The sequence below is a fragment of the Salarias fasciatus genome, chromosome 5 (genome assembly GCF_902148845.1).
Source record: "Salarias fasciatus chromosome 5, fSalaFa1.1, whole genome shotgun sequence".
Taxonomy (NCBI): domain Eukaryota; kingdom Metazoa; phylum Chordata; class Actinopteri; order Blenniiformes; family Blenniidae; genus Salarias; species Salarias fasciatus.
Genome location: NC_043749.1, coordinates 16,526,977 through 16,639,143, shown reverse-complemented (window position 1 = coordinate 16,639,143; position 112,167 = coordinate 16,526,977). Strand labels below are relative to the sequence as shown.

Sequence of the window (112,167 nt, the reverse complement as noted above, 5' to 3'; positions counted from 1 at the left end):
TGTGTATATTTTCTTAATTTTATGATCTTAACAGAAATATAAAAATGAGATTATAAGCCATGGACCAAGTTTCCATGTAAAAAAAAGAAAAAAACAGACTCTTTTCTGGTGTAAAAATGCAGTGACTCTTTTTTCCAATAGAGTGCAGTACAGCTCGAGAACAAGCACAGACACTGTATTTAAATTTAATTTACAACAAATGAAGCCACCATAACATCAGTTGACTGTTACAGGGTTTCTATACATAGTCTGTCTGGAAGCAGTTACGCTACAGTATGGTTTGCTCAATTTTAACACCCGTTTTTGTTTTTTTTTTAAAGCGCATTGAAACAGCCAAGCGACAGACGTTCATCCTAAATCATCCTCCCTTTTTGTTGATGCCCCACAGGCTAATTGGAAAACCTCTTGTTATGGATATGATTTAGACCTCGTGGCAGCCTGTTTTGAGCCCCAGCGATCTGCCAAGATGAAGCGAAGCAGCATTAAATGCGGCTGCTCCTGGTGACATCAGTGCCTGGACGGGACCTCTGTGGTCAGTGGGAACTGGCACCGCGGCCCCGCTGAGTGCTGTAAGAAAGAAAAACTGCACAAATCATGCTTGTAAAATATTATCAACAACAATCTGGGCTTTACAAGACGTCGTATAAAAGAGAGATGGGAAAACTTTGCGTCGTATTCTGCAAAAAAAAAAAAAAAAAAAGGGCCAAGTGGTTCCCAATGCTGTTGTTGGCCTCTGACTCTTTAAAGTGAAGTCATGTTTATTTGTGTGTCGTACATCACAGGTTATAGTGGCGCGAACATGAGTCACAAACAGTTCAACCAAATAGTGAATTTTTTTTTTTTTTCCCCTCAAACTGAAGGCGAGAGGGAGAAAAATTTATATCCCGTCCCTTTAATCATCCCGTGACATTTTGTGTTTATTTTAGGAGCCCAGTCATCCTTTTGACAGGATAACAAGTTTAACGGTACCATCACAATTTCTTTATTGCAGTTCACATCCCAAGTTTATACTGCGCACATATGGCGTGTTCGTGCATCTGGGAACTGGGAAAGTGAGAACTGGGGAAAGGTCCAACTTCCCAGTTTCGTGGTGAAAAGACAACAAACATCAGTCAGCTAGTCAGCCCATAACAATCAGCAGATGATAGTGTTATCATCCAAATATCCTCATGAAAAAATGCCGGATGAGTCAATACCTGTGGACTTTTTTTTTCTTACTCATATGGTTACACTGTTTTTTAAAGGTAGTCAATGATGCAGGCTCGATTAAGGAAGTCTAATTATTTCTATTTCAGTTTTCCTTCATCTCATCATATTCCTCGTGTGCACTGATGCCGTCTTCTTGAGTTACATAACACTTTCTGAAACTTACCACTTTTCCATTGGGAACTTCCCAGTTTGTCAGAAGTGCTTTTCCCTCTTGTAGAGTTCAATCTTTCCCTCTTAATGCTTACTCCTGAATGCACCAATAGGCCTAATTATAGCTGAGGAATAAGTCTAATACATGTGTAAAAATGGACTTTTAAGCTGTAATTTTAAAGCAGATCGCAGCACAAAATGGGTTAAACTGTCAACAAGCAGGCTTTTATAACTATGGATATTTTTAAGCCTCCTCTGGTGACAGTACAATTTAACTTACCATGTAAGAATGTGATATGGAAAAAACAACTTTGTGTGCTGTGCTTTCCTAAAACAACCTTCAAAGCTGCCATTTAATCTGTCGTGTGGGGTTGATTTTTTGCGAAGATGGATCACAGTGACTTTGAAAGGCTGTCGCTACCTTTACTTTCTACAGCGTTGGCTCATTTGGGTTCAGGGGCCCCAGTGCGCTCAGACTATATTGGCATTGTGGTGTTGTGGCATGGCACAGTAGACTCACGGCAGCCACTACTGCCTGGCAGCGACACTCAAAGCTGACTCATTTGCTCCAAAGCGAGGGGAAGTTTTCCTGACGGACTACTGATTTGCAATCTGGCATATCCACATTTGTGATTTGAAACAATAGCTCCGGTTCCACAAAAGGAGTCGCACGGGGCATGTTACCTTTTGGGGAAGGGGGGGGGGGGGGGGGGGGGCACTCACAGCACAGAATACTCATAATTAACAATCCTATGGCTGCATGTTAAATACCTACAGCTGGAGAAATAAGGTATGGAATTACTGATGATACCTCCACCAGAGAGCCACACATTGTGCAAAGTATTGACATTTTCTTTTGTTGAAACTTTTTGCACTTGGCCCCAAATCGGAGGGAGATTATGATTTTAAAGAGGATCAGAGTTACTGACAGGCTCATTCTATTTGTTCAGTTTCAATACGCCGGCATTAACCTCAGATTCATTTCCTATGAATTGATATTATGGTAACAACATTCTGCCTCCTCTTGTGTCCTCATTTGTGTGTGTGTGTGTGTGTGTGTGTGTGTGTGTGTGTGTGTGTGTGTGTGTGTGTGTGCGTGTGTGTGCGTGTGTGTGCGGGCGCAAAGCTTTTCAGAACTTTATTCTTAAATATCTAGTGTTAAAAAAAGTTAAATGGCCGATGCAGAGATCCAGTCTGATCTCTACTTTGCCGTTGTGTTAAAATGCCAAAATAAGAACCGAGTTTTTCAAATGCAAAGAAGTGGGCCGCATAATGACTTTTCTCTTTTCTTGTCTCGCCATTCAGGAGGAGGCCTTTCTTTTCCTTTTGTCACTTAGGTTGGCATATAATTAACTCCTGCTTAATATGCTGTGTAAGGGCTCTCCTCCCCATGCAAGAAGCTTTGAACCCATAGACCACAGGCTGGGACAAAACCCCAGTGGGACTGCTTCCTTCATGCTCCCTCTTTTTCTCTCTGTGTTTGAGAAAGAGAGTAAATAGTTGCTTTAACAAGACAGAATCCATACTGCTAAAGCAGCGCTGCATCTTTTTTAAGCTGCGCTCCTGCCAAACCATATTTAGAACGTTGACATAAACATTCGACATACTCGTAGTCAAGTTTCAGACTGTTCGACCAAACCGCTTTCTTGCGCTAACTTTCCGATAATACGTCCGTCAGTCTGCCAGCGTTTAGACAAAAGTGAGAATCAGGCCAAAAGGAATAAAAACGATCCACCTACACCTTTCACTGCACGGTCTCATATAAACATAATTTAAAAACAACTCCCAGGACCTTTGAGGCACCTCTGCACCTCTGTGACCCCCGTCGGTAGCAAAGTTTATTGCCCCCTCCTCGTGCACCTCCTCTCCTCCCTCTTTTCCTCCTCCCTCTCCTCTATCCATCTCGTCACAAAAGGGCCGTGGATGACCCTTTCTGTCCTCCTCTGTCTCTGGGCCTCTGCTCCCTCCCCACCTTCAGGATGCTTTCTCTTCCAGAATCCATTAAGACACAAACCCCCAGCAGTCACGTCGGGCGAAGGAATGAAGGAACACACATTTTATGTGAGCTGATGATGCAGAGTGAGAGGGCTTCTCTGCAACGTGGATAGAAGGACAAGTTGGAGTAGTAATGCATCTGCAGGTCGTCTGCATTTTGTAGTTTTTTTTTTTTTTACAGACTACAGGAATATGTTAAGTTTTTGGCGATCCACTTGTGATTCAGAGAAATTAAGATAACTTATTTAACTTCTGCAACAATATTGCCTTTCCTTTGTTGATTTCCACTGAAATTTTATTTTCTGCTCTAAGAACTTCAAAACATTTCAACAAACATTTAAAGTCTTTCTAATTTGATCCATTTTGAACACATATCAACCTTTTTTTTTTGTTAAATGCAAAACAAAGCATATATTAGTATCTTTCTATGCATGATGTGGCTGAAAAAAGTTTAAAAAATACTTTTGCCTTTTTTTAAATAAGGCAATAGTTGTTTCCATTCATCATAATTCAAATCGTTTAAGCCATGACAAAGGGTGTATTTAATTCAGCCCGTCCCCCCAGAGATTTGAGGATTAACACAATTGTCATTGGGAGTAGTTTCACAAGTTGGCATTGTACTGCCCACGGAACAAAGCAGCCAAACTAACCAATGCATGAATGTATAATAAACACCGAATGCTTGGTGTTAAAGGTGTCTGCATGATTCAACAGGTAATCCAGATTTCTGTCCTGAGTCTGCTGAAAGTTCTCCTAATGAATACAAGACAACTCAGCTTTCAGGTGTTAATGTCTGAGTGGAATAAAAGGTGATGCCTGGGACTTTAAAGATTATCAGAATATACGTTCCCTGTGTGGCTTGTGTGTTCAGATCCTCTCAAAACTTCAATGCAGCTAATCCTCCTTTTACTTTTCTGCCTTCACCTCGCTTAATCTGTGTTATTGTGTCAGATCCCTGTTTGCTTAGTCCGCATGGACCCAACGGCGGAGCACATTATGGTCTGTGAAAGGCAGCCTGGCTCGGTCTTATTCTCTGGCACAGTTTCTTGAAGGTGGGGGGGCACGAGAAAGCCAAGGTGGGGGTCCTGAACGCTGCGTTAGAGGTTTATTTCGGATGTTTTTTTTCTTTCTTTTTTTATTCAGTTGCAAAACAGATTACGGCCCAGGTTGCAAAACAAAGGGCGGCCAATGCACTACTTCCTACAGCTGTCCGGGGGTGAATGGGGGGCTCAGGACGGGGTCCTCTCCGGGATACTGGAGCGCAGGTGATGCGCATAACAGTCAGGCTATAAAACCTTTTGACGGAGTGCAGGAGGGGGCGCGCATACCTGTTTATATTAACCTGCACGGGTGCGTGAGTCTGGAAACGATCCATTTGGCATCAGGTTAATCTACAAATTAATAAATAAAAGTTAAAACTCAAATGAATATGTTCATGAACCTAAAAAAACAAAAACAAAAAAACAACATGTCTTTGCAGTTCCTTCTGCTCGTTACGCACCTCATTCAAACAGACGAGGAAAGTTAAGTGTGCAACACTCTGAGCCTCATTAGTGGGAAACGAGCACCGGAGAGGAGGTGCAAGAGCGGATTCGGAATAATATACACTCAGAGTATTACCAGGGGGGGTTTATGGCCGGGCTGAATGATCGGGTCTCGGCCGCGCCGCTGCTTTGGGGAAGGTGCGGGTCTGCGGTGCCAAGCCTGACCTCAGGGCCAACCTCTGCTGCTGACATCACTCCGCACGGCTCGTCGCCTCCGCCTGGAGTCCCATCAAGGTCCGCGTCTCCCCGCTGCGACCGAAGGCGATGCCTCACTGCCATTCATTCTCAGGCAGCCTCTCAGGACGCACGCTCCGCGCAAGCTCCCCGGACGACCGCTTCTTCTGCTTTTCTTCCTTTCTTTTTTCTTTTATTATTTTTGTAAAGGGGAAGAAATAGAGCGCGGTCATGACAGAAGAGAGCAGGGGGATGACAGAGGAAAGCAGGGGAAAGCGCAGGAAGCAAGCCAACCCCAGGAGGAACAGAGGTAAGAAGCACAAAAGCGCTGCAAAGTTTGGAGAAGTTGGTCAGTGATGCGGGCAGATGTCGGACGTCAAGGCGCCGCAGCCGCATCGGTATCTGCCGGGCTTTTGAGAAGAAAAGAAACCCCGAACTGTGTGTTTCAGACACTTTCTCCACACTTTATGGCTTGTTGCTGCAGTAATTGCAGGGATGAGCAGTAATTCGTGGATGTCGTTCTGGTGATTCTGACTGAAATTACAATGCAATTAAGCAATGTTTTCAAAAAAACAACATCATCAAGTGTTTTTTTTTTTTTGAACGCATGTTTTGTTCTTCCCTCGTTTATATACACGATTAAATACAAGGAAAACTGTTTTCGGTTAATTTGATTCGGTAGAAGCCACACCACTTTTTTTTCTTAATGAGATTAATTCGTTTATTGTATTCCTGTTTAAATTGCCTCTTTAACCAACTCAAACCTTTTTCCACTTTACTGCTCTTGACTTGAGCGCGTTTTCCTCGTACATGCGTCCCTTTCTGTGACTTTTCAAGAATACAACCAAACTTTCTGTCGAGACTTTATTTGCTGATTTCTTACTATTCTATTTGTCAATGTAATACTAGTTTTTAAAATTGTGATTTAGTTTAAAAGTAGCCTGTAGAATCAAGGAGTAAATGAAAACAAGATCTTCACTTCATTTTCATCCTTATGATAGTTTTTTTTTTTTTTGCTTTGTTTATTAATTATTGGCATTTGAAATATAAAAAAAGGCACATCAACACATAATCAATATTCAAATATTTGTGTTGCACTGCAAAAGCAAATTACACGTTAAGGTTAACATTTTTTTTTTAAACAACATTTGAAATGAGATAGCTTGACAAGTGAATGTGGGAATTCTTCTGTGGTCCTGTACATTTTGACATTTATAATTATTACATGACTATCAATCATCTTATCAATAGTGACTGGATAGCCTCAGATGACCGCCAAGTTATCAGTTTCTGTGAAAGCACTTCCTACAGCAGCTCAGAGAGGAACTTCTAAGACAGCATGCACAACTTAATGACTTTGTTGAGACTTTGTGCTGCAAGCATCTGGCAGCATTGTGTTTATGTGTGGCTGTGTGTTCACAAAAGGGAGCAAACACACACACACACACACACACACACACTTGCTTAATAATGTGAATTTAACACATTTGGTATTGCACAAGTAAACTTTCCAATCGAATCATAAATTACACTTACAACTTATTTCCAAGGAAAACAAAGTTAACTTAACCATTACAACTTGAGTGATGGAGAATATTGCTGATGAGAGCCTTTTAGTGTCCTTCAGCTGACTTTTTGTGGTGCAAAAGTCATGGCTCGAGCTGTGAGTGGAATATTAATCCCAGAGGGAAAAAAAGGGTCACTTTCTTCTTTGACACTTTTGAGAATACTTGAGGGGAAGCTCACACTTGGTGGCTTCTCTTCATACCAAAGCCATCACAAACCAAACACTGTCCCTGTTTGCCTCTAATCTGACAGGCACCCGGCATGAGTCTATTTGCCGTGAGGAGTCAGTTTGCTTGTTTATTAGTTTGCTGTAAGTGTTTCCTCATTTTATTCAGAAAGGTGTGAAGCTCGGTGAAGTGCCACTCGGGTGTCAAGCTTCTCGGGCAACTCTGCATTCTTGGGTTCCTGTGTGCACACGTGCACGCGCGCGCACGGTCTCACCTTTGACTGTCACGTAGCAGTTTGTCGACCGACCGCACTCCATTTCACAAATCAACAGCGTCACACCACTGTGAAAGCTATCAGCTGCGCCGCACACTTACTGACAAGGGCCTGTCACTTATCAGACCACCAGCAAAAAAACCGTCCAGTTCCTTTAATTCCTGCAGAGACCTCAGAGGGGAGATAGGCATCACCTGCAGAGAATTTCCAGTAGAAACTTACTGGATGTGAACAACTCGAGCTCGCTCTTCAAAAAAAGCGAACAGGAAAACAGGAAACTGGCTATAAATTGATACTCGGTTGGGAATCTTGAAACAGTTTTAAATGTCATGTTGACGAACGTTATCTTTGATGTGTCACACACCGTCTATTTTTACTTCACGAATTAGTTCGGCCTGCGGTTTTCTTTTGCATTTTTTTTTTTTTTTTTTCGTCTGTTATTCCCTTGCGATTGGTTGGCGGATCTGCCAGTTAGGTGTGCTGCTCTTTACACATGGCGCATGTCACACATGTGAAACGTGTGTTAAAGCTGTGTGTAGGATTCTCGAGTGTGCATGGGCCAGAGGCGGCTGTGCGAGCAGGAAGTTAAAGGTCCTTGATAAAACCAAATGAATTTGGCAGGCCCGTCTCATAAGACAGCGATTTGGGGATCTTTTCCAAACCAGAAGAAAGAGAAAAAGCGTAGCCCTGGCTTTTCTTCTCTCTCCAAGGCGCCTATTGATTATGTCTCTGTCTCCCCCAATAAAACCGTCAATGTTCAGCAATATCAGGCAATGCGAGGAAATTACAACTCTTCATTCCTGGCAGATTGAAAACAGTCGCGGATTCAAGAGAGGAAACGTGTACATTTGAAATGACGACCTCCATTTACTGGCTGAAAGGGAGAGGTTTGACTTTCAAAGCGTGTGAAATTAATTAGCGAGGCGCTGACAACAGCCGATGGTTCAACACCCTCTCAGTCAGTCACGGTCACCTTAAACAGCGAGTTCTGACTCCACCGGGATAACTTTAGAGTTTGATTGTTCTGAAATCATCAACAGTTTTTATCATTTCAATGCTTTTTAACACAACTTGCCTTGTTTTTTAAAGCCAAACATGACAGGCCTGCAAAAACTTTTACTGTGAAGTGCTTTTCTAGGGAATCTTGAAAAAACTTTTTCTTCTAAATTTGCTTCAATTAAGAAGTTTACAAATATCTATTATGTGTCCTGTAGCATGCTGCAAAAGGAAGGTGGACGGCATTCATTGTAAGTGTATCCAACTGTTTAGATTGAAGTTTTCAGTTGATTTCTTTAATTTATCCTTTGTGTATGGGATTTCCCCTTCTCTCCAACGAGCGCGGCACCTCTGCCAGGAGGACATCCACAAAACTAATCACACTCATTCAAACTTTACTCTGGAATCAGATGTCAGGCCGTGTTTCGTGCACCCCCTCACAAACATATCTCGTCCCAGCGCCCGGCTTCTCATGTTTTGTTAGTTCATTAAAACTCTGTTATTGAGTGAATGTGTCTTTTTAGGAGAGAGCTTTCTCTCTGTTCCCCTCTCTCCCTTTCTCATTTTTCTCCTTTTTTCAAGTGCCAATTTATTTAAACTCCTTTCCCCTTTTCTTCTTTCTCCTTCATTGATTTCCAAACCCTAGTCTTTGTATGCAGCTGGGGCCCAGCTGTGTGTCTGTGACTGTGTACGTGTGCATATATATGTGTGTGTGTGTGTTCGTGTGTGTTTGTGTGGGTTTTTTCTGGCACAGTGCTGCCACAGTGAGCATAGCACACTGTACACAAAGGACTCGAGAAACAAAAAAGCGGGGGAAAAAAGAAAGAGAGAGAATAAGGGGGGGGGGGAGAGAGAGAACGCTGGAACGCCGAAGACTGACGCGCTTGTACTGTACAGAGTTTGAGGGGCAGGGCCTTTTGGACCGGGCCGACTTTAACGGCAGATGTATCAGCGCTCAGGGATGAGGGGTGGGGAGAGCGAGACGGCAATGAAGAGTCCAGGCACCACAGTTTATTACCGGGACTCTTCAAGGGGCTCAGCTCAGGCGTCAGGACCAGCGGGTGGGAGGGCCAGAATGAGACGAGCGGAGGGGAGGATGACAGAGATGGGGAGCTGATGGGGTTGACAGGACCGAAGACGGCGAAAACAGTTCTTCGGCGTGAGAAGACAAGGGATGGGGGGGACCTCAGGGGTGTGTGTGTGTGTGGGGGGGGGGGGGGGGGACAAGAGACAGGATGGGCGACAGGAACGTGGGATAATCTAAGTGTTTCCTTATTTGTTCCTCCACATTCCCAGAGCTCCGAGTGTCACAGGATTCTCTCGTCCCTGCTTTGTGCGCTTGATGCCAGATCTGCAGAGCAGTAATGGGGAATCCCTTGATTGAGTCCCTCTGGTATTTTTCACATGTTTATTCAATTATTGCTCATTCTGATGTTTCAGATGGAGTCAAAGCAGCCTCTCTGTATGCTCCTGCCTCATGGTTGCCACACTGGTGATTCTCAGCTACAGAGCACTGGAAAAAAGCAGACATTAACGTTCTGATTTATGTTTTTACAGCAATGTATATTGCAATAGTGTGAGGCACTCTTCCAGACAACTTGAATAGCTCTCTTTGGGGGAAAAAAATAATCACTTTAGAATAACTGGGATGACGGTGTCAGAGAATGCATTGGCTCTCTCAACAAGAACAGCACTGTTTGGCTCAAATGTAACATTTTCGTTTCCACATGCAGTGTGTGTGGACTTCCATTCCATTAATGTGCTCAACCCAGTGCCCTGATAGCGTCCTCATGGTGATCTGAATGTTCGACACAAAACCGCTGAACTCAGGGAGATCCAACTGTTGCAGAGCTGAATAATCTAAATGAAGGACACAGTGCCCAAATCCCCCAAAACACTTATTGACCTAATTAAAATTGAGCGAACAAATCCAGCAAATGTTTTGATTGATTGAGGTCAAACACTGTGGTTCCCATCCCCAGGAAATGCTGCATTGAAACCACACACTGCGCAAGTAGATGTATTAGAATGCAGTGCTCTACATGGACGTACACAAATGGAAATACCCAATATTAGACACTGCCCAGGTCGAAACATTTCATCTGTTTCAATACTGTATGAACTGTTAGACGACTTTTAATTTCAGTTGAACACTTTAATGTGACACAAATTCAGGGAGTTGTGGCATTTGGCTCTCGGATGGTGTAATTTTGATTAGTCAGACTCAAAGTCAGTCATAGACGTTTGTGTTTATAGGGCTGGCTCTGTATATCGGGGTTCTGCACATTCAAAATGATTAAATGCTCTCGTCGGAGTTGCAGTTAGGTAATTTATATACTGTGTGGCAGGATTCTGGTGACAGTCGGCCAGGGAGAAGGATGGGTGGTGTGAGGTGGTTAGAGAAAAGTCACATATTATAGTAAAGAGAAATACCTGTAAGAAATGTTTTCCGTTCACTGCCAGTGTTTGCAAACTTAGTACAGACACTCTTTGGTGATCTGACCTCTTCATGTATGAACAAAATATTGTTTTATGAACTCAGCTGTTCTCTTTTCCTGGGGTGTTGGACAGAGGGAGGGTGTGTCCCCGGCGATGCAGGTTTTATTCATTTGTAATTTCCCAGTGAGAATATCCCAAATTCAGTTCTGTCTTTGAGGACTTTCTGTTTGGGGCTGACATGCTCTTCCTGTGTGGCGTGTGAGGTTTCCAAAAATGTGCTCGGGAGTCATTGTGACTCCAAATGTGTGTAGATGTGGGTGTGTGTGATTCTCCTTGTCTTTGTTTTTCCCTTTCGATGGACTGTTGACTTGTTGAAGGTTAATCCTGACTTCAGAGTAAGCTGTGATGGATGGATGGATGGATGGATGGATGGATGGATGGATGGATGGATGTGTGTCCAGCCTGGGGGGATCTGCCACTGCAGGTTTAATGTATCCAGAATAAGTTTCTGCCATAAGATTTCCTGCATGTGAATGTTGCTTTTCCCATTGTGTCAAGAGGAGACAGAACTATTCCATATATCACACACGTTTATTTTGCTACAAACTGCTGCAAATCAACGTTATGAATTTCACCTTTGTCTCTCAACATTTATTAAAAAGGTCTTCAAAGCATGGATGTTAAACACAAAATAAGTTGCTCTAACAGACCAGAACAACGGAGAACTAATAGCGTCATAAAAAAAAGCTTGAAGGCTGAGCATTTATCTAAGGATCACACCCATTCTACTGTAAGATAGCACTAATAGCCCCAGAGCTCATGAGGTGTGTGTGTGTCATGATATCTAGTCACACACTCAACACCAGCTTCTATTTATGCGGCTTAATGGTGAAGCATTTTTATATTCACCATCAAAGCTTTCTTTTTTATCTAGTGGAAAAAAAGTTTACATACTGTAAAGTTTGACGCTGCAAATGAATCCCTTGCGTTCTTGACATACTCCATTTGCAGTGGTATTGTTATGTCCTTTGTCGTTGCTTTGGCAAAGCTTCTCACCATTAAGTCTATTTGGGGATCTTCATTTATTGCAGACGGCCTGGGGGTTGTGCGTTTGATACGCTGCACATGTTTAGCAGAAGAAAGAGTTTCAAACTGTCCAGATCGGCAAGCTCTCTGCACACAATTTATAGATATGTGCTGTTTTATCACACCTCAAATTAAATTTGGAAACCCTGCTTCAGCTGTCATGTATTACAAGGGCCAGATGGGTGGCAGAGAGCGAGAGGAGAGGCAGAGGAGGAGACGGGGAGAAAGCCGCCCAGCAGGCAGCCCCACTTATCTTCCTGGGAGTTTGCCAGTGTATGCCAGTAAAGGAAGTAGATAAAGTACTGGGTGACACGAGGAAAAGTTAAATTAGCTGCATGTCAGCATCAGTCAGGAGAAGTGCTGTCTTTTGTTTTTAAGAACGAGTCTTAATTAAATCTGAGGCAAGAAAACATTGCACCTGCCAGTAACACTTTCTTCCTGTATCTTACTTACCTGCTCATATCCTGAAAATCATCTGCTAATTGCTACAACAAGGAATAAACCATTAAAGCATTCAGTTAATCCTTCCATCCGCGACCGTACTAAAATATCTTGTTTCTCAAAACCATTACATTACTAAGTTAATCCTGTGCCGGTATACTAAAAACACAACTATCTGGTGACAGTGATGTGAGTGGAAGGATGCCAGATACTATAAAATAAAGTTCAGCCAGTCATTTAAAGGGTGGTGCATATGGACTTCAGCAAAGTGAAGAAAACGTGGTGACTGTTAGAACATCCTTAAAGGAACTAGCGTCATAATTTCTGTCAGTGTGATTCAAACAAACAAAAAGTGACGTGGCGCCGGCAGAAACGAACTGATTCATATTCAGAGGTGCTCCGCTCTCACATGTAAAAACAACATTCTTACATGCATACCATTCATACACGTCGCAGGCCACTTTACACCATCAGTATTTCCTGTCATGTGACCTCTTTATGGGATAATTCAGCCTGTGACACAGCAAAAAAAAAAAAAAAAAAATGTTCTGGTATCGTTTAAAAATCATGAAATCTAGAGTTCAAGGTGTTTATTTGGACTAAGAATTCCCCAGATCTCAAGCCAGTTGAGCATCTGTAGGATGTGCTGGAAAAATAAGTCGGGCTGAGGGGACCCCATTTCGAAACCTCCAGGATTTAATGGATCTGCCGCTTGATCTTATAAAGTCCATGCTTTGGTGGGTCAGGGAAGGTTTGGTGGCACGAGAGGGACCTGCTCGATGTTTGACATGTGGTTTTAATGTTGTGGCTGTGGCTCGTGTAGGAGGAAAGTGTTAGCGAAGACTAAACAATATTAGGTTTTGGTTTTGGGGTATTTTTGGTGTATGTAGTTTTGAAATGCATTATCATACAGTCAGCGTTCAGTCAAATATCTTGATGAACTGCTCATAGAAGAAAAGAACAAAATGTCAATCTCTGGCTATATTATGCAAATATATAAAATCCTATCATAATTGATCTGAAATACATCATGAAAATATCTTTTTCATTCTTACAAAGCCCAAAGATGACCACTTCTAAAGCTAGTTTTGTTCAATTAGTTGCAAAATTTGACTTTTCTTTGCATATATTTCCCAGTCATTGTTTTTTTCTTTCCTCTCTGATCTAGTAAAATATTGGCATGATTCATATTAGAATGTTTCTTTTCCTTAAGTACACAATGTATTGTCTCAAAAATAAGCAACTAAATTTCAGGCATGCTAAACAAGGAAACAGCATAATCACTTTTAAGTAACAACAACTTTAAATGTCTCTGTCACAATCTTTATTATTGCTTTTGTTTTTTCTGAACTTGTTTATGGTAATATAGTTAGAATAGAGTTTTTAAAGAGGAATCTGCTTTGGCTTTAAGAAGACAGTCCATCTGAACCTGACAGCTTTACCACTGTAAACCCTGTTTGCTCAGATCTTCTGCTGCTTCTACCAGGCAAGGTGAGAGAAAAAAAACAAAAAAAAAAAACAGTAAAACTTGGACTGACCACGAGAAAGGTGTGCAAAAGGCCAGCCAGCTAACTCCCCCGATCTGTGTGTGTGTGTCTCCCTGTACCTGTGATCACCTGGTACCACCTATCACACACTCACACACACATAATGTACATACACGCAGCGGGGAGTAAACACATTCCTTGGTGGAGAGAACACGGTTCACTGATTTTTAGAGCCACCTGTAACAGTCAAAGCTTTAGGTGTTAAAAAAAAGGATCTCTCTCTTTCTCTCTGTGTGTCTCTCTCTGAAAATATTTCCATTTTGTCTCCATTTGGATTCTTCAGGAGAACACTTGGATGTTTTTCAGGCACTAAATTACCACAGGAATTAACCCTCATTCATTCTTTTTTTTTTTTTTTTGCTGTTGTTTTTTTCTTCATCACGAAAAGTACCTTCAAGGAAATACTCGGCAGCATCACAGGCCAACGTTCATGATATGAGTGATGATTAGTTTTTAGCAACAATTATTGCTGTTTTACTGTAGTTGATGCTTTTAAACATAATGTTTTTACAGCTACAATCAATACAAGGCAAAAGGTTTTTAGCGTTTTGAAGTATGAGATCATGTGATTGAATCTCTAGCTCAGGTATAAAGAGCAGGATTTGTGCATCGGAAGTATTTTGTGTGTGAAAGGAAGTCGTGCAGTGTGTCACGATCCACTACGGTCATTATCATCACATAACATCTGCCAGATATCTCTTATCTCATCTTTTCGGAAAGAACTTCTTTTAAAATATGATTACTTAGGAGCAATGAAACCATAAAACATCTTAAAGAGCTCTTATTTAGTGATTAATGTAAGAAATGGAAACGGCAAGAAGAAAAAAACACCCAGAAGTCATGCAGAACTGCTCTCCTCCTTTTTTCCTTTTCAGCGGTGCAGTTACATTTGGTACCTCGGGGAAACGGTTATGAATATACAGTACATATGTCCTGCATTGCAGGAGGGATGAAGGGGAAATCAGCCATGAGGCAGCCTGGCAGCATATCAGAGGAGGCAACGTCATCTAAATGATAGAAGTTAAAGGTGCGAATGTGGCCAGGCGTCAGATCGACAGAGATGCAGATATAGAGGGGTCACTTCCTCATTCTCTCTCTTTTTCTCTGCTTACCTCCGCACAACTTCAACTTTTTCTGACTTATAGTTTCCTCCCTTTCTTCTCTCCCTCTTTATGCGAGTCGCTCATTTCAGTCCTGTTTCAGCGTTCTCTCCTTTTGCTCTTCCCTTATCATCCCTTTGATCCCGCCTCATCTGCGTTTCCGTGTATCTCAGCTCTTTCACCTCTTATCCCTGTCACTGGTTTTGGGTTGTTTTTTTTTTGGGTTTTTTTTTCCACTTTCATCCATTACCTCTGCTTTTCTTCGTCTCTCTTTCCATCCCTCCATCCTCTGCTCCTCCCAGCCCGGGCTCCCCCGGCCCTGTACGGTCGCCATCGAGGCCCCCCCACCTCCACCTCCTCTCTCCCCGAGCGCCTCCCCTGTCCCACTGACACCACACGCTGCTCCCATCCCCCGAAAACCACTTCAAACAGCCAGCGCCATCAAAGACCACAGTCAGTCAGCCAGGCAGTCAGCCAGCCAGCCAGTAAGGCAGCCAGTCAGCCAGCCTTCTGCTTCGACTTAAAATTACTGTCGTCCTAGTCGCAAGGCTGCTTTCCTCTTCTGATACACATCAAAGATCCTCTTAAACTCCCCAAGTTTGCTTTTTAAACGTTTTTCTTGTTGAGTCTTTTTTATGTACATTATTTCACTGGTTGAGGTTTCACACACACACACACTCACACACACTCTCTCCCTCTCTCTCTTCTTGCCATCACTTTTTTTTTTTTTTTCTTTCACTCTAACATGGGCCAGGTCAGTAATGACATGCACACACTTTCTTGTGCGGTTCTGCTTGCCTTTGCATTTTTCTCCGTGACTTTAATTAGTTTCTTTTCTAGGCGTCGGTTTGGGGCTTCACGTGCACGAGCCGTGCACACAGGACGGCCGAGCTGAAACTAATATGCAGATGATTCATGCACAGTGACAACAAGCGTGTGATCACAAAGCAGCGGGATCAACCGTCTCCGCGCATGTTTACAGGCAGGAGATAAGTGATGGGGGAAAGCAGAGAGAGGCATTACAAAGGCATATCTTCCATGTTACAAAGCCCTTGAGGTCACGTGTGGTCACTCGGCTGTCGGCACCGCCGTTTCACTTTTGAGAGCTGTAATGTCGGCCTGACCCAGAGGATGGCGCCCCGTCTGTATGTTAACCGAGGCAGGAACAGGAAAGCAGGATCTCATCTTGAGGCTGCGTCTGACAGAACAAAATGTCTCACTGTAGAGCAACTTTTTGAACATATGACCGCTGACTAAACGCCGGTGCCTCTTAAACAGCCTCACTGAGAAATGCCCAAGCAGCATTATTAATATTGTCATCTGTAGCAGCAGTCGGGGTTTATTGTGTCTCTGTTCATGCATGTGTGGCGAACACCTTAATGTGGTCTGCTCTGATCTTTTATATCTTAATGTGGGTTTGTTCAAATTCTTATATCTTGTGTTTTAAATCTGCTTTAAGTGGTTACATTAAGACGTTTTTTTCAATGCAGTAAACTCCCTTTTTTCAGGAGCACTGTATCACGCACAACACCTCGAGGAGATCTTATTTACAGATGTTTAAAACAGACAAAAGCCAGCGGGATACCAGGCATTTTTGTGTTACCCTCAAAACAAATCTCCTGTAGTAACTAAAGGTTGCAGCTCAAGTCGAACTAACCAAATCCCACATTGCATAACTGTTAAGCTCAAAGAGAGGTTTTATTTAGCGTGTACCCCTATTAAAAAACTTCAGAACCTTTGTACCCTGACAGAGAATGTTTTAATATTCAAAAGGAGCCACTATTGTGTGGTTTCTTGCGCCAACGTACAAAATAAAGAGCCACATCAGAAGGCTGGAACGGTCCCTGAGCATTTTCATGTGTAAGAAAAAAGAGGGAAAACAAATTTGGAGAGGGGGAGACAGGGGTATTTATAGAGTGGTGTGAGAGTCTTTGCAATGACAGGAGTCTAATGAAGTGGAGTTTGGGTTTTGATTCACAATGCGGTGAGTGCGTGGGTCCCTGTGTGACCGTTACTGCATTCCAGCACCGATCCCTCGGTACACGGAAACCATCGCGGGCCGCAGGAGGAGGCAGAGCGCCAACTCCAAATAACGTGTTCCTCCTAACCGAGCTAACCTTTCTCACCAGCGCTGGTCTCGCTTCCAGTGCAGCAGATGCACGCAGGGCGCGATGCGGCCCACACGGTGCTCGAATAACACCGAGAAGCTCCATATGTGCACACACACACACACACACACACACACACACACACACACACACACACACACCAAACAGAGTCACACAGTATGTATACAGTCGTTAAGTCAATTTGTCTCTGCTAGTGAGTCACAAACACAGAAGGTGAGTCAAACAACACAGTTGATATAGTGGGGAAATTCTCAATGGTGCCGGCAGCGCGTCTTATTTTATATTCGATCAGTCTCAGTTCTACCTCCATAATAACAGCAAACATGATACAAACCAGTTACTGAAATCTGCAGCAGGCATAGTGTGAACCAGCCATCAGCCGCTTATTGATAGATCTGTAACTTAACTTTGATATTGTAGAATATTTCTGCACCTTTTTTTTTTCAGTGGCTCAATCAGTATAATCACATCTTGTTTGTGTTTGAATAAAAGTTGACCAGAGCCATATCCTTGAAAATTAAAAAAAAATATATCCCCGATAATCCATTTATAGCAGTACAGTCCTTTTTCACATTCGATTCTCTGCTGACAATATCCGACAATATAATGTGTGTAATATAAAGCTTTCAAGATGCCTTGCCCATTTGTTTTAAAACGGACTGTGTCTTGCAATAGTGTAATGTGAAAACGGTGGTAATGTTGTTATTAGAAATCTGAGCCCACTGTCCATTTTCATGATTTTCATAAAGTTTAGAAAACCTACAAGTTACAAATGTTGTAATATCCAGTACTAAGAAATGGTCACTTTACTTAAAAAAAAAGAAAAAAGAATAATAATCTTGTTCTAATGTCAGAAATCAAATGTTTTGCATGTGTCTGCATTGTTCCAAAAGTGGCACTCAGACAGAAACCCACATTGATTTGCTTTGAAGGTTAAAGTTGGTGTCAGTCAAGGTAGACTTCTTTTTTCTGCCTCTGTGGTGGTCGACACGACAGGTAAACACGGTGGTGAATGTAGGTAGCGGCACACAGGAAACCTTCAAAGGAGGAAGGCAGAAAACCACATCTGTTCTGCACACCTCCCTACACTCTGTCCTGTTTTTTTTTTTGCAAATAGAAAACCTTGTTGCTGTGTTTTTATTATTGATGGATGTTTGTTGCACATGCTAGTGTCAGAACAGTTAGCCATTTTTAGTTTGATAATGTGAAAAAAAGCTGCCAGAAACTAACAAACTATGTCTGTCTTGTCTTTCATAGAGAGCAGCCAGGAACACAGATTACCAGATAAATGAGAAGTAATGGTTCTGTTTTGACCTTGAATTGTCTGTGTCGAGTTAACGACATACACACAGAGCCGAAAAGCAAATGTCAAGACAACAGAAAGTCTCTTCCCCCCAATCTATGAAGAAGACCTGGCAGCGTATGAAGAGGTGTCATTATCAGCTACAAAAGATAAGATGATAATGTTGCCAACTGACCACTTCCCTTTGAAAGTACCTGTGAGAAACGTAAAGCTTCTCATTTTGCGGTTCCTGTCAGCTCTGCGCTTAACTTCAGTTAACATCATTACAGGCTACAAAAATATATTGTGGATGTGTAGAGTTGACTCACCGCAGTCTAAGAATATATAGCCGGGGCAGGAATCTTCAAGACGAGATGAGTGCTTAACTTTTCTGTGTTTTTTTTTTTTTTTTTTCATTCTGTGTCTTGAGTAGTGCGTCCATCAGAGCCACATGGTTCACCCTGCTTCACACACACCTTTGTGGTGGGATTACCCCCAGCGAGTTTTGACCCATTTCAGACCCTGACTCATTCATTACATGTTTTCATGTCAGTGTGACACGCACCACTGCATGTTACCAGTAATCATTCAACATGTAATTGTACTTTACATGTATGTGGTTAATGCAAAAGCTAAACAAGGATGTGCAGCATGCATGAGTGAAGTGAGTAGGAGGATTTATCTGGTTTAAAGAGAGAAAATGGTTAAGATTAAAGGTGAAGGACTGCAACACACAGGCCGTGCCGTGCCGTAAGTAACTGCTGCTTTAACTGTCTGGTGGTTTTGCAGTGTTTTTAATTGTTGGTTTAATTTGTTCAGTTTGTGTACTCACATCAGAGCCGGTTTCCGCTGAGTGTATGTGGCTGTCTGCCTGTTGCGGCTGTGTGGCATATAGAGAGAGAATAACAGATCACTGATGCTGATATCAATCGATTTTCAAAGTCCTTCCAGAGCAGCCACACATGACGCGCGCTGCGTTGCTGTCGTCTTTTGGGGGCTGTACTTTGATTTGCTGAGCATCCTCTGAAATCGTACTGGGAGCCTTGTATGTGAATAATGAAACTAGCACCAGCGCAGACACACTCAGAACAAAACTTGTTGACAAATCAACTTTGTGCGTATCAGCGAATGCCACTGTGGCTTTGAAGCTAATAAAATGCCAAAAGCCATTCTGGTTTTGTTGTGTTTTGTTTTGTTTTTTGTCACAGGGGCCCTAATTGAGCAGAATTGTTAGAAGTGACTGAACAAGGCGAGAGAGTTTCACTACAGCGTTCGCAGGCCTCTCTGCCTTAATCAATACGGTGGAAATCAGCTTTCTGTTTACTTGTCGGGCGGATTGTTCCGTGCTCCTCTGTGTCTTTCGGAGTGCAGCGGCTGCCCCCTCGGCCGGGGTTTGAACACTCTGACAGGGCGGTGTCTCCTAACGAGCGGGACATCTGAAGGCACGGAGCCGTGACTCTTTGCTGCTGTGGCGTTGCGCTGGGCTTCCACTTCTCCATCTCTGAGCGAAGCTCGCATTTTCTTGAAGCTCTGAGCTCAAACACACACCCACACACACACACACACACACACACACACACACGCACACATGATCTTATTGCTGTGTATTTCTTCGCTTTGATCATGTTGCGGACCTCTGCTGCAACAAGCTGGTCTTGCTCCCTGTTTTAGCCCACAAGTCACGTTTGTTTGTTTTTCAGCATTTCTCTGTTACCCGGTGTGTGTGTGTGTGTGTGTGTGTGTGTGTGTGAGTGAGTGTGTGTGCGTGTTGGGGGAATTTCCCTCTATGGCGTGTTTTTCACAGTTCGACATCAGTTGGAGAATTCGTGCCATGGACACTGTTGTTTTTTCTGAGTGTGTTTCTTGAGAAATTCCTCTCTCCCCTGCCTCGCGCTCTCATCTCTCCCTCCTCTCTCGTTTTCTTTTTGCGCCGTTCATGCTCTGCAGTGTTCCCTTCATACAATGTTGCCACCTCCTTTCTTTGCAACACACACCTCAGAGCTGTGTCCCAAACACACCACAGTAGAGAAAATTCGCACAGACCACCACACATTGTGTCTTATCATCTCTTCACACAGTGCCTCGCTTTTCACACTAAGAGTCATTTGCAAAGACACAAAAAAAAAAATAAAAAGAAAGAAAAAATCGAAAAGAGAAAATTCCGGCTCTTTGCCATCTGAGGAAGAACTGCAATCAGTTGAACTCAAACTCTGCCACTTAGACTTTCATATCAATGTGTTTGAGGTTATTTTCACCATCATTAGACAGGAATGTTTGCACTTCCTCCTCACCGGCCACAGAAATGCTGTTGAAGTGCAGCACAGCATTACATCGCCACCATTCCTATTGGTTAACATATGATTTTAAGCATTTAATCCTCAATTTGCTGTCACCCTTTGTGATATAATCCATACAATATTTGGAAAAGCTGATACTCGGAGTTGCATTCCAGAGGGAGAGAAACTTCAGTTTCACATTTCTAGTTAAGAAAATTAAACTTCAAACATGGTCCAATAGCAAAAAAAAAGAAAAGATATTTTACTTTTCACACTTCCCAGGAAATTTTCACAAAGGGATATTATTCTCAAGATTTGGAAAAAAAAAAAAAAAAACACAAACAGAGGAGGTTCCAAGCCCTGAAATCATTTCCTTGAGAGACACAGAGACAGTGAGTTGAAGATGAGCGAGAGATCAGGTGGGAGGTGTTTGTTCTGGGTCGCAGTCCTCCCCTGACTCATTGACTCATTCTACGAAATGTCAGCCAGCAGGTATGAGAAGATCTGTCATACAGATAGCTTTTTTTAATATAACCGGCGTGTTTTGTTTCAGCAGCACATTTAAAGATATGATCTCGCTGTCGACACAAGTCGTAACTGATGGCCGTGGATCTCCCTCGTCTCTGAGCTGCTCTCGTAGGTACTGTAAAAAAAAAAAAAACAGCGACACACATCTTCCTGCACTAGTGTTTACTTTAGCATGTGGGCGTCCATAACCCTGCTGTGGTAATTTATTGAGTTAAAACCAGCGAGTGGTGAGTGTCTTCGAATGCCTGCGAAACCAACTCAGTTTTAACTGCACGGAAGGTTTTTGATACATCAAAAAAATATGACTATGATTGTCTTTAAAAATCAGATTTACATGTTTAAGAGTGTGAGTCTGTGTCTTCTGTTGGCCAAACGTTGTCTTGTTTCTGGCAGTTTTCTTACCTACATGTTGTACAGGTGCTCCTCATTCTTTTATCACCTCCCATTTTCATGTAACTGTTGAAAACATGGTTTACCATTAAGTGCAATGTGAATCTTTCCTTTAGTAACGTTTTGTTGGCTGGGAAATATATTTTTTTCGGTATGAAGTTTAGACATACATCTTTAAAGGTGTGATGGGAAAAACTATCTGCATGTCAAATAGGATTGTATTCAGATTGATTCAAGTCAAAAGCTACAGTTTAAGATGCTTAAAACATTTTTAAACTGATTTTAATCACATGCACGTTGTATTGTTATATAAAAACCGTAAGTCGAACTCCTGAGTGTCCAAACTCGCTTCATGCAGGACTCATGAAGCCCAGTTTGATCCGTAGTGGAAAAAAACTGGTAAATAACAGTATCGTAATGTATAAATGCTTTACAAATAACAATTTGGAGTCTCTTCCTCTTTGTTTCAATGTGAAGATTTGTGAATATTTCAAGATTGGTTTATACAAAATATGAGCAAGTTGAATTTTACAAGGAAAAAGAGGTAAAAAATGTAACATTATGACATTTCTACCAACACCTCCTGATGAGAAATTCAGTGAATTTACAAACTGTCGTGTGTTTTTTTAAATTGCAACTAAAATGCAACAAATGGCTTTCTTTGTTTTTAGAGATTGAAGGTTTGCTTCTCTTTATCATTTTTTGCTCAAGACTTTATCCTGCAGCCTGGCTTTGACCTTCTTGCGGGCTGCTTTTGGCCCGCAGGCCACTTGTTTGGCACCTCTGATCTTGACCATACACAGGGAACTTTTGTATTTTTTTTTTTTTTCAAGGAGATATTTCAATAAAAGCAATATAAAGAAGGCAGATTCACCCTGTTTGAACCACCTTTAATCAAGTACAATTTCTTAAATATTGTAAAAAGGAATTGACACTATCAGAAGCATGCGTTTTAAAACTTAATTCATGGCCGATCACTTAGCTTTTTATGTTAAATTTGTTTCTCCAATTCTCTTAAATAGTTATTGTTTTGTTACAATTTGGCACGTTGGTAGATAATCTGATAGTTTTGTGGCTGTCATCATGATCAAAGTTGCCCATCGATGATAACACCCATGTCCGAAATGAATTCATATAGGCCTCCATGAAGTTTTGATAGTGTTAACAAAGTAAACAATAGATATCAACTATCTTCAATTATTATTGCTTGATGTGTGCTGCCTGAAAGCGAGGAAGACCAGCCTGTAAAATATCACTAACAGTACGATATCATTATCCCGCCTTTGTTGTAACGACCCTCAATTGTAAAAATCAACAGGACGGGAACTGTTTCGCAGCGTGGTAAATTGGGCCTGGCCTTGTTTGCTGCCTTTTAAAACCAAAAGAAACAAACAAGGTAATTTCTAGGTAGTTATTGCATGCTTACCATTTAGCCACATAATTACTGAGCCAATACCAGATCACATGTGTGCATCATAAAATAAACTGCAGTTTAGCGTGTTGCTGTACAGTAAGTAGAAGCCCTCGGGTTTATAAACAGAGCCGGCTTAGACGAGCAGCGTCTGCCCCGCTGTGAGCTGGAGCACCAGAAATGTTGGAGTGTGTGTGTTCTTTTTTTTTTTTTTGCCTTGTTTGTGTGTGTTTGTCAATATGATTGTGTAAACTGTTGGTTTCCCATATTTGGGAAACTGACTCAACTGTGGAAATAACAGAATAACTACTATCAGTTTCTGCATTTTTTGATGAGAATCAAGAGTCATTCGACACAGACCACAGTGGAAGAAAGTAAATTTGTGTTCTAAAAGTGAAATTCAGCATTCCTGGTGTCCCGAGAGAGAGAGAGAGAGTAGATTTGTTTCTGGTAAGTGAACCGTCAATCTTTCAGATATTCAGCCACTGTCAGGCCGGGAAAGTGGCAGACAGATTAAAATTGAAGTGCAGTGTTTGATCTGCGCTCACTGTTGTTGTCAAACGATCTCAAACAGCCTCCAGAAGAATGAGTGATCGACATCATAAAGTATGATGCAGCAGAGCTCCGTCCTCTCTGGATATGAGTCACATTCTTCCCACAAACACTCTGGTGCATGCACTCCGGCCGTGTACGGTCTTCAGCAAAGCTTTTCTCTGTATTGTCTCATGTTATATGGACTCCAAAATACCGACACTTTCTTTCCTAAAATTCTGAATTTTGTCCCTTTTAGAGGCCCCCCCCCCTGTACCTTTACGATGCCTGCAGGCAATTTTAAAAAAATCTAGTGTGGTTTAAAGACTGAGCCACAGCAGAAAAAAAGAACGATTTAAAGGATGCAATTGCTTTCCAAATAAATAAATCAGCAGGCTAGATAATGAAAGCCATTCTAGCTCAGTGTGCTTTAATGGCAGCACATGCAAACTCAGTGTCACTCACTGTCACGGGAGAGAAAATTAGAGCCAATTTTATGCTAATCCAGACCAGATTTTCTTTTTTTTTCCTTCTTCTTCTTCTTTTTTTTTTTATTCCTGTCCTATCATCCCAGGAATCTCCTGCAGGGCTGCTAGGTCGACCTCAACTACATCCCATAACTTTCTGAGCTGCCTGCTGCCGTAAAGCACGTTTGATGACCAATTTCACCCCCAATAAGAGCAAGTCATTCCTGCCCCGAGTCAGCGGAGCAGCTCAGTGTGAAGCGTGCGCTGGGTGGCCGGCCGCAGGGTGAATCACAATTTTCACACAAGTGCACTTCATACCTGGGGGTAACGAAACCGGGGCAGGATTCACCACCTGCTGACACAAACAGATACCTGTGTAGGTGTTACATTTTGAAATTAGCTCACACACTCATCAGAGGAATGACGCCCACTGACTCGCTGGTATCTTAGATGTGTGCAGCTGTGGGCTGCCCCCTCTTTACCACTGGGCTGTTGAACATGAGTGACTGAGTATGTATATGTGTGTGTGTGAATTGTATATTTTTATTTTTTTTTAACGGCTTTTCAATAACTGATTATTTATGAAACGAACCAGCCAGTGTAGCTGGAACGACTCAGACAGAAATGAGAGCGGCTGTGTGTCGTTTTGACGTTTTAATGATTCCATATTATGTTTATTTTGTCAGATTTAATGAGCTGCTAATTTTTTTTTCCCTCTCTGATCTGATGAAAATCAAATGAAGCACTTTCTGAGAACTGAAGGGAAGAATGCGAGCGACAGAACTGAGTAACGTGATGGCTCATACCGAACATGTAACTGTGATCTCATGTGGATACTGCACCCATCGTGCATGTTGGCACAGTCTCACTTCCTCCGGTGACTGTCTCTGTTTCAGAGAGCCTGCCTGGGCATTGCTTAATTGGTTTGTGATTAGATGTTGCTAATCAGTAAAGGGAAAACATGGCATCCTCAAAAATAATTCTAGGAAAAAAAGAGCCTGCAGCCCGAAATCCTAAGCATATGTTTGTGATTGTCATTTATTGTGTTTGCCATGGGAAAAACTCACCACCCTCGCAGTGCAGCTTCGGCCTGGGCACACGGGAAAACATCTTAAAATTACAATATGTTATGTATTTTTCTTTTTTACTGCTGCACCACATTCCTGCCTCTTTGTCATCATGCATCTGCACAAACGATACGCCGCACAGAAACTCTGCTGCTGAAAATGTCATCCAGCAGCTACAAAAAGTTAGTTTAACACACATTTGCAATTATTTCTTTTAGAAAACATGAGCACAATATTTTTTGTTATTGTGATAAATGCACATGTTCAAAGATTTAAATCAGCTGGTGTATCTAATGTAAGAAAAATTCCATCTTTTGCTTTTTAATTTTGTAAAACTACTTTTAAAACAGCCAGATTTAGTCAAAGTCAGCGTTAAACTATTCTTTTTGGACATTGATCAGAAATTACGTTTGCTTGTATTGATTATAATCCGCACATCAAACCCCACAAAGCCTTTGGAAATATCTCCTGATAAGAAACACATTGTACGGCTTCACTGGAAGACAATATAATTCCTCTCACTTACGGAGCGGCAACACAGAAACACTGCATGTCACACAGCCAGAGTAACACAGCTAATGCGGCGGCTTGTGACCCTGACGAGAACAAATTGTGACTCCCAAGTATTTCATCCCGCCTGCTAAACACAGACAAAACACGTTTTTAATGATTTTATTTGAAAAGACAGAAGTGTTTTTCTTCTTATCATCATTGTTGGCAGTTTATTGCTTCATGAAGTCTTTATTTCTTGTCTGTTTTTCAACTTTCCGTGCTCTGGACAGGTTGTGTGAAAATAAGAAGCTTGTTTTTCTTAATCATTTTTAACATCTTAGCATTTTAACTTTAATGATTTAATTAGATTGACTGGTGGCTGTTTTTAATGACGACGCATAAAAACTGAAGGTTATGCAAAAAACCCCATCAGTGACAAATTAACATTGACTGAACTGAATTAATAAATGTGCTTCAAATGGTTTAGAAGTTTCCATTCAAAAAAAAAAATCTGACTGTGTTTTCCGCCGTTTGGTTTCAGTTCCCTGTGTATTCTTTTTTTAATTGCGTTGCATTGTTGCTTGTTTGGTTCACGTCTTTCGCTCACCTCAGTGAACGCCATCGGAAATGATAGGAAACACATGTCAGTGCGACTCTGAGTGCTGGTTCAAAATGCATTCATTGATTTTGACACCCAAAAAATAAGAAATGTATAATTTTGAAGACATTTTAAAGATTAAAGACAGACGTTGGTAATATTTGGCATTCAGCTGAAAATAAAACAGAGCATTTCAAAAGTCACACATCAATAATGGGAGTTTTATGTGCTTGATGCCTTTCACTGCTGGCCTCAGTCTATTGTCTGGCCTCAACTTCTGTCTTTTGGTCTTTGTCTCGCAGTGGATGCTGAGCAAGTGAACTCCCTGGGCTCCGAAGGGGAGGATGAGGTGGGCTTGTGGAGCCTGGAGCCCCAGGACTGCCAGGAGAGCCTGGACAAGACGAGCCTGACGCTCAGCGAGGGCACGGACGAGCCTGGCAGCCCCGCTCAGGCCCCGCGGCCGCTGGGCCTCAGCCCCGGCGGCAGGAGCTGCTGGGGCCAGGTGGAGTCCGGGGCCAAGGCCGAGGGAGACGCCACCTACGTGTCCACCGACAGCAAGGCCGAGCAGGAGCCGGCGAGGATGTACTGTGAGTCATTTTCTGAATTACTCCAGAGAACAAAGGCTTGGCTGAGACAATAGAAAAAGCAATGTGTATATAAAATGAAATATGTTTATTTTGGGCATCTGTGTGTGACACTTCTGTGTGTGTAAACAAGTTTGTAGTGTTTTTTTTTTTTTTTTTTTTTTTTTTTTTTTCTGACGCAAGACAAAGCCAGACCGGCGACGCCTCCCCGAGCCCTCTAGATACACCTTCATATCGGCTCCTTGTGAAACCGTGCCTTCCCTACAAGCTGTTCCCTTTTTTCGCTCTTCTCTTTGAAAAGGGTGCCTTCTGAAAGCATGACAAAAGAACTCATCCCACACAATGTCACAATATTTCCATGCATCAAAGAGGTGACGTTACGGTACTGAAATCAGCGTTGCGCGACGTGAGGCTTTCCCTTTTATTTAGGGGAGATCAAAGGCTCACGCGGCTTGCCTACTAACAATCACTTAGCTCCCTCGCCTCGTGTGATTTGGCCGTGCCTGATGAAGGCGAAGCTGAGTTTTTACAACATTCAACCGCACAGGCTCGTCCCTCCACCACATAAAGAAACGGCTCAAAATATGCCAACATCTGCAAACATTTGAAAAATCTTCCTCAAAGTCGCTGTAAGCAACCCTGATTGGCTCGAGTCGTGATAGGAGGCGCCCGCTCCTCTTCATGTGCATTTGTGGCTTTGCCTCGCCGTCTGCCTGTCACTGCGGCCGAAGGACACAAACGAGCACGAATTCCTCAATCCGGTCTGGTATCGGCCCCACTAATCCTCTGAATTCACTGGGGTTTTTTTTAATCTGTCAGTCTTTATGTAAACAATTTAGTCCCATTAGATTTAGTTGCACAGTGTCACCTTACAGTTTCTAACCACACTGCGCGCACGCACACGCACACACACACAAGCGCACACAACCAATACATAACACTGAAGTAGCTAAAGTGACAAAGCTTTGGATCAGAAAGTGAAAGCCTCTTCCTTCGCCACACATCCATTTTAATACAGCTTACAAACAAACAACAAAGGGTTTCAGTGCATATATAAAAAAGTGTTGCTTTGATTCCTGAGCAGCAGATAAAAACAAGAAGAAAAGAGGTGTGTCAGAAGTAATGTCTCTGCAGTCACCAGAACTCTATCAATGAAGTGATCAAAGCAAGAGTCTGGTCGATTATAGCCCGAAGCGTCCTCAAGGCAAAGCTACCGCTCCATTACTTTCAATCCACTGACGCCATCTTCACACTCAAGCATCAACCCCGGTTTGGAAAAATTCTGAAGTTTCCTTCCAGACTCATGACTCCACGCTCATACTGATAACATTTGTATGAAAATGTAACTTTTGACCCCTTTACTACAGTTCGAGACGGCTGTAAATTCTCATTTGTATTTGTTTGCCCGTCCTCCAGGTAAGAACTCAGACTCCCAGAATGCCTTTGAGGACCTTGCCCAGTATGAGTTCCTGGCCCAGCTGAGGAAAGCCTCGACCTCAGTGGACCTCCTGGACCACCTGAACCACAATGGCTCTTCGGCCGTGTTTCCCCCGGACAGTCGGCAGGAGGAGCTGCCGCCGGCCATCTGGTCGCCCGGCGCGCAGCACTGCTCACCTGAGGGAGCAGGTACGTCCATGTGTTTTCAAGCTGCAGTGAAGCCTGGGAAATTAACACAGCTGGGTGTTAATTTTTATGAAGTCAGCCGCAGGATGGTAAAAAACACACACACAGGAGAAGACATTCTTGTGTATCAGGTTGGTTATGCTAATGAACTGTGTGTAGGGCAGGTGGTACAGTCATGGCTCACACTCGTCTCACACTGAGAATATCCTCTTTCTCTGTAAAGTCTGTCCCCACATGGGTTTTCTTCTGGTCTTCCCCCCAAAACTTGCTTTTTCAGTTTACCGTCTCTAAAATTGCCCGTGACTTAAGTGTGTGTGATTTTGTGGACTTTTTTCTTGTTTTTCTTATCCTCACTATATCGTCTATAATAGTGCTGCTATAGCCTTTAAATTCCCCTGAAGCGGGATCAAACAAGTTAATTCTGTCTCATCTTACTTAATCTCCCAACTTGATGCGTAGTTTCTGATTATTGGGCTTTTTAGTTCTTTGTCAATTTTTATTATTCCATTTATAAAGTATATATAAAATGTGAAATGCCATCATTTGTCAGTATAAACAGATATTTTACCTTTACTTTGTCAGCTGGCGGCTCAGTAATATACAGCTCTCTTCTCTGTGCTTAAATACTTCTGATTCAACTTTCTACTATTGTTTTATTGTGCATAAATGCAAAAGAAATTGCCTTGACAAGAACTGCTTATCATTTCTGTTGAGCTTATGGATGGGAATATGCTTTATTGTCAGTATTACCTGGTCATGTTCAGCCGTGTTACTACTCGCTCTCCCATTTCTCCTTTGCCTGCTTTTGCTAGTTATGTCTTTGATTTTGTTCGTTGCTGTTTTCCATCTGGTGTGGATGTAATACACTGGTTGACACAAAAATCTTTTATAGGAGTTATTATCAGATACATTTTGGCTGCAATTGCACTAAATTGAATCAAAATTCAAACTCTGCTTGTTTTGAGAATGCAAAAAAAAAAAAAAAGCCTAAAAGTAAAGATATTTATGTGACAAATGTACAAATTTATAAACTTCTCTGAAAGTATTTGCACATCACTTTTCCACTGCTGCAGCCGTAAACACTTTGTTATGGATGGGATGATACGTTTTAATGAATATGTAAAACTTTAAATGGCTGTTTAAAGGTCACCTCTGTCTGGATTCCAGATGCGGGCCGGACCCAGCAGGCGTGTCCGTTTTGCCACAGGCTGTATCAGCGCGGAGCTGCACTGAGGGACCACGTCAAATACTGTCAGGACAGGGAGGGGGGCCACATGATCTGTCCGCTCTGTGGATACACTGCCACCCTTAGGTCGCATATGGAGCGGCACCTTGCACTTCACAATCAAGCACAGGAGAAGGTGAGACAAAAGGAACACTTCCGAAATGTGAGATATTTTGCGTGTTTTTTTTTTTGTTTTTTTTAATTGCTTAATTCCAGCATTGTTTAAATGTACTCGACTCTAATGTCTTTTCAGACCATGAAACTAATCTGATAGAAAACTGATAACAGTGTCCTGTCTTCCCAGAGTGCCATGACTCTGGACCAAGGCTCGGAGACCAGGAAGTTCAAATGTCTTCAGTGTGGGAAGGCGTTCAAGTACAAACACCATCTCAAAGAGCATCTGCGTATCCACAGCGGTGAGACAAAAGAGCAAACAAACACCAAAACACTCGTACTCACCCACCAATTTGCTATTGTTTTCTCTGCATCACTAACCCTTTACTTATTGCACAAATTACACGCTTTGAAATTGCACCCAAATCAATGTGTTGACAGAAAACAAGTTAAACTAGTTCAGAACTGGACTGGAAGATCGTGTGTGAAAGACACGCCCACATGGAGGGTATTTTTGACTAATGCCCCCCCCCTTCCCCCCCGTCTGTGTCTCATCCCTCAGGTGAGAAACCGTACGAGTGCTCCAACTGTAAGAAGCGTTTCTCTCACTCCGGCTCCTACAGCTCCCATCTGAGCAGCAAAAAGTGCCTCAGCGGTGGAGGGCAGGGAGGGGCAAACACCGGAGGGGCCGGCGGGGCATTTAATGGACACAGTCAAGGTTCCTACCACCACTCGTTTCCAACATCTCCCTCTGCTGGCGGGGGTAGAACCGGGAATAGCAAGAGCTCCGTTTTGGCTCTGCAGAATCAAGAGAGCAGCAGGTCGTTGGGTCGAATGCCGGCGGACCCTCACCAGCTTTCACTGCAGGACCTCAGTCAGAACGCCCCGAGCTTCCCCAGCGTGGCGGACCTGGCCCGGCTGTGGGATCCCACGGCAGAGCTGTCTCTGAGGACCAGCATGCTGAAAGGAACCTCTCTGCTGCCTTATCTCCACTCTGGGACCAAATTTGAGCACATGCTGCAGGAGATGCTGCACAGAGATGTAAAGACGGAGGAAGCGATGGACAGACAAGTGGGGGATTTAGAGGAACGGCTGCACAACGGGGAGGGACCCGAGAAGAAGCCTGACAGGAGGAGAGAGTCGGTGCGGTCAGGCGAAGCCGAAAGAGGCGATCAGGGTGCGACGTGTCGCTGGTGCTCGCAGGTTTTCCCCAACGTGGCCGTGCTCCTGCAGCACGAGCGCTACCTCTGCAAGCTCAACAGAGAAGCCGTAGAAGTGCCTGAGGGGTTTCACAGGAAGGACCACTCCTCGCCACCTCTGTTCTTCCCCAGACCCGCTCTCCAACCAGAGACTAACAAACCAAACGAAGCAGCTAACGGCCTCCCTGGAAACAAGTCCCCGCTGCACAAACCCAGCTGGCACTCCGTCCCACAACAGCTTCTGGTCGCCATGCACTCCCCACCGCTGTCCTGCCACGATGCCCTGTCTTCACGGGTGTACTGGCCGAGCCAGGAAAAGGGCAGTCCGGGTCAGCTGATGCAGCAGTCGCCGGAGCTCACGTCTCCACGCGGTAGAAGAAGAGTTCCCTCGTCGGGTTTCAGCTCCCCCGCCTGTCTCGACCTGACCGGCGGTCCTCCCGAACTCAGCTCGCTGCAGAACGAACCTCTGGACCTCTCCATGCCCAAGCAGCTGTCAGACCACAGCGAGAGGAACAAAGCCGTCAACGGCTTCTCAGCCAGAGGGGAGCGGAGAGAGCGCCGGACCACACAGCCCGGTAGACCCAGTCCCACCTCACACCTCCCCCTGCACCAGCACCCAGTTTTCGGTGCAGCAGGAACTCCAGTTTTTCCGGGCTCCTTGTATAATGGGTTCCCCATCTTCGGCCAGCCTGGTGTGGGACTTTCAGGCCCTGATGGCATCACACCGATTCCCTTCAGCCAGTCGCCCGGCAGCCCGGGGTTTCTGTCGCCCATGGCGTACATGATGGAGGCAGACGCAGAGGCGACGCTGAAAAAGATCTACCAGGAGAGACAAGGTCTGATGGTGAGTACAACACATGGACCTAAATTAACTTGAACGGTGTAGATTGCCCCGAAGAAAAAATAATAATCTAAAGAATTGTCTGCATCATGTTTTGCCATCAGGGTGAAGTGTTAAACCGCGGCGCTCTGGACTACCTTTCTCTGATTGACGAAGGCCTCGATGGAGAAGGAGGGCCCGGCAGAAAGAGACTGAAGAAGACAGACGAAGGCCTTTACGCCTGTGACATTTGTGAAAAAACCTTCCAGAAGAGCAGCTCTCTCCTCCGACACAAATATGAGCACACAGGTCTGAAACCCACACAGATACTTGTTTAAAATGTGTCGATTTTGCATACTGTTACTGCCCTCAGTGGATATCATAGGGCTCCTGCAACAGACTGAATTAAGACTGCTGGATAAACTTAGTCTAATGTGGGTACAACAGTGAATTTGATGCCACTGAAACAGAGGCGATGGCATTCATGAGCAACAGGAGTCCAGAAAATACTTAATATCTTACTTTCTTGCATGAGATTACATAATTGAAGCCGATTAAATGAAACTGGACAGTCCATTGCCACCTTAAGATAAACATAAGGCATCACATAATGTTCCAGAGACACAGAGGGAGTGGGGAGGCGCAGATGTCAACTTTCAAACATCAATAGGATGAGAAGCAGCTGCAAGGCACGAGAAACGACAGCACTTGAACGCGAGCCTGACGAAGCAGGCTTAACCAGGAGGGCACAAGACTCCAAACATGTCAGGCTTTAACCTGGTGAACGTTAACGTTTACAAGAACGAGCACAAAAGCACAGCCTCACACTGACTGAAACTGTTAAAACCCTTATTATCGTGACACGAACATCACTGACACTTCTACATATTTGTATTGATTGCAGGCAAACGTCCCCACGAGTGCAAGATCTGCAAAAAGGCCTTCAAGCACAAGCACCACCTGATCGAACACAGCCGGCTGCACTCCGGAGAGAAACCCTACCAATGTGACAAGTGCGGCAAACGCTTCTCTCACTCGGGCTCGTACTCGCAGCACATGAACCACCGCTACGCCTACTGCAGCAAGGACCAGGACCCGGACCAGGACCAGGACCAGGAGGAGATGCCGCTCACCCCGGGGCTGGGCAACAACCTCATGGGGCGCCTCGCCGAGGACACCCCTCTGTCTCTGGACGAGACTGAAACTCCTCGCTTATTCCTGAGTGATTCCAGCCTGGACGGGGGTCCGGATGCCCTCAAAGAGGAAGAGGAGGAGGAGGAGGAGGAAGAGGAGGAGGAGGAGGAAGAGGAGGCGAGAGCCATCGGAGGCCATGTGGAGGCAGCAGAGGAGCTGGGAGGAATCCCGGTCCAAGAATCACCTACAGGGGAGAACGGAGTGCAAAGTGAGAGAAATAATTATGATGTGGGAAACCATATGGACGTTACCGAGAGCCACATCTGGAAGCAAGACTCTGTGCAGCAGAATGGAGACTTGGATAAATGTGAACTCAACTTGGATACAACAGAGCTACCCAGAATAAAAACTTAGGGTGGCCTTCACAAGCCATCAGACAGAAAAGCCTATTTTGTAAATAATAAAACTTTTTGATAAATTGTTTTCACACATATGTAACAGCTTTTTTTTTTTTTTTTTTTACCCTATTTTACAACCTGAAAAACGCACAGGAATACCAAAGGAGTCACAGCCTTATAGTGAATGAAGCCATACGAACAAGATATATGTGACAATGCAAATTACAGCATTTTAACACGTTTTGTCGGTGATTTTTATTTTTGTTTGATGTGTTCCAGGACAAAAAAAAAAAAAAAAACTGTGTTGCCTGATCTGCGGCCTTATCAAATATCCTTATGTGACTTTCTAGAAACTGTCTATTTTATTCGCTTGCTGCTACTGCCTGTTGCACAACAAAAACACAGTTATTTTTGTCCAGGATTTTGATATTGCTCCTAATTTTGTTTACGTACTATTTTGACAGTTCACACCAGCGAATGCGTCTAAAAAGGCCAGCCCAGTATAAATTGACTGTACAGTGGAAAATCAGCTGTTCTTTAAGTATAGCGTCTTGAAGGCTACAGATGCCGCCAAGTCAACCGAATCGCCTGATGCCTAATTAATATATTTATCCGTCCGAACAGATGCAAAAAAACCCCAACAATTTCAAACCTTTGAGTGTTATTTTAAACAGAAATACCTTTTCTTGCTAAAAAATGCACATGCAGCTGTCTCTTTGTCCCAAAGCCAGCAGAACATATTGCAGGACTTTTGTCGTTTTATGCTGTGAAATTATAAGGTACAACCAACTCGTCTCTTCAGGTCAACTGTGGTGCTTTAATTATTCAGCAGTGTTTTTAATCTCAGAGGGAGAACTGGAAGGTGAATATTTATTTTTCAGTCAAAAAAAGCAGCGGACTGCACCTTTTTGATTGCACGCCTTGCGAAAAGGAGGAGAGTCATTTCTTCGTGTTTGAAAAGGGCAAAAAGATGAAGTCAGTCTTACGGACGGGGGAGGGGAGGGGAGGGGAGGCGAGGCCCCCCCCCCCCCCCACCGTCAAGGGACGCAAATACAGTTTGCACTCATCTCAGCGTCTGTGTAACAAATGCTTGATTTCATTTTAATGCTCAAAAAGACCGACTATTTCTCGTAATGCCTGTCTTCGCACCCCCGCAAATGATAATGTGTCACACGCTCGTCTGTTGAGGTGTGACGAGAAGGGCCTGGACTCAGGACACACACGGCAGTTATGAACTTCCTCTTTCTGACTGCAGTGTAGTCAACGTGAAAAGTGCTTCAGATGCACCCAGACACTGTGAGGAGAGCGACAAAGCCTTGGTGGGATGAGATAAGACGGTTGTGTGTGAGGTGTGACTAAGCTTGCAACATTCGTGCATACTGTGCGCCAAAGTCATGATACGTGTGCGTGCGTGTGTGTGTGTGCGCGCGTGTGCGTGTGTGCATGTGCTTATCGCCAAAGATGTGTATATGTGACACCCTAACTGCCATCCTACTCTTGCTTAGTTCCTTTACCTGATATTTTTGGCCAAATAGTATAGCATTTAAAAGGAAAAAAAAAAAAAAAGAAAGAAAAAAATTGTACCTTCACTCAACATCTGCACACTTTTTATACTAATTGCTGTTTTGAAAAATGTGCTCATGCAACTTTTTGTATTTACTTTTTTATATACCTTTTGCATGTTTGTGGATATTTGTAATAAAATTGTACATATTTTGTCAGCAGAATCATGTATTTCATTTAATCTTTTTTTTTCTTTCCTTCCAAGTCATTCCACAATATTTGGCAGAGCTGATCATAAAAGAGCCACATTTTTGAAATGATGATGACACAATATTAGATCATTAAGCTATTTCAAATCTAAAGAGGCCTGAAATTATACTCTCTGGAATAGATATCACTATCAAGCGTGCCATGGCTTATTTAATCTTGAATGTAAGCACAGACATCTGCGGGAGATGAGTTTTCTAGTGAAGCTTGGCCGCTTCTGGGGCCGATCATTTTCAGTTTCCATCGCCGCTCGACATCCACAGGCTACTTTGTTACTCTTGATGATTTTGCGGTGTCGTTTTGCAGGATGAATCATCAGAGGTGTGCACTTCAGACCTGTGTGCACAGCTGAGGCGTTCGGGGGCTGCGAGACTTTCCCGACACTTTAGGTTTTAGGTCAGTGGTAGCAGCCCGCGACGAAGATATGATAGCATGCAGGTTTTGCAGTTTTCGCACATCAGCTGCATTCATTCAGCTGTGACACCAACGTTGTTATGGGGTTGTTTGTCTACATGAGTTTTTTGTCGGGTTGTGACATTCAGCACTCTTTAGTAACTAACAGAGATGGCTTGCAGTAAGATTCAGACTGTGTATTTAAGTACATTTTACTTTTGTTTCCTACTTTTGAAAAAAAATGTCTAAAATTTCTCCTAACTGGTGTGATACTTGTTTTTTAGACTGAAATAATCAAATCAGTTTTTTTTTTACAAAGGCTATTCATACTGAAGAGGCAGAAGTTGAAGGATTTCACAGTGATCAATAATGGATGAAAAGTTTTAAATTCACTGGGCCTGCTCTAACAAAGATTTATGCATGACAAAGACTGAAACATGATCAGCTGATCAATCATGAAACAGCTGATGGATGTACTGAGAAAACAGCTCACAAAAAGAAAACATCCTTTTTCTGATATTTCTATTCTGATCATCTGTAACAAATCTAGATCTTTGATAACTTGAAACACTCCAACACTTCCAGATCTATTCTACCACTTTCATGTTGTGCTTCAGCACTCCCTCAATCACTCCATGATGAACAAAAGCAAATAAACGACTCGGGTTGTAGCAGATCGTTTTCGTGTTAACAGACTCAAAACCCTCATTTTGAATGCTCCCGTTTCTGCCTGCTGCCATTCATTGTGTTGTTCTGAGATGATCAACTGCAAAATATCTGCAAACTGGAAATGCAATCTATTTGCAAAGGCATGCACTGAGCATGCTTTATGCAGGATCTTAAATCAGGCTTAGCTGAATCACAAGTCGAGTCTGTGAGTAATAATTTAAAAATAAACACTTCAGCTTTTACTTTTGTCCTTTTTTTCCATTTCAGAGCCTTCACATTAAGTGGCATCAGTTGAAAGCAAAACTCATTTTAATGTCCGGACAAACTGGAAATCTCCACTAACCAAAAGTTCACAGTTCTAAAAGGGACAAAGTCCACAAAGGGCACTAAGAAAACTCCAACACAGAAGCTGCATCACCAAAGGGCAGAAACACAACACTGACACAGACAAGCTGAGACTCAGTGACACACACAGACCGACAAAACAGAACACACACGAGGACGGGCCTTTATAAATCCAAGGCAACAGGTGACGACAACCACACACAGGTGAAAGACATCAGGGCAGGGAGCAGCAATCAAACACGAGGCGGGGAAATCAAAGAACCTGAAACGAGAAAGAGAGTGAAAATAACACATAAAACACACAAGACAAAACATGAACTATGACCTTTTGCTCCCTACAAAATAAAATGCTACAGAATCAAGGGTGGAAGTTTGTTGTTGGTGTTAGCAGAGACACTAAAGAAAACTGCTCTTCTACCTGAAGCTACATCACGATGCCACAGAGTAAAGCAGGGCTTGGAAAATACTCTTTAAACAAAGTCAAGGCGCCATCATGAGGTTTTTATCTTCCTGAAGTGTCTTGAAGGTTAATCTGAAGCACACACAATGAAAAAACTATTACAAAAAAATTAGAGATACAGTGCATAAAGACAGCACAGAGCTCCAGAAAAATGTCGTTTTGTGTGTAATCCTAGAATAAAAACAACAAAAAATATTCAAAATCAGTCCTTTTCTTTCTCTGAGCTGTGACACGTCACGGAGGAATAACAGATATTCAGCAGTGGACTCCAATAAAAGTTTCAAAACTGCCAAGAACCTGAACGTATCCTCTCCAAATGAATTCATTTAAATATGGATCAAGAAAATTGAATTAGATTTGAGAAGTTTTTGCAGGGAATCACAAACACACAACAGATGAAAACATGTCAGGACTTACCACCGTTTTAATAAATGCCTCGGTGATGCAACAAACAAAATAATCAGCCACAGATGTCAAAATGGTTTTGAAATCGTTTTTCTGTTGTTACATTTCATCAGTCCACGTGTCAAAACCGTGCTGTACGTATACTTTTTTAAACTTAAGGTCGTCCGCATTCAAAGTAGCAAGAACAGGGGACAGTTTGTCTTCTGCTTTGTGGTAAATTCATCTGAAAGGAGGTGTGAGAGTGAAGATCTGATAGTCGCTGGGGGAGGGTGGGGGTGAGGAGGGCCGCCGATTGTCTGAGGAGCCGATGTAATTTCGGTGTGCGAATATCACCGTCACGCCAACATGAAATAACACACGTGACAGAGCTCAGTCCGACAGCAGTTTAATGCTACTGAGTGACAACAAAACAAAACGGCAGAACTCTTTCATGAAATACTGGAATCATCAACGATTTCATAATCACTAGATGAGGAACCTCTGACGCCGGAGTCGAAGGGAGAGACGTTCTGCGATATTAGCTGGAGTCAAAGTCACGGATGACTCCGCACACATGCAACTGGGTCAAAAAAACAAGCCTGGTTTTGTGTAATTTCAAATTCAAAGACGTCCTTGGAAATGCTTACAAGGTCTCGTCAATCAGCGCCGCATAAGCTGGGCGCCTCCCAACAAGGTGACATGGCTTGAAATAATACAAACATAAAAATGAATAAATACATCTAATAAAACTCTGCAGAATCCACGACCTCCCCCCCTCCGCCACACCAGCAGTGCCTCTTTTCTACTCTTTTTTGTCTTCTGCCAAACCCACAGTCAATATAAAATTACCCAAGCCGCAGAGTGAGAGAGTGAGAGGGTTTCGGGGGGGGGGGGGGGGGGGGGGGGGGAAATCCACATTTTTAAAACATATGCATTTCCAGTTCCCCTTTTGTTCTGTTATTAAAAGCAGCATTTGCACCAATCACTGGGGATGCCTCCGCCCGCCGACTCTCCGAGGTCCACATACCTCCACACGCTTCCATTATCTCTCACGCAAACCCGTTGGTGGTTCCAAAAAAAAAAACACTGGGACGCATCGTGGAGCAGATCAGCCTGTTGACGGGTTTTTATTGCAGGAGAGTCGGCGATCGGGCTCCAGCTTGTTGGAGAGCTCCTGTATCAGTTTGAATTTGGCTTCAGGCCACACATATATTTACATGTCAATATCTTTTAACTTAAGAAGAGTTTGCACTGTTATTAAAAAATAGAAGACAGGTTCAACTTTGTCCGTTCAGGGAAGCTCTGAGGGTCGACACACCACAAAGGACTATTTGGTACAAAGGAAGGTTTCGCTGCCCGGTTGGCACAGCTGTCCCGTCACTGAGATCATGCTTGAAAGAGTTCTCTGAAATAAACCCCAGAAGTCTCCGTTTGTCAGAGGCGATGTGGCCACATTTGCACACCCACCTTTGCTTCCTTCTTCATTTAAAAGCCTGCCGCATCAGCAGCGCTGCAGGTGGGAACCGTCCGTCCTCGCAGCACAGGGTGCTGGTGCGTGTGTTTTTCACAGTGAGATGGTTCTGCTAAGTTTTTTTTTGTTTTGTTTTGTTTTGTTTGTTTCCGTTAAGACATGACCCTCCTCACAGTTCTTGATCAACACCTGAACACAGCTTGCTGCTCAGGCAGGACGAGATGCATCACTTTTATGGCTTTTTATTTGTCCTGATGGAGTCTGAAACGTGGAGGAGAAGCGACAGGGAGGCGTCTGTTGCAGCACACCGGGGCAGGGCTCCACATCTGCAGTCGAAGGCACAAGTACTGCAGCTAAAATTGGCTGGTTTTACTATTATTGTTTTAACATGGCTTTATATGGAGGCCAGATGTCGTGATTAGCAGCTTTCTGTCCTGGCTCTTTTCGCCCCTGTAATTATCTTTTGATGTGAAATCCATTTTACACAATATGAGTCAACAGGCGGAGAGGACGGACGCTGCAATACTTGTGCTTTGGCGGGGATCTGGAGCTGCCACCTCCGCCCGATCAGGAGGCGCCCCTCGTCCCGAAGATGTGCTCGAACTCGCTGAGGATGAGCTCCACCGCCTGGTTCTGGTATACCATGTTCACGGCCATGTTGCCGTTGTCGCGCTCCGGGCGCATCAGCGTGGGCCCGAACACGATGCCGATGTTTTGGGTGGTCATTCGGTTGGTGTCTGAATGCTCCAACACCCTGCGGAGAAATGTGACACAAAAAAAAAAACAAAACAAAAAAATTTAAGTGAGATCTCATAAAGGAAAACCTTTAAATGTGGAGCCGCAGTTGTGGGGAGTCAGTGTCAGCAGGTCCGCCGCAGTGAACCGGAATGTCTCCACAGCTCATGGATGGACTTTGATGACATTTCCTCGACGGCCACCGTGAGACTGACATTTGTGGCTTTCGGAGAAATGTCTCAACCGCCGCTGGATGAGGAGGCATGACATTTTCTCCACACATTCACGTCCCCCACAACCCCTCATATAATGAGCCGGAAAGACTCAGTCTTTTCAGTAAAGCGATACCATCAGGTCAAAACATTGTTTTATAACGGTATGGAGGACCACGGAGTAAAGATATGAACCACCGTGTTTGATTTCAGGGTAAAATATCCTAATATCACAGAGTTTCCTGTCAGAGGCCTGATAAAAGTTCTATGGTCAACCTTTTAAAGGACACACACCAATATACTTGGACATTTCATCACACTGTGATAACGACATGATTACATTTTAAAATAAAACTACAGAGAAGTAATCAACTGAACAAAATGAGAAACAATTCACCATTTCTATCAATCGATTCCAGCTAGATTTCATACTTTCATACGATTCAATCACGATATCTTGTTATATCTTAAATCACGTTCAGAAAATAACTCGAGATATGACTTTTCAGAAGCACTGGGAACTTGTTTGAAAGTGGACACTTACATTAGTCGTATGAGTTCAAGCAGTTTTTTTCTTTTACATTTTCATCCTAAATGCATTGAATATGAGGAAGTCATTCTAAACAGGAGTTCGATCTGTTTATCTGTTCAATCACGTTTTCATAAATTGTTGTGTATTTACAATTACTAGGAAGCTAAAAAGAAGCACATATGACCAAAATACATTTGCAGATTTCTCACTTGCGAGTTTGAAAGGTTTTAGTATCACATTTTAAAAAATGAGCTGACAACAACTCGCTATAAAGCAGGGAGGACAAACACTTTTAAATGCTGCCCCGATTCAGACTTTCCCTGCAGATCCACTAATTTAGAATATCTTTGAGGTGACTCTACAACAAGCACTCAAAGGAAGTCATCAAATTCTCGACTAAAAGTTTATCAATAGTGAAGCTGAAAGTCTACGACTTGTTCGTGGTTTTTTTATAACCTGACATTCGCTTTTCCAACCAATGAAATTTGGCTCTGAAAAGGTTTATCTTGTTAAGCAAAATAGTTAAAACTTTTATTTATGACAAAAAAAAAAAAAAAAAATACTGTTGACCCAGGAAACTGGGGGTTCTGAGTTTTAGCTTGTGTTGTATCTTCTTCACACCGAGTTGATATCATCAGGCTTCAACATTAGACGAAAAAATAAAGCGCTGATTAACAACTTGTGAGCCCAGGCACCCTGAGCATGTTGACTTTACTCCTCCAGACGCCGTGCGGAACCTCAACCTTGGTCGAAACCATCACTTTGGACAGGAGGAGTCCAGATTAATGCTAAATGCTGATACAGTTTCATGCTTGCGGTCGGGATGTGACATCTTTATAACTCTGGACAGAAACTAAAAGACTCGGTTGGTGGATCCGCCCGTGACCTCTCGCTTTTAGCGTGCATGTTCTCCTACATCCATCTGGATTTTACGACATAGATTTGTGCATTAAAGTGTTCTAAATCCACTGCCTGTATCCACCTATGCTGATGTGTGTGTGTGTGTGTGTGTGTGTGTGTGTGTGTGTGTGTGAGACTTGGGGGGGACTCAGGAATGGGTTAAAGCCACAGCATGAGGCATTCTTCTAAAAATGCCATTCCCACCAAGCCACAGGAGCAGCCAGCAATTGCTCAAAACTTCCACATTAAAAAGAGAGGAGGAAAAAAGGGAGAGAGGAGAGGGAGGAGAAAAAAAAGAAGAAGAAGAAGAAGAAGTGAGCAGGGAAGGGAAGAGGGTGAAGAGAGAGAAAAGAGAGAGGTTCCAGCGGTGGCGGCGGTGGTGTTGGTATGCCTTCCAGCAGACGAACCACAAGGCTCCCATGGGACCTTCGAGGCAAAGAGGAGAGCGGGAGAGGAGGGAGGGAGGGAGGGGAGGAGGATGAGGGGAGGAAGAGGAAAGGAAGAATGAAAAGAAAAGGAAGAGGATGAAGGGGGAAGTGAAGGGAAAGGAGCTGGAGAAGTGAGCAGGAGGAGGAGGAGGAGACGGGGGGGGCGATTGATCAGGGAGATAATAAATGAGAACCAGAACGGGGGGAGAGAGGAATGACAGCGGAAAGAAAACGAGAGAAAGACACAGAGTTGACAAATTCATGGGGCCCACCACACCCTGGCACAAATATGGGCCTCAGAACACGAACGCTCACCCCTGGAGTGGAAGGAAAAACCATAGGCGGTAAAAAACACACATTTTATGTACTGTAAAAGGAACTGGCTCGCTGAACATTGTACACCATTCATCTTCCTCCAGCCTTTTCATCTTCACTCGGACCCAAACTTAACAACAGCATGGTCCTGGTGCAGCTCTGGCATACTTTGAGAGCTGCTGCCAAAGAATCCCTGACAGAAAATTACTGAGGCCGACAAGAGAACTACCCCCTCTTGTGGTCAGATTTAAAAAGAAACATTATGAGGAGGAGAGATCTTACTTTAGGACAGGAGCATCTGTTGTTTTTGTCCAGGAGAAAATAAAAGAAAAAAAATTCAACTTTGTGACCTCAGCCAAGTTCAGGCCACTGAAAGAAACGAAGGCCAACACATCTGTTTGCACTCCGAGTCCCTTCTTCTCACCGTCGGAGGTGGCGACACATGAACTGCAGCGTGTCGTGGTTCGGAGGAGGCATGTTCAGCACCAGACACTTCAGGCGATCCACTTTATCCATGTAGTCTGACATCTCTGCAACACACACACACACACACACACACACACACACAGCGAGAGACGTGTCATCTGCATATTCAACAGCAAGTTGGGATGTAGGAGAAGGGGTAGGATTAAACACGCTTTGCTTCTTCCTACTCCTTTTCAGACAAGATTAGTGTGTGAGTGGGTTCATGTGCACTACGGCAGAGGGGAGATGGGTCCATTTACACGTGAACTGTATATATAGCTGTCTTTATATGTGAAGATGTGAAAAAAAATGTTATGATCTACATGTTTGAAAGAAATGATGATGATCATCATGTTATCATTTGAATTTCATTTCATGCTCTTTATTTGCATTGAAGAACTGATTTACATATCAGCTCACTGATAACACATGCAAAATCTCATCTGATACCAGTATCCCATATCCCCACTGAGATTTGATGAACTGAACTGGTGATCACTTAAAGTGGGGAAAAAAACAAAAAATAAAACACAAAAAAACCCAAAAAACCCTCACATTCACTATCAGTATTTTTAGATCTTATATCAAGTATTCAAACAACTTTCTCTTGTCTTTAAGGAGACACTAAAGATATGATAAAAATGCGAGATCACACGATTCAAATGGTTTTAGTAGAGTGACGAAGTATGCTGATAAGATGAATTTAATTACTAAATCAGTTAATTTATCAGTAAAGTGAACTCACCACCGCGCAGCAACTTGATTTGCTGTAGCTATATATTGTGCTGTTTGCATGTTTTCTCCAGAGTTTCCTTCCAAACTCTAAAAACACGCATTTGAAGCTAATCAATACCTATATCAGATTTGCTGTGAGTGATTGTCTGGACTGGGATCTGTTGGAAACAGCAGTGTAGACGATGGATGGACTTCACAGTGTGGTAGGAATGTATCACTCTGATGGGTCGTCGTATTAATAACACTAATTGTCATTTTTATGATGGTGTGATTTAAAGACCCTGTAAAAACAAGCAGCTTATTCTACTAAATACACACAAAACATACACACTTCCAGTGTTGGTAAAGAAATAGAAAATATATCTATCCTCATTCCAAAAACAAATATTAATGTGACTTGGGTTTTTCGTCTCCCAATTTGTTTTTTTTTTTTGGTGTGAAATAAAATTTATTAACCCAATAATAGTTTCTATTGTGTTGCACGCATGAATCTGTGAAATTACATTGTGTGAAAATGAAAACATTGCCAGACTATTGCACTGTATGCACATAATAATTCATCAATCCTAATTTTTGATAATTCTTCCTCATCTTTTCATTATCATTCCTTGTTGTCTTTTTCTTTTTCCTCATTTTCTCCTTTGTCATGTTATTTTCTTCCTCTTCTTTGTATTTCTTCATTTTCATTGTCACCTTTTGTTCTGGTACTTTTTTTCTTCCTCCTGCATCATTGTCTTTTTCATCATCTTCTTCTTTTTCATCAAGAAAAAATGCCTTAACATAAAAAAAGACTGTACTGCATTCCTGCACTGTCTGTGAATATATAATCACTAACAATAGATATTTAATTTTTCTATTGTTGTCGTCATCATGTTGTTCTTTTTGAGCTTGTTTTTATTTTATTTTTCATGTTCTTTGACTTTTCTCAATGTTCCTTTTCATTTTCCTCTTCTTCCTCTTCTTCTTCAAACCATCGTCTTCTTCGTGGTCAGGATTGTTTCCATTGTCTTCCTCCATGTCACATTGATCTTTATTGCTTCAGTCATCTTCATCGCTGTGTTGTATTTCTTCCCTTCTCGGTCATTATCTTCGCATTCTTCTTTTGATTACTATTTTTACGATCATTACGATTATTTTGAAATCTGTCTATCATAGAACTCTAAAATCACACAGCTTAGCAGAAACAGACGATGCATTTTTGTTCCAAAAGAAAGAAAAAACTTAGGCTTTTTCTCTGTATGAAAAAAAAAAAAAAGAAAATCTAATCTAAACTATATATTTGTGGCTTGTTTCTCAAAAAGACGTACATCAGTGAGGATAAATGAGGTGCCAGAGAAAGAAGTTGTAAAGAAGTGAAATATGATTTGTTGGCTTCAGCGTTTTCATGGTATTTGCACACAAGACGCAACAGAAAAAAAAAGTGTTTTCCTTAAAATGACGGTGTAACAATTCAAGCGTGATTTAAATATACTTGTACAGACGGAGGATTATAGGATGGAAAGAAAGGCTCCGCTGAAATGTAAAGATCAACACAGCTCAATAAATTCCACAGTTTGTCAGTATATAATTATTGTCTCGCTTTGGAGTCCATGCTTTTCTTGGGGATGTGTTGTTTTCCTTTATTGTTCGAGCAAATCTTTAATTATAGACATGTGGTGCTGTGCGCAAGTTTTAGGCAGGTGTGGAAAATGCTGCCACGTTAGAAAGCTGTCTGGAGATGAAAGACGGTCAGAATATACTGACTTCAAGAGTCCTCCTGTTCTCCCATTAGCGCTAATCAACAACATCACTTCTGAACACGTCTTTTTCACAGAGATTCTTCCTTTACAGCATTTTTTTTAATGTATTGCAGATGCAGGCAGGATACAGGAGACAGGCTGTATTGGAAGAAAATAATCCGCTGTGGCTACCAGAGTGCTGAAATGCCTGGAAATTGCATGGATACACATGCTCGCACACACACACAAACACACACACAGCAAAAAAAGCATAAGGCCCATGTAAAAGAAATATTGCACCATGTGATGCCAACGAGAAAATACCTGTTCGGCTCCACTTTCACTCTGCAGCTATAACAAACAACAATAATCTCAATCACAGCCGACGCCATTCACTACCTGAGGGCATTAAGATGAACTGAGAGTGCTGGGAGTTATGGTGAGGATCCCACAAAGTCCGGAGTTTGTTTGGGATTAATTTTGAGCTGCAGATTACAAACAGAAGATCTGTCTTTAGCGCTGAAAGAACACTTGAACAACCTTCCTCTAAATGTCATTCGAAATCTGCCTGAAACGATGAACTGACGCTGCTGCAGTGATGCTGTTGCAGCGGATGGCCACAAGAAGCCCTGATTTCTCATCTGTTTGAATTATGTTGAGTGATAGAAGTTAACTTTGAACACCTCTAATCTGCAACATTTTGTCATACTTGCCTCATACTTTAGCAGAGATTCAACTGTCTGGGACTGTGTGGTGTTAGTATTGGAGTTCAGGCCTGGAGGCCTTTCAGTGAAGAGTTTGCATGTTCTCTCTGTGCATATGTGGGTTTTCCTTAGTTTACTCCTCTTTCCTCTGTCTTTAGGTTTTTGTTAATTCTACTTGAGGTTCAAAAATCTACTTCGTGTTGTGTTTTCCTGTCTTGTCTTTTTATGTGGAGATGAAAAACTTTGAAAAAACTTACAGAACAATGCAGTCTATTTTGACATAGAATACTGATTCCAATCTAGGATTAAAAATTATATACTGGAAGAAAACACAATATTTACACATTTTTGGAGTCTTGAAAACAATACAACTGAGGAAATATAGTGATTTTTTTTTTCTTTCTAAATGTGTTACCTGCTCAAAAGAACATAAGATTTGAAAACTTGTGTCCCAGTAATGTGTCGAACATCACAATTTAAATTTTTTTTTTACTGTTTAAAATGATTGTGGTTTCATGTGTTTTACCCATAAATAATTAGAGAGTAAATTCTTATGGAAGTGTTTCAGATTCAGGCTAAACTGATGTAGATTATCAATTCATCCATCTTCTGTATCATTTCATGCAGCTCTGGGTTGAGGTGTGCTGGAGCTGAAGGCAGAGAACATCCTCTGCGGGTCAAGATTTTAATAAATACACACAGTCACACACACACATTCACACAGCTAATTCACTCAAGTGCTTCAAATGTTTTTTGGACTGTCAACTGAAAACAAAAAAATGCATAATTTATCAACTTAAAGTTGTTTTAAAAGTAGCACAAGATATTTCCACATGTGTCATGTCAGAAATTTCATCCACTTTTTTAAACTGATGTAGTTTTATGCTTCATAGATGCTTCATAGGCAGCTGATGCGGTGCATTTGATCGAACATATTGAGCTTCGGTCTGTATGAAATGACTCACTTATGTAAATCTGACATGTGGTGAAAGCGGTCACTCACTGATCGTCTCCACGATGTCGGTGAAGAAACCGAAGGGCACCAGGGGCTCGGGGAGCTCGCGGAAAAAAAGTTTCAAAGCTCCCGTGATGACATGGATGTCCTCCCACTCGCTCTCGTCCAAATTCAGCTTCTCCTCTGAGACGCGGGAGGAGGGAGGGAGGGAGGGAGGGAGGGAGGGGAAGTGGGAGGGAGGCAGAAAAGAGGGGAACAGACCGGGCGAGAGGAAGAGAATGAAAGACGGGGGAATATAGAACAGAAAAGACGGGGAGTTTCAGAGTTTAAATAGCGGAGTTACAGTCATGGCATCATTTAGCATAAGCAGAGCATGAATTCACTTCAGCGCTGAGGCGTGACATGAAGGCTCGTAGCTGCAGGAGGGAGATAGAGGTGCTCTGTGGAAAGTACACAAACAGGCGCACAAAATCACACACAAGCACTTGTGAGGATAAGGCACACTTCTTTTAAACACGGGCCTGACTAAAGCTCCTCAAATTGGATCATAAGAGCTGAAATGCAGGGGTTTAATTTGAACATCAATGAGGTCAATGTTCATCTCGCATCTCACGATGGGGAAACATCAGTCAGTGAGCTGCCGCTGCCGCTGCTGCGGGATGAGAGCGCGCCCACAGGAAGCCGATTCGGCCACTTGGTGGCAGCCGCGGACCGTGCCGGCTCCCGCTGTACAACCTGCTGCATGTTATTACATCAGAAAACTTAAAGCGCAGAAGCCTAAGGGACACACATACATTGAGCAAATGGCAGCACACAGAAGAAGAAGAAGACGAAGAAGAAGAAGAAAAAGGAACGTGGCGGCTCGGCTCCGCATGTCAGTCTGAGGGTGGCGATTTTTTGGGGGGGTTCCTTTAACTGAGGTGTTCACATTATGCAATGCATGATGCAGAAAAACAAGCAGGTTCGGGCGAAGACGTGAAGGCGGCTGTTTCAGCCTCTCATCTGCCGGAGTCTACCTTGTACCAACTCCGCCGGGAACATGTAGCGGCCGTCAGTAGTCACCGCTCGCTCTGCAAAAACCAACAAGTAGCTCAGTGGGCTTTCTGATGCCTCATCACAGGGATGATGTGAGGCGGCGGGGGGAGCGCAGCGAGCGTGAGCGGCGCTCTCTGCTTTAACGACGGCGTCCAAAATGGCACCAAGTGGCGGAGGAAACAAGATCTGCCTCCACCTGTCACACTCTTCTCTCCTTTTTATTTCATCAGAGACAAAACAACCAACAATCATCATTATTACCCCCCCCCCCCCCACCCCCCCTCTGTCTCCTCCTTCCCCCCTCCTTCATCCTCACCGTGGTTCACCAGAAACCGTAGCTTCTGGATCACTGCCAGGTTTCCAGACACTCTGTAGATTCCGTCAGCATCCAGTCCTGAAAGGCAGCACAGAGAGCGGGTCAGACCAGGGGGGATCTCCACTGCCCTGTAGGAAGAAACTCCAATTTACCCGTCACATCTGCCTTTATTTACAATTTAATGAGGGTTAGAAATGGCTTCTTCAGATTTTAAGGCAGTCTGAGATGATTTCATTGTTTTGTTTTTTTGGTCACAGCAGTCACATTTTCTGCAAATCAATAATTCAGTGAGTGAGCCTGGGAAGTTTGTTACTCTGCCTAAGTGCCCAAAGACGTGTGAGCAAAGTGGAGCGTGAGAGCAATTTGCCACTCGAGGCAACCTCAAAAAATGAGTAAAAAAACTGATATGAATGATCATGTGTCCCTATAAATACCCTCCTCCCTCTGAACTCAGGCCTTCTCTAAACGATGGAGGAAAACGTCCCTCCTTCCAGGAGCTGATGCCAAATTTCACTGTTATTCTAAGTTTCATGTTGCACAATTTTTCTCATTGCAAATATTTATCTGCTCGCAACAATCTGTTGATTTCATACGGTTAAGTAAATCTTTGTAGCTTGTTTTCCAATTGCACTTCCTGGAATCACATTTGTAGCAATTTCAGTAATGAAATGTGTGATTTTACAAAAATAATAATAGCTTTAACCTCCTCCTGTTTGATTTTAACATGTTTTTTTCTGCTTCTAAACAACTAAAGGACTAGCACAAAAAGTTACGCTGGCATCAACCCGATCTTGCAATTTATAACAAGGAACTTACCAGTATATGAATAAATATGCCGGTAAATATCATCTGAGACCACTAGATGGTGCTGTAAGCAACAAAATGCTGTAATATCACCAAAAAACTCAAAAAATCTAACTAAAAACATGCAGCAGAAAGAAAATTCTGAGTTTGTGGGAAACTGTGTTGAAGAACAAAATGAAGAAGGATAACTGTGAGCTAAAAGTGCAATGGAACAAATTCTTGATGGAACAGTAGAATCCAGCGAGCGAGCGGTTAACTTTTCACTTATTGCTGCTTGAAGCACATGGAAAGTTTTTAATGATTCTAAAAATTTCAAATAACAAGGTTTGTGATAATGGTTTGTGAAAGACACCAGGACCACAAAACACCATTAAAGTATCAGAAAGGGTTAATCAGGAAAGCAGTCGAGGCCTGAAACACCTCAAAACGTGAAGCAGCTGCTTACCAACAAATATTCAGATACACATCTAGATCAGACGTGACTAATTTCTCTGTTGCATTTTCACACCAAACTATTTATTAAAATTAGGATTATTCCAGAAACCCAATCAAGCATAAACGAAAGAAATTAACTGGATATGGGAAAAGATGTTTTTCTAATTCAAAGATTATTGGTTCATTTTTTGTTTTGTTTTTTTTAACTCATTTGTGACAGAAAAAGTCAGATTTTTTGAAAAAATGTTAAGTAAACCAATATTTTTCTCTTCTTTGTGTAACATACAGATGTACAGTCTCTATCCTCTGGCATTTGGGAAAGCAATGTAATGGTTTCCAGAAAAAAAAAAAACGGAATCAAAACAGCATCTCCTACTTTGTTCAAAGTTTGTGCCACAGACTTAAACAACTTGACGTTTAACTACAATTCTCCAGACATATTTAATTCATCAAACCCATGTAGTTAAGGACTTAAAACACTTCTTTTCCTATTTCGTGTTAAATATTTATTGATGCATTGTTTCTAAACAACTCAATTTTCTCTCATTTAGACATCTCTCTGGCTGGCAGCTGTCACGAGCTTCTCTCTGACTCGCAGGCTGCGCTCTGTCGGGCAATCACAAACATTTTTCATTAAATTGGGGTTTGATGATTTATGCCACAGAGTTGCGAGACCGACGAGCTCCGAGCTGCTGTCAAGCGAGGCTGAAAACAGGGTGTTGTTGAGGGCCGGTCCTCATGAGTCCGCTTTGAGCTGAGGATCACGCTAGCGGGAGGCGCGCTTTGCGGCGACCGTACCTCTCCTCTCCACAGCCTCGGTACAAAGTCTGACGAAGCGAGGGATGGTGCTCTTCTCCCGCTCGCAGAGCATCTCCAGACGACAGCCAAACACCTGATCTGAAGAGCGATGACAGACAGACACAAACACACTTTTCATGTCTGTTTAGAGGGGTTTTTTTTTCTACTCAGAAAACTGCACACACTTTCTTTTTCTTTTTTTCTTTTTTTTTTCACTGAGACATGATGTAAGAGCCTCAAGCTGAAGTTAATCTACTGATAAGTTTTGTGTTCACTTAGGGAGAAAACCTCCATGTTTGGCTCAGCTCCCAGCAGACATGTAAGCTCACACTTGATGATGCAACACAAGCTGTACTGTATAGACTATAGGGTGAAGCGTGTGCACGCCTTTTGTCCACAGTATGCGTTTGTTATACAGCTGTGTGATGAACCAGAGGAAGTCGATACATTCTCTCAGAAGATGTGTGTGGTTTAGCTATTATGGATCCAAATGTCGATCACTCTGCCTCTATGAAATGATACAGCAAAGGCAGGAATCAGGCAGCGGCGGCCTTCAGGTGAGCTTTAGTCCAGAGGCTGTCACAGCCTACAAGCTCCAGGTGTTTATTGACCCCTGCATAGATGAGATGCTTTTTTTTGTTGTTTTCTCCAGCTGCTCTGGAGTCTCCCCTCCATCCAAACACACGCCGCTGAGATTAATTGATGACTTTAAATTGAGCAGATGTGTTATTATGAGTGTGTGATTATTTGTGACTCTGGACTCTGTGTTCACCCTGTGAAGGACTGCCCAGTGTGTGCCTGACTATTAGTTCATTTTGTACTGGAACTGAGTCCAGCAGCCTGTGAGAGTGAACTGGAAGAAGCAGTACAGAAAAGGGATGGATGGAAGGATTAGGTATAGATACAACTGATTTTTCAGCCAACTTTTTCTCCCTGGTTTATTCTGCAAAGCCACTTGCCACTCTGAATGGGTGAATATGACTAACAGCGTAAAGTGCTTTAGATCTGCTGAAGCTGAAGTGGAATGGATTTAAAAGAACAAAGAATCCTCCAAAACAAGTCTTTGCTCTCGTGTGTGTGTGTTTGTTTTTTTTCCCCAACACTATGAGGAGAGATTACAGCCGCGCAGTCTCTTGCATGTTATCAGGTGTTTAAAGGTTTCAGATTTTCTTCATTAAATCAGGTTTTAGACTTTATTTTATGTTTGTTCTAGAAATAAGTGTGCTTTGAATTTCTCCCGCTTGGAACGGCGCATGTTTAGCGCGCCTCGCCGCTTCATCACACATGCTTCACATAAATGTGTCGTCATGAAACTCAGCAGAGGCCCGATAACTAGTGGTTCATTTGAAGCAGATGTGTTGTAGCAGGGAGACACATAAAACACGTAGTGATTCTGCATGGGCGCATGTGTGGATGCAAAAACTCACGGATTATTTGAGCGTTTAAGAGCGATGAATAAATGATGCTTTGTTAGTAGCATGAGAAACTTTATCACTTAAAAGTCCTTATGAAACAAACGAGGAGTATTGCGCGGCACGCTCACAGCGAGATGTGGCATCACTGCAGGATAAACGTTGAGGTTTCCTGCCTGCCATCATAACTTTGATGCAGTTCCACTAAAATGGCAAAACTTCACAAAAAAAGTCCTGCGGACAGTTTCTGCTGCAAGAGCACAGTCTTGTAATATTAACAGCTCAGCGATAGAGAACATGCACTTCCGCGATTCGCCCCGTATACTGCTGAATAAAGGATACTTTCATTTAAATAAGTCTCCAACTTCAAAAGGAAATCACACCTTTAATGAGGCCCTTCTCCTGCAGGGCCTGCAGAGGAGGTCTCTTCAAGATCAGCTTCTTCAGCCGGGTCTTCACTCTCTTCCTCTCCGTGTTTTCCAGGTTGGACGACGAGCGAGGGACTGCGGAGGGAGGAGAGGAGGGGGCGGAGGAGAGGGAGGACAAGGAGGAGGAGGTCAGTGCGGGGCGCTCGGCCGCGGGGCGGAAGAGAAGATGAGACGGGATGGTGGTGAGGATGAAGAGCGGGAGGGCCGGGCGGCGGCGGAGGTGAGACAGGACGGACGGGGGGATTATCTGCCACGGGGGCTGAGTGAAAATGTAAGTGGGCTGGATGGAGGAGATGATGGAGGACAGGATGGAGGGATGCAAGAAGCCTGTGTGGAAGTTTAGAAAAGAGAGTGACAATGATGGCGAGAGAGTAAGCCGGACAGGAAGGGTGGGGGGGCGGCAGTTCGCGATGGACGCGTAAACGAAGGACGGAGCGACGTCGATGAGCGAGATGCCGACTTACGGGATGTTCGTCTCTCGTCGTCATCGCTGTGGTCCAGCAGCTCCACGCTGCCCGCTCTCCTCAGAGAGTACAGGAGGACGTTGTCCAGAGGGTTTTCGCGGTCCTGGAAGACAAGCAGATTCACCTACAGATCTGATCTGGAATTAGCTGTCAGGTTCTTCTTCCTTCTGTTAAAGGGCGTGCCTCAAGGTGCCATATTAGGGTCGCTGCCGTTCAAAATGTGCATTAAAAACTCCTGTTATAATTTTGTGACAATGTTGAGTCCTGTCTGAGAAAAATGAGTATTTGTGTTTAGACAGTCGCCTCCCAGGGTTCAAATAATTAAATAGGTTGAATACTTGAGCATTGCGATCAGTGAGAACTTGTCTTTTAACAGCTGATCACCACAACGTTTTCAGCCTTATTAGATTTTGGAGATCTGCTAGCTAGCTGTCCATCCTCATTGTTTTCCTTGTTTTAAAATTGTTTTGATTGATTAGCCCGCCATATGACAATAACACCTTTCTATCACATTAAATTTCCACTACTGAATCTCTTCTTACAGCTCGCGTTTATTGCATGGGTTTTACTGATCGATGATTCTAGATATTTTACTGTGCTTTGCTTTTTGTTGCTTTAATTGTAAAATAATTCCCACTATTGTTTAAAAAAGTTATCATTAGGCTCCACATAAGGCATGTTGGAGCCAAGAAACCTCTAAAACCTGCAGGCAGCAGGTCTTAAAGATCAGGTCTGAACGGCACAGTTGCAGCAGATCATCATGGAGGCTTCAGATCAGATCAGCATGTTTCTGGAAACAATGATGCTTCCATACTGAGATCAATTAATACCATGCATTTCACTACCCAACGGCCCGGAGCACGATCCTATGTGCTCTCGTCAACTGGATATTTCAAATGTGTTTCTAACAATACTGAGAGGCTGAATTTTCAATGCAGACAATCCACACAGAGCGAACACTTTTGAACAACACAGATTTCCAGATCACTCAAGTTTTCCGTTGGATCTCGGTGTCTCAAGAGCGGCTTATTTCGGGTAAATAAAAAACATTGCTGAAGGATGGAGGGGGTAGAGAAAAGAACATTTTGAGTCCTCTAATTGGAGGAGGGAAAGCTCTTCTGATTTCAGTGAGAAAATGTGATGCAGAGCAACTGATATTTAACTGGCTGCAGTTAGCCAGCTGCACAAAAACTGATGGATGAAGGACCCCCCCCCCCCCCCCCCCCTCCACCCCATTTAGAAAGATAATTTGACTTTATAGCATCATGTTACAATTAAAACACAAATCTGTTTATTGTTAGCTTTCTTGCAAAGAGCAGGTTAGACTTCAAAAGTAAACTGAGAAGAAGTCTGTACATAATAAAAAACAGCAGCGGATTTAAAAATGTCATCTTCAAAGAACATTATTTTATCCAAACCATTGTAGTCACTAATAGGGAAGTGGTAAATGGAAAGTACTCCATCCTCTCTCTCTGTGTGTGTGTGTGTGTGTGTGTGTGTGTGTGTGTGTGTGTGTGTGTGTGTGTGTGTGTGTGTGTGTGTGTGTGTGTGTGTGTGTGTGTGTGTGTGTGTGTGTGTGTGTGTGTGTGTGCGTCTCACCAGCCTGTCGATGACGTTCTGGATGGTGGTGTACCACTCTCTGATGAGGGAGTCTGTCTCCGACTGCAGCAGGAATTCATTGCCTGTCACCGTCCTCAGCTAAAACACACATTTTCAGATCATTTCAGTCCCTCGAGATTTCATCACCGTGCGTTTTGTCGATATTTTATTCTTTCTTGTGGTTGTAGTTTGCAGTGATGCTGACTTGTTCTGGAAGCGGCCAAAATAATGTAAACACCTGTTTTGTCCCATTAACAAAAAAGTTGTTATTTCAAATGTAATAAATAAAAAACTAAACTACAAATACAATGATGATGTGAAATTGGCATAAATATCAGACACGCTTCATAATGTAATGCAGTGCAGCAACACCTGTCAATATCACAACCACAAAAACCATACAGTTGAATCAAAACAAAAATTTGAGGCAAAACGACTCGACGAGATCACATTACATTCTACTTCCTTGGGTCTGTTTTAAATCCACGTCATTGAAAGTTGGCAGGTATAAACTTCCCTCTTCTGTGGGGAACTCCTAGCTGCACGTAACCTGACACATTTCTTTAGAAAATCAATTTTTGCTGCTTCCTCTGTGAGTGTGGGTCAGTGAAGACTGACCAGGATTCAGAAAGCTTTCCACTCTCACTTCCCTCACTGAGAGCACAAAGGAAATGTGCACTTAGTTGTTTTCTGTTAACTCACAATCTAGTAATTGACAGTTATTGGTCAATTACTCACAGTTATTCTGCGATAAATGGTGATATTGTGTTGAAATTGCTCATAGATTAAAGGAACACCGAGATGACTGGGGATGGATGTTCTCTTATCTTCTCTTACCTTAAAGACGTTCTTCTTGCTGGACAGCTCGTTGGTCCAGTGCAGCTTTGCTCCTCTTAAATCCACGCTGCTCTCAGGTCGACTGTTTCCTGGTTTCTTCAAATGAAAAAAAAAAAAAAAACACAACAAATCTGTTAGAATTCAAGTGTGACCAACCATTTCTTGATGACCATTTTAAAATTGACGAACACGGTGAGCATCCATTGGTCTTCTTTCCTGTTAAGCCCACATGTGGTCATGTGGTAGTATGGAGAACCAACAAGCTCAGACATCCCTACATCCCATGACTATCTCCAGACGGGACCCCAAATTGCTCCAAAAACCAAACAAGAGGTCTATTCTCACCAGCTGGTCCTTCCTCCCCCTGGTTTCCTGGTAATCTTCCAATACAAACAACTTGGGGTTGTCCTAATCAGATGCCTGAACCTCCTCACAGATTCCTCTCGGTTCTCACCAGGAGGGCTAAAAAGTCGCCCATGTTTCTGATATTAAGAATTGTGCAACATGCAGCAATGATACTAGAGTTTATTTTTATATATCCATGTCAGAAAGGTATTTGTGCGCTGCAGAAAACAAGAGACTCAGTGACTAAAGTCTTACCCAGCTGGAGGGTGTCTGTGATTTAGGGTCCTTGAAGAAAACCAGACTGTTCCCCACCAACACCACCCAGGAGGGACTCCAGTTCTTCCTGCAATCCATCAAGCACAATGCATATTTCCCCCATTTTTTTTTTCACCTGGATTCAAATAAAGTGTATAATTAGTTTCACGTGTCTTTGATGAAAGTAACCTCACCTCAGTTTCTTGCCTCCTTCTGCGATTTTGGTCTTGTTCAACAGACCTGCTTTCTCCAGCTCCTAAAAACCACACCAAGCACGAATTACGACAGGCAGTAATCAGTGAAATCTGTGATGTCCGAATGACGGGATCACTGAAGAAGAGCCGGGGATCGCTGGAGTAAAAAAGACTATGTAAGGACAAGTTGAAGTGTTCACAGTAAAGTAGCACAGAGGGCTTTTCCTCTGTGTAATGCACTGCATCCTGAGCAAACCCATTTAACTCCACTGTTGCATCATTCAGAAAATAGCAGGAGGGGAACTGCTCTAAAATCTCCCACTGCGGTATGGCCCCGTTTAAGGTGCGAGGGAACTGAATTAATGCTAACGACGGAGTTAGGAGTGTTGAGTACAGTATATGAAGACAGTGAGGAACAAACTGACGCAAAGTAGAGCTGACGGCGGTTTTATAAGAAAGAGAGGCGGCCTGTCTCGTCATATAAACACTCCTGGATTTTTCTTTTCTTTTTTTTCTGCAGTAGAATATCTTTTTTTCAGAAAAACTTTAAAGAAAAGTTTAAAAACTGAACTGATTTCCACAGAAAAGGACACATCCTAGATTCGTAGTACATATCAACAAGAAAATACCAGCTTATTCTAAATGTGATGATTCTGTCAAAAGATAGCAATATTCTTTCAAAACATTTGCAAATCAGACTAAACTCCCATAAGGCATTGCTTCTGAAAGTGGGTAGGAGTGGGTGGGTTTGTCAAGAAATGAGGGCGTTGAAGGGAATTTCTTTTTGTCCCAGGAGGATCATTTCTGAGAAAACATCATGATGAGAAGGAATCAGTTGAGGGTAAAACTGCCAATTACTTTCTTAAAACAGTTTTATGTTGAATTTGCTATAACTTTTAAGTTATCAAAGAATCCCCATTGTAAAGAGATACATTGAAATGCTAAAATAAATGTTTAAGTGTAACAACAGATGCAGCCTTCCATCCTCAGGTGGAACAATTTTTTACTCTAACGTCCAAACTGAAGCCTGAAGGGGATCAAGCCTTTTTATTATAATTATCATTAGGAAAATGTGCAGATAGTATAAATACATACATACTGACCACGCTGCACTTTGATATGACATTTTTCTGCAGAAAAACCAAACTAAAACACCAGTTTTTCATGAGCCTACAGGAACTACTAACAGAAGGATCTCATCAGTCCACATCAGCCGGTGATTCATCTAAAGAAACTTTTTCACAACACGATTAGTATTTTCTCACCGGCGTGCAGCCGTCGCTGTCTGGAGAGCTTTCAGGAGACGGAGGCTCCACGACGATGTTGGTCACATTGCAGGAGTAATCCGTGCGCGGCTGGACCAGCTGGAAAAATACAAGAGGGCATCAAGGAGGGCATCGCCTGCTCCGTTCAGCGGTCTGTGCATGCAGATGTCCAGTGTGTGTCGAGCAGCACGTCTCTGTGGAGGTCTGCTCACCTTCCCTCCTCTTTGTGTGTGTGGGGGTGCGTGTGCATGTGTGTGCACGTTCTGCGGGTGAATACCTTGCCATTGTCAGGCAGGATCATGGACTGCGAGTGGCTGAGCTGCTGCTTGGCGTCATGCACGTGTGCGGCGTTACAGCTCTGGGAGCCGGTGTGACTGAACGCCATGGTGCTCAGGGTGTCGGAGGAGACGGCGCGCTGCATGCTCTTCAGGGTCAAATGGTGGGGTGTGGGTCAAAGAAAAAAAAAAAGGGGGGGGGGGGGGGGAATTTAATGTGCATGAATGTAAAAATAGATACATGCTTCTGTTGGACACAGGCTGACTGTGTGAACTGATAAAGTTTCCTGAATGAAATGCAAGCAATGTTGGAGAAAGAGCCCTTCTTTTATCTCATAGTTTCTGCAGATTCCAGCGCTGAGTTCATATTTCTGCCTGGAGAAACCAGTGTGTGCTGAGCAGAAATGTCTAAATAATTAAAATCCCAAACCAGTAACGGTAAAGAGCAACATAAAGGCCAAGGCCTTTTCAAAGCGTGCAGTTTTCCACTATATTTATTTATTTCCTGTGCAACACAGAACAAATACGAGAAACTTTTAACATGATAAATTACCCCAACTTCTTGTCTTGTCATATAACTTCATACACATGCTGAGTTAAGCATGGCTTACGCACCCGGCACTGTTGTGTCTTCTATCCTTGTCCATATTTGCACAAATATGATCGCCTTTGCATTAAAATTAAGGACAAAAAGCCTTTGAATGGGGCAGACACCATGGAAATGGAGATATAATAATCTTTAAATTACCACGGCTCTAAATAGTGCAAATAAATAAGAGTAGATTATGAAAGGTTTCAATGTCATTTTTTTGCTGAAAGTTTGTAAGACAAATCAACTTCCTGGTTAAAAATACAATGAAACATAAAAAAAAACATTATCTATTGATGGCACAATTTTTTTTCGATAATTTTGTCTGAATGACAAATGCAACTCCATAAATATCATAATTTAACTCAATTTTAGCTTTGTTTGTGTCCAAATTTCCAGAAAGATGCAAAATGATCATCACTGCCTCTCTTCAGACCAACATTTGCATTTGTTAACATTTAGCTTGACGCTTTCCAAAACACAAATTCTGCAGCTATCAGTCTGCAGGTTTTCATAATTTTAGCTTCCAGCTTCCAGCTTTCTAGCTGTAAGAAAAGCTATCTTTCATTTAATTTTATTTCCTCACCCTATCAAATAAACCAGGAACACCAATTACTCCTATTAAAAAAGTTTTCCTGATAAATACCGAATATTGACCTTCTGATTGAATGATTTTGGCTTGTAGGTTATATATCTGACACCCCTACGTCACAATAACCAAGCTTTGCGAAATGCAAAATACTCTAAAATAACAATTCAAGCATAAGTGTGCCACAGCTGGAGCAGCAAATGCTCACTTGCATAATCATGCAATGTCACATTTCACAGTTTGAACATCATTGTGTGAGCTGCACAGTGCGTCCATCGCCTTGGCAAAACTCCTTTATCAAGTTCTCCAACCTACTTGCAGTTTTCTCTGAACACTGGCACTGAGAAACTCACCACTGTGACAGAGTGCAGAAATAGTGACTGATGAACTACAGTATGTGCATAAGGGTTGCAGTGTCCCGGTGCTCCACATGCAAAATATTTACCCTTGCAGGCTCATGCATCTGCATACACAAGTGTGCATGACTGAACACGTCTGCAAAAAAAACAACTGACACAACTTTCATGCAGCAGAAGCCATAATTAAGTACCCAATCTCTGTAACCCAGTTTGAACAATCAGACTAAATATCCCTCCTAATGTTTGCCATCTCTTCATGCAAGGAGGATTAGCACTGAGAGCCAAATCTACTCCTTTGCTAAGAGGAGGCCTTTAAAAGGGCTTTAAACCAAGCGCACCCACACCCCACTGTGATGCAACATGTTGCAGTAGGAACTGCTTGGGTAACAGTCTTTCTTTTTACACCATGAGTTGCTATTTCGCCACCTTAATATGCATAAACGCTGATCTCTGAGAATCTAAAGAGCATAGCTGGCACGACTTTAATGTATTCTACAGTAATACAGTCAGGGTGCAGTTTTTGCAAATCTAACAACTTGGGTTCATTGATTTTCATGAGGAAAATACCCCCCATCAAAAAGCCCCTTTTGGCGCTGACAAAACACTTAGGAATACCTTCACAGCGAGGCATACACACATACACACACACACACACACACACACACGCACTAAAAAAACTGGGTGTCACCTGAAGACTTTTTGTCAAAGAAGCACAAGCAAGTCATTCTTTTCTTTACATCTATATATTCACGCCTGTGCAATAAGAAAATACTGGATGCACGCAAGACATGAAGCAGGATTGAGTCTTATGCAGCAAAACAAAGTCAACATGGCAGGAAAAGTCACCAAAGTTCTGCCATTCTGTTACGCAAATTCTGATAGAGTATGCAGAATTGATAAAAGGTGCTTTTATTTCAGTGCTTGACGTTTTTTTTTTTTTTTTTTGGGGGGGGGGAGGTGATAGTCAAGGTGAAAAAGCATTAGATGCCCTGTGGTGATGAAAGAGTGCGGCGGGTAGAGACGAGGGTTACCTGTTTCATCTGCCAGCCGTCGTCGGTATTCCTCTGGTGGCTCCCGAAGAGAAAATCAGGCGACAACTGAAGAGAAAGAGAGGAAAGAAAAGAGGATAAAATGACAAAGGAGACAGGTGAAGAGTTCCAATATCTGTTACTCCTGATAAAACAAAATACTTCCGCATTTTCCACCTAACTGACCTTTAATGAAGGTGACAAGAGAAGTGGTCATTTTCAGAGTTTTGACTGTTTTTACTCTGATCCACAGCAGAAGCTAAACGGACTGATTTCACACCCGCGTGAAAAAAAAACAGGACGCTGGCATGTTTCTGACGAAGCGAACTCACACAGCAGCAGCGAAAACTATTGCTCAGCCAAATAAAGCTGCTCTCTTCAAAAACTGCGACGGCACTGAAACGCAGCATCACACAACCGTCGCCAACGAGAGGCTCAGTAAAAGTGAAACCTCCATTGTGTCGTATTCATTTGAAGTTAAGTCTGATCCACGCTAAAAAACGACTGATAGTTTCTGTATAACGATGAAATGAATCACATTCATATATCAAACAACGCAATAATAAAGTTCAACTCACGGCGTATGTGTTCATTATGAAGAGTCGCCAAATCGTAAAATCCAGGTAGAATTTCGCTTCTGAGAGCAGTCAGTCGAGTTTAGGTTCTCAGCCGTTTGTCTGGGGTTTTTTTTTTCTTTTTTTTTTTTTTTTATGTCATGTCCGTTTGTCTTTTTTTGGTCTGAGTGCAAAAGTGCAAAAACCATTCATCCCTCCAAGCTGCCACAGCTTGTCTCTACTTCCCCATTCTAGACACAAGCTGACTTTATCAGCGTGTGCGATCGTGCTCACGTACCGCAGCTCAGTCAGGAGGGTGTGTTATCAACTGCACAAACACAACAGGAGTTTTCGAACGTCCCCACATTTACCATTTTCCATTTTACATTAACCACCGTCCAACGTTTTCATCTGTGCAAAAGCTGCGTCCTGAGGAAAAACTGCAAGATGCACTCAGATTCTCTATTTCAGCATAACAATGATACATAAGTATGAGTAAACTGGAGTCACAACACACTTCTTAACAAAACAAATGCATGAACAACCTGCTATAAATCATACAACTTCCACCTGAACGCGGGCGTGACAGGTGCAAAAACCACGCAGAGCAGTTCAACCAAAGTGGGACAGTAAACAAGAGAAAAGGTCAACGACACTAAAGATATCATAAAAATGTCAATAATGACAAACAAGATTCAAACGAGAAGTCAGAGATGAACCTGAATGATTAAAGCGATGGACATCTAGAAAATGATGATGAATGATGTCGATTACACGAGAGTCGAACTCTTTCCCCAGGGTTAGCACATTACAGCCGACCACAATCTGCACAATTAAAAAAATCTAAATATGTAGTCTGAAATGTTCACAATCAAACATTTATTCTAAAACAATCTGTGGATTTCTATAAAATTATTCCATCTTGAAACAGCAAAGGTTAAATTCTCTCAGATTAAATTCTCAGTATTTGCTCTAAAGCCAAGTGTTATGTCACGATATGTTCTCTTTTCAAAAAAACAAACAGCAGAAAATGCTCCAAACCTGAGGACTGGTTCACAATTTAAATATAAGCATCAACATGAACGTTCAACTGAAGAAAAAGTTTGGAATTTTTGCTCTTTTTATTGGTAAACTAATCATTTGTCACATGAATTTCACTGTATCTGTATCACCTCACTACATTTAACACTTTTACTCTGAATTTGTGACACTCTGTTTTGTTCTTAAAGCCATTCTATAAGAATTCATTCCTGTCTCTACTTTCCTCACTCACCACTCCCTCTGTTTATGTGTTTATGTTGCGTCAACCTGAACCTTTTTCTTTAGGGTCTGTTTGTCAATCTATTTCTTAACGCTTTATCAATTATGATTTCTTTGAATTGTGCAACAAAAATCATGCTCGATTGACTTGCTTCTGTCAAATATGCAAAATTTTTAAATTAAAACACTTTTTTTTTTCTTGTCAAAATAAAGTTAAAAAAAAAAAAAAAGTATAAACTGGGATAAAAACCCTGCTGGTATTACACTTGGGCCTCTGAGCCGTTTCCAAAGGCAGAAATCAACCTGCACAGAACAACATGAAAGAAAAGGTAGATGTCAAAGTGGAAAACGTTAAAGCGAAAAATAAAACATGGACTATCGGCTGCCCTGGGCTGCTGACAAGGAAAATGGGCCACTTGGGATTTAACACCTGGATCCAAAACCCAAGCGGCATTCCACATGCATTATAAATAAATATACCGCGGTTCGGTTCCTGTTTGCTAATACATGTACCTCAGAATAAATAGTGACACATATAGGTCAACAGAATGCATCTCGCACTGACTTGACGAGGGGAATCACTGCTTTGATCATGCGGGTATTTTTTTGATGAGCAACATTAAATTTGAAACACTGATGCAACGTTGAGGCAATGCAACCTTGAGATGCAAAATGCTTATCTCTAGCAATCTGGATCACGGCGCTCGCGCGGCTTCGCCGCGTCGGTGTCGTCACCGATCGGCCGGACGGGTCAATTTCTGGGGCGCCGTTGCCGAAACCCGCTAATCTCAACGTCTGAACCGGCAGAGGTGCTTCCTGGTTTGACATGAGCATTAAGAGAGTTCTTCACAGGACGGCTCATGATTATCAAAGGGGGTTGATGAAAGGACATTTAAAAACTTTAAAACCTTCAAGTGTAAATAAGCAAACTTATCTGTACTTACATACACACAATAAGAACTATTTCAAAATAAGCACAATGTCACATTTTTCACAACTGTTTTGCATAAAATCATCTACAAATGATTCCCATCAAAATGAGTTGAACAACATAGAAAAATGCAAGATTTTTCATAATTTTAAGCTCTTTCCTGGGAGAGTAACAGCCACACACATTTAAATCTTTAATCTAAACTTAAATAAGTGGCATCGACGTTTTGCTGGTTCAAATCCCACTGCAGGGGGTCCCTGAGCAAGACCCTTTAAAACCCCCCAAAACGCTCAATGGACGTTTCACCACAACTGGGATGAGATGAATGCAGTGACACATTCCCCACTGGAGTTGAATAAAGCTTTAATCTAATCTATAGCGAGGTTATAATGAGGTTTGCAAAGTAGGTGAAATAATTGATACGCTGGGAGTTTTCACCGTGACACATCTGCAAGGTCTGCGAGAGTTTAAAGGCAGCTTCAGTCAAAGGTTTATATTTAGAAATGTTTTGCCCTGTTTAGCATTTAAAACACTCCCAGCTCCCTCTGTCAGCCACTAATGGCTCCTGCTCATCTGCAGCAGGTCGCGAGGCATTAGCTTGTTATTAAAGCGGAGGATGAGCCCGACAGAGACGTCCTCAGAGGGGGTGGGGGGGTTGGGGGGGGGGGGGGGGGGGGGGGGGGGGGGGGGGGGGGGTGTAGGTCAGAGGGGCAGTTAATAAATCAACAGAAAGGGCAACTGAGCTGGGCAGTAAACGGCGGGGCAGCTCGACTCGGCTGCACTCAGCACTTCTGCCTGCTTGAAAATGGAGCGCGGCGCCGGCCTGGACGTGGGTGCAGGTGCACTGTGGTGACAGATGGAGACTTCATATGAATACATTCATAGAAAACAGGCAAAGGATCTGTGTGTGTGTGTGTGTCTGTGTGTGTGTGTGTGTGTGCGTATTTGGCTCACTGAGGTCTGGCCTGTATGTGTGAAGATATCAAAGCACAGTGATTTGCACTTTAAATATGTGACATTACATCTGTTAACCCTCCTTTAATACTGATTTTCACTCAGGAAAGAGCAGGAAGTTTAGAATATTAAAAGTTATTGACACTTGGAGGAAAATCTTATGAACGACAGTATGACAGTAAAACCAAATGACTTTGACACACACACACAGCTTTGAAAAGGTGCGCAGCGAGCTCACTGAGCTGTATCTTCATTGGAAGAGGGAGTCTTCACTCCAGTAATTTTACTTACTCTGACATAGTTTTAATATAGAAACCTTCATCCTTCCACAAGTCAACATATCAATATTATCTACTTTGTCCACAAAGTATTTAACTGGACATACGGTATCATACCTATGTTCTGCCATGCTCAATTCATAAATGTTCATTTTCCTTCTACAGTGTAAAAATACAAGTTTTCAATTCACACAGGGTTTCTGCAGAAATCATCTAGTCAAATTGAATGCCTTTTCATGTCATTTTAATGCTGCACTGTCATTTTTTTTAAGAAAAATTCCACAGGTTTGCATTTTTGTAAAATATGTTTTTATATGAAAAGGTCACGGCCAGTAACATTTGTCGCAACGGTTCCTCACATTTACATGGATGTACATGTATGTGGGATATAGCTGGGCCGTTAACGGCGAAAACGTGCTGCGTTATCGCGAGACTCTTATCCCGCGAGAAAAAAAAAACGTTGCCGTTAATCTATGCATTTCAAAGTTTCAAAGTAAGGCACAAACTGAAATCAGGAGCGCAAATATGACAAAAATGAAAATGAAACTTAAATTACATGTTTTGCTGGTGCAACGTTTCGGCCCGCTGGGTCTTTTTCAGGCGCTGAAAACACGCATTTCCCTTCAACACACAATCTGTTTTAATGAAGGTAAGTAAGGTTAGGCTGCTTTCTGTGTCTGAGGCTCAGAGATAGAAGGAAGTTTGAGGAAGTGGCCTCATAAGAAACTTACATTTTTCATCTGCTCTGCTCTTGGTGGTTGTGTTTGTGTGTGTGTGTGTGTGTGTGTGTGTGTGTGTGTGTGTGTGTGTGTGTGTGTGTGTGTGTGTGTGTGTGTTTGTGTTGGGGGGGGACAATCTTGGTAAAGACTTGGTATTAGAAGCTATTATAAATCATATTTGATGAATTGTAAAATTATTATGTAACACACACATTTCGAATGGCCTCGGCAGACTTCAAATGAGCCATTTTAATCGCGATTAACTCCAGGATTGGAGTGCAATTAATCGGAATTAAGAAATTTAATCGTTGCCCAGCTCTAATGTGTGATCATAGTTCATAATTATGATACTTTTACTGTTATATATTGTTGAATATTTTTCTTCAGAACTAAAGAAATATTTTTTCATGCCACTGAGAATCAAATTTTAAGCTTGAACCAACGTCGCTTCCAAAAGAAAGTTTTTTGAGGCCTTTAGGAAATGTTCCTTTCATGAAAATGACACACAAATGCGCAACAAAAAAGACACTGTTCTCACATCCTGTCACATCAGACAGAGTCGAACAGCAGTGACTGAGTGTGTATTCACCCGGTGCACGGTCCCATTGCCAGCTCCAGAAAGTGGTAGTGATAGGTGGCTGGTGTCTCTGGGTAACGTTTGTGGTTGCACTGCACTGACCTGCCGAAGACAAAAACAAAGGAAATCTCAGTTAGAAACTTTAAATACAGCAACTTTTAAACATTGACAAGAATTCTTTGAGATGGACATGAGTGGAATTCCAGTCTGTCAGGCAGTGACATATACTTTATAAATACTGTGGCTATTCAGCAAAATAATACACATTATCTATAGTAAAAGCTAAAATCTGTAACAAACAATCAAGTTAAGAGTCAGTTGCCTATATAAAAAACCCACTCATACACACAACAAAGACATGCAAACTAACAGCGGTGAATTCCTCGTCAAAAGGTTCACACACCACTCCCTCTTGATGTGAGACGATGCTAACCACCGCACAACTGCTGCTAATAAAAGTATGTCACAGGTTGACACGTTTAATAATCTGCAGGACCGGAAGCTAAAAGTTGCAGCTGAAGAGAGAGTCTGTGTCTGTAAAGTAAATACTGAGACCGGCTGTAGTAACATGCAGCTTTAAGTATTTGCACTTTTCTGTCATTTTGCAGAGCACAAATGCACAAAAAAATATAGTTTAGTGAAGTTTAGTCAGGCTTTTTCAAATTGCATTTGAGCATGCTGATGTTGTCCCAACAATGCATTTGCAACATACTGTGCAGACCTAGTTTGGATGAAGCCACATTCCCTTCGCTTTGTACTTCAGGCTAAGCTCAGCTTATCAGCTCCTGGCAGGGGCTTCACACTGAAGTAATGCTGTCAAACTGCAGCGTTCATGTTCTTTCACAATGTAACCAGAAGTGACTGAGAGGCAGTTAGCGATCCAAGACTACTTTGACTCATTTGTTCGGGAGTCTTCAAGACTGTATCACAACAATCAAGAACATGTTGGCTCAGAGTGACAAAGGGAAATTTGTCAAGGCCATTGTTACTTCTAGGCTCAACTATTTTAATTCCTTCCCCCAATGGCTCTCTGAAGAGTCTCCAGCTGGCGCTTCAAAACGCACCAACAGAAGAGATTACATCTCAAACTTTACTTCTCTTTACAGGCTTCTTGTAAAATCTCAAATAGTTTGTTTTGTGGTCACAGTGCTGCTTAGCGCAGGCAAAGCTTCTCTTGTGGAGGCAGAGGGAGGTTCACACAGTTTTTATACCTAAGATCAGACCTTAGATTCCTCAAACTAATAACTTTTAATAGTTCAGCATGACTCAGGTCACCCTGAACCACTAAAACTGCAAGGAGATCATCTTTAATTAACTGACCTTCCTTCCCTCCTCATACATTTATATTGTCACCACTGCATTTCCTAGTCTCCCCCCTGCAGTCCGTGCTCTCTGCTCTCTGAACCTTCCTGCTGGATGTCTGACGGTGGAACTAGAAATATCGACCTGAGCCTCCTGCCGCCATTCGGCTGCATGGTTTTGGTGTGGTTTTGTCTCTCAGTCTCTTCTGATACAATCAGAATGCTTCTACATCTGGATGGAAATAGCATGAGTGGTTGTGTAGGGGGTTTCGTTGTGGTGAAAGCAAGTTTTTTTTCATTTCCACTGTGACCTACGCTTCCTCATATAGATTAGTTTGGTCATTCGCTGGATGTTTTAAATGTAAATTCAACATTTCAACAATTGATTCCAACATGTTTCTGATATCCGGCGACCCACAGTGGCAGCAGCTATATCGTTCTTTCATTCATGACTACACTAAGCTGGACTCCAGTACTTCTAGCTCAATGTGACCTGATGCCAGAGTGAAATTTCTATAGCGTGTCGACCTCTCAGACTCATATGCGAGTCTCCCCTCGTGCACAAGGCTCCTGCTGTGGAGAACCAGTCCTGTGATGCCTGCGTCTGCAGCTCTGTGTCTGAGTAAAGAGGGGGAAAAAAAAAATGCCAAGCAGGCTCCTCTCCTTTCGGCCTTATGAAGTTCTTTGGCTTAAAAAAAGGTCCCTTTTAATGCTGATACAGTTAAACCGTGCAAGCATATCAATGAGCCGCACGCTTTCAATTTACACCCTCAACCTTTCCCATTCACTCCTTTGAGGAAAGACATTTTCATAGACCCGGGAAAACGCAAAGTTTTTCACAAAATTAAGTTCAAGAGAGGTGGATTGAGGACGGCCTCTTTACCCTGTCGGCGGCTTGGCGGCGGGCTCGTCGGGGGGGCTTCCAGGACCTCTCCTTGGTAATGCTGTTGACGTAGTAGCATCTCCCGGAGGCGGGGTCGGAGTACTGCTCCCACAGGTCCATGACCTGCAGAGGCTGCTGACCCGGAGCGGGGCTGGGCGGCTCCAGCTGAGACTGACGCTTCTCCGGAGTGTAGAGAGGCGAGTCCTGCCAAGACAGCTGCGACAGGTAGGACTCTGTAGGGACCTGGGAGGCAGACAGAGGGACGGAGGAACACTTGTGAGACCTCAGTGCTTCATCCAATCTATCCACGGTGAACGGAAGCAAACAAACTCAGAAAAAAATCACTTTCCAGAAGATTATTCTCCTCTTAACAAACGACAAGCACTGATTTAAATATGGTCTGCATCTGATAATCACTCATGGGGCTCTAAATTGGTGAACTGCGCCGGGTCTATGCGCGGTCTAGGCAGGCTGTGGCGGGCTTTCGGCGCAAGAAGTCAACGGGGCGTGTCCACAACATTTTGCTAATTTCGTGAACGGGCGCAGAGCGGGGCAGTCACGCCTCCATCCCGCCCACCGGCGCAGGTGGCGCAAGAGGGAGGAGAGAAAGTGGGTTTTACCCAGCTGAGCACAATTTGACCACTCAAATGAACACCTCTCCTCATTTTTGAATGCACTGCAGCAAAGCTCACTGCTAAATTAACATGATGAAATACATTTTATTTCCTGGCTGCTCTGCTACATCCCAGACCATCTGAGAGGAATTAAACGTATTTCTGCTTCTTTGTGTCACAAGTCAGGTTCAGATGCACATAAATATTAAATGAATATGTCTTGAACCTCTAAAGACGTACCGACTTTATTGTATGCACATGTGTATACAGATTACTTATTGATTAAATATGAATATGAACCCCCGAACCCCAGCAGAACAGAACGCCTTCTCTGTAATGCACCACATCCCTTCACCAACATGAACAGTCCGCCAGCTCTGCCAGAAGAGTGTCAACCTTTGTGATTTGAAAATTGAAGTTTGAAGCTATGAGTCACAGACAACTGACTCTCAACACACTTACTGTAGTTCCTTTATTTTATTCTATTTATTTATTTATTTTTTGTTTTGTCTGGAGAAGACCAACAGCGGTCAAAACGTAGTGCTACAGAACGCGCATTTTTGGGTTACTTTATTTTTTTTTTTCAGTTGGCCTCCTTTTCGTCGTTTCTTTCGTTTTACCATTCCTTATTATTTTATTTTCCCTTGATTTTGGCTTAGGTCATGGGCGAAAATGGTTAGAAGCGCAGCCCTCTCTGTGTAACGCTGTGTCTGTAAACACTAGAACAGCCAGCATTCTTACACCCCCTCCAAAGGCCGCAACGCTCAGCCAGACCGTCACACATTTTGCAGTGTTTTTGCGCAGGAGCACACCAACAGGTTGTTTTTCTGTAATATAATGTATTAGAAATTAAGATAAATAATCAAAATATTAAGTCAAGAGAATCAGCAAACCTTTTAATGCCTCATGTCTGCTTTATTAATGCCTCAAATCAGGTTTTAAAATGTATTTAAAACTTTCTACAGTACGCATTTGCGTAGCGTCACCACTCACTCACACTCTGTGCAGTCCTTTCCCTGATAAACATACACACACACACACACAGAACGGTTGTATTATAAACCGTCAATAATAATCAAGAACATATTAAAATTAGTAAAATAAGTCTCCCCGGCTGCGCATCAGGACGGACACCTTCCCACACGGTCCCGTCCTCACCCTGCTCATTTGATTCTGGGACTGCAGGCTCTACAGGACAAAGGTATTTATTCCGAAAATATGTTTGTTCTAAAATTAATTTTTGGAAACAAAAAATACATGGTTTGCTGTACTCTGATGGAGGATATAATATTTTACCTGAATCTTTAATTGGCACCTCTGGAGACGCTGCAGTGCTCCTGCTGCCAACTACCTATTGTGTTGAATTTTACTACATTAGTTTATTTTTTACACCATTTTATATTATTATTATTTAGTTTTAAACTGACAGCAGCCTACAGTAATTCTCTATACCTGGAGGTGACGCGTGAGCGCTTCCATGCGCCACTGCAGGTTCTGCGCTGGACTGTACAGCAGCTGGAGGTCGATCGGGCATTTTTGGGGCAGCAGGATTACATTTTTTTCGCTGTTTGTCCCGTGGCTGTTCTGACTCTGATTCAGAACTTTCCTCCTCTTCACTCCAGTCAAGATCGCTGATGTCCGACACGTCTCCGCCATCGATTCCCCCTCACTGACCTCCTGTATCATTGCTAAAGCTTCTTCCACTGAATATCTCTTCATTATGCCTCTTTTCATTGTCTTTGGGGATTTGGTTGATATTTCTGGCCGTCTGTCTGATTGTCTGCTGTCAGAGCTAGCCCCCTGTTCAGATGCGCGCATGAACCAAAACAAATCAATAGCAGAAAAAAAGCCCCGCAAAGTGCGCCTTTTTTTTTTCATCTTTTTTGGAGGTATAAATGCTTTGTAATATTATGGAAGGAAAAGTCAAAGAATTAGAGGGCAGGGGAATTATTTTTAACAGATTTATTTGAATTATAAAAACCCAAACGGTCTGTCAGACCGTCTTGGCTGTTCTAGTGTTAGTCACCTGCATTTAGACGGAAAAAACAGCTGCGCAACAGTTGCGGGTTTGATGATTCATATTGTGGGTGATATGACACATGGGTGGTTTTTGTCCAATCCCATTGAAAACAATCGTATTAGAAGCATAAAGCGATCCAGAGTCTATCCTCCCAGGTGAACCGCATTATTCAGTTTCTGTGACATGATGAAAAGATATCTGTCCCACTTTACAGGATCTGATGTTGAGCAGTCTTCAGCCCTGAGCAGAGTGTTTTGTCCTGATGGATATCTGCTGAAACAGGTCAAACATCTTCACGATGCGCTCAGCCGCATGTTCTCTGTAACCCTCCGCTCCACCGGCGAGGCTCCAGACGCTGCGGGCGCAGAGCTCAGCCAGCAGCCCGCTGACAGCGGCGCTCAGCGGACCCCCAGTCCGCGGTGCGACCCGCTGCTCAGCCCAGTCACCACGTCTGGTCCTGGGTCAACTGGTAGCCTGTCACTGAGCCGCTGCTGCGCGCCCATGTCTCTGGACAAAGACCGGATCAGAAACACGCAAAATAAACAAATAAAAAAAAACACACACACAAAACAAAGCCAAAAAAATCCTCCCGTCAGAAACAATCATTCAAAATTATTTCTGTGCATCTATGTTTTTCCGTAATTATTTGGCGACTCCAAGAAATGATATTGGGGTCGGGACAAACGGCTGCGCTCGATGCGACATCAGTGCTCAAACTCAAGTTATTTGTATTCATTCATTCATTCATTCATTCATTCATTCATTCATTCACTCACTCACTCACTATTATTTTCCAACGACAAATAGCTTCTACACAATCACAGGAGCGCTTCAGGCTCAAATCCTGCAGTCTAAACAGAGGAGGGAGAAGCATTTAGAAAGAATGTTTTTATTTCATAAGTGATCTTAATGGCACTGACAAGCTGGAAACCTGTCTGTGAGGTTTTCTCAGACGAATTATCATCAGATCTTCCGCTCCCCTGCCTGCGCACACCTTCTGCACAAAATTATCACCGCGCCCAGCTGATTCTGTCGACACCTCCCCCTGGTGCGCGGCCACGCCCATCTCGGCGCAAGCGCAGTGGACCGGTCAGAAACCCATTCACGAAAATATGACTGCGCCACCGCCAGTTTGCGATCTCTGCGTTGCGCCGTGAAAATACGGCCCATGGTTTTATTCCGAGCTGATCATCCGCTAGACACACGCACACTGAGAGCAAAATGTATGTGTGCAAGCATCCAGTTCAACACATTAAATAAGGAGTAATGTTTCATATGAAGTCCAGCCTGGTTTGTAACTTTTCTTATTAGGAAGACATTTTAGTTTCTGACTCAAAACTGATACAAGGTGAATCACAGGTTGAATCTGTGCCATTATACATGATTAAACTGGTGTGACCGCTCATCTAAATGCAGACAAATATTTCACTTTTACTAATATACTTAAATCTAATTTCTTTCTTAACACATGCATGCATCCTTCTACTTAAGTGAAGGATGTGAACATTTTTATAGAGCAGTGACTTGCAGGAAGTCCTGTACATGTGTTGAGTTGTGTTTTCTTATCTGTGTGACAAATTTTAAGAGCACAAATTAGGAAGCACACACTGCAGATTGTTCTGTCGTCACCATGTCAGTATGTTAGGAACAGAAAAGCTCCAGCAGGGCCAAACAAAGGCAGACAAATAAATCCTCCAGTCTCATACTGCACACTAATCCATCACTTTGTACCGCGCACACACACACGCACGGAGGCACAGATTAGGAGGGAAAAAAAAATCTTTCAATCCAATCAAATTAATTGGAAGAATAAACACGTTGTGTCATCTTTAAACAAGATACGAGTGACGCAGAATTCAGTGACTGATTGAGAGACTCACAGGTTGATCCCTGTTACATAACTCACTCTTTCAGGTCACTGATGGGGCGCACTGTCACTGCGTGTGTGTGTGTGTGTGTGTGACTGTGGCTTACAGCAGAGGGCAGCACTGTGAGCAAATGACAATCCTTTTTATACCTTTTAAACATCTAAAAAAAAAATGTTCAAATTGTGAAGCCCTAAAATTGCAACTGCAGAGAATAAGTTGTCATTTTCTCCACACTGCCTTAAGTATAACTCCAAACCGAGTTTCACCAAACATGTTTGTGTTTGGTTTAAATTATGAATGAGATTTTGAATTCAAACATGAAAGATGAAAAATAAAACTGCTCCATGCTTAATGTTGATATGCAAGTAAGTAAGTGTTCATAAGCGTGACATGAAGAAGTGAGGGAGAGTTGGAAAAATAAGTCATCTCTGTTTATTTATTTATTTTTTATTTAAATTAAGTATTTTAATGAAGACGTCACAAGCTGTTTCTTCGTGTGATTGTTTTCAGGAGATTTTATTTGAATTTGTGTGTATCTGTGGGTGATTTGTGTGTGTTTCTCTGAGATTATGTTCAACTGTTTGATTTTGTTCTTGTGTTTATGAAGTTTTTAATATAAGAGTTTTTGAGTGTTTGTTTTTGATTTTAGGACTGTTTTCTTAATTTCCTCTGTCCCTGTGGGTATTTTGCTGTCTGTTGGTTTGTCGTTCTGAGTTTGTCTATGTGTTGTCTTTTGTTTTGTTTTGTGTGATTCTGCACATTTTTGTTCATTTTATTGTGTGACTTTTGCTGGTCTTTTGCATACTGTTGTGAGTTTGTATGTGTCTGTGCTTTTGTGTGCGTACATTTGTATGTATGTATGTCTCTGTGTGTGTGTGTCTTCATTTCATGGGTTGACATCGGGTCGTGGCTCCACTCTTCACAGAGATTTGCGACCTTGTCGCGATGCGTCCACACGGTGATACCAACAGCCCAAACAAACTTTATTTACAGACAACAAACAGGCAGCTCTGACCTACACAGACACTTTCCATAAGACTGAACTGAGACCTGCCGTCATCCTCCTGTTACATCTTTTCAGTAAGTTTAAATATGAGCAAAACTAAACAAACCAGGATTGAAACAGTGATTTTATTCTCAAGATTTATTTACATCATAATATTTTTAGATCAGGGTCCAGGTACAGTTAGATTGAGCCCCAACTGGACTGGATTCCAAAATATTCTTGCATAATAAGCCTTAAACAAAACTCCAATTTTCCCTTAGTTTTAGCTGGTTGTAATACTGTATATCTTAAAAAAGAAGTCTGAAATTTACAAAACCTAAACAAAAATCCATAAATTATGCTCTCTGATAAAATACAGTGAAATATTCAGAACGGCAGTAAATTATTAGTGCATGCCCTGTGCATGAATGCCCCAAGAGAGAAAAAATATTAAAGCTAATTGAATTTCATCATGGATTTGGAGGGACTTACATCCTAAACAAAGTCCTAAATGGTGAGAAAGTGTTTTTTTTTTTTTTTTTTCTGGTTGAAAAACAGGCAGTTATGACCTGAATGTGGCTGCAATAATCCTGCTTACTGGTATTAAAGCCTGGAGTGAAGAGGGGTCCTGAGAGAGCGAGAGAGGGATGGACGCAGAGACAGAAAGAGTCCGACAGGAAAGACCGAAGATAAGAGACGGGAAAACAGCGCTGCCATTTCCACTGAGATCACATCCATCCACGGTCGGAAGTGGCTTGTTCGCGCACGGTTCAGTGGGAAACGTCGGGACCGACAGCGCAGACCCTGGGCAGCGGGAGTTTCCCCTCGGTTGACGGGAGGATAACCTTGAGTATTCCTCTCAGCGGTGACGCCTTGTGTAATCCCCTCTGATGTAATGCGGGGGTCGCTCTGGCGTCACCACAACGCCAACTTGATTGCTGTTCTAGGAGGATTATTGAGGTCAAGTACCGACGTAAATCAAATACAAACTAACCGTGGCGTCACCACGGAAGTCAACGGACTCGTTCCGATTTTTGGGAAACAGTGGAAATGGTTAAACACATTTAAGTGAAGGTAGAATTTTCCCTTTGGGATATCTTCGCAGGCCTTGATAAATTCATACATCATATACCTTTCTAACCTTTTTTTTCCACTGTTATTGTATTAATGCTAAAAAACAAACAAAACACCAGCTGGGTAGTTTTGGAGTTACGACCTGTAAATCCATGAGATTAGAGAATTTGCCAATGAGAGGAAATCAAAAATTAATCTAATCCCACACTTCCTTTAGCGTCACATGCATGGGATGGATTTGTTTGACCTAGTTTCTGTTATTTACCTTCTTTGTTCTTCATACTGATTATTGAATGACTGAGATCGTAAGTACTTTTCTTTTTTTTTGTTTTTTTTTTGTTTGTAGTATCAAACATAACAATCTGATTCCACAAACTGAATTCGGATGTATTTGCTGTAATGTTTTCCTCCACCAACACGTCCGTGGTATCACCTTTCATTTCAGCCTTTTTCAATCAAATCTTTTATTTATTGCACTGTTTGACATTTGTGGGCCGCTCATGCTGTGTCCGGACTCACCTGCAGGTGGTTGTTCTTTCCCGAAGCGCCCACCACGTCCCACTGGCTGCAGGACTTCTTCGGGACTCTGTGGTTGCCACGGGCGCCGAAGCCGCCGCCCACCTCGTCGTACGGGTTCTCCATCACGTTCTCCGGCAGGTTGCTGGAGCTCTGGCTCCGGGTGATCATGGGCACCGCCCGCTGGGGCGCGGGGACCGTGAGGTGGCCGGAGGGGGAGCCGGGCGAGTTGGGGGTGAAGGAGAATCCGGAGAGGGGCAGAGAGCGGCCTCCCTCCCTGCTGCCGTCCGGACCCCGCAAGGCACTGCTGGAGTTGAGGTTTTCCATGGAGCGATAGATGAGTTTATTTGCTGCGGAAGATAACGGGAAAATTTCCATTCAGCCTTGACAGGAAGTAAAAGAAGGGCTATAAAATGAAGTAAACACAACGACAAGACATACAATATTTGAAAAGATCAGGTTTGTTTGTTAATGTCTTGCTCTCTGCTTGCATTTTAAAAGCTATTTTTGCACAGAAAGGGAATTTTTAGAACAACTTGAAAACACTGACCGTTGAAATGTTGCAACGCAATAACTGAAAGACAGGATGGACTTTAAAAAAACTTCATGATGTGATTATTCGAAACTTCATTTGATCGGTTTAAGATAAAATTTGCATTTTATCTTGTTGTGCTTCTGACCTCTGCCCTGTGACCACCATGTACGAAATAACTAAAGATGAAAATTTATTTCCATCTGTTAATCACAAAACGTTTGTGAATTAAAAGTTTTCTTTCATTTAGTGTGACACCAACATCTTGATTAGGTTTGATAGTCTGTGTTTCCGCTCTGTGCACATTTACCTTGGTGCTGCTGGCTGGAGACGGTCCCTGCCGGGCTGGGGGAGAGCGACACCCGGGGCAGTATCCTGAGGTTGGAGTTGAGCGACGTGGACATGACCAGGCGCTGCGGCGAGGGCATCGGCGCGATAGGCACCTCCGTCACGTACGTGGCAGGAACGTACAGCGGCTTCGTCTTGCTGGCCGCGCCGATCCGCCGTACCTGTCAGAGAGGACGCAGGTTTACGCGCGCTTTCGCTATTTTCTCCCACATGAATCCACTCAGTTCAACCAAGCGGCAACACGGCGAGGGAAGGGCTGGAACCAGAGCAGAAATATCCACCACTTCAGTTCCCCTGACAGCACACACACAGCAACACACAACTTCTCTTTTCACAGGCTCAAAGGTTAATGGCAGAGCTGCTTCTCTCTGTTGACCAACACGATTTAAAAGCAGACTCATCATCGTCATTGATGTAAATCTACATCGGTGTGGCTCAGCCGCTCTGCAGATCTTCTGATCGTACAGAACAAACTTTGAACAGTTGTTGGTAATTCTTTCTTTTTGGCCTTAAACATCATTTGTGCTGTTTGTAATTCCACCACATCCATGAATTTGATTAACTTCAACTTCAAAAAGAATGTATTAGTGTGATCAAGATATCAAACCTTATGAACGCTTCTTTAACTGCTCTTCAGCAGATGCAATGAATTTTTATAATTGTTACCCCAGACAGCTACACGGCAGTTTGCATATATTAATATGTGTGCACCGAAAAGTATGTGAAGTGATTTAAAATCAAGATAATGTTTTGTTTTTTAAATATCGAGGTGCTTATTGATGATTTAGATGGAACATGTTTTATGTAATGTTTTTAACAGGAAAGATGAAGAGCAGCAGTCGTTTCCTCACCTGCCACCAGTCAGCATTGGTCTTCTTCAGCAGGACAAACCGTTCTCCCTCTCTGATGCAAACCTGCCGGCCGTCGGCTCCTCGGTAGTTGTAGTCGTACTGGGCCTCGAGGACCACCGTGCCGGTGGGCACGCCGCACACCGTCATCCCCCTGGTGGCCATCACAGGAGCTGCAGCGGGCTGCTGGTGCCCCACGGAGCGACGCCAACTCCCGGACAGCATGGCTCTGCACCCAGGCCCGGTTCAGCAAGACGCACTGGGAGTGTGCTGATGTGTGTTGCAGGCTGGGACAGTGCAGGGCAGGTAAGACTGGAGCCAGGCCAGTGCCATGCTCTGAAACACACGAGAGGAGGAGGAGGTTATCAGAACTGTGAGGAAAAACCATGGACATCATTACTGGGTCTTGGACAAATGAGATTATATGTGTTTCAGTGTTAACAATGGCTGTTTTTGATCATTCAGAGGGAATCAATACAATGCTTCCAGCTTTATAACTGTTGGATTAATTAAATTCAAGTCACCTGGAAACACTACTTATACTGACTTTTGACAAGAAATTGGAAAAGAATTAATTAAATACTTTGACTTTTTGTTGTTAATCCCAGTTATATATCAACAGACTGCAGCGTCTGATTATCAGCCTTTCTCCCAGATAATGATAATTTCAAATAAATATGTTTATTTCATACAACAGCCACAAAACCCACGTCTGAAAATACAAAATCACAGCTTGTGAGGCCGTAATTGTCGATTAACGATTTTTAAGATGCAATTTCAAATATCTGGAAAGTCTTCAAGTAAGGCATGAAAATGCGATAATCCTAACACTTAGCTTTATGCTTTTAACCATTTTAATCTGTCTCTATCACACTTACAACGAATGCACTTTATAAAATGTGTTTCAATGAAGCAGTAGTTTGAGTCTTCACTCATTTATTTATCATGATGCTGTGACGAGGCAAAAACGAATTAATAGGACACTTCACTGCTACTCTGAAATTTATAGGATCAGCCGTTTTCCCACTTGCAATTTGAGTCTACATGCCAGAAGATAAAATAGAGACTTGCAGAAACCCACAGCGCACCACTTTGCTATTGTCCTTTCATCCCGTTAGAACTGAGAGACCCATGTGAGTGAATAACTCATGCGTTTAGAGGATGTAAGGAGCGCAGTATACTCAAAATAGCATCTGTCTCCATCTCTCCACCTGAGCCAGCATCCCCAAGCTAAACCCTTGCTTTACCCAGCCAAGACCCGCTTACATAAGAGAACATCTAACTTTCTGCCAGACGCGTAGAAAAGCAGCCTCAGAGTGCTCAAACCCACTCATCCACGTGCGTGCACACTTCTGCAAACAAACACACACACACACACACACACACACACACACACACACACACACACACACACACACACACACACACACACACACACACACACACACACACACACACACAGAGCGAAAGGGAAACATCCCGAGATACCTGCAGAACAGGCAGAATGACACCTGGAACATGTCTGTGAGACACAGAGGAGGAGAGGAGGGTCTTAATGAGATAAACCGAATCAAGAACCGGAGCAGGGAAGGAGTGGGTGAAGCTGATGGAGAGCAGGGCACGGATAGCTGGCTGAACCTTGATAATCCCACTGTTATTAAAGCACAGGAATGAATCTGCAACCCCCACGACTACAGAGAATTACAGTAAAGCCCCTCTGTACCAGCATATGGCTCGCAGGACCGCCTGTCGGCAGCAGGAATCTCCCTGTAAAGGAGGCAGGACGATGTCCAAGACAATTAAACAACATGTGAGGACAGTGGATAAACATCACCGCCGATAATGAACAGATTAACTAAACAGACGATTGATTGAAATTCACACTAATGCAGCATTTTTTTTTTTTGTGTGTGTGTGTGTGTGTGTGTGTGTGTGTGTATGAATCACTAGACTGTGAAAACTATGCTGGAGACATAGCACAGGAAATATACACTGAGATCACATATTTCTTCCTTGTCACGTTTCCTGTCAATAAATCTTGACTATAAACATTTTAAATACATTGAAATGCAGAAAATGAGGCACATTAGCAACCAGATCCACCAATATTTTTTGGCTTGGCCACATAAATGCAACTTTCTTTTCATTTTAACATTTTTTTTTTTTAACATACATGTTCACACCCGTCTTTAAAATGTGTTTAAATATATTTGCAGAGTGTTGGCACGAAGGCTATAAAAAAAACCCTCCTAAAATACCTTGTTATACACTTGGTAACTAATGTTTACATGGCTTGTCGAGCCATCGATGATTAGAATTCCCCTCTGGAGCAAGCGAAAACACTGCTGTGGGTGTGCAGTGTGCAGGCCTTTAAATATATATAAAGAGGCTCTCCTCTGGTTCACAGCTGAGTTTTTTCGGTGTACTAAAAGCCCACTCTTTGTTTTTGTAAAACATGGCCAGTTTTTCTTGTTCCCTTGGAATGTATAAGCTGTGATATGAAATGACAGTCTCACAATGGATTATATCTGCAGCATAGACTCTGTTTATGTGCGAGACGCATGTCAAATAGCTGACGATAGAGTGGTTTCTGCAGAGAGAAATGGAACGTCCAAAAATAGTGAAACATCAGTCTGCTTTTTAACATATCCTTGCACTGGCTCAAGTTTTGCAAAACCCCTTTTTCAACGTGCAGTTTAGCTTAGGAAGGATAAAGGGAAAAGTCAGAAGCAAACAGGAAACTGCAAAGACACATCATAGCTCAACCACAGTTTGGCCCGTATCCTTTCTATTTGTTCTACAGAGTGAGACATCAAGAGAAGTTTTGTTATATTCTGCAACTCATCAGTTAATACATGATTATTTAACTGCATTCTTAAAATGGGAGATGACGAGTTGTCCTGTTACACATTTCAGACCACAGCTCTGTCCTGCGACAGGCATTAATAGCTGCAGAACAGAGCCTTGAAGCAGAGATTAGCAGTTGTTTTTGGCTTAACAATCCTGCTGCATGACTTTTGGAATGTGTTATTTACTACTTACAGAGATTACGGGGAGAAAAAAAAAGCTCTAGTTTGAAAGAAAAGCCAAAGCACACAGACATGTCTATTCATACGCCTACTCTGCACGCACACACACACACACACACACACAGGAAGAGAGTTACACCTGTTTGCTTCTTCCTGACTTTCTACGCTGCTAAAACACCCTGACAGAAAAAGGAAGAAAACGTGCAGATAAGTGCACGTGTTTAGCACAGTGTTGTGATGGTTAGCATTCTTTACTTATAAATAAATATCCTCTAAAAACTCTAAAACTTTAAATTCAGTATAACAGAACCCCCCCCTCCAAAAAAAAAAAAAAGAATTTCAGCAGGTGGACATGAAACATGCAAAAATAATGTTAAGTATTGCGATAATCAAAGGGATAAGAGAAGATATACTGAAATGAACATGAATGCCTTTCTGCTTTGATTGCAGTTTTTTTTCCAGAAAACTGACGTTTCTTTAGACCAGCTGTGACTCCACTGAGTTCATCTGCTTTGTTTAGTTTGTTTGTTCCATCATGGAAACATAATTCATCTCAGTTCAGTCGTTCTTCTGCAATTTTGTATATTTCACAGGTTAATATCGACGTAACAATAAACATGGAATTTAGTGTGCAGCACTGGTCAGCTGAGATTGGTTCCAGTCCACCGTGACACTGACCTGAAAAAACTGGCTTGCAGAAGATAGGTCGATGCATATATGCAATATATACATTTTTACTAGTACAAATTTATCTGACTTAGAATTTGTAGGGCAGATTATGATCATCACTGACTTACCGCTGCAGACACAAACACAAACACAAATTATTAAGTTGTATGCAAATCAGTCTGCTACAGCAAGGATTTAAGTCTGTGATTTTATTACTGTGGGTTTTGCTACTATTCTACCAAACAGAGACCAATGAAACCATTTGTAAAAAAAAACAAAAAAAAGGAAGGCTGTCATTCTTCGTCATCCAGTGACTCACGATTTTAAAATATACTTGTTAGGTCTGATTCACTAAAGCAAACTGAACAACTATTTGACTAAAGAAAAATCTAAATGCTTTTAGGCGAAAAACTGAGGTGAAATGGAATTCATGAAGAGACAAGTTGAAAACAAGTCAATGTGGTGTAAGCTGTATTACTTGTTGTGGTAACTCATATGATGAGAATTTAGTAAATATCCAAATTCATCAATCAGCAAGACAGAATTAAGTGTGATGATATTGAAGGACAGTCGATGAAGTGGAAAATGAGGCCAGACTGTGTTTCTATTTGTGGGGCACAAAGCAGCAGAGAGGCCACTGGCGTCACACACCCCAACATACAGAGAAGGCCATATGGTGGAAGAGACAGACGCTCGGCGGCTTGAGCCAAGCACCGGGTCCTCGTGATGGGTCACTGACAACAAAAACCAAAGACACGGCAAAGAAAACAGACAGGGCAAAAACAAGATTGGAGAGAAATAAGTAAAAATGGGAGTAAAAGAGTAAGTGCTGCATGTGATGGGTCTGTCTGCTTTGCTTGAGTGCTTTCGCTCCAGCTCACTCTGTGTGCATGGAAGTCAGACCGAGTTGAAGAAATAGAAAGTATACAATTTGTGCAAGCATGCATGTGAGAAAGCCAGCGAGGGAACGAGCATCCCGCCGAAAAAGTGATGAGATTGAGTTTACAGTGTCACCAGCTCACTCCATACTCAGATCCATATGTACGATAAGCTTTAAAACACACACGAAATCACAACAAGGAACCTCTCATCGTGTTTACAAAGCAGAGGGTTTATGGGAATGGCGAGGCGGAAAAATGGACGCCAGCGAGCAGCTCTGCCCTGCATAAAATCAAAGATTTATCCACAGAAACACACGGTTAATCTTATGCCGTCAAATTATCCTACATCTACTCGATGAACCCCTGCTGACCCCGCCTCAACTAAACCTCTCCTCTTTCAGCCGGCGCTTCGCCGACACATGAAAACAGAGAGGAACACAGAGCCAGAGAGCATCATCTGGCTGTTTGTTACCCATCCATGCAGACAAACCATATCTGAAATGGAGAAAAAAGAGCATGGCGGACGGTGAGGGGTGGGGACAGAGTGATGGAGGCCCTGCTCAAACAAACACAACCAGATGTTCTGCTGATTGATTCGACTATTGATCCAAACACAGGGCAGGCTGGTCAACTAATGGGCATCACAGGAACACAACATGGATATAAACAGTGAAACAGCTATGAAAGTAAACTCCAGGATCACCTCAGACTGTTTTTGATGTCTGAACACACCTCGCTGCAATAAAAAAAGCATAAAGTAGTGAAATCTCTCTTCGTATACAGCAGGAATTTTGATATTAGCTGATTAGTGGATACCTCACATACAGTGACATTTCTAGAAATATAAAAGAGGTTCCACACAAAAACAAGTCATTACAACCAAAAATGATGTTTTGCTATGTTCTTTAAAAAAAAAAAAAAGACTTTGCATGTTTTGAGTATTTCCTTAAAAGTACTAAGAAGCTGTAAAATTGAATCAACGTCAAGTCAGAGTTCATCTTTTATCACAAATGTACAAAAAGAATACCTGATACAGTGGGAGTAAAAACATCCATGTATTATACTCGTATTTTCCAGACTGTGGTCATAAATTGAGGCTGGAGTCTATCCTAACAGATACTGAGCAAACTGCAGGGTACATCCTTTACAACAGTGGTTGATGCTGCAGACAGTTTTCAGGTTTGCATAAAAACTCTAGTTATGGAGACGTGTTTATGTCTGATGATGTACTTTAATGCTGATCAATAAATTGCATTTCCATTGCTGTCGCCATAAAAACACCATGTAAACAGGACGGAAGATACTTTCTGAAATGCATCGAGCAGAAAAATCATTATGTTTACATGTGACATGCAATGATATGGGACACACGGGCCGTGCAGCCACATTATCCAGCCAGTCAGAGGAAGCCCACCATAGATTAACTCATGACAATAATCAAGCCTGAAACGTTTGTTTAGTACAAAACATATCTACTTCCAGCTATAGAGGAATATTTACACTTTTATATTTGTCATTAAAGGCACCCCCGCTGTAAGCCGTCATCTCACACCTCTGCTTTTATTAACGTCATTGGTTCCTCTTTCAACAGTTCTTTCAACAAGTAAAGCTTTTAAAAATAGGATGCATCATATCTCAAAGATCTGTCAGGTCCCAGCCAAGGACTCCGTTCTCAGAGTGATGGTTTACTGGAGGCTCCTCGGTTTTCTAAAAGTAGCACAGGAGGCAGAGCTTTCAGCTATCAGGCTCCTGTCGTGTGGAACTGTCCTGCTGGATCTCAGACTGTGGAACGGGGAGTTTGTGATGTGGGCATTGATTAGCTTGCTGTCAGACGTCAAATTATTTGTTTGTTTGTCTCTCTGTGTGCTATTCCTTTTTCTTCTGCTATTTCCCAACTCCAGCCAGTGCTGCAGAAAAGCTCCGAGTCTGTTCCTGTAAAACATTACTTCCTGATGACTGTTGCCTACATGTGGTCTTGTAGAATCTTTGTCTTTTCACAATGAAATTGTCAGAATATGATTGTGTCGTGGCGCTAAATAAAACTGATTTGATGTGTGAAAAGTCTGAAATTACTAGTAATAGCTTGTTAGTAAAAAGCATGAACAATATGTCTTATTTAATCTTGATTTCTGATAAAAGACAGACATACAGAAGGGATAATTGAAAAACACAAGACAGGAGATGAAAGTAAAATCTGAAACAATATCAGGGGAAAATAAAGTTGGGCTGCTGAAAGAAATAAAAGCTGTTGCAATGTTCGAACAATAGAAAACTGACTCCAGATAGTTTGAGCCTCGATTCAAAGATGAGCCCATGAATGAATGACGTGCTCGGCTCCCACACAGATCGGGATCGGCGGGACCGCCAAACCTCGCCGCACGGCACGTCTGCACCGGAGCGAAGGCTGACGGTGGAGAGTTTGGTGTCATGTCATATCCATATTCATTCCATACGTTTGAAGTCGAAAGAGGGCGGCTTTAATAATCATGGCTACACGGTGTTCAAAGAGAGATGAGACGTGGGGAAGAGGAGTATGGGGGTGAATGAGGAACTTCAAAGGCTTTTTCCTCGCACATCCGCAAACGCGCACTCAGCCGCACGCTCACCATACTGTATTTACCCCAAACGTGAAACACAATGTTCAATAATGTTAATTACCCGAGCAGAGAGCGAAAGGGAGTCAATTCATGTTAACAGGACAGCTGATTTCATCAGTGCGTCAGCCAAACAAACCGCTCGTATCTGAGCTTTTCCGCAGAAGTCGGCCTGCGTGTGATCGCCACAGACAAACAAGCATCCCGGCTTGTTTGCAAAACTGGCTCCAAAGTTTCAGTCAGGTGATGCCTGTGTCGTGAAGTGTTGCATCACATCATGCATTATGGTTAAAAGGAGTTGTAACACAGCAGTATGTCTCAGAACAAGCACAGAAGCTCCTTGAAATGTGCTTAAAATCAATGCTAAACCAAGCTGTATGTTACATTCCTTCGACTAAACTACATCTGAAACAGATTACATGATAACTAAGTGAAATTTTAAGCTTTGATGACTCAAGATTTGATGCTTACTTTTCGAGAGTGTTAATGCTGCCACACCGAAAGTTGGGTCAAACTTTCAATTTTTTGGGTTCCTGTTCTTAGAATTTAAACCACAATCAACACTCTTTCAGTCAAGAACAAATACCGCTGTCCTCACTGTATTATGAGTAGCCAATCAACATATTTAGCCTAAAATCTGCCCACTCTCAGCCTGATGAGCAGTTCTGCTGAGGACAGCCTTGAAAAGGAGAATTCACTTTGTCTATGGATGTACAGTTATAACTACTAGCGCTGATGTCTCTCTCTCCATATGAGACACATGCCTCAAGCCAAAACAGCCTTTCATCCTCCCAAAGCCATGCATTATTGATGATCAGACCAGAGAGAGACACTGAAACACACACTGTGTTTCCCAGTGTGATGGCTGCCTGCTGAATGTGTGTGTGTGCGCGTGAGTGTGTGTGAGTGTGTGTATATGTGACTAAACAGGTGGGATGCATCCCTCCGGTGATTAGCTGAGTAAATTATCAGAGGACCAATCAAAAAGCAGATGATGACAGTAAAGCAGCCATTGGCTCACGCTCGCCACTGTCATCATGACAACAACCTCTGCGACCAACTAGCATCTCCACTTTCTCCAGTATGGGTTCTTCTTTTTTTTTTTTCTTCTTTTTTTTTTTTTCTTCCTCCTTTCTTGTTGCACATAACAACATTTCATATGTGTGATGCCATCATTTCAAGCGTTTGCTGACGCAATGCTTGTGTTTACAATGAACCCTGCAGCCTGCATCGACACGTAGCGGACTCCTTCAGAGAGTTCACTTGTATAACATTCAAGCTCTCATTTTCCCATTTGAATATAAACAACAAGCAGACAGACCACTGTTTTCTTTTGCCATTTAGGCGAAGTGATGCAGCGTTGCCCAGGGGGCATTTTAAACTCTTGAAAAGAATTAATTCAAGCATCGCCTTTTTTTTTTTTTTTTTTTTTTTTAATTAGCCCGTGCATTTTAAAGAAAAAAAAAACTGAAAACACACCGCTGGTACGCTTGTTTATAAGTAAGCTTATTCCAGTAATAGAAAAAAGCTTATGAAAGTGCTTTTTTATATTCAATAAGCAGCTTAAAGAAAGAAACAGCATAAAATTTTGATCTCACCTTATGATTTCACTTTGAAAGTAGCGCTGTGGTATCATCACAGTTATAAGCCCGTTATACAACTGGATTTTTCTGTGCAGGATAAGATTTACATTTTATTTAAATTTGCATTTAGTTAGAAAATGAATTCTGGAGTAAGATTCAAAACAATAGAAATAACACAACTGTCAAATTGAAATACACATTATCGGATTAATCGCTTTGGTGATTTCACACTGTTGTACCTGACTATCAATCAGTCTGTAATGAAATAAATTAAATATAACAGATCAAACTGACTCATCGGAAAACCAAAACCACAGTATTTTCTTGAAAAATATTTCTTTTTCTAAGGTTTAAATTAATCATCCTCAACTAGAATGACTGGTGATTTTGTCTTTGTCAAAGCACGATTGCCATGAGACACTGATTTATTCATGTGTTAATGATTATTTAAAGATTGTATGGATGGAAATTTAAAAAACTGATGAATTTGATTGTTACTTGAGATATTGTTGATAAAAACACGGTCCAATTCTTTTAATATGGAAAGTGATGTTGAAACAAAAAAAAGAGCATCATGCTCATAAACAAAGAATCTCCATGCACCAAGCAGCTCTATTTTCGACTTCTTTCTCCAACAGTTCCCATCTGAAGTGAATAAAATGTCACATACAAGTCAAGACTGATGTTTCACGGAATGGAAAAAAAAAAAAAAAAAAAAGAAAGAAACCTTGACTGGCTGGGCTGGCGGGTTGTTGCTGAGCCTGTGGGAATGTGCGGTACATTGATGTTTCTAATGAAGAGCGCTGAGCTCCATTGATCCACCGGGGATGAGAGTGAGCTGTCAAAAGCTATCAGGCAAGTCGAAGACCCACTTTCAGCCGTGTGCAGCTGAAAGTGAGCGCGATACTGCTGGGGCACAAGGAAAGAGCAGCTAAAACTCCCAAGGCTAACGGTATAGGGAGGAGGCGCACACACACAGAGACGGCTTTGATGCCTGCACAGGGCTAAAGGGGTTATTTGCTCAATAAAGCAACATTACACAAATACAAATAAGGAACAGGCTCCGGCAGACATCAGTAATGAGTGGAAGTGTTTATACACAGGACCTTCAAATTGAAAAGTTCAAGTACTTGATGCTACAGAGTAAAGGGGAGCGTTTATCGAGCGTAGTACATAAATAAAACATTAATGTGCACATTTGGAGAGAGGAAAAAATTTTTTGCAGTTTACTATTTCTGGTTGAAAAATAGACACAATTTTTTTAAATAAAGTTAGTGATTTGTTTAACTTGAAATGAGCCAACTTAATTAATTTAACTCAGAGGAATATTTTTATCCAGTTAAACTTTGTGACACAGGTTCTATTTTGACATAAAGTTTTATTCCCAGCTTGTTGCCAGTAATCGCTGCTGCCAAGCGGATGGTTATAGAGTTGTTCCTACACAACCTATTGAAACGCAGTGATACTAAAAAAAGGAAGCAGGATTAATCTGGATTAAAACAGAGCACATATGTGAATGCAACTGGAGCTACTACACACTGGAATATTTATGTCCTGGAAGCTACACATTGACAACAGCATATAAAACATACAAAAAAAAAATGGTTTGCGGATTTTGAACAGGTCCAACATACTGATCCACAAATGATGTGCACTGAGGAATATGTCTTATGCAGATGCCGAATAACACATAATGTCTATTTATCCCTTATTCCTAGATGAATGCGCTAAGAAATAAATGTAGAAGGATGTGATTTACTTCCTCTGTTTTATAGTGTTTGGAAAAGAGACAGATCAGCTCAGTCTTAAACAGATATGCTTCTGTTATTGAGATGAGATACATTTATTTATGTGGCTCACTTTTGTTTGCTCACTTCATTAAAGATGCAAACTTTGAGTTTGTGACTGAAGTTTTTTTTTTCTTTTTCACTAATTCAGATTCATTGCTTGAATCAATTTCCTAATCTAATCCACTAACACCTCATGCATTATGTTTCACTTTGTGCATACCATAGCTATGGGCTCCATTAATTCACTGCATTTGAAATGCATGCAAACAGACATGGGAGCGATACGATTTTCAACAGGTTGCGTTCATGTAACCAGAGTCTAAAGCACTAAATACTCATGTTTGCAATCGATTTCACTTATGATCCGATTCCTAGTGAATCACTTGCAAAGCTAATGTAAGCTGAAAGGGCCACCTTTCTGTACAAGTGTGCAATTAAGCACACTTTATGCAGGACCTTAGTTAAAGTGCAACTTGGTTCTATGCATTATCCTGAACCATAATGCAGCTGCACAACCCCGTCAGATACAGTGGGGTAAAAAAGATTTAGTCAGCCACCAATTGTGCGAGTTGTCCCACTAAAATGTGACAGAGGTCTGTAATTTTCATTATAGGTACACTTCAACTGTGAGAGACAGAATGGGAAGGAAAAAAATCCAGGAAATGACATTGTAGGATTTTTAAAGAATGTGTTTGTAAATTATGGCGGAAAATATTTGGTCAAAGCATGATGTTTCCACCTCCATGCTTCACAGTAGGTATGGTGTTCTTGGGATGCAACTCAGCATTCTTCTTCCTCCAAACACGAGTTGAGTTTGTACCAAAGCGTTCTTTTTTGGTTTCATCTGACCACATGACATTCTCCCAGTACTCTTCTGCATCATCCATACGCTGCGTGGAAAACTTCAGACAGGCCTGGACGTGGACTGGCTTCAGCAGGGGGACACGGCTGGCACTGCAGGGTTTCATTCCTGGTCGGCATAGTGTGTTATTGGTGGTAACCTTTGTTACTGTGGTCCCAGCTCTCCGCAGGTCATTCACCAGGTTTCCCATGTAATTCTGAGATATCTGCACACCAGTCTCATAATCAATTGGATCCCACGGGATGAGATCTCGCGTGGAGCCCCAGATGAAGGGAGATTATCAATGGTCTTCCATTTTGCTCCCACAGTTGATTTCTTCACACAAAGCAGCTGCCTAGTGCAGATTCACTCTTCTCAGCCTGGTGCAGGTCTACAGTTTAGTTCCTGGTGTTCTTGGACAGCTCTTTGGTCTTGGCCATGGTGGAGTTCAGAGTCTGACTGTCTGACAGGTATCTTTTATACAGATAACCAGTTCAAACAGGAGCCATTAATACAGGTAACGAGTGAAGGACAGAGGAGCTTCTTTACCAAGTAGTTACATGTCTGTGAGAGCCAGAGAACTTGCTAGTTTAGATTACCAAATCCTTATTTTCCACCATAATAACTTGCACAACTGGTGACTGACTAAATGCATTTTTGCCTCATTGTACATTCAAGCAGCTTGAGACTGGCCGATCATGACTGAATTCACCTTATTTACAAGTTCAGATAATTTAGCTGAGAAAGAAACAATCTGACTATTAATGAACACACAGAAGAAGCAGAGAGATTATTAATTCATCAAGTGAGAAACCATAGAAAAAATTGAAACTTCCCAGACAGTTCTCTGAATCGCTTCAGATCTGATCTGTGATGAAAGAGTTTCTGGTAAGTGAGACCAGCTTTGTTGAGTTGCAACTTTGATCGTTGTGAAAACCACAACAATGTCATCCGCACTTCCACGGGGCCAAACTGTGACCAAGCGCATCTACAGCAACACAGCTAATTTACTGAAAAAGGATTTTTGCATGTCTCTGATTTCAATCACCATGAATGCATTTGATATTTTTTCCTGAAATAAACTCAGGGAAACAGTAATTTGGAGTAATTTAAAATGATAACAAGCTTAAATGTGCTTGAAATGACTACCCTACCATCACACATGAAACCAATAGTTTATCAAATTGTGGAAAATGGCATGCAAGTTGCAAAGTATGGGGATAGGGGTCACATGTGGCCCGCAGGTTGCTTGTTAGACTGTATTGTATAACTTTGTATAGTTAGGACTAGGAAATAGAGACACAGTCCACAAGACAGTAAACTGAACTGGAGGTGAGAGAGCTGAGGATTATGATGTTTTCAAAGGGAGTGATCAGAAGGACAGCTTGTGAATAAGTACATTAAAGAGACAGCTCACGTTGGACAGTTTGGTGGGAAAGTGTAAGACATAAAGTTGAGATGGTTTGCTCATGTATGGAAAAAAGATGACAGTTATGTAGGGAAAAGAATGGAGAGGACAGAGCTGACAGGAAAGGAGGCCAGCGAAGAGGTTCATGAATGCAGTGAGGAGGAAACATGCAGGAGACAAGAGTGAGTAGTGAAAATACCAGAGACAAGATAAATAGGACAGAACAACTGGAAAGAAAAAGTCTGAATCACATCAGTTTGTGATGTGTACCTCTATAAAGCAGTACAAGAGTAAATATTAAAATAATAACATTAATCTGATTAAGAAAGAATGTGCAACAATGATTTGGTTTAGTAAGTCAATCCGTTAAACTTAATTTTAAAAAAAGTGGTCTAATGCATGGTTTATTCATATGCATATCTTTGTGTTTTGAAAGGTTCAGAGACCAGACCTTCACTTTTGATGAACTTCTTTGAAGTTTATCAAAAATTACAACATTTACGCCAATTGCTTGCATACTCAAGAGAGATGTTTGTCTGGAATTGGATTTAAAGTCAGGCATTCATTTTATGTATATGGCAGAGAGCTCTAGGCTACTCCAGCTCGCTTTGGGCAGAGTGCAGCACAGTCCTTCACAAAGTCACGCTAAAATATGTTCCACTACATATTCTATTCTGATCCTGTGTTCTTCTGGGCACACATTCACATCAGTGCAACATCACTTGTAATAAAGAGGCGATGGTGATAAACTATAATAAAAAAAAACAAACATCTTGCAATAGGTGAGAAGCATCAGTGATTACTGCAAACAATGAATCCATATCACTTAATTAATGCATCCGTAAAACATTTTCACCTGAAAAAAAAATGTGATTTTTTGGTGAGTCAGCTTCAGTCGTTTCTGTGAATAAACTAGAACTGCATTTAAATACAAATCAATGTGGTTTAAATACACCGTAATTGAATAATCAGTGTGAAATCCATTGCTGCACAAAGCATGAAGTGATAAATCCCATGATGGTAACATGTGGACATGTTGGGACAAATAAAAGGTGCAAATGACAGAAACTTGTGGCAACAACAATACAACAAAAACCAAGTGACAAAACAGCAAATGCAACACCAAAAACAAAGCATCCATCTGTCGCATGTGGGGATTTAGGTCTGTTGAAGGACCAGATGCCATGAAGCTGCAGGTGGAGGAGCAATTGTTTTATGTCTGTGTCCTGGTGCGTACAAAGTACTTAAGTGAGATGAGGTTTTTCGCTGTCGTTCATGATCTGTCACCGTAGAATCCTGCTACGCAACCGACAGCGTGCAAGCAGAAGCGGCTATACGTTTCATACATAGGGATATAGATCACAGACTGGCTCAAATGCCCTGGAGAACAGAGTAATCTCTGTGGTAAAACAGTTCACAACATTTCACTCATTCAATCTCGCTCTGGGATCCTCAGCAGAAGTCTGAGTGTAGCACACGAGTGATTACACTGAACTTGTAACTCTCCTAATACTGCACATGGTACGGGGCACTTTTAATCAGCAAAGTTGCAAGGGGGGAATAATCTTTCGAGCCTGTGTCGTCACAGGCTGGCAAAAAGGGAGCAAATCTCCTGCTTTGTATGGACTTAAGAACGATTATGAAACGGCAAAAATGCAGTACGTCAGTCAAACTGTTTCCATCACACTCTGTGGTTAACCCATCCACGCCGTTTCAGAGAAGCCTGTGAGGGCTACCTTGCAGAAGCATGCAAGTATTTCCAGATAATGCGTGCCCATTATAAAGCGCTGAAAAACAAAATCTTACCAGAGTGACATTTAAAAAGATGATAAAAACCAAATGAAAGAATCACTGTGTGAAACTACACTGCATCAGATGTTATATGTGTGCAGATATAGGAGGATTCGAACAGGAAGCTCTCCACAGGAAATGGTTGGAGGTTAGAACACGTTAGTGTTTCTACAATGGCCTTGTGACTCTCAAGCATTTCAGGCATATGTGAGTAATTGTGCCAGTGTGAGATGCGTGTGGTTTAACACAATGGAAAAATAAAGTGTCACGGAAAAAGAAAGATTACTATTTTAGGAACTGTAACCCAAATGTTCACCCATTGTGGGAAGCAGAGAAGACAAGTTAAAGACTGGTAGTACAACCCCACTTCTTAAGAGCTACATACACACAGAAGCTTATCTAATCCCATTCACCTGCTGAATCCATAACATGTTTTGGTTGCAAAGGTTCACAGAATTGACTATCCACACACTGTGTCTTCATTATACTGAGAACACGTGAAACTTTTTGCATGAAGTTTAAAGTAGGTGAAACCATTCTGATGCTTGGTTATTATGTATTAAACCAAAGTAAGGTTTAACGACATGTTAGTGAAAAAAGAAAAAAAAAACACGCACAAAAATAAGTGTTTACTGAGGAGGAGAGCACAGGATTTACGAAAAAACAAAAACACAAATGCTGCCTTAAATTTCTGTTCGCATTAGTTTTTAGTCGATAGCCAAGCGTGGCAATAACAACACAGAAAAGTGTGTTCCTGCAAAAACAAATACATAAAAACGAATATAAACTATACCATACTGTGATTTTTTGCGTTACACCACGGTAGAATAAATCCCGGACGGTGATCATCATGTTGCATAAATATAAATGCAGCAGAGATTTGCATGTGCAGGACTCATCACTCACCTTGCAGCGACGCGGTGACAGCTCTGCTGTGTTTTGGAAGCGAGCTGCAGAGAGACCAGCAGTTGCGTCTTGGTAAAGTTGCTGCGCTCTTTTCTCCAGGGTACTGATAACTTCACATAATTTATCTAATGGAGGCACAGGGAACAACTCCGCTGTGCACTTTGGCAAATTAACAGTCACGCATGGGCATTAAAGTCGCCCCTGAAGCCCATGATGATAGAGCCTGTTCGCTCTTTAAGCGGATAAAAAATAGCTTGGACTACACGGGGTCTGCAGCACCAGCATTGGGTGCAATCTTGCAATATGATTTTGCCCGCAACCAATCAAATTGCGCAAAATATAGTGCTGGGTTTATAGCACGGCGTCGTCCGGAATAAAAGGCGTGTGCTGAACGGACGGCCCCGCCCAGCGGTGTTGTATTAAGCAACAAAACAAGCGCACCAAATGAAAGTCATAGTTGAGCGTCTCGAGGAAAATTAACGGGAATTGTAGTCCTGTAAGCGGAGCGTTCCTCTGGATGCGATCGACACAGAGACGGCCCAAAAACTACAACTCCGCCATTTTTTCGCCGAGCCGACAGTGCTTGCATCAGCGTGGACAGCACTCACCGGCAAAGTTCCTACCGGTCGCTACACATCGTGTTTCAAAGTGAATAAAGCAAACTGTCAGCGTTTTAAACTCACATCGCGGAGGAGCGACCAGCGGCCAGATGAAGCTGTTTCTCAGTGAGGGCAACCCGCACTGCCTGAAGGCCTTAGCCGCCTTACAAGTGACAGGAGTTCAATGTGGCGTCCACTATGTCAACCACGAAGGTAAAGCAGCATGGCTAGCGCAGCCCGACTCTGTCAACCCAACACCGTTTACCTTCATAAACACCCGTGTCTAGTACAACGGCGGCTTGTTAATATTTGTACGTGGTTTTGTGAAGTTTGAGTTGTATTTGTACAAATTTTGTAGGGTGTGGGTGAGTATAACAGTGTCGTAGCTAAGCTAATGACAGCTAGCCTCCAGTGAGTGACAGTTGCTGGTCAATGAATGGAGAGAGACAGGAACTGTACCTGAGAAGCAGCTGGAAGAGACTCCTGCTGCCCGGCGCTGCTTTGTTTGTTAAGGTTTTTCATTGTTTGTTTCTGCCTTTGTTTTCCTCTTTTACAAAATATTATATTAATTTGAAATACATTTAAAATTGAATTGAAAACCCTTTATCAGTTTGAAACATCAGGGGAGCAGGGAATTTGCAACATAACAGTGAAAGTATGATAAAATAAACAGAGCACAACTGTAAATAATAAATTAAAGACATGAAAATACATACAATTAAAGTATTTTTATAATCTGCTATTTATAACTTTACAACTGTATTCCTAACGTTACTTGGTTATATGTTGAAGATAGATATATTTTTTTTTTATCGGGAAAAACAATAAATATTAATATCACCAACATATTAGGCCTTAAAATTGCCTTAAATTTCAAAACTTCTTTGAATGACTTGTTTGTCTTGTGCAGGTGCTTCAAAAAACCATTATGGAAAAGTTAATGATTTCATCTGGTATTTCTATTTATTTGTTTATTTATTTATTTATTTCTATCCAGTTGAAAAGAAAAGAAAATATCAGATAAAGAGAGTTCTGGAGTCAAGCATACACATTGTTGGTCTTTTCATTCAGGTGTGGCTGCACTGAACATTGACAGAAGGCCCAGGGCATGAAAACTGGCAAAGCGCTGTAATCCTGGTTGTGTAATAACTTAAAATGTTATAGAGACAGTTATCAGTTGACTCATTTTTGCCTCACTGATCTTTTTTCTTTTTTTTTTTTTTTTCGTAAAAGAAGAGGCTCTATCAATATCTGACGAGGCCTTCCTCGGCATTTGGTTTAATGTCATGTTGTTTCACACAGCCAGTTCACACTTCAGTATTGAGCTGCTTACCATCTGAGGCTGCCTCATCCAGATGATCTTCTTTGTTCTGGACCCTGCTGTGTATTAGATTCTAATTAAACGGGGATACATCCCAGCTTCAGACTTATAGATTGGACCCAGATGTGAGCCAGTCATCCTTGGAAGCTGGACAGAGATGAATCACCAGGACCATCTGGCATGTGATTGCTATGCTTGAATGAATGAATAGTACCCCATAATGAGGACTTACACTCATTTTAACAGGTATCCAGCTGAACAGCTTTCTGATAACTACTACTTTCACAAAGATAATGATAAGTCTTGCTTGAGACGATCAAACAGCCATTACTTTAACCACATATTTATGAATGAGGTTGAGTTTAAGATGGCTACACCATGCAGAATGATTTTTCCCTTCCATTTTCATACAAGAGTGGAGCTGAAGCTCAGTAGTAGGATTCACTTTGAAGCACCGAAGCATATCATTACCACCTGCTAGCAGTAAACACAGAGTACGATTATTACCTACCGTTGAGAACTTTCTAAAACTGTAATTTATTTTTCAGAGGTTGTCTCGTATAGCACTGTTTTGTACAGGTCTATATGTCCCATGATCAACTATAACAGTATTATTTTTAAATTTAAGTGCACAATAAATCATGCAAGCTGTTTTTTGAAATGCCCAAAACGTACGATAGTGTCTTCCTCCTAACTCTGATAGCATTTTGCATTTATTCGTTAGAAAACGTTGCAAATGTATTTAATTGAAAAATTAAAAGCTGCCTTACCTTCACATAAGGTGTTTGATCCCTAAACGTTCTGTAGTGAGTGTGTCACCTCAGCCACATTCAATGAACTAAACCACAATACTTCTAAAAACATGGACATGAGCTGCTTATTGCATTTAATTGTAGATATCTAAATCAAATCTCGATGTCTTTTGCCTTTTATTTTTTTCCAGAGAGAGTTGTGCCCTTTCTTAGCCGTCCAGCTGTGCCAGCCCTGCTCCTGCCCAGCGGACTGCACCTTTTCAGTCCCAATGCAATCTGCCGGTCAGTAGATGATAGATCGTACTTTCTGCTCAGCTATTTCTCAATGTCAGCCTGAATTCTGTTTGTTTATCTTCTCCAATGCCAAAACTCATTGTGAGCCATTATGAAACTCATTGACTCTGTTTTTTTTTGTCATGGTTGTTCGCCTCAGATACTTCTTCGAAGTAAATGGACAAGAATCCAGTGAGCTGTGCAATCAGTGGCTTGAATGGGAGGCCACAGATCTTCAGGTAAGCTTTCCATAAATGAACAGAATTCTAGCTCTCTGGTAATCTGCTGGACAAAAATGTTGACCTGTCTGTATAAACCTTTTTCCCCCCATTCATGTTTTGTTCATTCCCTTGTGCAGAATCCTCTTACGATGTTTCAGCCAAGCTTAATGACTGAAACCAGGGGTCTCAAATATACAGTCTAAGTACCAAAAACATCCCACTAGAAGGTCTATTCTGGCCTGCAGGATGGCCTTGCAGTAGATCAAGATTACAAAGAAAACACCAAATAGAATGTTTCAGTTAAACTTCCTGCTTTTTGTAATTTATTCACTGTGCATTACACTGAGAAGTCAGTGGTGCAGCGGTGACAGCTTCCTACTTTTGTTGACACATTAGTATTAATATCAAAGCCATTTAGTGAACCTGTGCAGGCTGCAGAAATGGAGTGCCTTGAGAAGCAGGCGCAGTGGTGGCCTCCAGGTTATTAGCATGTTTGGAACACTGGTTTGAAGCCCGCTGCTGACAAGTATCAAATGTGTTTAATATCAAAACAAGCTGATTGCACGACCCGCCGTGGCGACCCCATCGACGAGCAGCCAAAACTTTTCAGAAGAGAAACACTGCAGCGTGTTTGGTTTCTGATATAGGGCTGCTTTGGGAAACCAAATTAAGCGCAACATAAAGTTCATCATAGTTGTATCTTTGCAAAAATGGAAAGTTTCCTTTATTTTGCATCAATAGCAGCTATTAAAAATGAGACATTTTTAAAATGAGTTTTTTATTTTCAGTAATAAGTGTTTTGAGTAACTCAAAGGGAGACATTTGGAGTTGATGCCAATTGAAGGTTGTTATAAGATCAGTTTCTTGATCCAGCTCAATATTTAAATTTGGCCACGTGACTCCAGGAAGGAAATGAGTTTAGCACCCCTGACTTGACTCATGTGTAAACATTTCAGTAAACACATCCATCTGGCTTCATCGTGTAGGATACAGGGAAACTGTTTTATTTCAAACGTCTCTGGTTGACTGCTTGATCTAATGTGACTTGATTGATTCTGATCAGCCTGTTTTTGTTTTTGTTTTTTTGCCCTATTTGCACAGCCTGCGCTGTTACAGGGACTCTACCTGGCAGTGCTACAGGGGAAAGGATCGGAGGTTTCTAACCTCCTCCAGGGTCACCTAAATGTCTTGGAGCAAAGCTTGAGTAAAGGAGGAACGCCATATATAACCGGGGTACAGTAGCACCATTTCTTTCTTCTTTTTTATTGTCAATTGTGTGTAAAGTTGTTGTACATTCATAATATGAGCATAAACATACTCGTTCAAGCAGCGCTTTTAAGTCTATTCATTATACAGATGTAAGTCAGCAATTTAAACACTGGCAGTCCCTCGATGCTTCATTTGAAGTTGGGTCGAGTGTAATTGAGCATCTCCACTGTGTCTTATCTCCTCTGGCTGTATTCTCTTTGTCTTCCTTTTTTAAACAAGGAGGTCTCACTTCGAGTGCTCCCATCTCGATTTTGTAAATTAAAAGCTAAAGTTTTCAAGTTTGAATTTTGCACAGAGTGAGCAGTTTGTTCACGTTGCGGATGTGTCTGAATAGAAGTGTTGAGGGGTATAATTCTGCAGTTTCTTCAGCCCCTGTGTGGCAATGAGTCATCAGCCTCCTTCACACATTTCATGAGCATCGAAATGTGTTAAGTGCTCGATGATTGGCACGGCTCTGTGAACTCTGTGGACAACTAAACAAAATCCTGTCGCGGCCGCTTCAGTGAGGTTTAAGCGCACAAGTCGTCATTTTGCGAACTGTGTCTCTCCTGGTTATTAATTGTGTAGAAATTAAAAGAAATTGTTTGTTTTTTTGTTTTGTTTTTTTTCATTCTCTAAGACTTTTAAATTGTGCATAAATGGCTGATGTGACTGTACCATGTTTCAGGATGCAGTTTCAGTTGCAGATGTTGTTCTGTGGGCAGCACTCTACCCCGTTTTATCAGAGTCTCTGCTCGCATTAGGTAAGTGCTGTACAGCATAAAAGCCAGCCCATGAGAAATATCAGATTCTTCTATGTATATGTAAATTTTCTCACTTTCTGTTCCCCCCCATCTTTTTTCTTTCCTTCTCCCATTTCCTACATTTCCCCATGTCTTTTTTTTAGGTGAGCACAGCTCTTTGAAGTCTTGGTTCGACCGTGTGGCTGCCATGCACAGTTGCCAGTCTGCGGCTCAGAAAGTGCTTCAGGGGAAAGGCCTGCAGGGCATGAAGAGCTACATGCAGAGGCAGCCTGTCCCTCAGAGCAGCCAGAGTAGAGACGCACAGCCATGCAACAGCAATCCTGCCGAGGTATCTGCTAGATCAGGATAACTATTAGACATCAAGCATTCCGACAGAACCATAAAGTAGTCAAAGGAGCTTCAGTGTCAAGTTCACATGTGTGTATGCCTCAGGAAACATGTACCTGGGAGGTTTCTAGGAAGATTTGCCATTGGTGGTTGGAGATGTTTTAGTCTTGTTGCACACTCTCTTTAACAGTTTTACTGCCTCCGCTGCTCTGTCATATTTTTAGTTATTTGAATGAAAGTTATTTTTGAAGGGACGCAAAGCTGGAACTCGCCTCACTTTAACTATTCAGTGCTTATTTGTGAAGCAGATGCAGCATCCCAGTGAGGCCTAACCCCACCCAATGAAAGTAAAGTTTAGGCCTGTGATAGGATATAGAATATGTAAAGATTTCATCACTATTTCTGCATCCTCTGCACTCCCTTGTATTGGTGTGGGAGTACTTCTGAATTGTCAATCGAATTTAGGAGCAGCAGTTATGTGTTTTTGTCAGCAGATCTCAGAATGTATAGATCTGATCACACTTATTGGCTTGTACAGGTGATTGTCTCAAGTTGATTTGGTTATAAACTAATGCTTCTTTATCTCACATGATCAGGGTGAAGAAAGTGAGCGTTTCGTTTCAGAAGAGGAGATGGAAGCAGCGACTCTCACCTGGAGCCAGGGTTTGAGCGCCGACTCTCAGCCTCTGGAGAGAAAACACCCCATGTGAGTGCCAGTTTAACCCCGTTCACATCAATCCATCAGTCCTGTTCGGTGTGATGTGCAGTGGACTCTATGTACTGTGTGTCTTAAACATGTTTTTTTTTTTTTTTACATTAGCCTTCCACAGGAGGGCAAGAGAAACATCCTGATGACCAGCGCCTTGCCTTACGTCAACAACGTCCCTCACCTGGGTAACATCATTGGCTGCGTCCTCAGTGCTGACGTCTTCTCCAGGTATCAGTTTATCCCCACAATCTCGTTGTTTTTTATTTATAGAAGACACTGTGTGAGAAAACTATAGGTCCATTGCTTTTAGTGGATTTTATGCATTTCACACAGATCGGACTACACTTTAAGTTGTCATTGTGCTTAATACAATAACAATAAAGATATTCTATTCAATTTTTAATATTCTAGCAGTAAGCCAGATTGAGTCTTCTGTGATAAATGCAGACATACTAAGCTTTTTTTTTTTATATTCATTAAAGCACACAGCTGTTGACACATGAGATGTGTGATACATTGGAATGTACAGACTTGTAAAATTATATTTTTGAAGAATACATTAAAGAAATGCCATCATATTCTAATTCTCCATGATGTTATCAATGGACTATTTCATTATTCCTGAACCTGCTTTTTCTGACTTGATTTAAATCGTATTTACTTGGAAAAACGTCATTATTCATATAATTTTTTTTTTTGCCACATCTGTTCCTCTCTCATCTGGTTGTGTGTGTTGCCTCCCTCACCACTTGCCCCTTCTGTCTCTCCTGCTCTGGTAGATACGGCCGCCTGCGAGGCTGGAACATGTTGTTTGTGTGCGGCACAGATGAGTACGGCACGGCCACAGAGAACAAGGCCAGAGAGGAGGGCCTGACACCGCAGCAGATCTGTGACAAGTACCATGCTGTTCACTCCAGCATCTACAAATGGTTCCAGATTGACTTCGACTTTTTTGGCAGGACCACCACAGAGAAGCAGACGGAGTGAGTGAGCTGGCCTGTTTTAGGGCCGAAGCCCAGAGGGAAAAAAAAAATGGAATCTACTTTGATTTCACCTTTTTTTTAAAGGAAATTTAAGGAAACATTGAAGCGTCTGGATAAAAGCTGAGCTTTCGGAGCCTGATTGGATAAGGTTCTGGCGTGCTGTCAAAGGACAAACACGTTTCTATATGACTTCTATACAGATACTATAATATTACATAACATAGGATTATTATAATCCTGTCGTACGGACTGACGTGGACGTCGAGTCCTCTCAATCATAAATGTTGCTCCCAGATATTCTCAGACTTAATCTCAGAGATTATAGTGATGATTGTTGTCAGTTACTATTGCCTACTTTTCAAGGGTTTACCGATAGAGGGGAAAAAATGTAATTAAAAAGTGACATGTCTGCTAATGCTATTATTGTGCACAACTTGTGTCTCTAATAGCTAATATATGAGTAAAGGGAGGGTTCACCCTGGACAGGATGCCACCTGCCTATCCATTCACTTTAATCCAACCAAGGGTCGTAGATTGCTCTTCGCACGGAGAGACGGTCACTCATACACACATTTGAACCCAGACAGTTTTAGAAACAATCAGTTGTTAACCTGAAATAAGCCTGAAATGCATGTGTTTTGGGAAGAATGGCCAGACATGCACTGGAAGAACATGTAAACTCCACATCGAAACACTCGTATGCACAAATTTAACCTGCAGATTTTTTTAGGCCCCACATCACTATCATTTATTTGACCAATGGTGGGAGGGAAAAAAATGTTTTCAGCGAGTGAGCCGGGGATAAATTGGATGTTCTTTGTATATTGCGAACTTTTTCTTTCCCAATCATGGTTAGTTTCTGCAAGTAAAAATTACATAGAAATATCGAATCACTCTTTATTTGCATTAATGTCACAATATCCATGGATGTAAAGGATTTTGCTGACTTACTCACTTGAAAAGGAAAAATTGGACACAAAAGCGCAGCACTTTTGCCTTGTTAAGATTAGACCTAAATCTTGGTGCTTGTACATTGAACAGGATTACAAAGACAAAAACTTGTTTTTGTGCCCTGGCTTTGATAAAGTACAACATAAAAGGCATCAAACACCATGCTCCAGCACCATGTTCTTTGAGAAATAAAAACAGCTCTCAGATTAAAGACTTTCAACTTGATTCATAAGAAGTACTTTGGATGCTGTGGTTTAGATTTACGGCTCTGCAACTAAGGATTACCCTCTGATTTGGATTTCATAAAGTATCATACTTGATATATTTTCAGGTGTTTTATTGCAGAGCTGTATTTGAAAGGTCATCGCCTTTGAATTCGCACGGTTTAGTTTCTGCTCTTGCTCCACAGACACAACCTCTGAACCGCCTCTTCTCTCTCCCCGTTTCAGGATCGCTCAAGATATTTTCTGGCGGCTGCACAAACGGGGCTTCCTCCTGGAGGACACAGTGGAGCAACTTCGCTGTGAAAACTGTCAGCGTTTCCTGGCCGACCGCTTCGTAGAGGGCGTCTGTCCACACTGCCGCTACCCAGAAGCTCGCGGCGATCAGTGCGACAAATGTGGACGGCTCATCAATGCTGTGGACCTCAGAGTGAGTTTAGAGGAGCTTCTGAAGTGACTGTAGAAAGTTAGATGTAAAGATACCTCCCGTGAAACGTATATTAGCACGTCCACATCTGACCTCTGAGGAGGTGGACTTAGATGCTGAAGAAATGTCATGTAATGTTTTATAATTCGAGTTAATATAATTCCAGAATGTTGGATCTCTTGGTGAACCACAAAGAAATGTGGCATTATTATTATTATTATTATTATGTCAGTATTACTGTGTTTTGATGTTAGCTGATATAATTCAGGCTAAACTTTGCTGTAATGACAGTTAATTGTTGCTTGCTGCAGGAGCCTCAGTGTAAAGTCTGCAGGCAGACTCCAGTCATCCGCTCCTCCAAGCACCTTTTCTTGGACCTGCCGAAGGTAAGCTTTTCATTCTGGTCTGCAGTGCTCTCAGTCATCCATCCTGCATTTACACGGTGCTCCTTTGGTCACAGGTACGGTGACGGAGTAATCCGGTTTATTCAGTTGAAGGCAGCCATCCCTCTGGTCATTTTTATTACATAAACGACTTTAGTCTGTCTAAACCTGCGCTTTAGATTTAAGACACTGTCTGTTTTTTTGTCAGTGCTTTCAGTCTCCTTTCCCTCCTGCAGCTTGAGACCCAGTTGGAGCAGTGGCTGGAGAAGTCGACCAGCAGTGGAGACTGGACGGCAAACGCCAAACAGATCACTCGCTCCTGGCTGAGAGACGGACTGAAGCCTCGCTGCATCACCAGGGACCTGAAGTGGGGAACCCCTGTGCCCCACCCAGACTTCAAAGAGAAGGTCTGTTTAGTTGTATGTCGTACAAATATTACTCATTCTCTTCTGAGAACCTGCTGGTAGTGGGCACAAATGACCTTTTAATTTGGTATTTCTGCATGCGGAAGAAAAGATGGTCCAATTTCCATCGCTGATAAAAGCTACTAAAAAGCCACAACTCAGCTGTTATCCCCCCCAGTGGGAATAAATCTAATGTCACTTTAAAATACTTTTCATTAATTATTCTAAAATGTTCCATTTATCCATCTTCAGTACCAGTTAGCCCTCTAAAAGTCAGGGAACCAGTCCCAGGTGGTTGTGGGTAAAGACAAGATACACCCTGCACAGGTCTCCAGTCAGGAGTAAAACAGAAAGACGCAGCTGCAAGAATGTCTAAGTCACCAATTAACCTCAAAGGCATGTTTTCTGACTGTGGAAGAAAACTAGAGAAACTATGCAGACTCTCCACAGAAAGGCCTCAAATAGCGGACTTGAACCAGGGACTACATCGCTGTACAACCCCAAGTACTCCAGTGACTGCTCATCCACATTACACACTTGTGCTTCACTAAAATACTTTTTATTCTTGATTCCTGCTAACGTGTTAAAACACTTTTTTTTTTTTTTTTTTTTTTACTGCGTTCCTCTGAGATGTAATTCTACACACCAATGCACGAGGAAACAATCAGCCGAAATCACATCTGTGATATCTTCATCCAGTTCATTGTGCGTCTTTGTGATTCCTTCCTCCTCTGCAGGTGTTCTACGTGTGGTTCGACGCTCCCATTGGTTATCTGTCCATTACTGCCAACTACACCGACCAATGGGACAAGTGGTGGAAGAATCCTCATCAGGTACCAGCCCTCCTATCCGATACCGACGGCACAACGGTCTGAATTCATGAGCCGCGCAGAGTCCTGATGCACAGGCTTGGCACAGATTCTGCCCTGCCTTTTACACAGAATGGGTCTGATTGCTTTTTTCATTGCTGCATCTGGTCCTTTCACCCTCCATTAGAACACTGTAATTCCTCCTCCCATCTAACCCTAATGCAGCACAGAGGAAGACGTGGCTTCTTTCATTAATAATGAATTTATCTTATATTCAAAGCCACAACATGACACACAGTGGGTTGTGGTGTAGGAAATCTACAATAGCTGTAAAGTTTTTTTATCCCCTCTGAGTGTAAAGTGTCAACATGATCCACAATCTTCTGTGTGTTTGTCACACACAGATTTTTTTTTTTTTAAAGCCTCATTCTGAAGCCATTTTGGTAGAATTTCAGTTTGAGGATCTCGGTCATCCAGCCTCCGCATCATTACAGTAGAAAGCAGCTGCTGATCAGAAAACTCACTCATTTCCATGTGTTCTCAGTTGACCTAAAATCAGATAGCGAAAACAACAATCTGACATTCGCTCCTGTGAGCATCACTATCTCGCTCGCTCTCACTGACTCATCTCATCCCCTCTCCATCTGAAACCCCGGGATTGAGCTTGTGCAGTGGGTGTGTGATGCCCCGTGTTTGCAGAGATGGAGCGAGGGGGGCTGGGGAGCAGATAAGTCCTCTTTGAACTGAATGAGCTCATGATGATCTAATATGATGTCATCCTGACGGTGCTCTGCGCCGCCTCTGCCACCAGGTGGAGCTCTACCACTTCATGGCCAAAGACAATGTGCCATTTCACAGTGTGGTGTTTCCCTGCTCCCTGCTGGGAACCCAGGACAACTACACACTGGTCAATCACCTTATTGCCACTGGTGAGCACCTGCTTCATTGATTAAATACTGTGGGGTTTTTGTTTTGTTTTTTTTTTTGTTTGTTTTTTGTCGGATAGTCTGACTTTGAACCATTTTTTTTTTGTAACTCCCCTCAGAATATCTGAATTACGAGGACACAAAGTTCTCCAAGAGCCGCGGCGTGGGCGTGTTCGGAGACATGGCGAAGGACACAGGCATCCCATCTGATGTGTGGCGGTTCTACCTCCTGTATGTGCGCCCAGAGGGGCAGGACTCGGCTTTCTCCTGGGCTGACATGGCTCTGAAGAACAACTCTGAGCTGCTCAACAACCTGGGGAACTTCATCAACAGGTTGGTGATGGTGACACACTTTAAAAGCACTGGATGGTGTGATTACTAATCAGGTTTACTCTGTTTCTCAGGGTGGGATAAACCTGAAACTCTGGCTTTTGCTTGATAACATAAACAATTCATAAGGTCATTGATGAAAGTTAGTTGTATTAATAAATTGTGGGTTTTCCGATTCAATTTTAAATGTTCTGAATGATGTATAGAATTGAGCAACTTATTCAAACTTGCTCACAGTTTTCACAAAACTTTCACTCTAAAAGTAAATATCCTGTGAAACTGTCATCCACTCCAATTAAGAACTTAAGTTTTCAGCTTGTACACATTGGGAAAAAAGTCTGTTACAGCAGTAACTGTTCCGAGGTTCACCCTAGTTTTCCTAAATTTGTTTGGGATGGCGTAATTTAGCCCCAATTACATTGCCTCAAATGATTTTTAAAAGATCAGGGTTAAATCCCACATCAAAGATTTTTCTCTGCAGCTTTTTTTCAAAGTACCTTGATCTTCAAAATTGGTCTCGGGCAGCGATGCTGATGCCTAATTGGTTCAAAAATATCTCGTAGATTGCATCCACCCTTAGGTGTTGGAGGTAGAAAAGTATTCTTGCTTCAGAAAAGAAATCCTGTCCTTGCCTGCATCCAATCCCTGAATCAGTGCATCATTAGTGGCTGTGTGTCCATCCTGCGTTTTACAGATGATCCCGATCTCTGGTGTTGCTGCTGTGTCAAATCAATATGAAGACAGTTTAGCAATAAATCACATGGATAAAGACTGGCTTAATGATCACCAAAAAAAAAATACAGTATCTCATCGATTGAGTATTTAAGTCCTATTATCAGTAAGACTGTTATTCTTTATCTTCCCAGAGTGGAACAACCTGAGGGAATGACTGTCTCACTAATTAAAGGACTAAAACAAATTAAGGTCACGAGAAGTCCGTGCGCACACATCAGAATCACAGTTCACCGTAAATTTGACGTTCTTGTCAAAGCGTTTCGGTCTGGCAGACCTTCCTCAGAGGCTGAGTAAAATATAGAGCAGAGTGTTGCATCAGACATGACAAAAAAAAAAAAAAAAGCCCTTCTCACTATGAACATCCTCCTGATGTACACATGAAGCTCCCATCAAAAATCACCGCTAAAGGGAGAGCTGCTATTTAGAGATGAACAAGTGTTTTGCTTGCGTTAATTGACGTGACGCGATCCCTCATTCACAGACGAGAGTAAAGTCAAGCAGCGGCCCGATTTTTCTTATTTCGCTTCTATCTCTCTGTTTCTGTTTACAAGTCAACATTTTCCCCTGACCCCTGTTTATTTAATCTCTCCTCCCTCGCTTGCCTCCAGAGCCGGCATGTTTGTCACCAAATTCTTTGAGGGGTGCGTGCCTGTGATGGAGCTCCAGCAGGAAGATAAGAGGCTCCTGGCTCTGGTGGGCTGGGAGCTGCAGCAGTACATTCAGCTCATGGACAAAGTCAAGTAAGACCAATCAAAAGCAACAGCAGAGGAGTGATGTTACGCTTTACACAGATGTGGACAGGGATGACTGAAACAACCTGGACTAATTGAAATTCTTCAAAAATAAATTTTAGTTTATGAGTGGTGTTAAATTGGTCGATGTTTCGTCAGTTTAAAACAATTTTTTTTCCACAAGTCTTCAGATAGATTTTGATCTTTTATTGTTGATAAATAACCAGCGGTTCAGATCTCTGGAATCACTGGGAGAACGGCAGCGACAGTAGACTTATATGAACCTGAATGATTTTATCTGTAATGTTTCATCAGAATCCGCGATGCACTGAAACACATCCTCAACATCTCTCGTCATGGCAACCAGTACATCCAGGTCAACGAACCCTGGAAAAAAATCAAGGAAGGAGACGCAGAAAGGTGAGACAGTTTGACCAATTCAGGCCAACATGTGAATTTGTGCTAGACCTCATTTGCTGTGACTTATTTGCACGGAAAAAAGAAAGATAAAACAACATTCAAGCTGTTTATCTCCCGTCAGTGAGAAACGTCACTGAAGCGTTGAGATTCATGATGCGACTGACGGCCTTTTCATCTCTCCAGGCGGCGCGCAGGTACAGTGACCGGCGTGTCGGTCAACATCGCCTGCCTGCTGTCAGTGATGATGCTGCCGTACATGCCAGAGGTCAGCCAGACCATCAGGGATCAGCTCAACGCCCCTCAGTCCTGCATTGGCACCATGTTGCAGGGATCCGGCGCCTTCGTTTGTTCCCTGAATGCAGGCCACCGCATCGGCGCGGTGAGTGTGTGACACGTAACACACGCCGGTCGTACATGTGCACACGACTCAAACCTGTCCTGCCTTCTGTATGTTGACACCGGGTGATACAATGAGTATGCAACAGTGTGTCAATATTTCAGTACTCTTGAGGATGTTGTACTTTTTTTTTTTTTTTTTTTTCTCTCACACACACACACACGGCCGTGGACACACACCCTTAAGAATAATAGCCTTGACTTCGTTTTGGAGGGCTCAGCCTCGGAGCGTCCAGTTTCTCTTTCTCTCAGGCCACTTGTCCCTTCAGGTGTAATTGCGGTGACCAGTGTGTGCAGCTGCCTGCCAGCGCTGCATCTGGAAAAGAAAAAGAAAAGTTATTATGATTCGACTGCAGCTGAAGGACAAGCGGCGGGAAAACGACCTCACTCAAAAGTCACAGACTGATCGGACGCGCTGATGTTTGTGCACTCAGTAGAATTTCACTGATTAATTTCTGTTTTGTGATGTGTGAATGAAGGGGGGTTTTAGATTTTATGCTCAAACCAAAATTGTGTCCTCGGTTGCGATCAGAATCAAAACCCTGCAAAATTTCTCATACATATATCCACTTACTTGCATAACCGTCTTTGTTCAGAGATGAGCACTGCGCCTCCGGGGGAACATTTTCAGCGATACTGGCCTTGGGCTGAATCAACAATGGCAAACTTTTTTTTATAATATATATATATATTTTTTTTTAATTATTTGCCTTTCGTTGCCTCTTTTCTTTCCAGGTCAGTCCGTTGTTCCAGAAACTGGAGGCAGATCAGATCGAGGCTTTGAAGAAGAGATTTGGTGGACAGCAGGTATTTGATGTTTATGACGCCTAATGGGCTTTCGGGGTGTCAGATTTTGTAATATAGGTTTACTATTTCTGAATAATAAAAAAAGAAAGAATTGATGATGGACAGCTGCTTACGAGTCTCATGTCAGAATGTTGTTAGGAATAGGAATTTGTACGTAACTGTCTGATTTTTGAAAACGTGACAGTTCAACACAGGAAATGTTTAAAATATGCATGAAGCATCCATCTTATAGATTAAAATAATCCCCCTCTAAACCCTTTTTTGCCTCTAGCCTGAAGATGAACCGTCTAAAAAGAAGGTATTGAGTGGTGTTTGTTTGTGAATGGTCGGTCCACACTGACGCTGCGGTGTCAGTGTTCATTACCGCACGCCTTCACTAACACCAGCGGCTAATTTAACATCCCCACACTTTGAGTTTTCGCTCATCTCCGTTTGTCCAGTGTGATTCCGTGTCCATTTATAAACACTGACTCATAAAATCCCATTGGCATTTGAGTGATGGCTGTTATTGTCTCCTCGTGTGAAGTAAGTAATCTGTATAGTAAAAAAAAAGAAGAAAAAAAAAAACCCCTTCACAAGTGCCTGGAATTCAAACGTCTTCCTTTGTCTGCTTCCACCTTCACATGACACTTCAGAAGACTGCCGGCTCTCAGCCTGCTGCTGCTGTGCCAGAACCGACTGCCGCTGCTGAGGTGGCGCCGCTGAACGCAGCAGACCCGGAGAAAGCCAAGCAGCTCACGCAGGCTGTGGCTGATCAGGTTAGATCTCTGGCAAACGGCACCAGTCCAATGATGTTGTTGGTTTTTTTTTTTTTTTTAACCATTAATGTCACGCCGACATCAATCGTGTTTGAATACAGTTGAAAATGCTGATGATATTATCGATTTTATTTGTGCCACTTTTCTTTAAAAAAGAAGAATAAATTGAAATACTGCAATCGGTAAGCAAAGCGGATGTCATTGTCTGAGAAAAAATGAAAATTTCATTCATAAAGCGACTCACGTATGCAACGATCTGCTGCAACGACGAGAAATTCGGCAAATTGTAAAAGCCGTATTGTATCAGTATTTCAATTTTGAAATTTATCTGGTGATACAGATTTCTGATAAATTAATCAGAGTGATTTTATTGTCCTAATAATCATTTTTGTAATAAAACGTTATGTTCTCACCTAGAATTTAATATTTGTAAGCGTTTGTAATGTGCAAGCATTCAGTTCAGTTTCAAACTCAAATTTTACCGCGTCGCTGTTTTCCCTTTTTCATTCTGAAATTGCAATGTTTTGGATTTTTTTATTCTAAAGGCAAATGTTATATTTGTCAAATTTCGTAAACGCTGTTATCCTGTTTATCACAGGGGGACAAGGTGCGAGCGCTCAAAGCCCAGAAGGCGGACAAGGCTGTGATCACAGCAGAGGTGGCCAAACTGCTGGACCTGAAGAAACAGCTGGCTCTGGCTGAGGGGAAGAGCCCTGAGCCTGCACCTCAGAAAGGCAAGAAGAAGTGATACAGAGGGAGAGAAAAAAAAAATGACGGAGGAGTCGGAGGAGGGAAAAGATGAGAATGGTTTGAGGTATGATAATGGAGAACAGGAACAAGATGTACACTAAGAGAAAGATGAGGGTATTAGCTTAAGGCAAAGCCGTGACAGGATCTAAGACAATGTGGTATTGGCACTGAGGACTAATGAAATGCTGGATAGGCCGGCGGGGAAATGAAAACACACAAAGAGAGAGTCAAATGAATACAGCTACAGAATGGAGGGATTTGGAAAAATCCCTCCACCAAAAGAAACTGATTTTATACTCTCCCTGTCTTTTATACTCTCAGCGATATTAGCATTGGAAGGTGTGTTGCACATCTAAAGATGTTTTTTTTTATATCTATAAATCTGCTCTGGAAATTTGTTCCTTTTTTTTGCTATAAATACCCTTGTTGGATCCATAAAATAAACTGATTAAGTTTCTCCAAAAAAACATGTCTGTACTCTTGACCCCGTTACATGCTCCCACATACACACACTCGAATAGCATGCCTGTTATTCAGAGGTTAGAAAATAAACATTACATGAAGCAGAAATGTCACATTTTTCTTTTATTGCAAATTTGTAATTACAGTGACGAATAAAAAGGAACGGTGTGGTAAAATACATGAATTTGATTCAATTAGTGATTAAAAGCCATGCATATTATTCTACAATTCACAATTCGTGTGTCTATCGATGAGGGGAAAAATAACAAGTGAATATGTTGGCATTTTACAGTATAAGCCATTACAGTACAAGTTTATATATTACAGCATTATAGAAAAATAGTAAAATTAAGGTAGAGCAACTCTTAATAATTCTACCACAAATTCCCATGATAATAAAAAAGATCAGCTTGGAAAGTATAGCTGGGTCCTACGTACTTTATCTAAATAAACACACAAGCCATGGATTATACAAAAGTAAGAAAAAGGTAAGAATTTTCTTCCAAAAAAAGAAACATTCTCTCATACTCACACTGCACTGGGCACTTTCAAACTTTTCCTGAGCTCCTAAACTCTCCACAAATTGGGGCAAATAATCTCTGATAGCCAGACTGCAGCCCTTAAAGTAGGAGTTACAATTTATTGCGAACTGGTGGGGATGGATGACGATGAAATGCGCTCTCTAAATGAAGTTCCTTTCTGTCCAACATACAAATCATCAAATGCTCTCACAGCTGTTATTTCTGCCATTCGTTTGGATGGAAGATGATAGGCATTCTTCAGAATAACATTCATCTAAACCCACTGCATGATTTGCACTTTGAGCTGTCCAGTTTTTTTTTTTCCTTTCCACCTACTGTTTCTTTTCATTTGCCGCAATGCTGTTGCAGCTCTTTTCTCTCTGTGCCCTTTTTAGTCTTGACTTTCATCACTTTCCTTCTGCTTGTCATCCTGTTCTGTTTTCCCAAAAACCCTCACATTGGTAAAAATGTATCTTTGGTTTCCACTCTTTTTCGGTCTAAGAGGCATTTCATGACAACCACACTACACCTGTCCCCCACCACTGCTGCTTATTCCAGATTTTTTTTTTTTTTTTTTAAGGACCTGCCATCTTTCACTCCTGTCTTCATTTCCTTGTGTTTACTAGTCTCTCTATCAGGGCTCTTCGTGTCCTCTGCACCTCCTCTCCCAGTCTCTCGATCTCCGCTTTCAAACGCTCATTCTGCTCTGTCAGCTCCTGCACCTTCCTCTCGTTCTCCTGCTCCCTCTCCTTGCGACTCTTTTTGGTAGACGAGTAGCACGTGCGCTGCGAGGAGGCGGCGAAAGAGGACAAGGCACCGTTGGCCCTCTCGCTGGTGGTCCTTTTACGCTTTCCCAGACGCGAGGACGGGTAGACGGAGGGCGAAGACACGGGTGAAGAGGGAGAGGAACAATTTTGGGACGGTGACTGAGACGCCGAGGAGGAGCAGGACGGGGAGTCGGGGACGCAGGGCAGCTCCTCCTCGCTGGCCGATGGAGATGCGGGGTGGGCGTTGTTAGCCTGGTGGTGCTGATGGTGGTGGTAATAGTAGCCGCTGCTGATCACCGCTCCGCTCGGATCCACCATCCCCACTCCTCCTTCGCTCAACAGCTCGAAGAATTCGGGAGGCAGCAAGTCGCCGCCGCCGCCTCCCGTGGAACCGTCGCCGTTTCTCCCGCTCTCGGCCTCCGCCTGCCGCTCTTCCGCCACGGCCGGACTCATGCAGGAGGAGGAGGAGGAAGAGGAGGAGGAGGATGAGGTGTGATGCAGAGGCTGGGTGCTGTGGATCTCCTCTGTTGCTCTCTGGACGCTCTCGCCCCACGTCTGGCTTCCGTCAGTCAGCCAGGTCAGAGAGCAACTTTCCAGAACATCCAGAAACTCAGGCTCCTTCTGCAAACGCAAAACCAAAACGTCAAAACCTGTTCAATGACCAGCGCTTCCTCAGTTAATAACGAGAAGTAAACAGTCTCTTAAGAAAAAAAAAAAGGAGAAAGTCAAACAGATAAACATTCATACTCATCAAGTCGATCTTCAAACTACTGACCTCGGTGCATGTGGGGGCACGTGCCAGTTTTGCCCCTCCCGTGTCGGAGCCCAGAATATCCTGCAGGTCCTCATACCACGCCTCCAACTCTGCACCATACAACGGGCCCACACCAGGGGGGTACGGCGGGGGCAGGTGTAGCCACTCGGCAGTCATTTTGCCAATCAGTCGCAACGCACAGATACTCGGCCACACAGTTCACACCGGACCTGAGCGAGGGGCAGCCGGCAGACCCAGGAGGGACGGGGAGCAGGAGAGAGGAATGGAAGAGAGCAAAGCAGCTGGATGTTAGATGACTGACACGTCACAGTAACTCCGCCTCGTTCCTTTTTGAACATCACCGCTGTGCATCTGCTTCAGTCATGATGTCTGAGTGTACTGGGGTGAAGGATGAAGTGGATGGAAACGGTGAACTTTCATCAGTGCATGCTCCACGGCAAAGCAGCCCAGACCAAAGTCCAGGAAATTGTGCAATGTGCTTAATTGTAAAATTGCATAACAGTGACACTAAGTGAGACAACGACTGAACTGCACCAAATGATTATTTATAAAAGTTTTAAAATATGCATAAATAACTGATTCATTGACTACAATGCAAAGTTCATTTTAAAATCAGATCAAAATGATGACAGACATGCAGTATTCAGTGAATAAAACAAGAAAATTTTAAATTACCTTTAGAAAGTCTCTGTTAATCAAGTCTGCAAATTTGTCGGTGATTGCTTGTCCCAATTATTCTGAAAGAAAAAAAAAATGTGATAGGTTAGTCTCTAAAATAAATGCTGAAATCGTTTCTTGTTTGACCTGAAATGTGCTGAGACTTCAGGATCAAAATGATCATTTGCTCAGACACAGAGAGAGCAAGCATGGACAGAAAAAAATGATTGGAATAAGCACCAAAAGAACGACTGAAAGCTGTTCTAAATCACGTATTTTTTAATAAGTAATAGAATGAGAACATTAAAATTGGTGTCACATAATTATTGTAAACAAAGAGCAAAACGCTCTCCAGTGCGCCCCCTGCTTCTCACGGTCCTCAGTGCAGGCTGCTGTGAATAAACAAGTGGTTAAAAACGACGAGGAAGAAGCTTTTCCACTTCTCCAGGTCAGTCTGTTTTCACCGATTAACAACTTCCTTATTAAACACCAAACAAAAACCATCAGTATGACTGAGGCTTGGAGATTGAAAATGTTAAATATAGATTCCGACTATATTGATTAGATAATGGGAGGGTGAGGGGAGGGTTACATCCATGTGGGACTGGGAAAGGTGAGATTCAATCACGGAGGATGAAATAAAAAACAAGGAATTTGGTTTTTATTCTCAATTTAAATGTTACGCTTCTAATAGCAGCGTGGCTATACAAGAGTTGAAACTTTAATTTACTCAATAAACAGTATTATTTTCTTAAAATTCCATTTTTATCTGGATATCTGTGTAAAGATTTGTTTGAGTTGGGCTCCACTGTCAGCCAAGACAGTTACGTCATGGAAATGTAAGTCCAGCAGGACGACTGGGCGAAACAAAAGAAAACCAACAAAAAAGAAAGGAACGAAGCAGGTTTTTAATGAAAATAGCCAAAATGGTTTTAATACAGAATGATTTGAAGGTAAACAACCACTATAAACGGAATTATGAAAGTGTAAAAAATAAATTAAGGTGTTTTCTTGTCAAAAAAAATCCAATAATCAGATGAAAATAAATCAAAGTCAATTCTAATTATGTCTAAAAAAAGAAAATCAAAAAACTGTTGAAAGTGATGTAAAATTGAAGAATGTGTAGAAAAGACGGGCACGGCCAAACATCCGAAACAGCGAAACTTCCCAGCTTGAAGGTCCCGAGTGAGCTCAACTTTTACTCAACCAGGCGGACAACACACAAGAGAAAGTCGATGTGAATTATGATTGATTAAAGCAACTGTTACTCTAAAAAAAGACTCGGGGATATGAGCCAAAAAACACACACATTCCCGTTTCTTTCCCCCCGCCACACCACCGGACCGCTCCAGGAGTCCGTGAAGTGGCCGGTAGTTCACTCCCAGAAAAGCCCGAAAAACATCCAGCAACTGGCAAGGGGGAAAAATCTATTAGGAAGAAGCGTCCGCTTACCCTTTTCCTTTTATTCGCTCGCCTTCTCGACTGTCTTGAACTCGAATGTAGATATTTTAGTAAAGATTGGTGATAGCTCATGTTAACCATTGTTCAGTCTTGATGGCTGAATGTGATTTTACGGAAACTCCCGGCGGTGTTTATATGGAGGGAGCGGCCAACCGAACTATGCATGAGAAGGTAGTTTCATCACAGCCTAACTTAAATGACACTAACTGACGTGCCAACGGACCAATCAGAAGCGCGGAGCTAAGATCTTTTCCTTGGTGACATCCAATAGAGTTGTGCGGAGCCACCGGGAGGGCGGGACTTCAGCGTCTCGTCCTGCCGCTGCTCTCCCTTTAAGCCTGTATAGTTTGT

At 42.3% G+C, this 112,167-nt stretch overlaps 4 protein-coding genes across 7 annotated transcripts; 2 read left to right on the top strand and 2 right to left on the bottom strand.

The window, feature by feature from the left end:
* Nucleotides 1–5,206: 5,206 nt before the first annotated feature.
* Nucleotides 5,207–34,677, top strand: LOC115388699 (zinc finger E-box-binding homeobox 2). Its single transcript, XM_030091946.1, has 8 exons — nucleotides 5,207–5,382; nucleotides 26,162–26,446; nucleotides 27,860–28,069; nucleotides 29,234–29,427; nucleotides 29,596–29,707; nucleotides 29,968–31,448; nucleotides 31,550–31,733; nucleotides 32,329–34,677. The coding sequence occupies exons 1-8, from the start codon at nucleotides 5,304–5,306 to the stop codon at nucleotides 32,970–32,972; spliced, it is 3,189 nt and encodes a 1,062-aa protein (XP_029947806.1). The 5' UTR covers nucleotides 5,207–5,303; the 3' UTR covers nucleotides 32,973–34,677.
* Nucleotides 34,678–36,999: 2,322 nt separating this feature from the next.
* arhgap9 (Rho GTPase activating protein 9) lies at nucleotides 37,000–91,187 on the bottom strand. Of its 3 annotated transcripts, XM_030091353.1 has the most exons (21): nucleotides 90,929–91,187; nucleotides 75,440–75,772; nucleotides 74,551–74,749; nucleotides 73,712–74,058; nucleotides 66,632–66,874; nucleotides 64,460–64,549; nucleotides 59,178–59,243; nucleotides 56,612–56,758; nucleotides 56,335–56,433; nucleotides 55,070–55,131; nucleotides 54,876–54,963; nucleotides 54,276–54,371; nucleotides 53,439–53,537; nucleotides 51,840–51,942; nucleotides 51,331–51,450; nucleotides 49,536–49,634; nucleotides 47,499–47,576; nucleotides 47,164–47,217; nucleotides 46,196–46,330; nucleotides 41,995–42,100; nucleotides 37,000–39,202 (listed from the first exon to the last, which is right to left on the bottom strand). In XM_030091353.1, the coding sequence occupies exons 2-21, from the start codon at nucleotides 75,659–75,661 to the stop codon at nucleotides 39,016–39,018; spliced, it is 2,640 nt and encodes an 879-aa protein (XP_029947213.1). In that variant the 5' UTR covers nucleotides 75,662–75,772; nucleotides 90,929–91,187; the 3' UTR covers nucleotides 37,000–39,015. The 3 variants fall into 3 exon arrangements, with proteins under 3 accessions (XP_029947213.1, XP_029947214.1, XP_029947215.1); XM_030091354.1 differs by lacking the exon at nucleotides 47,164–47,217; XM_030091355.1 differs by lacking the exon at nucleotides 56,612–56,758.
* A 329-nt stretch (nucleotides 91,188–91,516) lies between these two features.
* mars1 (methionyl-tRNA synthetase 1) lies at nucleotides 91,517–107,236 on the top strand. Of its 2 annotated transcripts, XM_030091519.1 has the most exons (22): nucleotides 91,517–91,740; nucleotides 93,792–93,882; nucleotides 94,034–94,112; nucleotides 95,196–95,327; nucleotides 96,031–96,106; nucleotides 96,250–96,434; nucleotides 97,030–97,139; nucleotides 97,254–97,370; nucleotides 97,922–98,125; nucleotides 99,526–99,727; nucleotides 100,036–100,110; nucleotides 100,344–100,514; nucleotides 101,249–101,344; nucleotides 102,132–102,249; nucleotides 102,366–102,579; nucleotides 103,920–104,051; nucleotides 104,358–104,462; nucleotides 104,646–104,841; nucleotides 105,594–105,665; nucleotides 105,937–105,963; nucleotides 106,301–106,423; nucleotides 107,022–107,236. In XM_030091519.1, the coding sequence occupies exons 1-22, from the start codon at nucleotides 91,638–91,640 to the stop codon at nucleotides 107,169–107,171; spliced, it is 2,778 nt and encodes a 925-aa protein (XP_029947379.1). In that variant the 5' UTR covers nucleotides 91,517–91,637; the 3' UTR covers nucleotides 107,172–107,236. The 2 variants fall into 2 exon arrangements, with proteins under 2 accessions (XP_029947379.1, XP_029947380.1); XM_030091520.1 differs by lacking the exon at nucleotides 105,937–105,963.
* A 1,217-nt stretch (nucleotides 107,237–108,453) lies between these two features.
* On the bottom strand, nucleotides 108,454–111,937 carry ddit3 (DNA-damage-inducible transcript 3). Its single transcript, XM_030091521.1, has 4 exons — nucleotides 111,808–111,937; nucleotides 110,374–110,435; nucleotides 109,699–109,907; nucleotides 108,454–109,544 (listed from the first exon to the last, which is right to left on the bottom strand). The coding sequence occupies exons 3-4, from the start codon at nucleotides 109,852–109,854 to the stop codon at nucleotides 108,762–108,764; spliced, it is 939 nt and encodes a 312-aa protein (XP_029947381.1). The 5' UTR covers nucleotides 109,855–109,907; nucleotides 110,374–110,435; nucleotides 111,808–111,937; the 3' UTR covers nucleotides 108,454–108,761.
* Between the last annotated feature and the right edge of the window lie 230 nt (nucleotides 111,938–112,167).

Excerpts from the sequence above, each read along its gene's own strand:
- LOC115388699 (XM_030091946.1), top strand. The coding sequence starts at position 5,304 with ATGACAGAAGAGAGCAGGGGGATGACAGAGGAAAGCAGGGGAAAGCGC. Across the intron at positions 29,428-29,595 it reads ACAATCAAGCACAGGAGAAG|AGTGCCATGACTCTGGACCA; the intron begins GTGAGACAAAAG and ends CTGTCTTCCCAG. Across the intron at positions 29,708-29,967 it reads GCATCTGCGTATCCACAGCG|GTGAGAAACCGTACGAGTGC; the intron begins GTGAGACAAAAG and ends CTCATCCCTCAG.
- arhgap9 (XM_030091353.1), bottom strand. The coding sequence starts at position 75,661 with ATGCTGTCCGGGAGTTGGCGTCGCTCCGTGGGGCACCAGCAGCCCGCT. Across the intron at positions 74,059-74,550 it reads CTCCAGCCAGCAGCACCAAG|CAAATAAACTCATCTATCGC; the intron begins GTAAATGTGCAC and ends TATCTTCCGCAG. Across the intron at positions 46,331-47,163 it reads CCCGGCGGAGTTGGTACAAG|AGGAGAAGCTGAATTTGGAC; the intron begins GTAGACTCCGGC and ends CCCGCGTCTCAG.
- mars1 (XM_030091519.1), top strand. The coding sequence starts at position 91,638 with ATGAAGCTGTTTCTCAGTGAGGGCAACCCGCACTGCCTGAAGGCCTTA. Across the intron at positions 98,126-99,525 it reads ACCACAGAGAAGCAGACGGA|GATCGCTCAAGATATTTTCT; the intron begins GTGAGTGAGCTG and ends TCCCCGTTTCAG. Across the intron at positions 104,842-105,593 it reads CAGGCCACCGCATCGGCGCG|GTCAGTCCGTTGTTCCAGAA; the intron begins GTGAGTGTGTGA and ends TTTTCTTTCCAG.
- ddit3 (XM_030091521.1), bottom strand. The coding sequence starts at position 109,854 with ATGACTGCCGAGTGGCTACACCTGCCCCCGCCGTACCCCCCTGGTGTG. Across the intron at positions 109,545-109,698 it reads GTGCCCCCACATGCACCGAG|AAGGAGCCTGAGTTTCTGGA; the intron begins GTCAGTAGTTTG and ends TTGCGTTTGCAG.